Here is a 144,179-nt window from a genome sequence, read left to right as displayed (position 1 = left end):
TCTTTATAGTCTTTTCACAAGATATATATAGGAGGAAGCAATATACAGGGTGTAACAAAAATGTACAGCACAAATTGCAGGAGACATTCTTCACACATAGACGAAGAAATTATGTTATAAGAACATGGGTCTGGAACCACTTTGTTTCCATGTTAAATTCATCTTATTCAGTTCATTACTCACAGGAAACACATGTGAACATAATGCACCAGAATACCACATGTAACTTTTCCTCACAGTAGATGTTCAATATGCCCTCCTTGGGCATTGATACATGTATCAACCCGCCATTGTAGTTTAGATTAGATTAGATTAGATTAGTTTTTCGTTCCATAGATCCATGCTGAGCAGATCCTTGTGGATGTCGAACATGTCAACTTTTTTTTTCGCTGAAATACCAACACTAATAGTATGAATATATACAATACATCATTTGTTTCTATTAAAAAATTCGTCAATGGAGTAGAAGGAGTTGGCCACTAGTAAGTCTTTCAGGCTCCTTTTAAATTGATCTTTATTTGTAACTAAATTTTTTGTGTTTGCTGGCAAATTATTGAAGATGAGTGTTCCTGAGTAGTGGACCCCTTTTTGAACTAAAGTAAGTGCTTTTAAGTCTCTGTGCAGATCATTTTTGTTCCTGGTATTGTATGTCTGAACTGAGCTGTTTGTTGAAAAAAGAGATATATATTATAGTGAATCTCAGATGCGCTGACATACTCCTTGGAGTACTGCATATGGTTTTGCAGCCTTCTATAATAAGGGCATGGAACTCTGAATATATAGTACTGGGGTTACATACACGAGAGCTTTCAAATTCTGCGACAAATAAAAGTCCAATGGGATTAGATCAGGAAACAGTAGCCCTACAGGAATAACATCAAATGCTCTTCGAAACAAACCTTTTCAGTGAAGAAACCCTCACAAAAGGAAGAGTTATTACCTCCCAGATATCAGCAGTGAGAAGGGAGCAATGGACCAAACTGATGGAGGAAACCAATTTTGGCAGAGATAGTCAAAAGGCCTGGAAACTCATAAAACGCCTAGCCAATGACCCCACGAAACCAAATCTACACGCGAACGTCACAACAGACCAAATTACACACCAGCTTCTCACAAATGGGAAACCACCAAGATACGACAACCTAAAGACAAAAAAGAGGGGCATAGAACGAAACCCCCCTCAGGAGACCGAAGAATTATCGAAGCCATTTTCCTTGGCGGAACTGGAGAAGGCGATCAGTAAGTGTAAAATGCGGAGAGCAGCCGGCCTTGATGATATATGCGTCGAGCAAATAAAGTATTTTGGACCTGTAACAAGGAAATGGCTAGTCGATATGATGAACAACTGCATGACATCCTGCAAAATTCCAAAAATATAGAGAAAATCGCAAGTCATTGCCATCCTGAAACCAGGCAAAGAACGTGACAATCCCAAAAACTACTGGCCGATCTCTCTGTTATGCCATATGTACAAGGTTTTGGAAACGATGATACTCCACAGAATCTCGGACGCCATCGAGCCCCTCCTGATCCCACAGCAAGCAGGCTTCAGACAGGGCAAATGCTGCACGTCACAGGTGCTAAAATTAACGCAACACATAGAGGATGGGTTCGAGAACAGTAAGATCACCCGGGCTGTCTTCCTAGACCTATCAGCAGCCTACGACACAGTCAACCACCGACTGCTCCTGGGGAATATATACGCAATGAGTAGGGACTACAGACTAACCTTACTGATTGGAAACCTACTCCACAATCGAAGATTCTTCGTGGATTTTCAGGGACAGAGAAGCCGGTGGAGGATACAGAAAAATGGCCTCCTCCAACCAAGCACACTGGCCCCAACACTTTTTAATATATATACTAACGAACAGCCCCTCCCCCAAGGCACCGAAAGCTTCATATATGCAGATGACTGCGCCATTACTACTCAAGCAGACAGCTTTGAAACTGTTGAACAGCAGGGGAACCATCTCAAACCCAATCCAGGGAAAACCCTAACCTGCGCCTTCCACCTAAAGAACAGACAATCTGCAAAAAGACTACAACTTAACTGGGAAGGAGTGCCCCTGGAACATTGCGAAACACCAAAATACTTAGGCGTCACCTTGGATAGAGCACTCGCCTATAAAAAGCACTGCATGAACACTAAACACAAAAAAGCCGCCCAGTGTGGTACAATTCTAGCCACGCCAAAGCAAGTGGACATACCGCTTAATGAATCCTGCTGTATCATCACAGGCTGTCTGAGACCAACCCCGACTGATAAACAGTACTGCCTGGCAGGCGTGGCCCCACCAGATATTAGATGGAAAGTAGCGGCCAGGAAGGAAAAGACAAAGGCGTAGACCTCACCTGCCCACCCGCTGTACAAACACCAGCCAGCCCGCCATCGACTAAAATCTAGAAAAAGCTTCCTGCACACAGCAGAAAACATCGTCGGGACACCGCAGCAAGTGAGGCTGGCAATGTGGCGAGAAGAAAACGCACACCTTGGGGAATGGTTAGTCCCAAATTCAGAACTCCCTCCCGGCCATATGGAAGGATGGACGACATGGAAATCTCTTAATAGGCTGCGCTCTGGTGTCACACGATCCAAATGAACCGGCGCTGTGTGACTGTGGACACACTCAAACCACCATCCACCTCACACAGTGTGTTCTGTGGCCAAGCACCTGCACCATGAAGGATTTGATGAATGCCACCCCGGAAGCACTGGACGTGGCCAGGTTCTGGTCCAAGACTTCATTGATATGTATGTGTTAATCATTCTGACTTTGTGTACGATGCTTCTGACACAATTAAATAAATAAAGGAGAGCATGGAGGCTGGCAACTGGTCCATCTCTATCTACCCATCTATCACCAAATGTGTTATTTAGGAGTTGACAGGCATTAACACTAAAATGAGGCGGTGCTTCATCGTGCACGATGTACGTATTTTATTGCACAGCTTATGGTACACCTGCTAACGGATCAGATAGAACATTCTCTAAGAAATTATGATAACTTTGTCCATTGAGCCTGGGTGGAAGAAGATGAGACCCTACCAAACAATGCCGGCCCTAACATTGATAGAAAATCTTTCTTGATGACTTGCTTCAACAGTTGCGCGTGGATTGATGATTCAAACATTCTGTTCTTGTGTGTCTCCTCATGATCAATGAGTAGGAGAAAAAGAGTTATTACATGGAAGCAAAGCTTTTCCAGATCATTGTCATATAACATAATTTCTTCGTCTGCATGTGAGGAATGTGTCCTGCAATTTGTGCTGTACGCTCTTGTTATATCCTTTATTGGCTGACTTCTCTAGGAATATACACTCTCAGAACTTTAACAGTAGACCATAACTTGATGCAGAACGCCTCTTTTGTAGCATCTGCCACTGGGGTTGACCTTATCAGTCCTGTCTGGTATAGATCTCACGCTGATGAGCAATATTCACATATTGGTCAAAAGAGTGTTTTGTAAGCTACTACCTTTGCTGATGGACTACATATCCTGAGGATTCGGGAGGACGACGGTTCAATCCCGTCTCCGGCCATCCTGATTTAGGTTTTCCGTGATTTCCCTAAATCGCTTCAGGCAAATTCCGGGATGGTTCCTTTGAAAGGGCACGGCCGATTTCCTTCCCCATCCTTCCCTCACCCGAGCTTGCGCTCCGTCTCTAATGACCTCGTTGTCGACGGGACGTTAAACACTACTCTCCTCCTCCTCCTCCTGAGGATTCTTCCAATGAAGTTTAGTCTGTTATCTGCCTTACTCGCCATGAATTTTACGTGATCATTCCACTTCAAATCACCCCTTACGCATACTTCTTGATATTTTATAGAAGTAACTGTTTCCAGTGATTGTTCTGCAATTTTTGTAATCAAGCAATAGAAGGTCTTTCCGTCTATGTATTCGTAATACGTTATATTTGATTATGTTGAGGGTCACTTGTCACTCCCGGCACCAAACGTCGATCGTCTTCAGATCTTCCTGCGTTTCGCTACAATATTCTAGCGTCGCGACCTCTCTGCATACAGCAGCGTTATCCTCCAAAAGCCTCATGGAACCTCTGATGTTATCTACTAGGTCATTTATATATATATTGTGAAAAGTAATGATTCTTTTACACTCCCCTGGGACACGCCCAAAGTAACTTTTATGTCTGAAGACTTCTCTACGTTCATAATGAAGTGCTATGTTCAGTTTGCTAGAAACTCTTCAGTGCAGCGCACAGTTGGTCTGATATTTCATATGCTCGTATTTTCTTCATTAAGCAGTAGTGCGGAATTGTATCTAATGCCCGTCGGAAGTCAAGGAACACGTTATCTACCTGGGAGCCTGTATCTTCTGCTTTCTGTGTATCGTGGACGAACAGAGCAAGCTGTGTTTCATACGATCGTTGTTTTTGGAACCCATGTTGGTTCCTGCAGAGGATATGCACGACCATAAAACATGTTCCAAAATTCTGCAACAGATTGGCATCAGAGATATAAACCTATAGTTGTGTGGTCTGTTCGACGAACCTTCTTGAAAACGGGAATGACGCATCCTTTTTTTCTAATGATTAGGAATGATTCGCTCTTGAAGAGACCTACGGTACACTACTGCTAAAAGGTCAAGTTCTTTCGTGTACTCTGTGGAGAACCGAACAAGTATCCCAACACGTCCACAGGTCTTCCTTTGTTGAGCGATTTCAATTGCTTTTCTATCCCTTGGTCACTTATTTAGATTTCTGTCATTTTGTCGTTTGTACGACGCTTTAAACGAGGAGCTATAGTGTGATCTCTCTCTGTGAAACAGTTTTGAGAAAGATATTTAGTACTCCGGTCATTTCTGTGTCATTCTGTCTTTCACCGCCATTATGGTCACAGAGCATCTGGACAGATGGCTTCAGTCCGTTTACTGATTTAACTTAAGATTACAACTTATTATGATTTTCTGTCAGGTTGGTAACTAGAGTTTTGCTTTCGTGTTCATTGAACACTTCACACACAGTCCAACTTACACTAATTTTTGCTTCCTTTAGGTTTTGTTTATATGTAGCTACATTTAAATTTACAGTGAAGCTCTCTTTGCTTTTGTAGCAGCTACCTAATACGTTTGCCAGACACCGGTGGGTCTTTTGCATCCCTCACAATTTTGCTTATGACATATTTGCCTAAGGCATATTGTCCTGTCCTCTTGAACTTTGTCTGTTGATGCTCAGAATACTCTGTACTGGAGATGAACTTTCACTTCCGCCACCCTTCTGTCGTAATATTGGCTGTTTATAATTTCCTTTCTTTGTCAGAACATTTGGATTTCAGGTTTATTGTTTTCATATAGCTGTTCCACTTCTATCCACTGTGACATACACTGTAAATTATTAAGAAATTAATTGGATCTTGTACTTTCAATATGCCTTCTGAAAGACTGTAATCATATTGGTCTGTTTCCACTTCATCAACTTTTTCTACTTTCCTTCCAATTACCCACTACTGGCACTTGTTCTTCCACCCTCTTGGCGCGTCATCCACACGTTGCCAAAGTTCTTTCGACCACACTGCAGAATTTTCACTGGAAAGACCTTCACATCATAAACACAGTGTGAATCTCTCCCCATGCGATTTCAACTCTTTTGGAATTCTGAACAAAGACACATGTGGCTGTCAACTTGCTTTACATGAAGCGATGCATGTCTGAGTACAATCATAGTTCCGTAGGCAACTGCAAACGTTTTTCCCTGAAGGCATTGAGCATCTTGTCTCACAGAGTCATAAATGTTTTGATAGTTATGGTGATTACTTCTGAAGTAGTAAACGGTTTACTTACTTTTATCCATCTGTCTCGTTTTCATTTGGCTGCGCATTATACTGTGTGCTCATTGTTGGTGCTTTGGAAGATTACATAACATAAGTTGACTCCACTTTCAATACTATTATCCTAATCACATTCAACATTGGTAATGCGATCAGAACATGTGTCTGGTTTGTGGATCAAAGCACACAACACACAGTAACCTTGCTAGTCATTATTACAGTATTACATGAAATAATCAGCGCATTATTTATGAGTTCGCATGTGCAATGTAGTCAGAAAGTTCTCAATGTACTAGATACTGGCATGGAGAGCCAAGTATAATGTGTGTGCTATCTTATCAAGGCGATGGTGATGCGATGTATAATGTGAATTTTCATTATAAATGTATCCTGGTATGGTAATACAGGTACTACAATACGCAAACAACACTGACATTACCAAATTTTTACCTTGAAAAGATGTCTTCTTTGCCTCTAGAATTATACTGAAACACATGTCATTAGAATTGGTACTTTGTTACGCAATATGTGGCTAACCTGTGATGGAGTGGTTCGATACTTTCTTGAGGTAATTTGTAGGCAAATGATTTATTGAAATAAGAGAGACAAGCACTCAATCCTTTTGCATTATCATTTATTATTTTCACTGTCAGTTTATGATAATAAATGTTAGCATATATTATTATTACTTACTGCCCCACATGTTTCCTCTATGTTGCACTTTGTCAAGAATAAACTTGTTCAAGTATTTTTACATTCAATATTCAGCACTGTTTTCCACCCTCAGTACTTTCTCTCAAAACTGTTAATTATCAGCAATGCTCAATCTAATGTTCAGCACCAGTCTGTCCTCTACTCATATCTGGCCCCAACTCCTACTGCTTAGTGTCATTCTCTAGGGTTATATCTTCTTTGCTGATGCCACTGGTTACCTTGTTACATCATAAGACTTCACATGATTTAATTATGAGTACAATAATTACAATAATTCAATAATTTCGTATTCTGAGAATCAAACTGCTCCATGCTACAGAGTTTGAATTCAGGGTTCATTTACCTATCACTTTAAATATACAAAGTTTAATTGTTTGTCAATGAATGTAATAGAAGGTGACACTGGAGGCTTCTGCATATATTGTCACTTTAACTGAACCAGTTAATTAGCTTGCTCCATCATGTTCCTGTTGTTTACATCAGCTTTATATAATATGACATGCACACATATGCACGCAAGCATCAGCTTGCATTCAATATTCAAATGCAAAAACGGTTTGTGGGATTACTATAAACAAAGCACTTATACTTACATTGTGTTCCAGTGTTAAGTTCTGAAGTCTGCAGCAACAAGTATATTCCGAGTGCTTAATCAGCACTGCTGAAACCTAACAGCTAATTTTGTCAGTCATTCCTTGAATAGGATCTTATGCAAGCTCTTTTTAATTTTATGTAATTGCCTCATTTTTTCTTTAATTTCCTTCCACAGTTTAAAGTGGAAGTAATGGAAGTGGCATCAATACCGCCACGTCTCCCTGATCATGGTATCTGCATATGACATATTGCAAACCTCTTTTCCGCTTTTGAACTGGCACTGCTTGGCTAAACTGTGAAATTCTCCAAGCCACCTTTTGTATTACCGATGTGGTCATTTGACGACCTGAAAGAAAAAAATATATTAATCCAACATAAACGATTCTTGAAAAACGTACACTGCTTCTATTTAAGGGTACTTGCTGTATCCTAAACTAACAAAGTGAGGTACAGCACTTGAGATGCTATACAAGTTATTTAATTTTCGAACTCGTTTGGTGAGTACAAAATAGAAACACCACAGTTATCACTTCAGAGATTATATCTGAAGAGTGGTGCTGAGCCTAAAATATCGAGTGCAAGTTGCGTATAGAGTGTAACTTCCTCACAGATGCACATGGTAAGACTCATTGGTGTGTCAGCACATACTCGTTCCAGAAGGGAACAGCGATTGGATGTAACTGTTTTTGGCACTCATAAGTCTCGAAGCTTCATAAGCGGCCGGCCAGAGTGGCCGAGCGTTTCTAGGCGCTACAGTCTGGAACCGCGCGACTGCTACATCGCAGGTTCCAATCCTGCCTCGGGCATGGATGTGTGTGATATCCTTAGGTTAGTTAGGTTTAAGTAGTTCTAAGTTATAGGGGACTGATGACCTCAGAAGTTAAGTCCCATAGTGCTCAAAACGCTCAGCTAGGTTGTGGCTGTCGCTTGTTAAGCCTGAATCAATGAGATTACAAAGTGGTTAAGACTCTGGACTCTCATCCAGGAGGATCACAGATCAAATCCCTATTTCGTCAGCCTGATTTAGCGTTACCATAATTTCCCTAAATCGTTTATTGCATAATCTGGGATGTTTCCTTTAAAGAGGACATGCTAAATGTCCTTCCATCCCAGTCCCATGTTTATGCTCTATCATCAACGAAATTGTTGTAGATGTGTTGTTAATATCTAAAATTATATGGAAGGCTTGAACTTTTTATCGCCATCAGGACAGATACAAATGTAGATGTCGATACAACTTCTGGCATAGTGGAAACATTTTTGATTATATTCACAACAAGAAAAAGGGCGCTCTTATATACTCTCTGTGCCCAATTTGACCTTCAAAAATTTGAAGCAATTAAAATGCCCAATAGTACAGGACCCTCGCCAAAATACAGCTTTGGTAGAATAGCATCTCTGATGACATGGCTGATCACTATGAAAGTAGTAGCTATTAATATTGTTGCTGTTTCTTGCCACAGTATCTATTATCGTCTGTTGTGCTGTTGCTTCTGCTATTGTTGCAATGCTTTCACTGCAAAGAGATAGTTCAAGCCTGATTAAGCAGTATGACACTTGGATCTGTAACAAAACCCGTCACCTATTTTTCTGTTGGGTCCATACCAGCAATTACCAGTAGAAAACAAAATTGACTTCAGTGCTTATTTGTCTAACAATAGCTTAGCGGAAGAAACAACGAATTTATGATCGCTGACTGTCATATTGCGCAGAGTGAGCAGACAAGGAAACCAGCGTCTGACAGGTTCCAAAGCTGCAATGCCCAGTAGTCAGTATTTGGGAGTATGGCTTCGTGTCATGCGGTAAATAGGGTACCGTCGATAGTCTCGGCTGTCATGACTTGAATAGGCTACTGCGCAATGCAGAAATCGAACAAACATGTGATGTGATAATTGCTGGACGCTAGATGCTACAGCGCTGGCACATAATGGTGATGTATTGGTCATTGAGCTTTTCTGATTTTTGTGTCCCTTGTGAATCGTATATTTCCCTCCATTAAGCCATGCCATTAATTTCTTGAACATAGAATAAGATATAAAAGCCAGGCTATAGGGCCACTGTGTTAGGTAGGGGAATGGGGTTGGCAGAGCTCAGGAGACCAACAATCTACAACCCTTGGCAGTATAGTAGTGGAGCAACTAGTGGATGCCTGGTAGTCATCTGATGTAGCATTATGAAAACATCATTATACAACGTTCATTCATTGCTCAGCATACTGCAGTAGTCGAATGACGCTCAAATGAGACAATGAGACAATTTCCCTCTAGAAGTAAACTGTAGGTGGTCTGCAAAGAGGTGTGGCCATCAGCAGCATCACACAGCTGGTGGAGTGATGATGGCAGCGACATGGCAAGGATGCTTACTACAGCAGTCAGTGGTGGCACACAGTCCAGATTAGAGGCAACTTGGCGCACAGGACAGGGTACACTGAAACGTATTGAATCACACCACGGACCATTGTGGTTGAGATGTCTCACAGCAGCAGCAGTTTGGGCAGCGAGGAGTTTACCAGCACAAGTGATGACGACTTAGCAGCTGCATGGTCCTGGGTTTAAACCATGGACCACTAGGGCATGAAGTCAGCAGTGGCTGAGGTTGTCCGACGGCTGGCACACCTGTTAAATCGCGCGAAGTCCACCATATTGGACTCAACATGAACAGCAGGATTGCAGCTGGCAGCGGCAGAGTCTGGAGGTGGTGCCATGTTGGTCCATATAGACTCATAGACATACCGACCATCATAGGTCTCCCTTGGTGCTGGTTATTGGTAAATTGCAATGTCTGTGTCTAGAAATGAGGTATGGTCCATTCTTGTGTTTTACTAATGTATCAATTCCTAGCCTGCAAGCTAAGGCTCAGATATGGAGCGGTAAGGTAACCCATGCCATGGCAACTCTGCCTTTCTGCTCTGCCAATGTTGTTATCTCTGGTACCTCCGCTTGACCTTAGCATGTGGTAACCTCTCGACACCTCAGAGACAATAATTGCCATATTAAAGATAGCCACTGATGTTCAAAGAAATTTCGGGCTTTAATCTGGTCATCGTCAACTACATGTCATGCTATTTCGACTGGACACCTGCCTGTCGTCCTCAGCTGAGCCATCAATGACTGACAAAGACGTCCTCCATTCTGCAATATATAGCGCACTGTGAGTATTTCACGCAAGCGTCAAAATCATGTTGACAGATGGACCATACAACGCAGCAGAGAGCCCTCACTGGTGGTGATGAGGAACTCAACTGTCCACTGTGTTGCCGCTCTCCTCTTTATCCACTTTCTGATTCTTTGTTTTAACTGATAATGTCCTGTTTCCCTGAGCACTGTCTTTAGGCGGACGAGATCTTTATGCAAACTATCTGCATCTGAGACTGTGTGATCTCTCTGTATAGGTGATTTAAGCACACTCACAGTTCACGACAGGTGGCGACAACTTGATGATTATAAATACACTTTGATCTGTGTGGGCTTACAACTAAATGAATGCCCCATCATTCTTTTGTCTAACCAAAACATCCAGGAAAGGCAGACAACCATCTTTCTCTAATTTCTTAGTAAACTGAATGTTCTTACGAATAGAGATGAGCTGATGTAAAAGCTCCATTAATTTATCTCCTCCATGAGGACACACTATGGACATATCGTCCACGTACCTGCAAAATACTTTTGGTTTAAGGATTACTAGCTCAAGTGCTCCCTCCTCAAAGTCTTCCATTGAAAGGTTGGACACCAGGGGAGAGTGGTAGCTATCTATGGTGACACCATCAGTCTGCTCAAAATATTCATGATCGAACATAAAATAGGTTGAGGGAAGAGCATGCCATAATAAAGCGGTGATGTGCACCTGAAACATTACCTATTAAAAAAGAAATACTATATCAGAGCTGACTAAACTGTCCAAACCATTTAGATGGAGATCCCCCGGTCTGTTAATAAAATCGGTCGAGTTTCGCATATGGTGTGACCATTTGCACACCAGTGGGCTCAGCAAAGAAGCGAGGTGTTTGCAAAAATCGTGTTTGGGGGCACCACTCTTGGCCTTAAAGGTTCATGAACTTTAGGAAGGCCATGGTGTTGTTACCGCAGTCTTCGCCTCGGGGTATAGCTGCTCGACTTTTCACTGTCAACTTCATGGACAAAAATTAACACCACATTCAATATGTTTAATGAGTAGCGTTAAAGAATCTGTAAAGCACCTTCTTATGTGTGCTGCATGAGAAATAAGCAGGGAAACCTGCCGTGCTCCCTTAAAAGCTCATCCACAACGCAGTAACTTAACCTCCAGCACTACGAAATCTTCGGAAAGATCGTGACATAGTAATAGTGAAGGCTGATAAAGGTAATTCAACAGTATTATTACCTCCTATCATTACCTCCAAGTGTGTATGTTGAGAAAATGTGTGGTCTACTAAGCGATTCTACATATAGGAAGATTGATTATGATTCTACAGGATGTGTGCAACGGAAGTCTTCTGCACTCTCTAATTTTTCCTCAGTAACTCTAGGGACCATCAAGCCATTAAGAACACATGGTTACATACCACCAAGACTGCATGCCCTTCCTAATCTTCATAAACAGGATCTACCTTTATGACCAACAGTATGCAATATTGGTGCCCCCACATACGTTTTAGCCAGACATGTTGTATCTTTGCTCAGACTACTGGTGTGCAAATGCTCACATTGCTTACAAAATGTGGCTGATTTCATCAACAGACTGGGGCTTCTCCATTTAAATAGTTTGGATAGTTTAGTCAGCTTTGATGTAATATCTGTATCTAGAGAGGTCCTTCTTACAGTTTGTTTGTCACTAATTTGTAAAACGTTTCAGGTGGACATCGCTGCTTTGTTTCAGCACACTCTTCCCTCAACCTATTTTATGTTTAACCATAAATATTCTGAGCAGACTTTGGCTCCCTGGTACCAGCTTTTCTATGGAAGACTGAGGAAGGAGCACCTGAGTCAGCAGCCCTTAAGCCAAATGTATTTTAGAGGTATGTGGACGATATATTTGTAGTGTGGCCTTATGAGGAAGATAAATTAATGGAGCTTTAACATGTAACGTTACATTTATGTAGCTAGTTTTTTGACCTCTTAGAATTGGTATAAGGTGAGGTGAATTGGTTGGTGTAGCTGAATGCTAGCAAACAGCCCCAGAACTCAGAGCATGGTGTGGTCAGGTTCATCTTGAATAATAACTTCTTGGCTGCTCTTGTAAGTAATTTATTTTGCAAGCAGTTTCGTTACAACGAAGCCATATCATAATGCTAGATCTGTTAAATTATAAAAAGCGTTCACTGCCATTGTGGTGCATTACAGTTAGAATCAACAGTCAGCAATAGAGCAAATTACTTACATGTTAAATCATGCTATTAAGTTTGTGACCTACATGGGACCGCCTTGTATATGAATAAATGAAGCAATTAGTGATTCATCAGGAAAGCAGAAAGCACGAATCCATGATTCCTCAAAAGTACTTAAGAATTTTTTTAAAACTGTAAGAATCGTCAATAAATATCAATCCAACCTAATGTGACATAAAATCAATAATGGGCTGGAGCACCCTGTCAGAAATTGGAATCGCCTACCATGAATCTGGAAAGGATGACAATAAGCCACACATAGCCAGTTAACCATTAGATCAATGGTCACAATCCATCCAGAGGGTCCAGAAATTAATAAAAAATGTAAGAAGTATCAACACAAACCTGGTTGGTAATAAAAACAATATAAAACCGATAACTGAAAGGGAAATTTGTATGCTGATGAAAATGACATACTATAAACACAGCAGACTGCAATGCATGGAGATACAAGAGAGAGTACCCAGCTACGGATGGAGCGAGAAGTCATGTCAGTCGTGAAAACTGGAGCTGCAAATGTTCTGTGGGGCAATATGACACAGTAGTATTTAGGTGGATTGAGTATATTCATAGACAAAAAGTATTAGAGTCTGTCCTGAACGACAAATTAAACGTAATAGAACAACTGCAGTCGACAAAGAACATTGAGCAGAAATTAATACAATTTGTCATATGTTAATTAGGGGCCCAATGAAAATAATACTGGCAAAAATCACATATAAATTATTATTTGAGGCATGTAGAGAACGCTTTTTCTAATTTAACAGATCTAACATGATAATGTGGCTTCCAGTCTATGACACAGATCATTAAATAAATTAATTACAAGAGCAGACAAGTGGTTATTATTCAGGATTTCTACTTATGACTGTAGTTGTCCCTCATACGAGATAGTGTGTTCATCATGGTTGTTCCAGTAATGGTACGCATAAGATGGAATGTTGTACCTGCTCTGTCACAGGTCATGCCATTGACTATTATTTACTATTTTGTAATTTCAACCTCATCCTTCTCTTCATCAGAATTATCATATTCACTCTAGATGTTCTTGGTGGTAAAGCCACTTGGGGAAAAGGAATTCACAGCAGTCTCTCTCGCCCTCTCGAAAGACTGATCGTTCATGGTTAACTACAACATCAAACGCTATGTTGCTGTAGTATAGTTTCACTTATAAACCATCTACCATAAAACTTAATAACAGTGCAACATAATCTCACAACAGTAAGACTATGACAAAACTTTCATATATTTTACCCTGAAACTGTTTCTATAGTCCACATAATTCGATATCTGCTGATGTGATCTGAGTGTGTATGGCACTCCATATACATTCTGCTCGTCTGTTTTCATTTCTTACCCTCTCTTTTTAGTTTTGACTTTCCCTGCAAGTAACAAAACTGCACTTATGCTCAATTTCTAATGTACCCCAAAAGGACTTAATGTGTACTGCACGAAAATGGAAGTTCTCATCAGTAACTGTAACTTCACATTCACATTCACATTCATGGATGATATCATTTCTGTGACTTGATGTGGCCTTTGCTACTGTATAAGACTTTTTTTCGTTTTGCCTTATTGTGTGTAGGGGCTCGCCAACATAAGCCAATGACCAATTTTATACTTACGTAGCTTAACAACATATCATGTTATTTGTTCATGCCGCTCAAACACGTCTGTATTTACTTTCTTTATTTGATTCCACATGTTCCACAATATCTCCGCAAACTTATTCCTTGACTCCTCATTTTTCTCAACTTCAGGCTTAAGTACTTCAAAAGGTGGTGACATCTTCCTACCATATACTATCTCACAAGGTGAGAGCCAAATGCTGTTGTGCATTTCTACACAACTATAGCATATAGCAGATAAATGTCCCAGTCGTCGTGATGAAGATTCCCACAATAACTTAACATTTTGCCAATTGCATAATGAATGTGTTCTGTTCTTCCATTCAATAGAGAGTGTAAGGGACTAGTTCTTCATTCCTGGATTCGCAAAAGATGCTGCAGCTACTTAAGCAGCTTAGACATTAAGTAGGTGCCCATAATTATAGTGTTTGGAACACCATTCACTATTACCAGTACCACTGTACTTGCTTGTTGATTTGGGATTGCAACCACTACACTGTAACCTGAAAAATGGACCTGATGCTCAACATGTACTGGTTAGCTATTGGTGCTGTGTCGAATGGAGCGAGAATGTCCAGTCCCACAATTCAAATAGCTCGGATGCCTCTGACAGTCTTTGCAGCAGTATTCGTTGATGACTGAAAACGATTAGTTGTGTTCATGATATCCAGTTCTTTACATAATGGTCAATGTCTGTCCTCCTCACCCTCCATCACTATTGTTCAGCTATTCGATGATCAGTAGTCCTTCACCATCTATGACCTGCTAGTATGTGATCATGCACTTCCTTCAGCACTTTGTCGCTCATAGTTGCTAGTACCACTATGCAGGGCTTAAACTTTTACATCCTATACAGTAGCCATTCATGCATAGCAAACTGAAGCTGTATTCTAAATAACTAGCTGTTTGTGTTAGCAGTCTGTGTGTCTTGCCACTGTGTAGTGTTTCTACAAGTACTTGTATAACCCCAATCTTTCTGCTTAACCCATCAGAATTGCTAATATGTTTCCTGCCAGGTTTGTATAATAACTTGTAATCAATTTCACTTACTTTTAAAGTCCAACGACTTAATCTGCGCAAACGATTCTTCAGGCCTAATAACCATTTTAATGTCACATGCTCTATTATGACTTTCAATTTCCTACCATACAGGTAACAGAAAAAATAGGTAACACCATATAAGACACTCAACATCTCTTTCGTTGTGGATGAGTAATTCCATTCGGCTTTATTTAACTGTCTTCCATGCTCGTTGCCATTCAGATCCGAACTTAGACTACGTCCTATCGCCTGATTGCTTGCTTCACAGGATAGGATAAATTCTTTCTCATAATTTAGAAATATTGTTAGCATCTCATTCAGCTCTTCGAATACAGTTTGGAAGTTAGTTCTCCAATGGAATTTTCCAACTTTTTAAACAAATAAATTAATGGTCTAGCGGCATAGTCCTAAAATGACTGCAGTTGCTTCGCAGTTTGTGGCAGTAAGAAATCATCGATAACAAATACCAACTTCGGGTCAGTTTTTCCGCCACCTTTGCCAATGACACAACCTAGACAGTTTACCCCTTTGGACGCAAAGTGACACTTTTCAATACGTGATGTTAAGTGTACTAAATGCAACCTCTAAAATGTTTCCTCCAACTGTTGGGTGTGCTCCTTCAGATCTTTAAAAATCACTGTAATATTGTCTAAGTAGAGCATACACTGACGGATTATAACTTCTCCTAATAATTTCTGGAACATGGGTGGCACATTCCTAATCCCATATGGAATCTTTCAATATGGGTGGTGGCCCCATGACATGATTAATGTAGCTTTTGGCCGGTCTTATGGAACCACTTCCAACTGGTGATACCCATCATGGAGAAGTAATTGCATTGACTCAGGTTGTCCAGCATTTCATTATATTTGGTGTAGGACTTGCGACCATCACCATTCTTGCATTCAGATACTGGTAATCACAACGGAACATATACATTTTTATCCTGTCTAATGACTTTTTGAGTATGTTGACAATGGGTGCTCCCCATGGACTATCAGTCTCCCCAATATCGCCAATATTCAACTGTTGATTGATGAATTTCTCCATTACAGGTTGCAAGTGCTGAGGTATTCCGTATAGCTTCTTGTAGACAGGGGGTTATCTCCTGTTGGGATCTTATGTCATATTTCAGGTGTCCCTAGTAATGGTCTTCTAAGACTGACCAAATACGCAAATAGTATTAATATAACTTCCTTAGCTGACCTATCTTTCCCTTTTAAATTCTGTACTTTTTCTCATAACGCAGGTGCATTGATGGTCTGCTTGCAGCAAAGGTCTCCACTCGACCTACTTACTCCTTAACTGGTCAAGCTACAGTCGTTGTAGAACCTTGGCCTCCCTTGTCATATGACTCTCTTTCCATTGCTTTTCTCCTCGAATTCTTGACTCCCACTGCTTTGAGATCCTCCTCCATATCTTCAAACCACCTCTACATCATACTGATATACACAGAATCTCTCCATGGATCCAGTGTGGATGAGACATCTCACTGCTGCAGCAGCATCTGCCCTCTTGAGCAGCAGTGGGCAGCAAGGAGTTAACATGCACAAGTGATGGCAGCTAGGTAGCTCCCTGGTCCTGGGCTCAAACCATAGCAGGAGGCTGACACTGGTTGAGGCAGGCTCCAGCTATCTGAGCAGTTGGATGGTGCTAAGTGCACAGCATTGGACTCAGCACTAATAGCAGGGTCGCAGCTACCAGCAGCAGAGTCCAGCAATGATGACTTGTTGATTTAAACTGACAGACCATTATAGGTCCCCCTCAGAGCTGGTGGCTGGAGACTGTAATGTCACTCTCTAGAAATGAGAAGTATTTCTAGGGGCTGGGTTCATCCTTGGTCCGCCAAAGCATCGGCAGGGACACTTTAAGGCAGGCTGTTCCAACCGAGCTCCAGGGAGCCGGAGCGCTCCGGAGCGCTCACTGCGACAGCTCGGAGCCCGCGTGGAGGGGGAAAGCGAACTCACTGCCCCCTGGCCGCATACATCCGCAACTGACGCAATAATCTACATCTACATCTACATCTATACTCCGCGAGCCACCTTACGGTGTGTGGCGGAGGGTACTTATTGTACCACTATCTGATCCCCCCTTCCCTGTTCCATTCACGAATTGTGCGTGGGAAGAACGACTGCTTGTAAGTCTCCGTATTTGCTCTAATTTCTCGGATCTTTTCGTTGTGATCATTACGCGAGATATATGTGGGCGGTAGTAATATGTTGCCCATCTCTTCCCGGAATGTGCTCTCTCGTAATTTCGATAATAAACCTCTCCGTATTGCGTAACGCCTTTCTTGAAGTGTCCGCCACTGGAGCTTGTTCAGCATCTCCGTAACGCTCTCGCGCTGACTAAATGTCCCCATGACGAATCGCGCTGCTTTTCGCTGGATCATGTCTATCTCTTCTATTAATCCAACCTGGTAAGGGTCCCATACTGATGAGCAATACTCAAGAATCGGACGAACAAGCGTTTTGTAAGCTACTTCTTTCGTCGATGAGTCACATTTTCTTAGAATTCTTCCTATGAATCTCAACCTGGCGCCTGCTTTTCCCACTATTTGTTTTATGTGATCATTCCACTTCAGATCGCTCCGGATAGTAACTCCTAAGTATTTTACGGTCGTTACCGCTTCCAATGATTTACCACCTATGGCATAATCGTACTGGAATGGATTTCTGCCCCTATGTATGCGCATTATATTACATTTATCTACGTTTAGGGAAAGCTGCCAGCTGTTGCACCATGCATTAATCCTCTGCAGGTCTTCCTGGAGTACGTACGAGTCTTCTGATGTTGCTACTTTCTTGTAGACAACCGTGTCATCTGCAAATAGCCTCACGGAGCTACCGATGTTGTCAACTAAGTCATTTATGTATATTGTAAACAATAAAGGTCCTATCACGCTTCCTTGCGGTACTCCCGAAATTACCTCTACATCTGCAGATTTTGAACCGTTAAGAATGACATGTTGTGTTCTTTCTTCTAGGAAATCCTGAATCCAATCACAAACCTGGTCCGATATTCCATAAGCTCGTATTTTTTTCATTAAACGTAAGTGCGGAACCGTATCAAATGCCTTCCTGAAGTCCAGGAATACGGCATCAATCTGCTCGCCAGTGTCTACGGCACTGTGAATTTCTTGGGCAAATAGGGCGAGCTGAGTTTCACATGATCTCTGTTTGCGGAATCCATGTTGGTTATGATGAAGGAGATTTGTATTATCTAAGAACGTCATAATACGAGAACACAAAACATGTTCCATTATTCTACAACAGATTGACGTAAGCGAAATAGGCCTATAATTATTCGCATCTGATTTATGACCCTTCTTGAAAATGGGAACGACCTGCGCTTTCTTCCAGTCGCTAGGTACTTTACGTTCTTCCAGCGATCTACGATAAATTGCTGATAGAAAGGGGGCAAGTTCTTTAGCATAATCACTGTAGAATCTTAAGGGTATCTCGTCTGGTCCGGATGCTTTTCCGCTACTAAGTGATAGCAGTTGTTTTTCAATTCCGATATCGTTTATTTCAATATTTTCCATTTTGGCGTCCGTGCGACGGCTGAAGTCAGGGACCGTGTTACGATTTTCCGCAGTGAAACAGTTTCGGAACACTGAATTCAGTATTTCTGCCTTTCTTCGGTCGTCCTCTGTTTCGGTGCCATCGTGGTCAACGAGTGACTGAATAGGGGATTTAGATCCGCTTACCGATTTTACATATGACCAAAACTTTTTAGGGTTCTTGTTTAGATTGTTTGCCAATGTTTTATGTTCGAATTCGTTGAATGCTTCTCTCATTGCTCTCTTTACGCTCTTTTTCGTTTCGTTCAGCTTTTCCTTATCAGCTATGATTCGACTACTCTTAAACCTATGATGAAGCTTTCTTTGTTTCCGTAGTACCTTTCGTACATGATTGTTATACCACGGTGGATCTTTCCCCTCGCTTTGGACCTTAGTCGGTACGAACTTATCTAAGGCGTACTGGACGATGTTTCTGAATTTTTTCCATTTTTGTTCCACATCCTCTTCCTCAGAAATGAACGTTTGATGGTGGTCACTCAGATATTCTGCGATTTGTGCCCTATCACTCTTGTTAAGCAAATATATTTTCCTTCCTTTCTTGGCATTTCTTATTACACTTGTAGTCATTGATGCAACCACTGACTTATGATCACTGATACCCTCTTCTACATTCACGGAGTCGAAAAGTTCCGGTCTATTTGTTGCTATGAGGTCTAAAACGTTAGCTTCACGAGTTGGTTCTCTAACTATCTGCTCAAAGTAATTCTCGGACAAGGCAGTCAGGATAATGTCACAAGAGTCTCTGTCCCTGGCTCCAGTTCTGATTGTGTGACTATCCCATTCTATACCTGGTAGATTGAAGTCTCCCCCTATTACAATAGTATGATCACGAAACTTCTTCACGACGTTCTGCAGGTTCTCTCTGAGGCGCTCAACTACTACGGTTGCTGATGCAGGTGGTCTATAGAAGCATCCGACTATCATATCTGACCCACCTTTGATACTTAGCTTAACCCAGATTATTTCACATTCGCATTCGCTAATAACTTCACTGGATATTATTGAATTCTTTACTGCTATAAATACTCCTCCACCATTGGCGTTTATCCTATCCTTGCGGTATATATTCCATTCTGTGTCTAGGATTTCGTTACTGTTCACTTCCGGTTTTAACCAACTTTCCGTTCCTAATACTATATGCGCACTATTTCCTTCAATAAGGGATACTAATTCAGGAACCTTGCCCTGGATACTCCTGCAGTTTACCAATATTACGTTAACTTTTCCTGTTTTTGGTCTCTGAGGACGGACGTTCTTTATCAACGATGATAATATCCTCTCTGGTAAGCCGTCAGGTATTTTATCGTTTCGCCCAAGGGGGGGTCCCTCTAACCTAAAAAACCCCCGTGTGCACGCCACACGTACTCTGCTACCCTAGTAGCTGCTTCCGGTGTGTAGTGCACGCCTGACCTGTCTAGGGGGGCCCTACAGTTCTCCACCCAATAACGGAGGTCGATGAATTTGCAACCATTATAGTCGCAGAGTCGTCTGAGCCTCTGGTTTAGACCCTCCACACGGCTCCAAACCAGAGGACCGCGATCGACTCTGGGCACTATGCTGCAGATATTAAGCTCAGCTTGCACTCCGCATGCGATGCTGGTTGTCTTCACCAAATCAGCCAGCCGCCGGAAGGAACCAAGGATGGCCTCAGAACCCATGCGGCAGGCGTCGTTCGTTCCGACATGTGCTACTATCTGCAGCCGGTCACACCCAGTGCGTTCAATAGCTGCCGGAAGGGCCTCCTCCACATTACGGACGAGACCCCCCGGCAAGCACACCGAGTGCACACTGGCATTCTTCCCCGACCTACCCGCTATTTTCCTGAGGGGCTCCATAACCCGCCTAACGTTGGAGCTCCCTATAACTAATAGGCCCGCCCTCTGTGACTGTCGGGACCTTGCCGGAGAATCGGCCACTGGCCCAACAGGCGAGGCATCCTGTGGTGGCTCGGAAACGATGTCATCACCACTAGGAAGCACCCCGTACCTGTTGGAAAGGGGTAAGGCAGCTGCCACGCGGCCAGATCCCACCTTCGCCTTTCGGCCAGGCACGCGAGAGCCCACCACTGTCCGCCATTCACCCTGGAGTGATGGCTGACCGGTAAGATGCTCACTGCCGGAAGACGCAGCGACATCAGGGGTTCCATGTGATTCCAAGGCCACCGAAGTAGGCATAGGTCTCACCACAGTTGCCCCAACGCCACTACGAGCCGACGCCTGCGCCTCGAGCTCGATGAGCCTAACAGACAAAGCCTCCACCTGCCCCCGAAGAGTGGCCAATTCTCCTTGCGTCCGCTCACAACAACCACAGTCCCTACACATGACTATGTTTACCCTACCCTATACGGTGACAAATTCCCAAGATAATCTTCTGATGAGCTACTCTGATAATCAAGAAACACTCACTGAAATACGAGACGCGAAAACTACGCTAGGTTTTCCCAGAAAAACTATTTAAAAGCTAAGCGCAGCAAATAAGTACAAAAACGCTTTATACAAACAGTACTCGCTGCTGCTGGTGCTCTCGCTCTGGCTGTCACAAGACAACTGCTGATTCAAGTGACTAGTGGCTAACGGCCGCGAAACAAACAAAGACGGTTTTAGGGCGCTTTCTGTTCTAAACGATCGAGAAAACACTAAGAAATCTAACACGAAAACTACGTAAAGTTTTATCAAGAACTGTTAGTTACTATGCAGAGCAGATAAACACAAATAGAATCCCTTCCTTAGTGGAAGGTCGTAAACAAAATGCAAAATAAACGCTTTATACAAACAGTACTGTGCTCCTGCTGGTGCTCTCGCTCTCGCTGTCACAAGACAACTGCTGATTCAAGTGACTAGTGGCTAACGGCCGCGAAACAAACAAAGACGGTTTTAGGGCGCTTTCTGTTCTAAACGATCAAGAAAACACTAAGAAATCTAACACGAAAACTACGTAAAGTTTTATCAAGAACTGTTAGTTACTATGCAGAGCAGATAAACACAAATAGAATCCCTTCCTTAGTGGAAGGTCGTAAACAAAATGCAAAATAAACGCTTTATACAAACAGTACTGTGCTCCTGCTGGTGCTCTCGCTCTCGCTGTCACAAGACAACTGCTGATTCAAGTGACTAGTGGCTAACGGCCGCGAAACAAACAAATGACGGTTTTAGGGCGCTTTCTGTTCTAAACGATCAAGAAAACACTAAGAAATCTAACACGAAAACTACGTAAAGTTTTATCAAGAACTGTTAGTTACTATGCAGAGCAGGTAAACACAAATAGAATCCCTTCCTTAGTGGAAGGTCGTAAACAAAATGCAAAATAAACGCTTTATACAAACAGTACTGTGCTGCTGCTGGTGCTCTCGCTCTCGCTGTCACAAGACAACTGCTGATTCAAGTGACTAGTGGCTAACGGCCGCGAAACAAACAAATGACGGTTTTAGGGCGCTTTCTGTTCTAAACGATCAAGAAAACACTAAGAAATCTAACACGAAAACTACGTAAAGTTTTATTAAGAACTGTTAGTTACTATGCAGAGCAGATAAACACAAATAGAATCCCTTCCTTAGTGGAAGGTCGTAAACAAAATGCAAAATAAACGCTTTATACAAACAGTACTGTGCTGCTGCTGGTGCTCTCGCTCTCGCTGTCACAAGACAGTGACACCTATGACTAGCCGTGGGAGCCCTGTACTTCTATTGGAGGATACCTTTCTATCCATTGAGAAGGAAGGTCGTGTTGTATCTCATAAAGTATTTAATTCTGCGAAGAGGTACAATATACAACGACATTATACACGTCTTCAAGTAACTGAAGAACTCTTGGATGTGGTACCACTCGATTACACCGCAACAGGACGTGACATTTTTGAAGCTGTTTGTGAATCAGTGGTCAATATGAATTTGCTGTGGGATATGTTCCATTCTGTAGCGACAGACGGTGCACCACAAATTATCGGGCGTCACCAAGTTTTTCTTCTCGTTTGAAAAATAAACTCAGGGACGAATTCGGGAAAGACATTTTGACTCTTCAATGTTTTATTCATCAAGAGGCACTGTGTGCTGAAACAGTAGAGCTAGGAGGCGTAATGAAAGATGTCGTGAAGTGTGTGAATTTTGTGCGGCGTCACGGTATGAATCATCGCCAATTCAAAGGATTCCTGAAAGATATGGAAGCAGAGTATGGGGATATACCTTACCACAGTACAGTTCGTTGGCTGAGTCGGGGAAAAGTTCTTGATGTTTTCTTTGCCATTCGTGAGGAAATATCCCTTTTTCTCGAAATGAGAGGAAGAAATGCGTTGTCTGAAAGATATAAAATGGATATCAGACCTGGCGTTCCTAGCTGACCTAACTATGCATCTGAATAATTTAAATCTGTCATTGCAGGGCAAAAGGCAGCTAATCGTTGACATGCACGACCAAATCAAAGCGTTCATGGGAAAGTTACGTTTATTTGAGAGGCAGATGAGTAATGGACATTTAACGTTCTTCAATAGTCTTGCTTCTTTAAAACTACGTGAAGGTACTACTTTCGGCGATGACCAAGCAAAGTTAAAACAGCTCATCACGTCGTTTGAAACACGATTCCGACACCTCACTAGTTTGGAAATAGAACTTAAGGTGTTCAGAACTCATTTTTCAGTTTCCTCCGATGACATGTCATCGTCAGTACAATTGGAGATTATTGACTTGCAAAATTCAACTATGTTGAAATTGAGGTACTACAACACGTTGCATTTGTCACGATGGTATCGTTCATTACAGCAAAAAACATTTCCCAAGCTACACAATGCGGCTCAGATCATGTGCATGTTTGGATCTACTTACTATTGTGAGCAGCTTTTCTCAGCAATGAAAAGAGTAAAAAGTTAGGACCGATCGTTTCTTCAGGAAGCAACAATGAAGGCCATCCTCCGCGTTAACGCTGCGAACACTTTGACGACTGATATTTCCGATCTTGTAATGAAAAGAAAATTTGAAGCTGCAGAGGCCCAATAAATTTAGTATGCAATTTCTTGTAAAAGAGTTGTTTCTTATTTATTTGCTGGACATCGTATTTCCTGGTGTAGTATGTCACCACATCTTAGCACCTAAGAGTATGAGGTTGTCGATCTTGTAAGACGCAGCTGGCACGTCAAAACGCTTGCCCTGCCGCCTGCCTCAGCCAGCCGTGCCACGTGCCGGCCCATTTGAATGGTCGCAGCGAGCGACACGGCTCCCTGGAGCAGGGAGCGCTCCGCGGCTCATAACGGAGCCCACGAGCTGGAACAGCCTGCTTTAAGGCATAGGCGACCCAGGCCAAAGCTTTGAGCACGAAGCTGTCAGGACCGCCAGAGGTGCACGACTGTACAGTTTCTACATAGGATGCATCACAATTAGTTACAGCCGCTTGGGGCGCTAAAGTGAGAGGTGTTGAAGAGGCGCCCAAATGCAAGATTTGTACACAGTGCATACCACAATTAATAGCGAAAACTGATATGCGCGAATGTGTATGACGTAGATTATGGGGAGGTGGGAGGAGGAGGAAGGTGGGCACCAAATGATATGTCACTTGTGTGTGGAAATATGTCCTCAAACCAGCCATGAGAATCAGTTCCTACCCTGTAAGTCACAATAGAACCTTATCCTGGAAGTAAAACAATCGGGTCACCCATGCCACAGCAACTCAGTCTTTCTGCTGCCTTAATGCTATTACACCTCTGGTCCCTCCGCTTGGGCAAAGCATATGGTAACCTCCTTGATGCCTTCAGGATTGTACTTACAACATCAGCAATTAGCTCCTGTTGTACCTTCGCCTGACCAGCCCAGGCTGACCCACTTCCACAGCTTCTTGCATTAGCTGTGGGCAGTGTCTCATTAATTTTACCCAGCCATCCCTAGTAAATTAATTTTGGCGTAACAAAGATTTAGCTTATTGTAGTATAGGAAACTGATGACATCTGCTTCGACCAATTAAAAAAAATATTTCAGTTGTTTGCACTGAAACGAAGCTGTCCCTGTCAAAGCTTGTTTTACTAGCTAAGTCTGTCAGCATCTAGAACCTATTATGGTTGCTGGAAACGTTGTAAATCTTTCTCACATAATAACAACAGCCTCTAACAACATTTTGTAAATTTCTGCATTTCACATGTTATATCTACATAAGAATCGATCGACCTTAGAATTGTTCTGTAAGACATTTATTCTGTAGATGGTTTCAATTTTCTTAAATTTTCCAATGAACTGCAGCCTGGCACCTGCTTTTGTAAAATTATTTTGTCTGATTGTTTCACGTTTGGTATCTGGACGGTTACTTACAGGCTTTTTATGGCTGTTACTGTTTCCAGTGATTTTTTTTTTAAATTAAAGTTCAATGTTAATTTCCGGTCTCTACACCAGACATAGATCCTCTACAAGACTTCCTGCATTTCGTCATAGCCCTCCAACATTACAACTTCCCTATAGGCAACAGCATCTTCTGCAAAAAGCCTCATGAAGCTACCGAAATTATCTATTCTAGATCACTTACGTGCTTTGTAAATGGTAATGGCTCTATAACAATCCCTTGGAGTACTCTCAGAGTTATAACGCAGCCTTGAGATATTCCTGCAGTCACTTTTAGAACTGTCTATTTTCTTCTGTTAAGACGAATATGTTGAGTTCTGTCTTCTAGGAAGTTCTGAATCAAGTTACAAATCTATTTGAATACTCGATAAAGCCATATTTTGCTTACTAAGCTACAATGCAGCTGCATTGAGTGCCTTCCGGAAATCGAGGCCCAGGATATTGCCCTGACCGCCATTATTCATGTTGCTTTGGATTCCATGAACGAACAGCAAGATTTGTGTTTAAGGAAACCATGTTGATTTTTATAGAGGAGATTTTTATTCTCGAGAAACACTGTAACGCATGAGCACAAAAATTGTTCCGTAATTCTACAACAAACTGACAGCAGCCCTATAGGCATGCAGTAATGCTCAACTGTCCAGCAAGCTTACTTGAAAAGGGAAATGACTTGCGATATCTGCCGGCTGCTTTGTATCCTTCATTGTTCCAGAAACCTATGATACAGGGCGGCTAGATGGGGAGCCAGTTCTTTCACATTGCCTCACTAGACTCTCACAGGTATCTCATCTAGTCCAGATGGATTCCCACTATTGAGCGATTTCAGTTAATTTTCTGTTGCATTATTACTTGTCTAAATATCCACCATATTGGTATGCTTGCGATGTTTAGAGGAAAGAACCATATTTCGATCTTCTACAGTGAAAAAAGTTCAGAATACCACATTAAGTATTTCAGCCTGTTCTCTGACATCTTCAGTTTTGGTGAAACTATTATCATTCCTATCTTTACATGAAATCTTCTAAGGATTTTTAGTCACATCAGTCGGAAAAATTTTACTTTAGAATTTAGTGAATGCTTCTAACTTTGCTCTCCGTAAGCTCATTTTAACTTCCATTCAGCTTTTGTTTGTCTACTAGACTTGAACTTAAAAATAGATTATGAAGCTCTCATTACATACATAGTAGCTTTCTAATATAGCAATTGTACAGCAGTGCATGCTTACCATTTCCCAGAACCTGACTTGGCACATTGTGGTTTCAGCCACCTTTCTCTTTCTAATACTTTGTGGTTATTATTACTTTTAATAACTGATACTAATACTGTGACCTTTCCTTGAATGCTCCTGCAATCTAGTAACTTCACATTAATATTTAATGTTTATATCTGCAAGAGTAAAAGTTCTCCTCTGATGGTTTCTGGCTTATCTATCTTTGTTTTTGTCAGGCAGCTCTTCTTCGACAATAAGGAGAGGTTCATGTAAGCTAAAGAAACCCTACGTACTCTGATAACCAAGTAAAGGCTTCCTGTGTGCTGTGAACGCCTGATCTATTGAGGGCGCACTACAATTCCTCATCTGAGAGCAGAGGTCGAGAAATTCGCATCTGAGGTCGATATAGAATCATCTGAACCTCAAGTTCAGACTTTCCACTTGGCTGAAATCAAAGGACCATGATCGTTTCTGGGTACTGTAACCCATGTGTATTATGTGATACTACACTACTGGCCATTAAAATTGCTACACCATGAAGAAATGCAGATGATAAACGGGTAATCATTGGACAGATATATTATACCAGAACTGACATGTGATTACATTTTCAAGCAATTTGGGTGCATAGGTCCTGAAAAATCAGTATCCAGAACAACCACCTCTGGCCTTAATAACGGCCTTGATACGCCTGGGCATTGAGTCAAACAGAGCTTGGATGACGTGTACAGGTACAGCTGCCCATACAGCTTCAACACGACACCACAGTTCACCAAGAGTAGTGACTGGGGTATGGTGACGAGCCAGTTGCTCGGCCACCATTGACCAGTCGTTTTAAGTTGGTGAGAGATCTGGAGAATGTGCTGGCTAGGGCAGCAGTCGAACATTTTCCGTATCCAGAAAGGCACGTACAGGACCTGCAACATGTGGTCGTGCATTATCCTGCCGAAATGTAGGGATTCACAGGGATCGAATGAAGGGTAGAGCCACAGGTCATAATACATCTGAAATGTAACGTCCACTGTTCAAAGTGCCGTCAGTGTGAACAAGAGGTGACAGAGATGTGTAACCAGTGGCACCCCATACCATCATGCCAGGTGATATGCCAGTATGGAGATGACGAATACACTTTTCCAATGTGCATTCACCGCGATGTCACCAAACACGGATGCAACCATCATGATGCTGTAAACAGAACCTGGATTCATTCGAAAAAATGACGTTTTGCCATTCGTGCACGCAGGTTCGTCGTTGAGTACACCATCGCAGGCGCTCCAGTCTGTGATGCAGCGTCAAGGGTAACCGCAGCCATGGTCTCCAAGCCGATAGTCCATGCTGCTGAAAACGTCAAACTGTTCATGCAGATGGTTGTTGTCTTGCAAACGTCCCCATCTGTTGACTCAGGGATAGAGACGTGGCTGCATGATCCGTTACAGCCATGCGGATAATATGCCTGTCATCTCGACTGCTAGTGATGCGAGGCTGTAGGAATCCAGCACAGCGTTCCGTATTACCCTCCTGAACCCACCGATTCCATATTCTGCTAACAAGCATTGGATCTCGACCAACGCGAGCAGCAATGTCGCGATACGATAAACCGCAATCGCGATAGGCTACAATCCGACCTTTATCAAAGTTGGAAACATGATGGTATGCATGTCTCCTCCTTACACGAGGCATCACAACAGCGTTTCACCAGGAAACGCCGGTCAACTGCTGTTTGTGTATGAGAAATCGGTTTGAAACTTTCCTCATATCAGCACGTTGTAGGTGTCACCACCGGCGCCAATCTTATCTTGTGTGAATGCACTGAAACGCTATGCATATCACAGCATATTCTTCCTGTCAGTTAAATTTCGCGTCTGTAGCACGTCATCTTTGTTTTGTAGCAATTTTAGTGGTCAGTAGTGTAGTACTATCTAGAGACTTCAATATGCCATAGTTATTTGTGTGTGTGTGTGTGTGTGTGTGTGTGAATGTTGTTTTTCGAATATCTGTTAGTTATTTATTTTCTGAACACTTAAGTATGTGTCATCTCTCAGATTAATATGCAACATGTGCAGTAACGTATTTTTAAATGCAAGTTTTTGATATATATGTTGGTTATGTATTTCGTGACCCCCATGGGGGATTCACGCTACACATCAACGAAGTGGAATGGAACGTCAGGTTTCATCATTATTAAATGCTGGGAAATTCAGACTAGATGGAACATCAGAATGACGTCAGTTCGCTTAGCCCAGTACCTAACATTGAAAGTAAGCTATGAAATTCAATCAGTGATACTAAAAGTCTGAGACCTGTATCAAAATCAAGGAACTAGCTAAGGTGACATACATTAATAGCCAAATTAAAATTCATAATAATTGTTCTTGGTTACTTTTGTGTGGTAAGTTGTTAAGAAGTGAAACATTTCAAAACATCGACATTTACTTGCTACAAAAATATATGACTACAAACACATAAAACAATTTTTATAAGGCAATAGATAGACCCTGTTTACCTTATCCATTGTGTTTTCCACCTACATAGCAGATAACGCCAGAAACAACTGTAATTTTTACATTAGAGCCAAATTTTTCAAAAATAAAGTTTATTCTACGAAAACTACTTCATCAGTATGTGTTATTATTTATAAACAGGCTAGGCATTGGCTCTGTTCATTTATTAAGAAACCTAAGTCATTTTTCGGTTTCTAATATCTCACTTCTCTTGTGGAAGAATATTCAGATATACAACTCATGAAACGTTTGCAAAGTGTCGTGAAAACAATGCGAAATAATAAATAAAAACTAACAAGACGAAAAAGCATGAAATCCGCTATTTGCCTCCAATGTAAGCATCAGTACTTCCCTCGTGAGAAACACTGACCATGATGTCCGGTTCCCTTGTGTACATTGACACCCTGTGTGAATACTGCCTTTGGAAATGCGTTATGGAATGTTTTGACATTCCGCACCATCTCCTCCCATTCAATCAAGTGTGAATCGACCTTTATTTGCATTATGTGATGCTGTAACACTACCTCTTAAGTGTTATCATTACAGCAGTCCCTATCATTAACCATCATACCACCCACTCTGATTCGTCTAAGAACATGATGTACTTTCTGTCTCAAGGACCAATAAAAATACAATACAATATAGTAGCTTACACAGTACATTTAAAATAATATATTATTCACAATGCTTTGCAGTACATAGCGTTTTACAACACTTAATGTTATCTATTACATAATGATTTCCAATAGGAGGGTTTAAAAATTCAATTTGGTGACATAGAATTACCTTTGGTTGTTCAGGTGTGATATAAGTTCGCTTTCTCTTGACATGCTTTATAAAATTTATCATTAACAAGGGGAAAAAATCTTTAGCTCACTGTTTACTCATATATTGTGCCAGACTATAGAATTCTTTTTTCTATTAAAACCTTTTTAGGGTTAGAAGAGAAATCTTGTCATGTCCGTATTGTAAAACGACCTTTGCACAAAAAATTATTGATAATGACATTTTACGAAGTTCAGCTCTCAGCCAGCTACTTTCTTTGTATAGAGGATCAACATCAACATTTGAAAATGAGGAATAGTACATTTCATCATCCTGCTATGTTTCCATTTCTCTTTTTGATATTTGGTCTCCCAAGACAGTAATTGCTGATGACATCATTAGCTTTTTTGTCATAATTACGTAGGCCACGAATTCACGTTACCGTTTCCCATTTTTGTCCAATATTTTCTTTCTAGATTTCGTTCCGATACAGATTTATTTAATCAGTAATCCAAATTTCGTACATTCAGTTCCAGTCCTCAGGCAGGAACTGCAGATCGGCAGTTATTCTCACCTTTTGTAGCATGTGACTCAGCTCCGCTTTTGTTGCTGGTCACGTAACAGGGAGTGGGAGAAGTGTCGTCGCTGCCAGTGTACTGTCAAAGTATCTTTGCTGTCAATCATGGCGCCGATTGGTGAGAGTGTTGAAGTGAATGGGTTTATCGTCAAAAAGAAAGAAGAAACTGACAGTGAAGAGAACTTATGGTATATAGGTTTCATTAAGTATTTGTACATCCCTACGCTTCAGATTTTCGCATAAACTATTGTTGTGTGTATCGCGTGGTGTTCTTCTGCTGCAAGCTGACAATTAACCTTGTTGATTAGTATAACATACACAAATCAATTCCAAATTTCTTCCCAGCAGCACGTAGACGGTTTATACGTGTATTTATTTGATGATACTTGAAAAGGAATGTTTGTTCTAAGTGTATATTACTGTGCTTGTAGGTCTGCGATACTAGCCGAAGTTCAAACGAGAGGAAACACCAAACTCCCCTCCTGTAAATCAGTTTTGGTACTTGGTAAGTTTCATGGCAACGTTTGGCTTTGTTTATATACTGTGTTTGGCATATATCCTTAAACACGTTTGTTAGTTACATAGTGAAGCATTGTGAACCACTGTCAAGAACTACAGAGCCCAATAAGACACCTACATGTTTGATTGTTGGAATTACGAATATTCACGTAAGGGATGAGACTCATGTACTGTAACTTCCTACTGTAGATAATGTTTGAAAGAAGTAAATATGGTTGTCAGTGACGTGGTTGTGCAGCTCTGAATTGCGTTGATAAATTACGATGTGTTTATTGATGCAATCACATTTCGTTGTAGATGACAGTATTTGATGGGAGGTCTTGATTGATTCATGTGGCATGATCTTGGAGTTTGATGGCATTATGCCAGAACAGGGAAACTTGGATTTGAACAGTTATCCATAAAACTTTATATTTTGAAATATACATTGTGTAAAGTAGGGGGATTTGTATTGCCAGAAGTTAACTGGTAGTATCACTATAATATTTCCTGGAGTAGTGTTGTTGCAGGTATTAACTATCAGCTCAAGTTCAGGTAAATAATCTATTAGCTTAAGTTCTTATCTAACTATAGCTTTCAGCATGACTACTTCCAGCACTTTTATTTCTGTATTTAGTGTGTTTCTTTGTTTCTGTTATGAGATTCTATCACGTTTTTTTGGATGGATCAAACTTTTAGATTATCAGAGACAAAAACTGCAGAACTGCTTATGAAGTGTACATAAGTAATAGCACTAAATATATATGAAATTTGTAATTTGTCAAAGGGACTTGGGAGACACACACACACACACGCCATATTAAAATAACAAAGTTGTATGGTATCCTATTAAACTTTTAGGGTATTTTGTGTGTGACTACGCTGTTCAGCTATTGTTAATGATCATAACCTTACATAACATATTCATGAGTTAGTCAGTAGTCAGAAATAAGTTATACATCATAGGAAAGATTGTTTCTTTTGTTTATAATCAAAATGTTAAGAAAATTTAAGTGTGAAATGGGTAGCAAACAGTGTTATAATTTACAACAATGGAAATTAATGGATGGAATAATATGTAAAATAAAGGAAAGGCAAACACTTGCCTATAGCTGACCGATCTGTGATGCACAGAAACACTTGACAGAATACAATATTTACACTATCTTTTGAGCTGTTGCTCCTTCTTTAGCAAAAGTTCACACATACACCCAAATGCTCATACTGGTGGCCACAGTGAGAGTGACTGTTGATTATTGATAGCAGTTGCCTGATTAGGTGGAGGTGGAGATGGGGTAGAGGAGGATATGTGAGGGGGAGGTGGTAATGGGACGGTGTGAAGCAGGTCTTTCAGTAGACGAATCAGTGACTGCACAACAAGATGAGGAGAGTTCACAGTGCAGAGCATGTAGATTGTGGGGAAGGGGGGGGGGGGGAAGAGATGGGAGGATAGGAGAGAAAGATGGAGATAGGGAGGGAAAGAGAGGAAGCGATAGGAGGAGAAATAGGGATAGGAGGACACAGTACACAATCTGAATGTAGGAGGTGGTATGGGGACAGATTAGAGAAGGGAAAAGGTAAGGTGAAGAAATGGCAAACAGATCAGTTGAGGTTTAGGCTAGGAGGATTGCAAGAGTGCAAGTCATGCTGGAGCAACAATTCCAACCTACTTAGTTGAGAGAGATTTTGCTTAAATGGAGTATCCAAAAGCAGCTGTTGAAGCCATTAGTGTTTGGTGAGCAACATGTTCAGCGAATAGTCAGGTTTGCATTTTGCCACAGTTAGGTGGTGACCATTCATGTGAATAGATAGTTACGTGTCATGCCCACATAGTGCTGCACAGTAATTGCAGCATAGCTTATATGTCACATGGCTGCTTTCGTATGTGACCCTGCATTTTATAGGGTACAAAATGCATGTGACTATACTGCAGTTGGTGTTGGTCAGGGGGTGTATGAGACACGTCTTACACCTGGATAAATCATAACAGAATGATCCATGGAGTGCAGAATTGGGAGCAGGATTGGAATAGGGATGAACAAGGATATTCTATATGTTGGGTAAATGGCAGAACAGTACTTTGGGTTATGTGGGGGACTTTGGGTAGGATATCTCTTACCTCACAGCATAAGACATAATCAAAGCCTAAGTGAAGGATATGGTTGAGCTTTTCAAGGCTAGGGTGCTAGTGTGTGATTAAAGTAGTGCTGTTTGATGGCTGCTTTACTGTTGTGAGAGGAGGAGATTGTATCGGAGACCTGTTTGGATGAGCTGGATAGGATAGTGTTTCCCAGTAAAGACTCTGGTCAGGTTATCAGTGTATTTCTACAGCTCTTGCTGTGAAGTGATTTTGAGATTAGATATTGAGGTTATGGAGGAAAAAGCAAAGGTTGGTCCTGCCATGAGGTGAAAATGTCATCAATGAATCTGAACCAGACAAGGGTTGTTTAGGTGTTGACTGGATAGGTAGGATTCCTCCTGATGGCCCATAACTAAATTGGCATAGGATGATGCCACACAAGTATTTGTTTATTGATTTGGCATTTGAAAGTGAAATAATTGAGTCAGGATTGGTTGGCTAGGAGGAGTAGGAAAGAGGTGGTGGACTTGGCAGTAGGACACTTGGAAAGGTATTATCTTATAGCCATGTTTGCATATAAGGACATCAGATCCACAGTGGACAACAAGGAATGTGGAAGTAATGGGACAGGAACTGTGGAAAGGCATTGAAGGAAGTTAGTGTTGTCTTGAATGCAGGTTGGGAGATTACGAGCAATAGTTAGGAGATATTGGTCAACAAAGGCAGAGTTTCATTCTGTGAGAGCATTGTGTCCAGCTGCAATAGGGTGACTGTCAGGTAGACCTATGGGGTTGGGCCTGGGGAGTAGGTAAAAGGTAGGATTGCATGGGGGGAATTGTTAGTGGGATAAAAGAAATGGATTCAGATCTCTGTTTTGGAATGGACCTGAGGCCTTGAGCTGCTGGAGGTCCTGTTGGCTTCTGAGATGGCATGACTGGCTGTAAGGTTTTTATGCAGATGTGTTCGAAAGTTCATGGAGACTCTCAGCCACATTGTCAGTACAGCTTGTAGCCATTGTGATTGAGCTTTTATCTGTGGGAACAGTAAAGTTGGGGTTGGTTTTTGGGTTGCGGATAGATCTGAGTTCCATAGGACTGATGTGGGACCCAGCAGAGAGGGATTTAGGGAAAGTAAGTGAGGCCAGGTTAGAAGGTAGAATTCCAGAAAGGTTTACATGCCAAAAATTCTCTTCCTTACAGCCTCACCACCCATGGATGCCTTATCAGCAGTGGAAAGCAGGCACTGTCAAAATATACTGTTGTTGTTGTTGTTGTGGTCTTCAGTCCTGAGACTGGTTTGATGTAGCTCTCCATGCTACTCTATCCTGTGCAAGCTTCTTCATCTCCCAGTATCTACTGCAACCTACATCCTTCTGAATCTGCTTAGTGTATTCATCTCTTGGTCTCCCTCTACGAGTTTTACCCTCCACACTGCCCTCCAATGCTAAATTTGTGATCCCTTGATGCCTCAAAACATGTCCTACCAACCGATCCCTTCTTCTAGTCAAGTTGTGCCACAAACTTCTCTTCTCCCCAATCCTATTCAATACCTCCTCATTAGTTACGTGATCTACCCACCTTATCTTCAGCATTCTTCTGTAGCACCACATTTCGAAAGCTTCTATTCTCTTCTTGTCCAAACTAGTTATCGTCCATGTTTCACTTCCATACATGGCTACACTCCATACAAATACTTTCAGAAATGACTTCCTGACACTTAAATCTATACTCGATGTTAACAAACATCCTCTTCTTGAGAAACGCTTTCCTTGTCATTGCCAATCTACATTTTATATCCTCTCTACTTCGACCATCATCGGTTATTTTACTCCCTAAATAGCAAAACTCCTTTACTACTTTAAGTGTCTCATTTCCTAATCTAATTCCCTCAGCATCACCCGACTTAATTTGACTACATTCCATTATCCTCGTTTTGCTTTTGTTGATGTTCATCTTATATCCTCCTTTCAAGACACTGTCCATTGCGTTCAACTGCTCTTCCAAGTCCTTTGCTGTCTCTGACAGAATTCCAATGTCATCAGCGAACCTCAAAGTTTTTATTTCTTCATGGATTTTAATTCCTACTCCAAATTTTTCTTTTGTTTCCTTTACTGCTTGCTCAATATACAGATTGAATAACATCGGGGAGAGGCTACAACCCTGTCTTACTCCTTTCCCAACCACTGCTTCCCTTTCATGCCCCTCTACTCTTATAACTGCCATCTGGTTTCTGTACAAACTGTAAATAGCCTTTCGCTCCCTGTATTTTACCCCTGCCACCTTCAGAATTTGAAAAAGAGTATTCCAGTTAACATTGTCAAAAGCTTTCTCTAAGTCTACAAATGCTAGAAACGTAGGTTTGCCTTTTCTTAATCTTTCTTCTAAGATAAGTCGTAAGGTCAGTATTGCCTCACGTGTTCCAACATTTCTACGGAATCCAAACTGATCTTCCCCGAGGTCGGCTTCTACCAGTTTTTCCATTCGTCTGTAAAGAATTCGCGTTAGTATTTTGCAGCTGTGACTTATTAAACTGATAGTTCGGTAATTTTCACATCTGTCAACACCTGCTTTCTTTGGGATTGGAATTATTATATTCTTCTTGAAGTCTGAGGGTATTTCGCCTGTCTCATACATCGTGCTCACCAGATGGTAGAGTTTTGTCATGACTGGCTCTCCCGAGGCCATCAGTAGTTCAAATGGAATGTTGTGTACTCCCGGGGCCTTGTTTCGACTCAGGTCTTTCAGTGCTCTGTCAAACTCTTCACGCAGTATCTTATCTCCCATTTCGTCTTCATCTACATCCTCTTCCATTTCCATAATATTGTCCTCAAGTACATCGCCCTTGTATAAACCCTCTATATAGTCCTTCCACCTTTTTGCCTTCCCTTCTTTGCTTAGAACTGGGTTGCCATCTGAGCTCTTGATATTCATACAAGTGGTTCTCTTCTCTCCAAAGGTCTATTCAATTTTCCTGTAGGCAGTATCTATCTTACCCCTAGTGAGACAAGCCTCCACATCCTTACATTTGTCCTCTAGCCATCCCTGCTTAGCCATTTTGCACTTCCTGTCGATATCATTTTTGAGACGTTTGTATTCCTTTTTGCCTGCTTCATTTACTGCATTTTATATTTTCTCCTTTCATCAATTAAATTCAATATTTCTTCTGTTACCCAAGGATTTCTATTAGCCCTCGTCTTTTTACCTACTTGATCCTCTGCTGCCTTCACTACTTCATCCCTCAGAGCTACCCATTCTTCTTCTACTGTACTTCTTTCCCCCATTCCTGTCAATTGTTCCCTTATGCTCTCCCTGAAACTCTCTACACCCTCTGGTTTTTTTAGTTTATCCAGGTCCCATCTCCTTAAATTCCCACCTTTTTGCAGTTTCTTCAGTTTCAATCTGCAGTTCATAACACAATAGATTGTGGTCAGAATCTACATCTGCCCCAGGAAATGTCTTACAATTTAAAACCTGGTTCCTAAATCTCTGTCTTACCATTATATAATCTGATACCTTTTAGTATCTCCAGGATTCTTCCGGGTATGCAACCTTCTTTTATGATTCTTGAACCAAGTGTTGGCTATGATTAAGTTATGCTCTGTGCAAAATTCTACAAGGCGGCTTCCTCTTTCATTCCTTGCCCCCAATCCATATTCATCTACTATGTTTCCTTCTCTCCCTTTTCCTACTGACGAATTCCAGTCACCCATGACTATTAAATTTTCGTCTCCCTTCACTACCTGAATAATTTATTTCTTTTATCTCGTCATACATTTCATCTATTTCTTCATCATCTGCAGAGGTAGTTGGCATATAAACTTGTACTACTGTAGTAGGCGTGGGCTTCGTGTCTATCTTGGCCACAATAATGCGTTCACTATGCTGTTTGTAGTAGCTAACCCGCACTCCTATTTTTTTTATTCATTATTAAACCTACTCCTGCATTACCCCTATTTGAGATTTGTATTTATAACCCTGTAATCACATGACCAAAAGTCTTGTTCCTCCTGCCACCAAACTTCACTAATTCCCACTATATCTAACTTTAACCTATCCATTTCCCTTTTTAAATTTTCTAACCTACCTGCCCGATTAAGGGATCTGACATTCCACGCTCCGATCCGTAGAACGCCAGTTTCCTTTCTCCTGATAATGACCACCCCAGGGGGTTCACAACTCTTTTGTGGACACGTGCGTAGCGAGCACGGGACCCCGAGCTAATGTGGCCCTTCTTCCTTTCCGGGCTGCATACCTTCCCTTTCCTCATCCTTCCCCCTCCCCCATCTTCGCCCCCCCTCACCTCTTGCTCTTTCCTTCCCTTTCTCCCCCTCTGGGAGTATGGTTTGTGCCTACGTCCGGAGACGGATGCTCTAAACTGTTACAAATTCCTTGCTTTGTATACTTGCAAGTCTTCATCCTTCCTCTGTCCTTCTCTTTTCCTTCCCGCTTCTCTCTGCACTTTTCTCCGCTGCGGCGTTTGAGACCCCTCTTCTTTCCTTTCCCTTTCTCTTTTTTCCTCCCTGTGCGTGTCTGAAGGCCGACCCACGCACTTCCATGTGTAGCCGGTGACGGGGTAACGCGTAATTCCCCGCCCTGGGTAGACAGGTAGGACACGTACGTACCCCTGGTAACGGCCAGGCCCAGGGAGGGGTGATTACCTGAGCTGATACCTTCCGAAAGAGCCGATTGGTCCCTCCGTCCGTTTGTCGGGAGGTGTGACCTGAGGTGTGAACAATCACCTAAGGCGGGAGTGCCCTCAGTGAGGGCCCCCACAAGGGAGGAGCGCGCCATCGGAGACACTGGTAATCATGGGGGATTCTTCCGCAATGGTTTCCTCACCTTCCACTACGTCTTCCACAAATGTAAGTTCACTGAGTCTCAGCCACAGACAGTTCTTCCATCGTTGCCACAGTTCTTTGTTGTTTCTCAGTCACGACTTCTCCACGGTCAACCCTTTCATTATTCAGAAAGGTGTCGATGCAATTGCAGGTCCTGTAAAGTCTTGTTCCAGATTACGGAATGGCACCCTGTTGTTAGAAACAGTCAGTGCCCTCCAGGCACAAAAATTGCTGCGTACTTCTCTGCTCCACACCTTCCCTGTCCGGGTGGAACCGCACCGTACCTTAAATTCCTCGCGTGGAGTCGTTTATACACGCTCCCTCGATGGATTGTCTGACGAAGTAATTCAGCACAACCTGTCTGACCAGGGCATAACGGCTGTTCATAGAGTTATGAAAAGTGTTGACACGAACATCATTCCAACCCGCACTGTCTTCTTGACATTAGACAAAGTTCAACTCCCATCGAAAATCAAAGCAGGCTATGAGATAATTTCCGTTCGCCCTTATGTCCCAAACCCTACGCGTTGCTATCGGTGTCAGCGGTTCAATCACACCAGCCAGTCCTGTTCCAATCCGGCCAAATGTGTTACATGTGGCAAGGATGCCCATGAGGGTGCTTGTCCACCTCCATCCCCTCGCTGCATCAACTGTATGGGTGACCACGCTGCTTCCTCTCGCGATTGCCCCGTTTTTAAGGATGAAAAGCTCGTCCGGGAAATCAGAGTGAAGGAAAAGGTGTCGACCTTTGCTGCTCGAAAATTATTCGCCAGTCGCCAGCCCACCGTGCCTCAGACAGGAAAATACAGCACTGTCCTTGCTTCTCCTCGGCCAACAAAGGAGGCGGCCACGCAGTCTTGCGACCTCACCTTCAGTGCCACGGTCGTCAGATCGGCCAGCGCAAAGATCGCCCGTTCAACCTCACCACTTTCGCCTGCCCACTCTATGGCTAACCCTTCATCGGGTTCTGCTAAATCTCGAGCCCAAAAGTCAGACACCAAGCCTTCCAAAAAAGAGCATACTCGTGACAAGTTTTTACGTACCGCAACTTCACAACCATCGGTTCTCCCTTCATCTAAACATCATACTTCTAAGAAGGCTACAAAGAAACCCAGTTCCTCTCCTTCTCCGCCAAGGCGTGTCCCATCTACAGCACCACCTGGCGGAAATCGCCCTCGGCCGTCTTCTGTGTCGCCGAGGCGCACTGCTGGTGGCCGGTCAACTGGCCGATCGCTGGTGGCAGGAGCTGCTCCTGACCAACCTATGGATCAGGATCTTCTGCCTTCGGCTGAATGCCATTCCATGCTGTCGGTCGCTAGCTCCGAGCAGTCTTTGAGTTGACAGCAACTTTGGTCACATTCCTCCATTTTCTGTTCACCCCATGTCCATTATCTACTGGAATATCCGCGGCATTCGAGCCAATAGGGATGAATTGTCGATCCTCTTACGATCCTACTCGCCGGTCATCTTCTGTCTTCAGGAAACAAAGCTGCGTCCCCATGACCGCTTTGTTCTCCCCCATTTTCAGTCCCTCTGATTTGATCTCCCCTCTGTTGAAGGCACTCAAGCCCATGGAAGGCTCATGATTCTTCTCCATGAAACTCTCCATTATCACCCAATCCACTTAAACACTTCCTTCCAAGCTGTCGCCGTCCGTCTTTCCCTTTCCGGATACACGTTCTCTCTTTGTACTGTATACATTCCATCGTCCACACCAATGGCACAAGCTGATCTCCTTGATCTTCTTGGTCAGCTTCCACCCCCCTATTTGCTGGTTGGGGACTTCAATGCCCACCACCCGCTTTGGGGATCTCCACATCCTTGTCCACGTGGCTCACTATTGCTAGACGTCTTCCACCAAGCGGGTCTAGTTTGCCTCAACGCTGGGATCCCTACATTTTTATCTGCCTCCACGACAAATTTATCTCATTTGGACCTTGCGGTCGGTACTGTTCCGCTAGCTCGGCGCTTTGAATGGTTCCCCCTTGATGATACACACTCAAGTGACCACTTTCCATGTGTCCTTAGACTGCAGCCTCAACTGCCATACATGCGCCCGTGACAATGGAAGTTTGCCCAAGCTGATTGGACACTTTTTTCGTCTCTAGCGACATTCGATGACCGTCACTTTCCCAGCGTCGACGATGAGGTCACACATATTACCGATGTTATTCTTACGGCTGCGGAACATTCAATACCACGCACCTCCGAATTGCCCCGGCGCCCCCCAGTTCCTTGGTGGAACGAGGCATGCCGTGATGCAATACGTGAGCGGCGACGTGCTCTCCGCGTTTTCCGCCACCATCCTACTTTGGCCAACTGTATCCGCTATAAGCAGTTCCGTGCGCGATGCCGTCGCGTCATCCGCGATAACAAGAAGGCAAGCTGGAAATTCTTTATTAGCTCATTTAACACCTTCACTCCCTCCTCGGAAGTTTGGAGTCGGCGTCGACGGTTCTCAGGCGCGCCTAGTTTCTCCCCGGTCTCTGGGCTCATTGTCGCGCATGATACATTCGTGAACCCCGTTGCAATTTCTAACTCGTTGGGTCAGCAATTTTCTGAGATTTCGAGCTCTTCCAATTACCCGCCAGCGTTTCTCCCGAAGAAACGTGCAGCGGAAGTGCGACCTCTTGCTTTCTCCTCTCAAAATCGCGAAAGCTATAATACTGTTTTCTCCATGCGGGAACTCCAACATGCACTCTCTTCTTCTCGCTCCTCCGCTCCAGGACCGGATGGTATCCACGTCCAAATGTTGCTGCATTTATCAACCCATAGTCTGCATTACCTCCTTCGCCTTTATAATCGAATTTGGACCGACAGTACTTTTCCCAGACGATGGCGGGAAGCTATTCTCGTTCCCGTTCCGAAACCTGGAAAGGACAAACATCTCCCCTCTTGCTATCGCCCCATTTCTCTCACGAGTAGTGTCTGTAAGGTTATGGAGCATATGGTGAATTACCGTCTAGCGTGGTGGCTGGAGTCCCGCAGTCTTTTAACACCTGCCCAATGCGGATTCCGAAAGCATCGTTCTGCCGTTGACCATCTTGTTGCTCTCTCCACTTATATCATGAACAATTTTCTCCGGAAACGCCAAACAGTAGCAATATTTTTTGATCTGGAGAGAGCATACGATACCTGTTGGAGGACGGGCATCCTCCGCACACTGTTCTCTTGGGGCTTTCGAGGTCGGCTGCCCCTTTTTCTTCGCGAATTTATGGCAGAGTGCACATTTAGGGTGCCGGTGAACACTACTCTCTCCCGTACTTTCTCCCAAGAAAACGGGGTACCCCAGGGCTCCGTGCTGAGTGTTGTACTGTTTGCCATTGCCATCAATCCAATTATGGATTGTCTCCTTCCTGATGTCTCGGGCTCCCTCTTTGTGGATGATTTTGCGATCTACTACAGCTCTCAACGGACCAGCCTTCTTGAACGACGTCTTCAAGGATGTCTCGATCGCCTCCACTCTTGGAGCATCGAAACCGGCTTCCGTTTCTCTCCCAGTAAGACCGTTTGTGTTAATTTTTGGCGACGTAAGGAGTTTCTTCCGCCCTCCATACATCTACGTCCTGTCAACCTTCCGTTTTCAGACGACGCCTTAATTCTTGGGTCTTATGTTTGACAGAAAACTGTGCTGGTCCTCCCACGTTTCCTATCTTTCGGCTCGCTGTCTGCGATCCCTTAATACCCTCCGAGTCCTGAATGGTACCTCCTGGGCATCGGACCGAGTGGTCCTTCTCCGCCTCTATCGCGCCTTAGTGCACTCAAAATTGGATTATGGAAGCCTAGTCTACTCCTCTGCTCGGCCGTCTATTCTTCGGCGTCTCGACTCTATCCACCACCGTGGATTACGTTTAGTGTCTGGAGCTTTTTACACTAGCCCTGTGGAAAGCCTTTATGCTGAGACTGCTGAACCTATGCTGTCCAATCGGCGAGCAGTCCTTGTGAGTCGTTATGCTAGCCATCTGTCTTCCATGCCTGCAAATCCAGCCCATGACCTTTTTTTCGACGCCTCCTTTGATGTAGGGTATGCAGGCCGCTCGTCTTCCCTACTACCCCCGGGAGTCCGCTTCCGTCAACTGCTCCATTCTCTTTCCTTCCACTTTCCTAAAACCTTCTTGACAACTTGGGGTACAGCACTGCCTTGGCTCTGTCCCCGGATCTGCCTGCTCCGTGAAATTTGTCAATTTCCCAAGGATGGTACCCCTACACTTGTTTACAGTTGGGCATTTGCTGCTCTATGTGCACAAATGACGGACGCCACATTTATTTACACAGACGGCTCGAAAACATCGTTAGGTGTAGGGAGTGCCTATATTGTTGGCGACACCCCAAATCACTTTCGGCTTCCCGACCAGTGTTCGGTTTATACTGCGGAGCTTTACGCTGTTCTCCAGGCTGTCCACTACATCCGCCGCCATCAGCGGATACAGTACGTAATCTGCTCAGATTCTCTCAGCTCTCTCCTCAGTCTCCAAGCTCTTTACCCTGTGCACCCTCTGGTCCACCGGATTCAGGACTGTCTGCGCTTGCTCCACCTGGGGGGCGTCTCGGTGGCGTTCCTCTGGCTCCCGGGACACGTTGGTATCTGTGGAAATGAGGCGGCCGATATTGCAGCCAAGGCTGCAGTCTCTCTTCTTCGGCGAGCTATTCCATCGATTCCTTTCGCCGATCTCCGGAGCATTTTATGTCGTCGTGTTGTTCATTTATGGCATGCGCATTGGTCATCACTTCCCCATAATAAATTGCGGGAAGTGAAAGCTCTCCCTTGTGCTTGGACCTCTTCCTCCCGAACGCGTCGTCGGGAGGAGGTAATTTTAACTAGACTCCGGATAGGGCACTGTATTTGTAGCCATCGACATCTTTTAAGCGGCGATCCTCCCCCACTCTGTCCCCACTGCTCTCAGCTGTAGACGGTAAGACACCTTTTAATTGAATGCCCCTATTTTAATCCGTTACGCTCCCATCTACAGCTATCGCCTGCTCTATTGTCGATTTTAGCAGATGACACGCGCTTAGCCGACCGCGTTCTCCAGTTATTAGTGCCAGTGAAATGACGTCAGTCATTTGAAGCTATTTTTGGGGACAACCAACCCCTTTCTATAGTGGATTTTTACGCCCTCCTCCTGCTTTTAGTTTCTCCAATTTTATGACTTTGTTCCCATTGCTGCAGGTTTTCAATTTCGTTTTTTTTTTTACTGTTTCCTAAGTCACGGGGTGGGCGCTAATGACCATAGCAGTTTTGCGCCCTAAAACCAAAACATATATATATATATATATATATCTCCTGATAACGACGTCCTCCTGAGTAGTCCACGCCCGGAGATCCGAATGGGGGACTATTTTACCTTTGGAATATTTTACCCAAGAGGACGCCATCATCATTTAATCATACAGTAGAGCTGCATGTCCTCGGGAAAAATTACGGCTGTAGTTTCCCCTTGCTTTCAGCCGTTCGCAGTACCAGCACAGCAAGGCCGTTTTGGTTAATGTTACAAGGCCAGATCAGTCAATCATCCAGACTGTTCCCCTGCAACTACTGAAAAGGCTGCTGCCCCTCTTCAGGAACCACATGTTTGTCTGGCCTCTCAACAGATACCCCTCCGTTGTGGTTGCACCTACGGTACGGCCATCTGTATCGCTGAGGCACGCAAGCCTCCCCACCAACGGCAAGGTCCATGGTTCATGGGGGGAAACATACTGTAACCTTACCAAAACCTTTATTGGGAGACAGTAGCATATCCAGCTCATCCACAGACAGACTTCTTGTGCCATCTCCTCCTCCTGATACCAGTAAACCAGTTAATCAGCCACTACCATTGTTTCTCTGATCACACACTATCACCCTAGCCTTGAAGAGCCCAACCACTTCTTTCACCAGGGCTTTGGATACTCCCTTCCAGCACTAGTTTCTCTGAAAAGCACAGTCAGGAATTCTGCCTCTAGCATAACCTGTGCTCTCACAAGAAGTCTCCTGGCCAAACCGTTTGATAGGAGGTTTTCCACTTCCTGTTAATTTTTCCTGTTGTATTCTGTCCCCACCCTCCTTCATCCAGATTGTGTCTGCTTCCCCTCCCAGTCTTCCTCCCTAACCTACCTATGTGGGCATCTCTCTCTCTCTCTCTCTCTCTCTCTCTCTCTCTCTTTTCTTTCTACTCTTCTTACCCCAGTTTTCACCCCACTCCCTTTGTCTTCCCATCCTTTCTTCTTCCCCGTCTCTCCTTTCCTCCCATCCCTTCCTTTCCATCCCCTGTAGTTTGTCTGTCTACCTCTTATATGCTCTACTCTCTGAACTTTTACCGAGCGAGGTGGCGCAGTGGTTAGCACACTGGACTCGCATTCGGGAGGACGACGGTTCAATCCCGTCTCCGGCCATCCTGATTTAGGTTTTCCGTGATTTCCCTAAATCGCTTCAGGCAAATGCCGGGATGGTTCCTTTGAAAGGGCGCGGCAGATTTCCTTCCCTCACCCGAGCTTGCGCTCCGTATCTATTGACCTCGTTGTCGACGGGACGTTAAACACTAATATCCTCCTCCTCCTCTCTGAACTTTTGTCTTGTTGTGCAGCCACTGATTCATCTGTCAAAAGACCTTGCTCTCCCCTTCCTGTTCCTCCCTCCTTGCCTCTTGCATCCTTCCCTACCCCTCCACCCCCTTCCTCTATCTGCCCAGGCAACTGCTACTGATGATTGATGGTCAGCCTTGCCTCGGCCAGCATTTGGGTGTTTTATTGTGTGTGAATGTGTGTACTTTTGGAATAGAAAGAGAGCGAGCTGGAAAGCTAGTGAAAATACTGTATTCTGTTTAGTGTTTGTATGTGCTCCAAATTTTTTAGTTTACTATTTCTGGTGCATTTGTTCACACTTTAACATTATTGCATCAATTTAAAGGGTGCCACATTCTATCCTAGAGATAGGTATACCCATGTTCGCCAGCTGTCTGTCTTAGGTTGCATCAAAATATATCCAGCTAATCTCAACTCTTCTGCCCACTACCTTGCCCCCACACCCTAAAGCAAGGGCTCAGAAAAATTATCCTTTTAAGAAGGGCGGGACGATCTGAAGAGGGGTCTGTTTATCCAACAATAATATCACTAAATAGTACCCATAGTGATCATTGTGGAGGTGCCACAGCCAAACTATCTTTACAGTTAGTGTCAGCTAGAGGTTGCTTTTTAGCTAGACCTACTTACTGCTAAGTCCATTTCCCCAGCTTCTTACCTTATGTGGCGTTGAATGTAGTAGTAGACTCTTGTTCATGGGTACCTGACTAAACAGTGCCTTATTACTGGGTGACTAAACCTAAGTGTACGAGATGGCCGGATCCATCTCTCTGAAACTTGAGTCTCTGTGTCTGGTTTTCAAGATTTCAACCCTGCTAGACCAAAGGATGTATATTAAGAGCTCGGGTGGCAAGCCAGTACTAAGCAAAACACAGAAGATTGATTCGTGGAAGGAATGTATAAAATGTCTATAGAAGGGAAATAAACAAAAAGTCAAGGGAAGAGGAAATAGATGAAGATAAAATGGTTGATATGAAACTGTGAGAAGAATTTCAAAGATCCAAAGTAAAGATCCTTGTAATAAACGAAATTCACTTAGATTTATTGAGATTTTTGGGAGAGCCAGCCATGAGTAAATTATTCCACCTAATGTGTAAGGTACTAGACTGGTGAAATACTCTTAGAATTTAAGAACAATGTAATAATCACAATTACATGGTGGGCATGTAAATATTACTGAATCAGAAGTGTAAGTAATTGTTGCAATATTCTCATTTGAATTATATACAGAACAGTGGCAAAAGTGGTAGATTACCTGGAGTAAAGTCAGTTTGGGTTCCAGAGAAATGTAGGTAAACTTAAGATCAATATTGACCCTATAACTTATCGTAGAAGGTAGGTGGAAGAAAGATAAAATTGTGTATATAAAGCATTTCCAGACTTCGAGAAAGCTTTTGGTGATGTTAACTAGAATATACCCTTTAAAATTCTGAATGTAGCAGGGATAAAATAAAAGTAATGAAAGGTTATCTAAAATTTCTCAGAAACCGAGGCAAAGGACATGAAAGGGAGCAGTAGGTTAGAAGGGAGTGAGACAAGATTTGTAGTATCCCCTCATGATATTCAAACTATACACTGAGCAACCAGTAAAGGAAAATTTGGAGAAGGAATTAAAATTCAGAGAGAAGCAAAAATATAAAACTTTGTTTGCCGATGGCACTGTAATTCTGAGAGATGGCAAAGGTGTTGAAAGATCAGTTGACTGGAATAGATAGTCTTCCCTTTGCAATAGTATCATCCTCCAATCCTTAAGTCAGGCCAAATGCAATCTATGCTGGCAGCCATCAACCGATCAGCATGAACTGCTTGAAGGGATAGTTGCCTGCAGATTATGCTGGGCTCTCAAATATTGGTGTCTTGTGTCACTCTGTCTGTGGTTTTTGGGAGCAACAAACCATAATTGACTGTGTGGTTAGGTTGGAAACTGCAATCCAACAGGTTTTTTTCTAAATACCAACACCCATTGCAGTCTTTTTTTGACCTTCATAAGAAGTATAACACTGCTAGGCACTATCACATTTTACTGATCCTCCAGTACTGATGGTTTCAATGCTCTTTACTGACTTTTATTCAGCAGTTTTCATCCTTCTAGTTTTCCAGGTTAGAGTTGGTACTTCATTCAGCTCCCCATGGGCCCAAGAGAACAGTGTACTACAGAGCTCTCCTTGCTGAGTGTCACTCACTCCCTCATCGCCATAAATTGACTAATGACCTTCGTGGGGTGGCTGGTCACTGCTGTATATCGATGTTTTTTACATGTGATACAGTTCTCACTCGGAAGCATTGACCAAATGCCAGTTACAAGTGGCAGTCCGAAGAGACATTGTTTGGACCATCTCCCGTGGTTTCCAGTTATCTCCTGCCACAATGCGGTCGTGAATTTCTGTCGTCTTGCCACACTCCATCCTGACTCGGAACTCTACTTGGCCACCTAGCACTTGGATGTTGTCACATTCCAATGTTTTTGACCTCCTCTTTCATAAAGAGCTTACTTTGCTGCCCCATATTCATAAGTAAAGGCTTCTTCGGTGTGTGGATCGTGCTACTCTTCTGTTTTTATGGCATCCTTCTTTTGTCCTGACTGGACAGTGGTTGCCAAGTTTATGGCTCTGTGACCCAATCAATCATCATAGTGCTTGACCTATTTGTGGCACCTTCTGGACTAGTCCCATAGACAAGTCACCTTGCTGAAGTGGAAATCTTCCCTCTTCAGCTCCAACGGTACCAGCTGTTGCTCATTTATGCAGTCACCATCCAACAATTCCATCATCATGCAGCTTATTACGTTCTTTTTGCTTTCAAGGGACATTGTTCCCTGACTCCTGCTCTCGGGTGGAATTACCATTTGGAAAGCAACTGTCAGCTCTCTGCCAGGACGTCCACCTAACCTTAGCATGTACTTCTCTTGTTTTCCTGCACCCCTTGCAGAGAATGAAATGGCTGATCATTTGGCTAAAGTATTGATTATTTGCACCAAATCCGCTTTGACAATCGCCGGTGCCGATTTGCGGGTGCAAATAAGGACTTTGTTCACTTGGAGATGGAGCAACATGTGACAGTCTAAGACTTGCTGCATGATGCTCCTCCTTCCTTTCCTCCTGGAAAGAATGTACCCTCCTAGCTGCTTTCACATTGCCCATTCTAGATTAACCCATAGTTTTATTTTATGTTACAAGACACCCCTGCATTGTGGTTGTCAAGCTGTGCATGCATTAGCTCATATCTTAGTGGAATGCTGCCTCCTCCTGGATTTCCATGCTAAGCATGGCCTTCTGAAGTCCTTGCGTAATATTGGCTGACAATTTATGTGCAATTGAACTGACTGTTTTTTTGTGTGAAAAGGGTGTTTATTCTCAGCTATAATGTTTTACTCTAGCTTTGGGGTTGTTTAGGTTGGGCATCTCCCACTAAATGGTGGGAAGTGAGTCAGTTTCTTTCCTCAGTGCATATTTGTCCTGGTTTTGAAAAGATACTCACAGGGGACTGTCATAGCTGGGGTACATATTTCCAGAACCAGTTGGTATAGTTTTGGCTACAGCAATTTTCTGGTTTACCAGCAGGTAAAGGAATTGCTGTTTCTAGACAAATATGCCCCAGATAAATATTTGTCTATTTCAATAATCATTACATATGACTTCCTTGGAAAAGAGAACACTCTCCAGACAACTGTTAATATTTTATGCACAGCCGCAAAGGAATATAACCTGTTTAAATCTTCAAGGAAAACAGAAGTTATGTCTTTCAGTGGCCAGAAGCCAATTCCCAGCAAAATAATACTAAATTATCAGAAAATTGAAAACAAACTCATTCAACTCTGGGAAAGTATCGCGTCTTTCATGACAGAAATGGACATACAAAAAGAAGTAGAAAGATTTAATTACATTGACAGGAAAACGCATAGAACCTTCAGAACTAAAGTAAGAAGAAATGTACCCAAACTCTACAAAATGAAGTCAGAATCATCTATGACATTTGGAAATAAGTGTGGACTGTAAAAAAGAAAAAAAAAAGACAGAAATGAATAAAGAACACAAGCATCTGCTCATTTTTCACTCCCTGTTCTTCCCTGATGACAACATTCATCTTCCTGTTAGAGAGTATGGCAAAATGCAGACTTCATCATCCAGTTGCTGAATATGCTGCATGCCACAACCAGATACCTTCAGCAACTGTTACACTATGCGAGCCATTTGGATACTCCCTTTCAACCCTAGCTTCTCTGAACTGCACAGCTGGGAATTCTCTCTAGCATAACCTGTGCTCTCGCAATTCTCCAGGCCAAACCCTCTGCTAACCTGTTTCTCACCTCCTGTTAATTTTTCTTCTGTCCTCGCCACTCCTACACCCAGATTGTGTACCGCTTCTCCTGCCAGTCTTTCTCCCTCATCTCATGTGGGAGGATGTAACATGCAAATGTGTAATATACACAGATAAAAGATGATGTATATACTGGTCCACTCCATTTACTTCTATGTAAATTATTTCACATCTCTGACATCAATATTAGGGTGGGGGTGCATTTGAAAGTAACTGTTGTATGTTTTTCTTGAATAATGTGAAAAATGTGGTCTTCTGTGAAAGTGTCCCAGTACAAAATTAAACTACATTAAATTTCCTATAAAAAAGTTTCTACTCATTTTTTCTCTAGGACTAATAGTTTGCACAGACAGGGCAAGAGAATATTGAAAATCTTGCATGACCTACACTTGGTGTAGGTTAGGTAATTTTTGTATGCCATTTGAGATTGTTTTCCGACTTGACAGATCCCAAGTGTCCTACATCAAATTGCTGCTTTTTGACTTCCTCTACTCCATTATCATTTACATCAGTAGAGGGTGCCAAGTGTTTTCTGCGTTAATGCAATGTTCTGAAGAATTTATCTTTTTTTTTCATGACTAAGAAAAACTGCACACTTTAGTAAGATATGTGAATCCGTATATGCATGATCTACAGAACATTTTTTGCAGTTTTGGAGATGTTTCCTTGAGCGTGATACTTAGGGCATAGAACCTGCCATATAATCTTTACTCTAATGCTCCATTATTTCGAGTTATTGATTACTCTCTGAAGTAGATTAGGAGCAGATCACCTCTCTCTACTCTCAACCCCGCCTTCTTTGCCAGTTGCCTGTTTTACTGTTCCCTCTCTTACTGTGTGTTAATTGCTTTTCAGTCTCCCTCACCTATTCTGGCCACAATTAATTTTCCATTGTAGCAGTAATACTGCATTAAGTAGTGGGTACCCTTTTATGCTACAACTACAACGGATTGGGAGTGGGGTAGCTGTGGGTGGGACAGCTTCCTTAACATTCAGAGGGTGGGGGTGACCTATGTGCTGCTTTATTTATCTCTGTCTCATACTGTTTTTATTATTTATAGTCCAATTGGTGTCCAATACATTTTTGGCATTCTCACTTTTACAGATCTAGCAAGGTGACACAGTGGTTAGCACACTGGACTTGTATTCAGGAGGACAACAGTTCAAACGTGGGTCTGGCCATCCGGGTTTAGGTTACCCATGATATCCCTAAATCACTCCATGCGAATGCCAGGATGGTTCCTTTGAAATGGCATGGATAATTTCCTTCTCGTCAGCTCTGACCTACATAATGGTCTGCTCCATATACTTCTCCGTAAATTATTTCTCATCTCTGACATCAATATTGCTCCCAATTGCTCTGAATTGCCTCAACTTTACTGCTCCTACACACTCATCATCATAACAGGTTCCTGGCAGACATCACGAACTCCACATGATCTACCCCTGGGCTGAGGGACTGATAAAGCTCTTTAGTCTCCTGATTCTCAACCAACTGGCAAGGGTATTGGCTCTTTGTGCATACGAGGGAAGATCGGAAAGTAGAACACAATAATTTTTTGCTGCTCTTGTGTTGCAGCTGGAATGTTGAAATTTCATGATGATATAGTTTGTAGTATGTGCTACAGAGGTTATTTTGTTTTCGTATGCATATCTAGTGAGAGAAGCGTGAACTATGAAACAAAAATGTTGCATATGCTACTGTCGTCAACTTGTGAAGAGCAGCAAAGTCTAGTTAGATATTTGTGGGCCACATGGCATAAAAAGAGTGAAATTCACAAGGATATACATGGCATGTACGAGGGTGGCTGTATGGGCGATAGCAATGTTTCCAGATGGTGTGCATTCGTGAAGGAGGACCATGTGAACCTTAGTGATTTGCCACCCTCCAGGTGGCTGTAGCAGCTGCAAGCCCACAGAACATTGGAGCCATTGCGGCAACAATTTTGAACAACCAGCATGTGCAACTGTGAATCTTGTCTCAGCAGTTCAGTGTTTCCAATGGTGCAGTGTAAGATATTGTTCATGACATTATGAAATTTTGTAAAGTTAATGCTTGTTGGGTGCCTAAGAACCTGACAGAGAACCACAAGGGCCAGCAAATGATGACAAGCTTGGCTCACTTAATGCACTACACATTAGAAGGGTGTGACTTTCTGAAAGGAATTGTCATCAGTGATGAGTCGTGGGTGTACCAATACACGCCTGTAATGAGCAGACCTCTATGAATTGGAAAGATGCTGGTTCCCCAGTACGAAAAAAAAAAGCAAAGTGACTCAGTCTGCTTTTGACAGTAGTCTGGACATGCATGGTGTGTCGTTAGTGACAAACACAACAACAGTAATGCTTATGGTGTCAAACTTTATTGTGACAACGCTCACCCTCATGTTGCTGCTCCTGTTAGTGAGAAAATGTGCAAATTTGAATGGGAGATGCCCAAGCATCCACCATGCATCCGGGCTTTGCACTTCAGAGTTTCATTAGTTTGGTCCCAAGAAGAAATTTGTGGCCTACCAAAGCTTTGCAACAGATGTTGAAGTAAAATCAGCAGTCTGCATATGGATGTACTCCAACCAAACGGGCCTCTACAAACAGGGCATATCGAAACTGGTACCATGGTGGGAGAAATGTGTTGAGAATATTGATGACTATGTAGAAAAGTAGGTGAAAGATGTAAGTTCATTTGTAATTTTTTTTGTATTGACACCTAATAAACTTTATTGGCGTTACTTACCAATATTCCCTTTTTCACTCCCTGTTGTCTTATGGAATTGTCTCCTGGGGCAGTGCATCAAAAGTAAATAGCATTTGTTAAGCAGAAGAAAGCAGGAAAAATCTTTGATAAAATAGATAAGGGTACCTCTTTCACAGGCCTTTTTAAAGGCCTTGGAATTCTCACTCACTTCCCAGTATATACACTATGGGATCAACAGTATTCAAATGACTCCCCTACGTAGTGAGGAACTGACCGCTGGATATTGTGAGTGCCGGACCTGCCAGTTTAAAAGGAGGGGGAGTATTGTGTTGTCAGTGGAGAAGCACTAACAGCTGGCTAACTTGGTGAGGAGAACTGAGCGACTTCGAATATGGTCTACTCATTGGATGTCACCAGAGTAACGAGTCCACGAGTCCATCGGGGACTCTTCAATCATTCAAGAACTGCCCACTCGACTGTCTGTGATCCAGTTGTGAAGTGGAAACATTATGGTTTAACCACAGCTAAATTAAGACCAGGCAGACCTCATGAACTGATGGACAGGCTCTGTCACTCTTGAGTTCAAAAGTACTACCAGCAGTCCACCTAGCACAGTGGGTGAGCGTAAGGAGTTAAAAGGAATTGGATAATTGGATACAGTTGTCTAACAGCTCCTTAGAAGTCATACATTTCTGTAGCGAGTGTTAGTGGTGTACAGAGTAATGCCCTGTACGGGTGGAGGCCCACTGCACCTTGAATTCATCACATGGCGTGGTGTATAACAGGTCACTCGACGGACTAACTGATGAGGAGATTCTGTCTTTCCTCTGTGATCAGGGAGTGACGACCGTCCATCGGGTTGTGAAAAGGGTCGACAAGGACCTCATACCCACCCGAACCATATTCCTGACATTCGCAATGTGCAATTGCCTTCATGAATTAAAGCAGGCTATGAGATCATTTCTGTTCGGCCATATGTACCCAGCCCTACAAGGTGTTACCAATGTCAGCGGTTTAACCATACACGGCAGTCTTGTTAAAGCGCAGCTAAATGCGTTACCTGTGGCAGGGACGTCCTTGAGGGTGACTGTCCACCTCTGTCCCCTCATTGCAACTGTATGGGCGACCATGCTGCCTCCTCTCGTGACTGCCTCATCCACAAAGAAGAGAAAAGTATACAGGAAATTCGAGTGAAAGAGAAGGTGTGGACCTTGGCTGCTTGCAAGTTATTCAATAGCAGAAAGCCCACTGTGCTCCCGGCAGGTAACATTCTCGCCTTTCCTCGGCCTACCAGGGAGGTAGCTACACAAACATGCATACCCCTGCGGGTCGGGGTAAGAATAGGCTCGAGGTACTCCTGCCTGTCGTAAGAAGCGACTAAAAGGAGTCCCTCACCCTCAAGGGGGTAGTTTGCGCCTGCGTCCGGAGACGGACGGTTCAATGACTTACATTTGTGGTCATATTGGTTTTTCGCTTATTCTGGTTTCTTCCTTCCTTTGTTTCCTTTCTTTGTCCTTCTCCCTCTCTCACTGTCTTCCTTACTTCTTATGTTGTCTTCATCTCCTTGCCTTCTTGTCCACCCTATGGTCTCCGCCTCGGCGTTTGAGACAGTCTTTCCCTTTCTTTCCCTTTCTTTCCCTTTCTTTCCCTTTCTTTCCCTTTCTTTCCCTTTCTTTCCCTTTCTTTCCCTTTCTTTCCCTTTCTTTCCCTTTCTTTCCCTTTCTTTCCCTTTCTTTCCCTTTCTTTCCCTATTCTTCTTGCCTCCCTGTGCATGCCTGAAGGCCGACACACGCGTTCGCACGCGTAGCTGGTGACGGGGTAAAGCGTAATTCCCTGCCCTGGGTAGACAAGCAGGGCCCGTGCGTACTCCCTGGTAAAGGCCAGGCCCGGGGAGGGGTGATGGCCTGAACTTACACCTTCCGACCGTGCTGATTGGTCCCTCCGTCCATTTCTCGGGAGGTGTGACCTGAGGTGTAAACAATCACCTAAGGCGGGAGCACCCTCTGAGAGGGTCCCCACAAGGAAGGAGTGCGCCATCGGAGACACTGGCAATCATGGGGGATTCATCCACAGTGGATTTCTCTTCTTCTTCTCTCTTGACTTCTGCCCAAAAACGGAGACTTGACCAGCCATCGGTGACAAAAGTACTACCACCTGCCCCAAATTTCCTCGTAGTTTCTAGATCTGAGGACGGAAAGAATTTTATGTCAACCCTTTCGTTACTCAGAAGGGCGCAGATCCCATAGCCGGACCTGTCAAGTCTTGTACCAGGATGCGTAACGGTACCTTGTTGTTGGAAACTGAGAGCGCCTTTCAGGCACAAAAACTCCTTTGGGCCACACTCCTGTACACATTCCCTGTCCGGGTAGAGGCTCACCGCACTTTGAATTCGTCGCATGGTGTGGTATCTACTAGATCACTTGACAAATTGACTGACGAGGAGATTCAGTCTTTCCTCGCTGAGCAGGGCATGATGGCTGTCTAAAGGGTTATGAAAAAGGTCGACAATGATCTTGTGCCAACCTGTACACTTTTCTTGACCTTTGATAATGTTCAGCTGCCGTTGCGCATCAAAGTGGGCTATGAGGTTATTTCTGTTCGCCCCTATGTCCCGACACCTACGCGCTGCTACCATTGTCAGCATTTTAATCACACTCGCCAGTCTTGTTCCAATGCAGCTAAATGTGTCACTTGCGGCAGGGATGCCCATGAGGGTGACTGTCCACCTCCGTCTCCTCGTTGTGTGAACTGTCAGGGTGACCATGCAGCGTCCTCTCGTGACTGTCGCATCTGTAAGGATGAACGCTGTATACAGGAAATTCGGGTCAAAGAGAAAGTGTCCACCTTGGCAGCTCGCAAGCTTTTTGCTAGTAGGAAGCCCACGCTGCTCCCAGCGGGGAAATATGGTACCATCCTCGCCTCTCCTCGGCCTACCAGGGAGGTATCGACACAGACATGCGATCTGACCTTGAACACTACGGTCGTCCGTTCGGCCAGTGCTAAGATCGCCCGGTCAACGTCTCCTCTTCCTCCGGTCACCCCTAAGACACAAGCACCTTCATCAGCTTCTGCCAAGACTAAGACCCAGAAGTCAGATGCACGAGCCTTCAAGAAGGAACCGTCCCGTGAAGACATCTTACGTACCTCGAACTCCCAGCCATTGACCAGTACTTCAACTAAAAGACCTTCCAAGAAGGCTCATAGGAAGAAAAGTTCTCCGCCACGGCACGTTTCTTCTCCTGCGCCACCCAGCAGTTGCCGTCCCAGGCCGTCATCCGTTTCGCCTGGCCGCAGCGCTGGTAGCCGAACATCTGGCCGTTCACTGGTGGAGGAAGCTCCCCCTCCCGACCATCTTAACATGGTGGCCGACGAACCTATTGAAAAAATGGACGATGACTCTCCGCCTATTGATAGCGGCATCAGTGCCTACTCGAAGCCAGGCCCTCAGCGGCCTTCAAGGTGACCCCTTCTTGCTTCTCCTTTTCTTTTTCTTCTCTTGATGGCACTTCTTCATTGGAATATTCGCGGCATTCGCTTCAACCGAGAGGACTTAAAGTTGCTGCTACGCTTGCCCTGTCCGCTTGTAGTAGCTCTCCAGGCAATGAAGCTACGCCCATGAGATCATATTTACTTGGCACACTATACCTCTGTGAGTTTTTACCTACCCCTTGTGGCAGGTATTCCGGCTCATGGAGGGGTTATGTTGCTGGTCCGGGATGATATCTACTACAATCCCATCACATTGTCCACTGATATGCAGGCAGTTGCCGTCCGAACTACTCTCCCCACTTTCACATTTTCCATTTGTACTGTTTACACTCCGTCGTTGTCTGCCATTACTAGGGCAGACATGATGCAAATTATTGCTCAGCTGCCTGCACCATTTTTGTTGACTAGATACTTCAATGCCTACCATCCCCTTTGGGGCTCTCCAGCATCCTGCCTGAGAGGCTCCCTGTTAGCAGACCTTTTCAACAACCCGAATCTTGTCTGCCTCAATACTGGCACCCCTACTTTTCTTTCGGACACAACTCTCACCTATTCCCATTTAGACCTGTCTATATGTACTACCCAACTTACACGTTGGTTTGAGTGGTACGCTCTTTCTAATACGTATTCGAGCGACCACTTTCCTTGTGTTATCCAACTCCTGCATCATACCCCATCTCCATGCTCAACTAGTTGGAACATCTCCAAAGCAGACTGGGTGCTCTTCTCTTCCAGGGTGACGTTTCAGGATCAAAACTTTGCAAGCTGCGATAGTCAGGCCGCACACCACATGGAAGTCATTCTCACTGATGCTGAATATTCCATCCCTCATACTACTACTTCTTCTCCACATCCTGTACCGGTCCCCTGGTGGACCGCAGCATGTAGAGACGCTTTGCATGCTCGTCAATGTGCTTTACGCACCTTTAAACGCCACCCTACGATGGTGAATTGTATTAATTATAAACGATTAAGTGCGCAGTGTTGTCGTGTTATTAAAGAAAGCAAGAAAGCCAGCTGGGCTGCTTTCACAGGCTCCTTCAACAGTTTTACTCCTTCTTCTAGTGCCTGGGGCAGCCTGCGCTGGCTATCTGGCACTAAGGTCCACTCACCAGTTTCTGGCTTGACGGTCGCGAATGACGTCCTTGTGGCCCCCGAGGATGTCTCCAATGCCTTCGGCCACTTTTTTGCAGAGGTTTCGAGCTCCGCTCATTACCACCCTGCCTTTCTCCCCCGAAAACAGTCAGAGGTGGCGAGGCCACCTAACTTCTGCTCCTCGAATCATGAAAGTTATAATGCCCCATTCACCATGCGGGAACTCGAAAATGCACTTGCCCGGTCACGGTCCTCGGCTCCGGGGCCTGATTCTATTCATATTCAGATGCTGAAGAACCTTTCTCCTGCGGGTAAAGGTTTCCTTCTTAGTACTTATAATCGCATCTGGATTGAGGGACATGTTCTCGCATGCTGGCACGAATCTATTGTTGTCCCGATTCCTGAGCCGGGGATGGACAAGCACTTGCCTTCCAGTTATCGACCCATTTCCCTTATCAGCTGTGTCTGTATGGTGATGGAACAAATGGTTAACTCTCGTTTGGTTTGGCTGCTCGAATCTCGATGCCTACTTACCAATGTACAATGTGGCTTTCGTAGGTGCAGCTCTGATGTTGACCATCTGGTTACCTTGTCGACCTTCATTATGAATAACTTCTTGCGGAAGTCCCAGACAGTGGCTGTGTTCTTTGATTTGGAGAGGGCTTACGACACCTGTTGGAGATGTGTGGAGACCAGCAAAGTTTCCTGTCAAATGTAAGACCCTAAAAATTTTGTTGTCTCCACGAATGGGAGAGCAACGGGACCGAGATGTAAGGATGGTGGAAGAAACTGTTTGTAATGCCAGAAGTTCATACAGACTGTTTTCTCACCAGTTAAATGGAAATCGTTAGCGACACTCCAGGTAGAGGTAATAAGGACTGAGATTAAGAGTCTAGGTAAATGAGATCCTCCATGGATGTCTGATAACCTGAAGATGTCGATCAGGGAAAAGAAAAAACTCTACAAAACATGGTTATCTACTAAATCACTACAGGACAGGCAAAACTACCAGACAACGAATTATGAATTAAGAAACAGAATTAAATTAGGAAAGAACAAGATGTGGAAACAACAATGTATTAAAATTTCGAGTCTAATAGGTGGATCAGAAACAACAGAAATGTGGAGGACAATTACCAATATGAAGAAAAGACAAGTAAACAAAGCAGTAGACAACCTAATTCCCTTAAAGGGATGGAAAAAGCACTATGCAGACCTTTTAAATGAATATAGGCCATATTGTACGCAAGGGAATGAAGAGAAGATGGAAGTAACTGATCGAAATATATACTTTACGATAGAGGAAGTGAATTGTGCATTAATTAAAATGAAGAATGGCTGATCACCTGGTCTAGGAAACATTCCTGTTGAATTATTGAAGGCTGGAGGAAGATATCTGAAGAAACGAATAACCTGCCTGATGAAAAACAGTTGTAAAAGGATTGAAGTTCCCTCAGAATGGAAGAAGTCATATATGGTTTCTAGTTTCAAGAAGTGGAGTCGAGAAGATACAAACTGCTATAGAGGCATTAGTGTCAACTGTACAATAAGCCACTTATTTGGCAAGATAATGTTTGAAAAAATTAGACAAAATATCGGCCACCGTATTGTGGAAGACCAGAGCGGGTTTAGGCATAACAGATCATGTTGTTGTTGTGGTCTTCAGTCCTGAGACTGGTTTGATGCAGCTCTCCATGCTACTCTATCCTGTGCAAGCTTCTTCATCTCCCAGTACCCACTGCAGCCTACATCCTTCTGAATCTGCTTAGTGTATTCATCTCTTGGTCTCCCTCTACGATTTTTACCCTCCACGCTGCACTCCAATACTAAATTGGCGAGCCCTCGATGTCTCAGAATATGTCCTACCAACCGATCCCTTCTTCTAGTCAAGTTGTGCTACAAACTTCTCTTCTCCCCAGTCCTATTCAGTACCTCCTCATTAGTTATGTGATCTACCGATCTAATCTTAAACATTCTTCTGTAGCACCACATTTCGAAAGCTTCTATTCTCTTCTTATCTAAACTATTTATCGTCGACGTTTCACTTCCATACATGACTACACTCCATACAAATACTTTCAGAAACGACTTCCTGGCATTTAAATCTATACTCGATGTTAACAAATTTCTCTTCTTCAGAAACGCTTTCCTTGCCATTGCCAGTCTACATTTTATATCCTCTCTACTTCGACCATCATCAGTCATTTTGCTCCAGAAAAAAAGGAAAACTCCTTTACTACTTTAAGTGTGTCATTTCCTGATATAATTCCCTCAGCATCACCCGACTTAGACTACATTCCATTATCCTCGTTTTGCTTTTGTTGATGTTCATCCTTTCATGATACTGTCCATTGCGTTCAACTGCTCTTCCAAGTCCTGTGCTGTCTCTGACAGAATTACAATGTCATCAGCGAACCTCAAAGTTTTTATTTCTTCCCCATGGATTTTAATACCTACTTAGAATTTTTCTTTTGTTTCCTTCACTGCTTGCTCAATATACAGATTGAATAACATCGAGGAGAGGCTACAACCCTGTCTCACTCCCTTCCCAACCACTGCTTCCCTTTCATGTCCCTCGACTCTTATAACTGCCAACTGGTTTCTGTACAAATTGTAAATAGACTTTCACTCCCTGAATTTTACCCCTGCCACCTTCAGAATTTGAAAGAGAGTATTCCAGTCAACATTGTCAAAAGCTTTCTCTAAGTTTACAAATGCTAGAAATGTAGGTTTGCCTTTCCTTAATCTAGCTTCTAAGATAAGTTGTAGGGTCAGTATTGCCTCACGTGTTCCAATATTTCTATGGAATCCAAACTGATCATCCCCTAGGTCGGCTTCTACCAGTTTTTCCATTCGTCTGTAAAGAATTCGCGTTAGTATTTTGCATCTGTGACTTATTAAATTGGTTGTTCGGTAATTTTCACATCTGTGAGCACCTGCTTTCTTTGGGATTGGAATTATTATATTCTTCTTGAAGTCTGAGGGTACTTCACCTGTCTCATACATCTTGCTCACCAGATGGCAGTTTTGTTAGTGCTAGCTCTGTCAAGGCTAACAGCAGTTCCAATGGAATGTTGTCTACTCTCGGGGCCTTATTTTGACTTAGGTCTTTCTGTTCTCTGCCAAACTCTTCACTCAGTATTGTATCTCCCATTTCATCTTCATCTACCTTGTCTTCCATTTACATAACATTGTCCTCAAGTACATCACCCTTGTATAGACCCTCTATACACTCCTTCCACCTTTCTGCTTTCCCTTCTTTGCTTAGAACTGGGTTTCCATCTGAGCTCTTGATATTCATACAAGTGGTTCTCTTTTCTGCAAAGGTCTCTTTAATTTTCCTGTAGGCAGTATCTATCTTACCCCTAGTGAGATAAGCCACTACATCCTTACATTTTACGTCTCAAAAATGATATCGACAGGAAGTGCAAAATGGCTAGCCATCGCTGCTTAGCCATTTTGCACTTCCTGTCGATATCATTTTTGAGACATTTGTATTCCTTTTTGATTGCTTATTTACTGCATTTTTATATTTTCTCCTTTCATCAATTAAATTCAATATTTCTTCTGTTACCCAAGGATTTCTACTAGCCCTAGTCTTTTTACCTACTAGATCCTCTGCTGCCTTCACTACTTCATCTCTCAAAGCTACCCATTCTTCTGCTACTGTATTTCTTTCCCACATTCCTGTCAATTGTTCCCTTATGCTCTCCCTGAAACTCTATACAACCTCTGGTTCTTTCAGTTTATCCAGGTCCCATCTCCTTAAATTCCCACCTTTTTGCAGTTTCTTCAGTTTTAATCTACAGTTCATAACCAATAGGTTGTGGTCAGAGTCCACAAATGCCCCTAGAAATGTCTTACAATTTAAAACCTGGTTCCTAAATCTGTCTTACCATTATATAATATATGTGAAACCTGTCAGTATCTCCAGGCTTCTTCCATGTATACAACCTTCTTTTATGATTCTTGAACCAAGTGTTAGCTATGATTAAGTTATGCTCTGTGCAAAATTCCACCAGGCGGCTTCCACTTTCATTTCTTACCCCCAATCCATATTCACCTACTATGTTTCCTTCTCTCCCTTTTCCTACTACCGAATTCCAGTCACCCATGACTATTAAATTTTCGTCTCCCTTCACTATCTGAATAATTTCTTTTATTTCATCATACATTTCTTCAATTTCTTCGTCACCTGCAGAGCTAGTTGGCATATAAACTTGTACTACTGTAGTAGGCGTGGGCTTCGTGTCTATCTTGGCCACAATAATGCGTTCACTATGCTGTTTGTAGTAGCTTACCCGCACTCCTATTTTTTTTATTCATTATTAAACCAACTCCTGCATTACCCCTATTTGATTTTGTATTTATAACCCTGTATTCACCTGACCAAAAGTCTTGTTCTGCCTCCCAGTGAACTTCACTAATTCCTACTAAATCTAACTTTAGCCTATACATTTCCCTTTTTAAATTTTCTAACCTGCCTGCTCGATTAAGGGATCTGACATTCCATGCTCTGATCCGTAAAACGCTAGTTTTCTTTCTCCTGATAACGACATCCGCTTGAGTAGTCCCTGCCCGGAGATCCGAATGGGGGACTATTTTACCTTTGGAATATTTTACCCAAGAGGACGCCATCATCATTTAACCATACAGTAAAGCTGCATGCCCTCGGGAAAAATTACGGCTGTAGTTTCCCCATGCTTTCAGCCGTTCGCAGTACCAGCACAGCAAGGCTGTTTTGGTTAGTGTTACAAGGCCAGATCAGTCAATCATCCAGACTGTTGCCCCTGCAACTACTGAAAAGGCTGCTGCCCCTCTTTAGGAACCACACATTTGTCTGGCCTCTCAACAGATACCTCTCCGTTGTGGTTGCACCTATGGTACGGCTATCTGTATCGCTGAGGCACGCAAGCCTCTCCACCAATGGAAAGGTCCATGGTTCTTGGGGGGGGGAAGATAACCTATTTATTTTACACCAACTAATGGAGAAATTTGTAGCATTAGAGGAGGAGCTACACGTTGCCTTTGTAGATTTAACAAAAGCTTACAATACAGTCCCTAGATCTAAGCTGTGGGAAGCTATGAAAGATATAGGTATGGAGGATCGCATTTTTTCAAATTATTATTGAAATGTACAGAGATGATGTGGTACAGATTAAACGAGGTTCAAAGTTATCAGAACCTATTAATGTCACTAAATGTTTGCAACAAGGTTGCATTATGTCAGTCACCATGTTCAGTTTATATGTACTAGGGTCACTCCAAAAGAAATGCAAACTATTTTTGTAAAAATACAGTTTTCATTCTGCATGTGTGAAAGTTTTACAGTGTAGATACATCATTCCCACTTGTTTTCAAACATAGTTCAACCTGTTCCTGTGAGTGGCACTGTCACAGCATGTCTTCAAGATGGCTGCTACACTTGAAGTTCGTCAGAAGTAACGTGCTGTCATAGAATTCCTGTGCTGTGAAAACGAGACATTGGGAACATCCACAAGAGGTTGTAAAAGGTGTATGGAGATGCTGCTGTCGATCGCAGTACAGTTAGTCGGTGGGCAAGCAGGTTACGTGATGAAAGTGGGCAGGGCAGTATTGAGGATTGTCCACACAGTGGCAGGCCTCGTACTGCGCACACTCCAGACAACGTACAGAGAGTTAACGAATTGGTGACTGCTGACAGACGCATCACAGTAAACGAATTGTCACGCTACGTTGGGATAGGGGAAGGAAGCGTCTGCAGGATACTGAAAGTGTTGGCATTAAAAAGCTTTGTGCCAGGTGGGTTCCCAGGATGTTGACAGTAGCTCACAAAGCAACAAGGAAAACGGTATGCAGCAAACTTTTGGAACAGTATGAGAATTGTGGAGATGAATTTCTTGGAAGAATTGTGACAGGTGATGAAACGTGGCTTCATCATTTTCCACCAGAGACGAAGAGACAATCAGTGGAGTGACAACATGCAAATTCACTCAAGGAAAAAAAATTCAAAACCACACCTGCTGGAAAAGTTATGGCTACGGTGTTTTTCGATTCCGAAGGACTCTTGCTTGTGGACATCATGCCAATTCTGAGGCAAATGTGACGACACTGAAGAAACTTCAAGCTTGAATGAGTCGTGTGTGATCACATCGGCAAAAGCAGGATGTTTAGCTATTGCACAACAATGCATGGCCACCTGTCAGTCAAAAAACCATGGAAGCGATCACAAAACTCAGATGGACAAAACTGAAACACGTGCCCTACAGTCCTGACCTGGCTCCATGTGACTCATCTTGTTGGGAAACTGAAAGACTCTCTTCATGGAACAAAGTTTGAGGATGATGACTCCCTTGTGCATGCTGCCAAACAGTGGCTCCAACAGGTTGGTCCAGAATTTTACCATGCGGGTATACAGGTGCTGGTTCCAAGATGGTGTAAGGCAGTTGAGGGGGATGGAAATTATGTGGAGAAATGAAAATATTGTTCCTAAAGGGTGTATCTACACACTGTAAAACATTCATACATGTAGAATAAAAGATGGATTTAAAAAAAAAAATAGTGTGCATTTCTTTTGGAGTGGCTCTCCGAAATTGGAAGAACAGCTGCAGAGGAATGGGAATCACTGTCAACGATGTACAGATATTTTCATTAAGTTTTGCTGATGATCAAGCTATTATAGCACAAGGTGGTTATGACCTTGAGTTCAGGATGCAACAATACCAGGAACTGCAAATGAGTCTAAACAAAAACAGAGAATTTGGTGGTGAATAGTGATGCTAAATTTGAAGTACACATCAATGACAAAGCAGTTATGAGACAGGTAGATAAATTTAAATATTTTGGGGCATGTATTGATAAAAATGGATTCGGCCATACAGAATTCAACAAAGCAGAAAAGTGTTAGGGTGTGTGAATTCTTTTTGGTGGGATAAGAATATTTCCAACAGCAATAAGAAAAGAGTAGGTAAGATAATGCAGAATATCAAGAATTGAAAGAAAAACTGATGATGAAGTAAGAGCTAGAATGACGAAAATAATACAGTGATAGAATTGAAAGAAAATCATTAAAATGGTACTGACATATGATGAGAATGCCAGATCATCAGTGGGCAAAGATGATTTATGAATGGAAACCACCCGGCAGACATAATCGTGGAAGACCACGACGTTCTTGGACAAACCACATAAATGGAGTAATGGAACATAGCAGCATCGACAAGGAAGATGCACTGGATAAAGAGGTTTGGTGGTGGATAACGGAATGCAACAAGATGTTATTAATTAATCTTTGTATTGATTAATCCTGTAGGGATGATGATGATGATAGTTTGTATCAACATGATATTGTACCTTGCCATAAAGCAGCATCTATGAGGTGGTGGCTTGATGACATTAACATTCCTGAAATGGACTTGTCTAGTCGGAGTCCTGACTTGACTCTAATGAACACCTGTGGGATGAGTTAGAATGTCTACTTCGCTTCAAACCCAAATTTCGAATATTACTACCTTCTTTGGCTTCGGATCTTGAGGAAGAATGGACTGCATTCCTCCAGATATTCAGACAACTGAAACTTTCTGGCAGATTAAAACTCTGTGACAGATTGGGACTTGATCTTGAGACTTGTGCCTTTCTTGTGGAAGTGCTCTACTAACTGAGCTACCTGAGTGCGCCTTACAAGCAGTTATCACAGGTGTATTTCCACCATTACCTAATCTCCTACCTTACAAACTTCACAGAAGTCATTCCTGCGAAACTTGCAGGTCTAGAATTCCTCTCTTTCAGGAGTGCTAGTCCCACAAGTTTCTCCATGAGAACTTCTGTGGAGTTAAGAAGGTAGGAGACGAGTTACTGGTAGAAATAGAGCTCTGAGGAAATGTCATAAGTCATGCTCAGGTAGCTTAGTTGGTAGAGCTGTTGCCCACAAAACGCAAAGCACCTGAGTTCAAGTTCCAGTCCGGTACACAGTTTTAATCTGTAATTTAGTATTATATCAGCGTGTACTCCACTGCAGAGTGAACATTCATTTTGGATTCAGACATCTCTTTTAAAGTGTCTGCGGCAGAATTAAAGCCGTCTTACGGGAGATGGATGCAACACCCCCTATTAATGTGTACCAGTAGGTACCTGGATACTTCCGATCAGATAGTGTATAATCATTAATGGTTTTTATTGATGATAACAATGTTTCAGCTGAACTGTGATGTACATAATGACAATACTAGAAACAAAATTAATATCCCTGCATACTTTGCCTTCTCCTCCAGGGTTCAGAAAGGAGTTACATACTCTGGATGGTGAGATGTTCATTTAACAAGTTCCCATCAAACCTATGCAAGAAATGGGAATTACAATAAATTCAGATGAAAATAAATTGAAAGCATACCTCATTAGCAACTATTTCTACTAATAATGTGAAAGGGACTGGAACATTGTTACCTTCCTGGCAAGTAGAACCGTTTGTAATAAAGTTGTATGACAAATAATAATGTGTTATAAATAGGACACAGTATTTATAGATGTCAAAATGTTTTCTTTGACAAATACCTTTATAATCAAGTGAATATTAAGCTAGCAAGAACAGATAAATAGTAGCTACATAATATATTAGTCAACCACAATATTATAGTACGTGGGAGATAGGACTTATTGTGAGTTTTTATCATGATATTTCATGAGGAAATGTGAAACACTTGATAATATATGCACAACTGTCTTGATATCATTCACAGTGTGATGTGTTTTCCTTAGTCACTGCTGAACTTGTTTACTGTAGTGTCATTGCGTGTTTCCTGTAACAGCTCTGTGAGGCCAAGTGCAATGACATGATCAAATAATACTAGCAAAACCACTAGTGCTTTGCAATTGCTAAATATGTTTGGGAGTCGGATATACTTGCTGATCTCCTCCTTCACCTCTCTTCCATCTCCTCTCCCCTCTCTTTGTGTATCATCTCCTCCTCCTCCTCCTCCTCCTCCTCCTCCTCCTCCTCCTCCTCCTCTTCCTCTCTATTGTCTTTTCTCCCTATCTCTCTCTCTCTCTCTCTCTCTCTCTCTCTCTCTCTCTCTCTCTCTCTCTCTCCACATAATCCTCACGCCTCTATTGTCAGTTTCCTCCTCCCCTCTCTCTATGTTCAGTTCTCCCTCCTCCTTCCATTTCCTTTTCACCCCTGTGACTGACTTGGAGCCTTGTTCATTATTATAGACAACAAAGCCTTGATTGGGAATTGACATCAATTGAAGTAAATGGGTAAATCGGTTGAGGTCATTGGTATGTGGGGTATGAGAGACCCCTCCTGCTGTCGGATCTGTGAGGATATTAGCTTCAGTGATACTGTTTCCCGTAGTTTAAATCTACAAGAGGATAAATTACAAATTCAGACAATTCAGATTCCATTGTAGTATTGCTTTTACAAGCACATCAGACATAAATACAGCTTTCCTGCTTTCTGTTAAATCAGACTGTGAGGAAAAAAACAAAAAGTAAGAGATGTCTTAATTTTTTGTTTTTGTAAAGGGGAACAATTTGTCTAATGGTTTAAATCCTCTACTACCTGTATCATAATTACAACTGACTGAGGAAAGTATGCGAAACCCCACATTTTCACATTACGTTTTGAAATATGGATCATTATATTCCACGATAATTTTTATCTATAAAATGACTTTGTAAAAGTAGTCCTTTTCTCACTGAAACTACAAAAGTGAATAAAAAACACCATAAAACAACGTAATATATAATTGAACAGACACACGTTACAATTTAGGTGTTTGATTTTTTAAGTTGCTACTCTGGGACCTGTTTTTTCAACTGACAGGAGAAATTTTAGAAACCACTTAAACGGTGTGGAAATCTTTTTTGTTTTTCATGAAGTGAAAAAATATGTTCATTCTTGACTGACACACTTATTTCTGTCTAGGTAGTGTTCTCAGTGTAAGATTATCCCCATCCATGTAAGTGGCTGCCTATCATAGAACTTGTCTTAGGCAACCTAAAAGATTTGACAGAGATGCAAAGGCACCCTTAGTTGCACTTCCTTATTGTGACCCCCACCTCTCTCTCTCTCTCTCTCTCTCACACACACACACACACGCACACACACACACACACACACACACACACACACACACACAGAGGCTTAGCACCCCACTGCTTCGCTCATATGGCCTGCATAAATTGTTCTTTTTACTTGATTGAATTTTTATGTTGTTCACAAATTGCAACACCTGCAAAGCTTTTCACGCTAATTGCTGCCATATAAGCATGGTCTTTCCCAAATGTACTTCAGACCAAAATGCGATTTTGGAAGCAGAAGTCCAAAGTTTTGTTAACCATGCCTTTTGTATTCTTGTGGAGATACTTCCATAGCAACTTTCATCCCTTAACAAATATTTCTTTACATCTAACGGAGAAGTGAAATACCAATTTTCGTAAATTTAGCTTTAACATTTTTTTTAGGTAACAAAATATTTTCTTAAACATTTTCATCCCCTATTGCACTCCCTTAGGGGTTGAATTTCTAGAAACACGGAAATACACATTTTTTAAAAAAATTTCTAACTGAGAAGTCAAATACCATTTGTCATAGATGTAGCCTTAAAAATCCCTTAGTAGTTTTTCAGTAATTATTTATTTTCAGAAATACTTTCACCCCCTTTTTGTTACCCACCTTACTGGTTGAGTTCCTAAAAAATGCTTACACACATTTATTTTCCGATTGAGAAACGAAATTCCAGTATTTGTAGTTCTAGCTTCAAAATTTCCTTAATAGAGACATTGTATCTATTGTATTATATGTTAACCGGGGACCTAGAAACAACGGAGAGGCTCTGTCCCCGCCGCAGCTGCAGTGGTCCACAACTCCACGGCGAGTACCGCAGTCCACTTCACCCATCCGCCGCCCCACACCGAACCCAGGGTTATTGTGTGGTTCGGCCCCCGGTGGACTCCCCAGGGAACGTCTCACATCAGACGAGTGTAACCCCCATGTTTGCCTGGTAGAGTAATGGTGGTGTACATGTACGTGGAGAACTTGTTTGCGCAGGAATCACTGACATAGCGTAACTGAGGCAGAATAAAAACCATCCACAGACTGGCCGGTTCACCAGACCTCCACACAAATCCACCGGGCGGATTCGTGCCAGGGACCAGGCGTTCCTTCCTGTCCGGAAAGTCTTGCGTTAGACTGCACGGCCAACCGGGCGGGCTAATAGAGACATGCTGTCAAAATGCCTTTCATCCCCTATTTCAGCCCCTTAGGAGTGGAATTTCAAACAATGCCTTCTTAAACAGTGCCTACAGTATAAGATCCACACCCTCTCCAGACTTACAGTTTCTGTCCTTGGGAATTTGGGTTGGGCAGTCATGAGTCAGTGAATTAGTCTGACCCTGTTTCAGTCCCACAGGTGTTGAATTTCCAAAAACAGTGAAACATGTATTTTTTTTCATCTCGAACAGATGCCAAACACGAATTTACAAAGATTTATCTCCCTAGTTCACCTCGTTAGGGATTCAATTTCCCAAAACACTGAAACGCATATTTTTTAATTTGGAACTACAAAGTCAAATGCTAGTGTTCATAGACGTAGAATTAAAAATATTTTAGTAGTTTTTTAATAATGATACATTTTCAAAAAAAGGTTTCACCTCCTTAGGGTTAAATTTCAAAAAGTGCTGAAACATGTATTGCTTTATTTCTGACCGAGAAACCAAATACTAATTTTTGTATGTCTGGCTTTAAAATTGCCTTAATAGTGACATATTTCAAAAAAACTCATCCCGTATTTCACCCCCTTAGGGCTGGAATTTTGAAAAATCTCTTCTTTAATGATGCCTACAGTATAAGATCTATACCTCACCAAATTTTAAGTTTCTATCCGTAGTGGTTTGGGCTTCGTGATTGGTCAGTCAGGACATTACCCTTTTATACATAGATGCATATGTGCATAAGATGTTAATATTGTTGATTCTCTTCAACAAATTAATTTTCGTCACACAAATACTTCAACAATTCAGAGATTTTTCCCATTGTCACTTATGTGACCATCTCTTGTAAGTATGACGTAATGCTTATGTAATTAACTGACAGTAATTATGTGTCAGGCCAAGACTTGTACCCAGAATCTTCCCTTTTGCTGGAATTATTTTACTGACTGAGCTATCAAGCATGACTTGAAACCATCCTCATGGCCTCAGTCCTGCCAGTACCTCCCTCCTACTTCCCATACTTTCCAGAAGTTCTCCTGCATATCTTATGGCACTAGCACTTCTGAAAGAGAGAATGTCTTAGGTTGTGGCAAAGCCACTGCCTATGGGATTGTTTCCGGAATGAATCTTGTGTTCTTTTATGGAGGGTGCGCTGTTTTGAAATTTGCAGGAAGACTAAAACTGTGCGCTGATCTTAGATTCGATCCTAGAACCTTACCTTTTGCTGGCAGTTCTCATAGTGACTGAGCTTGCCATCTTTTTCAGCTAGCCTTTTTAACGTTAACTCGTTTATCTACATTAGCAGGCACCAGTTACTTTATATGGTGATGTAAATACTGATGTGTATTTAGTCTGTTGTCTAACAATATACATTTATAATCAAATTGCTTAAACCCCTCTGTGTTAATGTTGGAATTGATTTTATGTCACCCCACATTCTTTTCAGTTTTTCTTCCACATTGGATTTGCACAAAAATCTAGTCTCCAGTAATCTTGTTAGTGTTTAGGTACTGATATTGAGTGCAGAATTCAGCTGCAAGCCAGCAAAAATATATGCTGAGTTTTGTGTTTTCCTAGTGACACACTGTTAAGTAATTAATTATTTTTTCCAGGTGACAATGAATCTGGTAAGACAACACTGATAGCAAAACTTCAAGGAGTTGAGGATCCAAAGAAGGGCTCTGGTTTAGAATATGCTTATATTGATGTGAGAGATGAATACAGAGATGGTAATTATAAAAGTTTATATATATGCACGAGTTTACCTTTATATCTATATCATGCTAAATTTGGTCAAGAATCAGAATGCAAATGTCCCATCCTTAAGAGGCTCGCACTTCTCCAGTAATTTGCACAAAGCTTCTTATGGGTAGCATGTGTAATGGAGACATGTTGGAGAACTCAAGTAAACAAACATGTTCACTGACTGGCTGACATACATTGTTTCACTTATATTAATAAGACTGCACTGTTTTGATAATGATTCTTAGGGACGATGTTTTTGTAACATTATGGTTATTTTGCACAGCAGAACAAAATGAATTGTTTCAAGCTTTAAATGATCACAATATTAGTTTTATTTGTGTTACAGTTAATATAAGCAAATTTTTATTGATAGCATATTATGTGGAATTCAGGTGGTTGGATTGAAGTAATTCCCCCATTAAAAATACCATCAGTAAGCTTCACAAGCCAATAGTCTTAAGCCGTCGGTACGCAGACCATGCTGTCGAACATCAGTATTAAGCATGTAGAGTTTAGCGTGCTGCTGAACGCTATGAAACTATGCAACTCGTGCTCCTGCTGAACGCTCAGAAACAATGCGACTCGTGCACACGTACATGGGCCCCATTGTGGTACATGCGATCACAGCACACGCCATTTGCAGTTGTCAGCTGTACCTGGCTCACAACTCAAACTATTTACGAAATGGGCAAACTTAAAATCCCTGTATGAGCTCTCTTAAAATGTACTTTCCTGGCTTGTCCATACTCTCGTCAGCTTGCTCTGTCTGTAAATAAAAACAATGTCCATAAAAATGTTATAAGGCAAAAAGGAAAGTACCATGTCTGCTCAATGAGGACATTTGCTTATTCCATTACAAATAGTGCAATGAAAGGTTCAATAATTATTCACGCAGGGTAAACATTATTTCATCATTCTCATTTTTTAATGAAATCCTAAGGTCATTCTTACTTGATCTCTGTTCCTACTCAGTAGAAGAATCTCTACGTGTGAATTACAAAACTTTAAAAAAAGGGCAAACTATCTTACTGCAAGTAGTGCAAGGTGTCCTGTCGATCAAGCCAATCAAACAGACTCGCCCCTCAAAAATAGCATCCTAATATTTATTCTAACATCGAATATTATAATATATACTTATATAACTAATAAGAAAGTATCAAAACCTAGAAAAAAGTGAAGCTTTGAAGAAAACATTTTTTGTGTGCAGTGGGATTTGACCCCTTAACTTTCCTCCATCTTGCTTCAAAACTGTGATGCTATTCATTGTGCTACCGTGACATTGGTCAATGTTCAGTTGCATGTTGAGAATATCTGACATGCTGGATATTGCTCTGCATGTGCGGCAAGACTTCCCAACGTGCTATTCCACGCTACGATGTCAGGAACTCTGCACACTCAATGCTCAGCGTTCGATAGCGTGGTCCATGTGCTGACGGCTTAAGAGATGAGCTGTGACAGTGTACTGATCTGTAATGGCGATATGGGTCACACTATAAACACATGCATTGTGGACTGTGAGCTGTCCTTGATCAGCATACTAAATTTATGTTGACAAAATATGATCAGTTTGACAGATGCATATAATTTAAAAAAAGCCTATGTTTTAGTGAGGCAACCACTTTACCACTAAGAGAAAAATCAGAGGAGATATCAAGACAACAAAGTAGTTGACCAAAATGAAGTGGAGTTAGGCTGCTGGCTCTCACTGTCTTGGTTGTGAGTTATGACAGGTTGGCAGTCTGCTTGTGGAACAACTGCACCTTGCACTGTAAGCATGAAGCTGGAGGCAACTGAAACCCTGGCTGATAAAGCATCACAGTAACGATGGCATCTTCCACCAGATTCATCAATGACAACAGTGAAAATTAACATATTCCTAGCAATAAGCATTTGACATCCCTCCCCTTTTGATCCTGTCATTCAGTAAAAAACAGTATGTCAAGAGGCCCAGTCCTTTCCAACAGGAGGGATAGGGTCCCAGTGGCATATTATATGAAGCAGCAACCATAAATTACAAGTAGTTTAGCTGAAGAAGGCTGCCTGCAGTAATAGCTGTTTGGCCATCCAGATTTAGGTTTATTATGCTTTTGCTGTGGGATGGTTCCTTTCAAAGGGGCACAGCCAAATTGCATCTCCCTTCTTTATTTCTCAGTGTGTGCAGTGTCTGCTTACTGTTCACACCACCACCTCTACCACAACACTCTTAACTATATTAAATTTGCCTTATTTTAAAGCATGGCTGTAAACAGCAGCTGTAAAACGATAATCTTGGAAAGGGTGAAAAAATCAGCCAGCCATTTGTGCAACACAGTTATATTGGAACCCTTGATGTAGGTTTCAATAAATAATTTTACAGTTTTCGTGAGGAGGTGCAACATATTGGTTACAAAAGTTTAAAGTAAAAAAAAAATAATGAATGTAGATAAAATAATAGAAGCAAAGGGTACACACTTATTTGTTACATCCTGTGTTGAAGTCATTAAAATAAAGCTGTTTGGCTCTTGTCAAGTAAAAATTCCCCTAAAAAACAATGCAACAACAAATCATGGCCATCAGATGACATCAGTGTGAACTTCATGGATACAACTTCTCAACCACCGAATGTACAAGGCTCTGAAGTTAAGATAACTTCTGTATGGAGGGCACTGAAAATTTTATCAATCTCAGAATTGGTCTAGACAGTATGAAAATGGAAGAATCTCTTAAAAAGTTAGGATAGCACATGAATGCAGTAACACCACACAAAAAGAAGTCACTAATAGGGATAGTATAGGTACTAAAGAGCAGAAGGTAATTAATAACGTTAATTGCAAAATGAAAAACAGTAAAGTATTAATAAGTCAGATAAAAGGAATTAAGATCCAACCTTTAATCAAAAGAGAATTGTTTAAGTAATACTAAAAAAATAAAATTATTGGGAAATTTCAAAAGAAATGGGTAGTGAATATGAATCTCAAGCCTTCTCTTTGGAGAAGCCAGTTTAAGATCCACAAGAACAGACATCCAATCTACCAGACTGTGAATAGTAAATGTCGCACTTGTAACAAGTTAGCTAGGATGATGGATGATGTGTCCAAAGCAACTAAACTACTGCGTCATCAGTCCGTTAGCTAGGCATTTACACAAAAAAGTTAAAGAATCCTTTACTTTTTTCCTTTTTCTTTGCAAGTAGGTTAGTTTTGATACACAAATTGGAAATTGTAAAATGCACCTGTCACACACTCTGAAAGTAGTTTTCATCCACTAAGCAATTAACCTCGCTTTGTTTATGCTACTATCCCCTGAAAATCTACAGAAATAAATTAACCAAAACAATTGTAATAATGGCTATGAGCCACTTTTAGACAACCAGGGCCCAGTTAATGAAAGGGCTAAAAAATTGTCAGTGCTTAGTAGTAATAAAAGGAAGGAAAAAGGGGAAAACAAAAAGTTTGGCTATTTTGGGTAATATTTCATACAGGTTCAGCCTCCTCTTTAACTAAAAAAATATGCCTGTAAGATTACATTTTCTACCAATAATAGTCCGAAGAAAAAAATCTAGTGCACACTCTTGGCGTAAAAGATCCTTTTACCTACTCAAGTGTTTACAAAATGTTGTGCAACAATTGTCAGATGTTGGATAAACTGGAAAGGCGGGCGATCAAAGTGAGACATCAGGAGCACTTGCTGGGCAGGGGCGGTGCTAACATATATAATTCCACCTACACAGAGCATTTGTTAAATTCTGAACATTCTCCAAGAAAACTAGAAGAAACGGTAATCTTGCATAAACAAGGGAAAGGTTATAAATTAGATTTGTTGGAGGAAATTAAGATTTTTCAACATTTAGCTAAGTTTTATCGTAAATAAGCAGCTGAAACTGAATAAGAATTTCCTCAGCAGTTTGACGTTACTCATGGCAGCTTAGCAATTGTTTACTGGCTGCGTGTACATGTCAAGGATGTCGTTTTTCTTACACACATTCCCTTAAGTTACTTGTCGAGCACTAGATAGTTTACAGTCCAGTTGCTATACCAAAACAGAGAGATTGTACATTCACAACTATTTTAAGACATCATGTAAAATAAGATGTCTCCAGAGTTTTAATTAGAATCTAAACACTACTAGCTGTACATTTGTATATGAGGTACAACAGTTTATCTTGCTAGAGAAGGAAGTTATTTCCATTGTGCCTGTAATTGTTTTAATGACATTATATTTTCACATAAAACTTTCTGTTACAGTGAGTTTTAAGACGTGTTGTAAATAATTTTTTTTTATCAGTGTCACTTAATTTGTAAAATATTTCATGCACTGAATTGCACTTGTTAAGGAAGGCCTATAATGTATGATAATTATGCACTGTCGTATTTGTCAATTATTGGCGATAAGCTACTCAGCATGATTATGCGAGCCTAATTGTGCGCTACTTTATTTGTCAATTGATGTTATGTAAGCCACTTGGCACACTTATTTGCACATTTCTTGTGCACTCTATACGGAAGTTACCTTAGCTTCAGACCTTAGTACATTAGTCAGTTGACAAGTTGCATCTGTGAATTACACACTGATGTCATCTGACAGTCATGACTTATTTTATTATATCTGAGGTGAATTTTTACTTGTCAAATGCCAAATGACTTAATTTTAAAATACATTTTGAACACAAGATATGACAAGCAAATGTGTACTCATGGCTTCTAGTATTTTTTCTGCATTTGTTATTTGGTGTACTTGAACCTTTTATAATCTGTGTAATTTCTAGGAGTTTCATCTCCTTAAAAGAAGATAATTTTATAATGGAAGAGATCAGAATGATTCAGTCCTAAGCCACAACACAAGAAGTAAATTTTACAGGAGACCAAAATAAAGATTTGGACAAATTTAAAAATCAAGTAAATAAATTTTAATGATTCAAAGTATGCTTACATTGAAACTTCCTGGCAGATTAAAACTGTGCCGGACTGAGACTCGAACTCGGAACCTTTGCCTTTTGCGGGCAAGTGCTCTACCATCTGAGCTACCCAAGCACGACTCTCACCCCATCCTCACAGCTTTACTTCTGCCAGGACCTCGTCTCCTACCTTCTATGCTTACATTACTGCACCATCTTCTGAAACATAAAGAGACCACATCTGCAGTAGATGCACCTAGCTATACTCAGTTGATACATAGTGAAATCTCATTTCTCGAGACAGGCAGGCTTGTATCATTCTGACCTCTTAAATGGGCAAAACCTAGGTCAATAGTTCTAACAAACCTGTCGTGCAACTGGTTGACTGATTTCACTCCCCCGCCCAGAGTGCCTTATTTTGGTGTTCAAAGAGAGCACTAAATTACAGGATTAATATGTAATATTAATCAAAATACTGCAGCTCATTTTTTAAAATATGTTTGTGATGTGTATTATTGTAATCATCCTTATTGTAAAAATTTGTTTCAGACCACACACGTTTGAGTGTATGGGTCCTGGACGGTGACCCAGCCCACTCTCACCTCCTCCGATTTGCGCTGTCGGAAGAGAGCTTCCCACATACATTAGTCATGTTTGTTGCTGCCATGACTACCCCTTGGGGTATTCTGGAACAGCTGCAGACATGGGCATCTGTACTGCAGGACCACATTGACAAACTGAAGCTCAAAAGGGATGAACTACAAGAGTACAGGCTTAAATGTATGCTACTGAAACACTTATATTTTAAATATATATTAGAATCTTTGAACAGTTTTTTATTAGAGAATTATGCTTTAATTTTGATAGTTGGTTTGAGTTGGCAATGCTGCTAGCATAAAAGGCGAAGTAAACAATAGTAATAGACTTGTTGATATCTTCATCACATTAATAGTATATTTGGTATCATCATACGGGTTTTCATTGTCTTCCAGTATTTTCTGTAGCTTTTATAGTGAGGCAGCAAGAAGAATTAGCTCTACAGTATAACTGCAGATGTGTCAGAGAGAAATGACGATTGTTTATGTAAGTTCTCAAATTCAAATGAAAATGTTGCGAGCTGTATAATTTGAATGTGACAGTTTCTGTTTGTGCCATTGATTACTTTCCTCTATTCAGTTACAGGTAGCTAGGAGCTACAGAAAATGTATTGGGGGGGACAGAAATATGTAAACACAAAAAACAAAACACATTACTGTGCCTAATAAGGTGTGAGAGAACTGTTGGCATTCAATAGAGCTTCCAGTCATCTCAGAATGGATAAATACAGATCCTGTATGGTTTTCAAGGGAATCTTATAACATTCTTCCTGCAAAATAATGGCAAGCGCAGGTAACAATAATGGATGTGGACAGCAGTCATGTATCCTTCTGTCAAAAGTAGACCACAGAGGCTCAGTAATGTAATGTGATGTGGTGACTGGCTGGTGAAATGCCACAATTCATCCTCGAGCGCTTAAAACAAGTCCTCTATGATGCAAGCTGTGTGAACAGGGGCCCTGTCCTCTGTGAACACAGCATCACCATTCAGGAACAAACATTGTTCCATCACAGGGACATGATTAGCCAAAATTGTCATGTAATCCTTGACAGTAATGCAGCCTGAGTGACCATGGAGCCTCTGAAATACCATGATACAGTTGCCCAATTCATCACTAAACCCCCACCATGTTTCACTTATGTGATGTAAAATTAGCCAGGAGTTGGAAACAGTGTGAAACGAGACTCATCCAACCAAATGACATCTTCCATTGCTCCTTAGTCTGGTTGTATGGCACGTTTTCCTGTTAAGGGCATTTGCGTCACTGATGTGTGGTTTCGGAATTCCATCTTGCTCTACAATTCTCAGCTTCTGGAGCTCCCTAGATGTTTTCTTGCTGCTGATAGGGTTTGCAAGTGCAACATTCAGTTCTGCAGTGACTTTTATACACATCATCATCTTATTTTTCGTCGCAATCCTCTTCAGTGACCGCCTGTCACCATCACTCAACAGGCACTTTCGTCCACATTGAGGCTTAGTGGGTGATGTTTTTCTGTTTTCCTAGTATGTGGTATAAATCTTCAATATGGTGTCTCTTGAACAGCAAAACACTTTGGCTGCCTTGGTTATGGAAGCACCCTCAATATGAGCATAAACAATTTGCTCATGTTCAAATTCACTTAACTCCAACATAATGGACTTGCAACCACACAGAATATTGTTCTGACCATGACGTGACACTTGCAATGTATTGAGGACATTGTACGGGTACCATTTGTTATCAAATACAACAGCAAGAGTTGCAGGCTTAGATAGCATCTGTGTGTATGTACAACCATGCATTTCTCGCAGTGTTTCCGTATTTTTCACCAACCCTTGTATGTTGTGCTCTAAAGTTGTAATTAATTTAATAATAATTCCTGCTAGGATAACTGCAGAAAAGTGTTAATAAACAGTTCTTTTGCTTTGGACTAGATGCTTTTAAGAAAGAAATATGTCCAAAGAAGTTGCTTCAGTCGTGTAAGAATTGGCACTCAAGCCTTCAGAGTGACACCATATTGAATGGCAAGCACCAGGATGGAAGCCACATGACATTAATTTATTTACTGCATAACTTCCCGGTTAACTCAACTGAATGCTTGAAATGCTTATGAATATTGATGAAAATGAATGATTAATCATATTTAGTTCTCTGCTGAACATCATTACTTTTGCAATCTACACGTGAAATTTCAAAAGGTTAAAGAATCGGTAATGTTATGAGAAGGAAATTTGCTACTCACCATATAGGGGAGATGCTGAGTCACAGATAGTCACAACGAAAAGACTCTCACAATCATAGCTTTCAGCCGTTAAAGCTTTCCTCAACAATAGACAGACATATGCATGTGCGTGCGCGCGCGCACACACACACACACACACACACACACACACACACACACACACACACGACTGCAGTCTCAGGCAACTGAAACCACATTCCAGCCTGGATTTTCCATTGTTTAATCAGTAATGTTAATCACTTGTTGGAATTGTAACTTGAATGGCCTCTAGTGTATTGCCATTGAAAATTCTCTTTAATAAACATCAGGACTACTGATGAATATTTTGGAAGTTGTGTTTGGGTGGTAAGTGTTTTCATTTCCTTAGTGATGAATCTAATTTATTACTCAGTCTGGTGGATATTTATTAAAAATAACATTGCCGCCTGATACATGTTAAGTCTACGTTATATGTACCATCACATAATCACAAAGAAAGCTGTATTTCAGAAAGTTTGAAACAAGTGTTTTCCACTTAGCATTAGAAACAGCTTGAAAACTTAGACGCAGAAAATGGGAGTAGTTTTCTGTGTGAGAATTGCTAACAATAATTGTAGGAATTGTTAGAAGAAACTTGTTTCCTTTGGAACAAAAATCTTACTAAAGACTAGAATTCTTTCCAGCTTTGCTACAAACATTTCGTCTATATCTACATCTACATCAATACTCCGCAATCCACCTTATGATGGGTGGCGGATGGTTCCCTGTACCGATATTAGTCATTTTCTTTCCTATTCCACTCGCAAATAGAACGAGAGAAAAAGGACTGTGTAGATGCCTCCATATGAGCCCTGATTCCTTGTATTTTGTATTCGTGGTCCATACGCGCAATGTATTTCGATGACTGTAGAATCATTCTGCAGTCAGCTTCAGATGCTGGTTGGCTAAATTTTTTTCAATTGTGTTTCTTGAAAATAATATCACCTTCAATCCAGGGATTCCCATTTGAATTCCTGAAACATGTCCATAACATTTGTGTGTTGTTCGAACCTACCAGTAACAAATCTAGCAGCCCACCTATGTGAATTGCTTCAATGTCTTCCTTTAATTCTACCTGGTATGGATCCCAAACGCTTGAGCAATACTCAAGAAAAGGTCGCACTACCATCCTACATGCAGTCTCCTTTCCCAGAATTCTGGTTGGTGTTTGAAGCCGCTGGATTGAGTTCCGTTTGTCAGGGTTTTTTTTTCCCAACACAGTCATTTTCTTTACTATTTATATTACAATTGATATAATGGGGATACGTGTAATCGGATGAACTTATATTAAATTTACAATGTTATTTGGCAGTCTACTAATTTTTATTATCACAAATAATATAATATTCTTAACTATCGACTAGTAAACGACCAAACGCATAAAGTGATACTGAAAATGTATGCTTGTCTGTGTCTTCGAAACTGTTTGTACTTAATCGAAAGAGAAAGAGAAATTGCTTCTTGGAAGATGCTCTTAAAACACACTCGATACTGCATAAGTTTCTCAGTCTTAAAAAGTTTATTATATTTGAACTGAGAATATGTTCAAGAATTCTGCAGCAGTCTGATATTAGGGGCATTGGTCTGTAATTTTGTGGGTCAGCTGTTTCTGCCTCTGACAGTTCTATGACAAGTGTCTGTAAATGTATGGACTGCTCATGTATTAAAATCGAATGTTGGTGTACATAGTTTTGATGTCTTAACATCGTATTACATGACCTGTGCTGGAAAGATTTAGTAGGTATTGGTAAGGTTTATTAAACATGTTATTAAACATCTTATAGCATTGCATTCTCTCATCTATTCAGCTGATTATGTATGTTGGAGTCTAAATAATTGGTAAATTATTACAGTAGAAAAAATTGTCCTTTGATTATGGTGATTGTATGTAGCCAATCAGTTCAGTTCCACCAGTTATTATTGTCTGATTAATACGCTACCGGCCATTAACATTGATACACCAAGAAGAAATGCAGATGATAAACGGGTATTCATTGCACAAATATATTATACTAGAACTGACATGTGATTACATTTTCACGCAATTTGGGTGCATAGATCCTGAGAAATGAGTACCTAAAACAACCACCTCTGGCCGTAATAACGGCCTTGATAACGCCTGGTCATTGAGTCAAACAGAGCTTGGATGACATGTACAGGTACAGCTGCCCATGCAGCTTCAACACGATACCACAGTTCCTCAAGAGTAGTGACTGGCATATTGTGACGAGCCAGTTGCTCGGCCACCATTGACCAGACGTTTTCAATTGGTGAGAGATCTGAAGAATGTGCAGGCCAGGGCAGCAGTCGAACATTTTCTGTATCCACAAAGGCCCGTACAGGACCTGCAACATGCGGTCGTGCATTATCCTGCTGAAATGTAGGGTTTCACAGGAATCGAATGAAGGGTAGAACCACGGGTCGTAACACACTTGAAATGTAACATTCACAATTCCAAGTGCCGTCAGTGCGAACAAGAGGTGACAGAGACATGTAACTAATGGCACCACATACCATCACACTGAGTGATACGTCAGTATGGCGATGACGACTACACTCTTCCAATGTGCGTTCACCGTGATGTCACCAAACACGGATGCGACCATCACGATGCTGTAAACAGAACCTGGATTCATCCGAAAAAATGACGTTTTGCCATTCGTGCAGCCACGTTTGTCGTTGAGTACACCATCGCAGGCGCTCCTGTCTGTGATGCAGCGTCAAGGGTAACCGTAGCCATGGTCTCCGAGCTGATAGTCCATGCTGCTGCAAATGTCGTCGAACTGTTCGTGCAGATGGTTGTTGTCTTGCAAACATTCCCATCTGTTGACTCAGGGATCGAGACGTGGCTGCACAATCTGTTACAGCCATGTGGATAAGATGCCTGTCATCTCGACTGGTAGTGATAAGAGGCCATTGGGATCCAGCGCGGTGTTCCATATTACCCTCCTGAACACACCGATTCCATATTCTGCTAACAGTGATTGGATCTCGACCAACGCGAGCAGCAATGTCGCGATACGATAAACCAGTCGCAATAGGCTACAGTCCGACCTTTATCAAAGTCGGAAATGTGATGGTACGCATTTCTTCTCCTTACACGAGGCATCACAACAACATTTCACCAGGCAACGCCGGTCAACTGCTGTTTGTGTATGAGAAATCGGTTGGAAACTTTCCTGATGTCAGCACGTTGTAGGTGTCGCCACCGGCGCCAACCTTGTGTGAATGCTCTGAAAAGCTAATCCTTTACATATCACAGCATCTTCTTCCTGTCTGTTAAATTTTGTGTCTGTAGCACGTCATCTTCGTGGTGTAGCAATTTTAATGACCAGTAGTGTATTACGTATTTTATGCTTCACGCTTTGGACCAAATTTCCTCTGATTAGATCTCTCAACATTACTCCCTGACTGTCCACTGCTTCCATTGTGACAGAACAGAGCATCATTTCACTAGCAGTATTAAATAGGATTATGTATAATACATGTGTGCTCCGTTACTGACATTGTGTGCGATAGCCATTTTGTGTATTTTTGTTGCTCGTATTGGTGCAGTTATGTTGTATTGAAAAATGAAATTAGAAGGGCAGACCCAAAGCTCAGGGTCCAAACACAACAAAAAACCTGAACAAGGAATTTTGCTTGAGGGTCAGTCACATTTGTGTGTAACCTGCAGGAATACTTTGACAGGTAAATGGAAAGTGGAAGGAAACCTTCTTACCATTTTCCAAAGTAATCATACCATCAACAGTGGAATGGCCATGGGTTTTATTAGCAAGGAAAATTGTGAAGGAAGGCAATGAAGCAGGGCACTTGTCGTGATACATCAGATAAGAAATGTTTGAAAGTGCATAACAAAACTGGGACCTATCATACTAGGCATGAGTCGTAGAAAGCATCGTGCTTTAATAATTTACTTAACACATTGAATGAGTGTAAACTTTTTAAAGAGTAATGCATCATTGCAGCTTGTTCTCAAGTCTGTTTTAAATACAAAATTATTGCAGGCGATTGATGAAGCAAGCAGGTGATGCTGATGCAGATTTTACAAGTGATGGTGGACATTAACTCAAAACATAGTTTGAATTGGTGAAATATGTTTATTGGCAGTCATACCATTACAGAAGGTTGGATAGATGACAAAGAAGATGTGACCTACCCCCCCCCCCCCCCTCCCCTTCCTTTTGCAAAGTGGTAGAGTATTCTCTGTCTGACACATCAAAAGGACATTGGAGTTGTTGTTGTGGTCTTCAGTCCTGAGACTGGTTTGATGCAGCTCTCCATGCTACTCTATCCTGTGCAAGCTTCTTCATCTCCCAGTACCTACTGCAACCTACATCCTTCTGAATCTGCTTAGTGTATTCATCTCTTGGTCTCCCCCTACGATTTTTACCCTCCACGCTGCCCTCCAATACTAAATTGGTGATCCCTTGATGCCTCAGAACATGTCCTACCAACCGATCCCTTCTTCTAGTCAAGTTGTGCCACAAACTTCTCTTCTCCCCAATCCTATTCAATACTTCCTCATTAGTTATGTGATCTACCCATCTAATCTTCAGCATTCTTCTGTAGCACCACATTTCGAAAGCTTCTATTCTCTTCTTGTCCAAACTATTTACCGTCCATGTTTCACTTCCATACATGGCTACACTCCATACAAATACTTTCAGAAATGACTTCCTGACACTTAAATCTATACTCGATGTTAACAAATTTCTCTTCTTCAGAAACGCTTTCCTTGCCATTGCCAGTCTACATTTTATATCCTCTCTACTTCGACCATCATCAGTTATTTTGCTCCCCAAATAGCAAAACTCCTTTACTACTTTAAGTGTCTCATTTCCTAATCTAATACCCTCAACATCACCCGACTTAATTCGACCACATTCCATTATCCTCGTTTTGCTTTTGTTGATGTTCATCTTATATCCTCCCTTCAAGACACTATCCATTCCGTTCAACTGCTCTTCCAAGTCCTTTGCTGTCTCTGACAGAATTACAATGTCATCGGCGAACCTCAACGTTTTTATTTCTTCTCCATGGATTTTAATACCTACTCCGAATTTTTCTTTTGTTTCCTTTACTGCTTGCTCAATATACAGATTGAATAGCATCGGGGAGAGGCTACAACCCTGTCTTACTCCCTTCCCAACCACTGCTTTTCTTTCATGCCCCTCTACTCTTATAACTGCCATCTGGTTTCTGTACAAACTGTAAGTAGCCTTTCGCTCCCTGTATTTTACCCCTGCCACCTGTAGAATTTGAAAGACAGTATTCCAGTCAACATTGTCAAAAGCTTTCTCTAAGTCTACAAATGCTAGGAACGTAGGTTTGCCTTTTCTTAATCTTTCTTCTAAGATAAGTCGTAAGGCCAGTATTGCCTCACGTGTTCCAACATTTCTACGGAATCCAAAGTGATCTTCCCCGAGTTCGGCTTCTACTAGTTTTTCCATTCATCTGTAAAGAATTCGTGTTAGTATTTTGCAGCTGTGGCTTATTAAACTGATTGTTCGGTAATTTTCACATCTGTCCACTCCTGCTTTCTTTGGGATTGGAATTATTATATTCTTCTTGAAGTCTGAGGGTATTTCGCCTGTTTCATACATCTTGCTCACCAGATGGTAGAGTTTTGTCAGGACTGGCTCTCCCAAGGCCGTCAGTAGTTCCAATGGAATGTTGTCTACTCCGGGGGCCTTGTTTCGACTCAGGTCTTTCAGTGCTGACATTGGAGTAACGTGAGGAAATATATCATGGCACATTCTTAACCCTCCTACTACAGAGATTTTTTTCATCTCTCTGAACACCACTGGGGTATATAGACCCTAGTTAACACTGGATATGAAACCAAACAAAACATCATTGGATACAATTGACTCAGAGAAAATAAACCACATTTGGGGAAAAAAAAGCTTTTTAAAAAAAGGGAGCTATGATTTTATAATGTTATGTTGACCCCTGTGGTACTAGGAAGGGTGGAACAACAGCTGATCTGAGAAACACTAACAGTGGTACATAAATAAACAGAAAATAATGTTTTCATTGTTGCAGGTGTTACATAGAACAGCTGTTCAACACATCATTTACCATTCTATTTTCATAAATGTTACATTCAAGAAACATGAAATTTAAGGTGGGATCATATTGAACCCAGCAGTGCTTAGTGCAAAAACCATGAATAAATTTTAAATTGAGGTTGTAAATATAAAAATGAACAAAACATAACTGGATACAATTGATTCAGAGTGAGAAAGTCATGTATTTTGAAAACAAGGAAGGTATATACACTGTGTGATCAGAAGTATCTGGACATCCCCAAAAATATACGTTTTTCGTATTAGGTGCATTGTGCTGCAACCTACTGCCAGGTACTCCCTATCAGCGATCTCAGTCATTAAGCTACGTGACAGAGCAAATGGGGCACTCAGCAGAACTCCGAACGTGGTCAGGTGATTGGGTGTCACTTGTGTCATACGTTGGTATGCGAGATTTCCGCACTCCTAAACATCCATAGGTCCACTGTTTACGATGTGATAGTGAAGTGGAAATGTGAAGGGACATGTACAGCTCAAAAGTGTACAGCCCCCCATTTGTCGAATGACAGAGACCACCGACATTGGAAGAGCTTTGTAATGTGTAATATGCAGACATCTATCCAGACCATCACCCAGGAATTCCATACTGCATCAGGATCCACTGCAAGTACTATGACAGTTAGGTGGGAGGTAAGAAAACTTGGATTTTATGGTCGAGCGGCTGCTCATAAGCCACACATCACACCAGTAAATGCCAAACGATGTCTCGCTTGGTGTCAGGAGTGTAAACACTGGACGATTGAACGGTGGAAAACATTGTGTGGAATGACTAATCACAGTACACAGTGTGGCGATCCGATTGCAGGGTGTGGGTATGGCGAATGCCCAGTGAAAGTCCTCTGCCAGCATGTGTAGTGCCAACAGTAAAATTTGGAGGTGGTGGTGTTAATGATGGAGAGGCTTGCACCTTTTGTTGCTTTGCATGGCACTATCACAGCACAGGCTTGCATTGATGTTTTAAGCACCTTCTTGCTTCCCACTGTTGAAGAGCAATTCGGGGATGGCGATTGCATCTTTTAACACGATCGAGCACCTGTTCATAATGCACGGCCTGTGGCGGAGTGGTTGCACAACAGTAACATCCATGTAATGGCCTGGCCTGCACGAAGTCTGGACCTGAACCCTATAGAACACCTTTGGGATGTTTTGGAATGCCGACTTTGTGCCAGACCTCACTGACCTACATCAGTATCTCTCCTCAGTGCAACACTCTGTGAAGAGTGGGCTGCCATTTCCCAAGAAACTTTCCAGCACCTGATTGAACATATGCCTGCGAGAGTGAAGCTGTCATCAGGGCTAAGGGTAGACCAACACCATATTGAATTCCAGCATTACTGATGGAGGGCGCCATGAACTTGTAAGTCATTTTCAGCCAGGTGTCCAGATACTTTTGATCACATAGTGTCTATCCAGTGTGCTTATGGGGCCGTATTGACCCCAGTGGCACTTGGAGGGTTAAATTGGTTTGAAAATTCTTTGCCTCCAGGTTTAGAAAATCTGTTAGTAATTGTTCTTAATAATGCTTCATATCACCCTGTTACAAAGAATAAGGTTATAGTAGTGTAACAGTGGCTGGACATTGCTGACACCAGTTTTCTCTAATGTGCAGCACGGTTCTGGTTATGTTAGGGCAAGTGTTCAAATTAATTGCTACAAAATACATTGTGTGCCTGTTATTCTTTCATTGGCAATGTAAAATCAACTGCCAACCCACTGAACCTGTGTTGCCCATAGCTGCACAGCTGCTGACAGCTGATGTGACATTCACATAGTGCCATGTGACAAATGTCAAATAACAAGTAGATTTAATTAGAGTGTAGATAGTGATGATCAGTTCTATGGTGAAAGGAACTTTGACTGACCCTAATAACTGTCTGGGTTACTAGTGATTCGCAAACCACATTTGACTGCAACAAACTCTTCCTCTCATGGGATTGTGCATTCAGAATGATTTATCACCTGACTGCTTGTTACCAGCTTTTTTTCCCATGAAAAGGTATTAATACAAATGCTGTATAATTATATTCTGGTTTTCATTAACTTCTTGTCTAACAGAAGGCACACAGCATGCAATTCCTGAATATGAGCATGAAAATGTCTGAATAATTAAAAATGTATTAAGATCTGAATTTTGCTGTATTGTTTCAGACAGATCTGTGGTTCGTTGTAACTCTGTCCTTCAATATGTAATTTCAGATGTGAAGAAATGGCAGGATTATGTGGAACCTGGTGATGAGCTCGAACAAGGGTCCCCAATGAAAAGAACTTCTCGAAATCTGGAGGAAGACGCAAATGATATATTACCCTTGGGTGAAGGAGTCCTCACCCGGAATCTTGGTTTAGATGTTGTAGTTGTTATTACAAAGGTAAAAGAATGCATTTCTTCCTGCTTAATATTTTTAATTGAAGCCTGTATTTTTATAGCAATTGGAACTTTCCATTTTCCTGCAGACGGATTATATGACTACACTAGAAAAAGATTTTGATTACCGGGATGAGCACTTTGATTTTATGCAGCAGTGGATCCGACGGTTTTGTCTACAGCATGGTGCAGCTCTATTTTACACATCAGCTAAAGAAGATAAAAATTGTGATTTGCTTTATAAATATCTCACACACAGAATTTATGGATTTCCATTTCGCACTCCAGCTCTTGTTGTGGAGAAAGATGCAGTATTAATGTAAGTACCAATGAAACCATTTATATGAGGGTGTGTTGAAAAGTAAAGCCTCCAAATTTTTTGTGTGAAAACTCATAAGGCTTTTCCAATAAAACAATGTTGTTAACGTTCTACATCTTTGTTCTTCATATCTACATATTTATTTCTCAACGTAGCTACCCTGGTGACAGGTGCATTTCTCCCATTGAGACCAGTTTGCTGATACTGTCACTGTAGAATGTTTGACTTTGTTGATCAAGCCACTACTTCACATCTGCTTTCAGCACATCATCACTATCAAAGTGAAGTCCTTGAAGGTGGTCTTATAAGTTTTGGAAACCGATATAAATCAGATGGGGCCAAGTTGGGGCTTTGAGGATGATCAGTGACAATGAACTCAGGGCGCCACATTGTTGACAATGGCACAGTACTTGTATGCGGTTTTGCATTCTCACGCTGAAGGTGGTGATGTTCCATGTGTGTTTGGACAAACTCTTTGAATCTGTGTGATCATTTTTCTCACACACTGACATACACCATCATGTTACGTATTACAACTTGGAGCCCTCCAGTAGCAGAGGGTTGCGCTTTACGTCAACGAAGCAGGAAATTAACCAAGTAATATGCATGACATGTAATACCTCTACCATTATTGAAAACCAAATAAAATATGTGGAAGCGTTACTTTTCATCATGCCCTCCTATGTTTTTGTCAGTCATTATTGAAGCTGAATGCCATGTTTTCATTCTGAATTATATATAGGCACAAAACAAATACTGCTGTTGATATTGTTACTTTGAAAACATTTATGTGCAGCATTTGTGGAATATTATTAGATTTTAATGCATGCATGTATGGAATAATTGTGGACACCTACTCAAAGATAGAATACACCTCAAATATGTTTTGATTAGTAATATTAGGCAGGGATTGAAAAGAACGTAAAAGTTTTGAGCAAACAGTAATAGCAGTGTGGCACAGAATGGGGAACTAAGTAAAACTATTCATAAATATCTTTGAAAGTGTGTGAGAAGTTACAATGAAAATTATTTAAGAGAAACAATGGAAAAAAAGAAAAAGCAGCAATTAGTGTAGGGTAGACATAACATTTCATTGTACAAGGATAATTACAGTCATTGAAAGCTTCAGTGAGATCCTCAGTATATTTCTAGAGGGATTGCTTGTCACTGCAGATGCAACGACCACAGTTGGCTAGGCTGTACGGAAGGGTCTTCTTGGTGTGGAATGAGTGGCAGCTGTCAAAGTGGAGGTATTGCTGGCGGTTAGTAGGTTTGATATGGACAGAGGTACTGATGTAACCATTTCGAGTTGGACTTTATTGACATAAAGTACCTGCCTAAAAAATTAACATTGTATTTATTCTAAATTTGTCATTTATTATCTAATTTTGGATAACACAAGGATAAATGATTTAAATGAAAAGAAATGGATTACATTAATTTGTGGTCCACGTTTGTTTTCTACATTTGTCACTTACTTACCCTGTCATCTGTGGCATCACTATTTTAATCCTCATCCTAATAGCACAGCTGTGAAATATATATCTTTGTTGTCATAAATATTTGTTTCTTCTGAATATGTCATTAGTTCTGAGGTTGTTTTCTTGTGGGACCTGAGAACACAGCTGTTTTTATCTAAATACATATTGGATTTCGCTTCTATACTGCTTGAAAATGTTAAGTCTCTAGCTTCCAACCACATCATCTGCCTGCCGCTCTCTCATTGGCTGCGTAGAATCAGCAGCCGATGCACCCCATCGTACATCACGGTGAATGTTGACAACATTGCAGACACAGAAGTACGCCACTGGCCCCTATCAAGACTTTTATTGCCTCCTGCAGAAATGAATGCTGTTGTTCAGTATTTATCCAATTTTAAAGTCAGTTCAATTCAAACTACAAATGGATTCAGGTGAACTTCAGTTTATACATGGTAGATGTTCCTAAAATGCCAAAGTACGTGGTATAGATTCCCACGGTTGGCAACGTGACTTAGTTTGCTACCCACGAACTCCTACTCTCCCTGCAGTCAACTTGTTCTCAGCCAAGCTGTCATCACTGTACCGCCTTCAACCTTTCTGTAGTATTGTGAAAAATCTTCTAGTGTGCAAGTCGTATGTAACAACAGCAACTAATACATAAATAAAAGATAAGTCACTATTCACTCCATTTCTCAACCTCACTCATTGTACCATTTACTGATCCCTATTCGTACTATTTCCATGACCGGTTGTGCCGCTGTAATTTATTCTTGTAGCAGCTATTATATTTTAATGGTTTATTTCATTTGTCAGTATTTCATTCTGGATTAATTTTCCTTCTTGTTCCATCTGAATGTCACCACCATGTTCTAAAGTTTATTAAAAGCTGGTAATGTTTTTACCGGTATTCTAATATGCGAGCAGTGACTGAATTTCTCATTTGCAACCCTTTTAGTCAAATCATTGCACTCTCTCATAATCATATAAAATATTTGAGTTCAGAATCGAGTAATGTTTTTTGAGGGACAACATTCTGCTTTTGAATATTACCTTCACTTAAAAAGCAGCATTATTGTGTAAATGGTTTCCACACATGTATGAGAACTTTTATTGCAAACCTGTTCAAATACAACAATAGTTTGTAAGATGACAGAATTTAGTGATTTCCTCCTGTATGAGGGTGTGGGTTGGTATTCCATATGCGGATGATATGGTGTTATTGGCAGAGAGTGAAAAAACTATAAATTGAATACTAAAAAAATTAAATAAGACCTGTGAGGAATTCAGAATGAGAATTCATAAGAAAAAGACGAAATGTATAGTGATAAGTGCAATAAAGGTAAGAATGGCTATAAAGTTAGAACAGGAAGTGCCTTCAAATATCTGGGAAGCATAATTACTTAAGGCATGAAGTGTTATAAAGAGGTGGAAACATGGACAGCCATTGGCAAGAAAGCATTTAATAAGAGGAGGCAATTCTATGTGGGTGAGTGGACAAGGACCTGAGGAAGAGATTGGTGAAGTTTTATACACTGGTCAGCCAGAATATTACCACCAACTACCTAACAGCCACTTTGTTCACCTTTGGCATGAATGACAGTGGCGATGTGTCGTGGCATAGAAGCAATGGAGCTTTGGTAGGTCGCTGGATGGAGCTCGCACCACATCTGCATACACAAGTCACCTAATTCTTGTAAATTCTGGGGAGGGGGGGGGGGGGGCGGCGATGAACTCTGACGCCATGTTCAGTCACATCCCAGGTGTGTTAGATTGGGTTCAAATCTGGCAAGTTGGGGGGCCAGCATGTTGGAACTTGCCACTGTGTCCCTTGAACCACTTCCATATTACACTCCTGGCCTTGTGACATGGCACATGAATACTCCCCAGAGCATGTTGCAGTCATCAGCTTGTTCCCGTCCCTGGTGTCAAGGAGCTATTCCCCTAGAAGATGACAGATTTGCACCCTCCCTTCAGTATGATGGAGTTATTGGGTGGTTCATCAGACCATGCAATACTCTGTCACTGTGCCAGTGTCCAGTGGCAATGGCTATGTGCCCATTTCAGTCGTAGTCGCCAATGTTGTTGGGTTAACATTGGCACATACGTGGGTCGTCTGCTGCAGAGGCCCATCATTAGGAGTGTTCAGTACACTGTGTATTCAGACACACATGTACTCTGCCCACCACTAAAGTATGATGTTAATTCTGCCACAGTTTGCCACATGTCCGATTTTACCAGTCTGCCCAGCCTGTGATGTCAGACGTGTGTAACGAGGAGTGGCCGCCCTACCCCACGATGTCTGGACATAGTTTCAACTTGGTTTCACCATGTGTTGAAGACACTAACTAAAACACTCCTCAAACACATGACAAATCGTGCAGTTTTCGAAATGCTGTGCTGAGCCTCAGGGCCATCACAATCTGCCCTCGGTCAAACTCAAATAGACAGCACGGCTCCCCACTCCATACACACAGCATGCTGACTGATACTATATGCCTCATGCCTGTGTCTGACTGTTAGTCATTCTTCACCAGGTGATGCTGCTATCGTGTGGACGGGTTTGTGTAGGTAGTTGGTCTGTGGTCATAATGTTCTGCCTGGTCCGTGTATGGAGTGTGGAATTATATGGAGCTGAGACATGGACACCGAGGAAAGAGGAAGAAAGAATAGAAGCATTTGAGATGTGGATTTGGATATCAGAAGGGATAAGATGGGTAGAGAGGAGGAAGAGAGAGCAATTTGGAAGATAATCAGAAAGAGGAAACACAATTGTCTTGGGCATTAGATGAGAAGAGAGTTTTTACTGATTGGTCCTGTGGATGGACCAGTGAATGACAGAAGATGATGCAGAAGATACCAGATGCTGTGGGAATATAAGATTAGGTAGCAAATGTCAGGAGTACATGGAGAGCTACATATTAATTAATAAAATCAGAAAATCAGAAACCCCTTATGTCCAGTACCACAAATGTTTCAAAAGAAGCAAAAGTGTAATTATCAGAAGAACCAACAATTGAAAGTTGCTGAGAAATATCCCACATTTTCTACTGGTATGTTATTCTAGCCCCAAAAGGTATATATATTTGGGGAAAATGTCCTTCCCCTTTTGGTTTGTTTATTTTCTGTTTTTTTAGTCTTGTTTCCTTCATAATATTACAGTTATGTTTGCTGTGAATGCCTTTCCTTATCTTTCTAGGTGGTTCTACATAAGTGATATTAGAAATGCCTTAGCAATGCAGAAGTAATAGTTAAACAATGTAATAATGTGATGAAAACTGAGTATAATATTAGTTGCACTACAGTCATATAATATTTATGTATATTATTGGCTGTCAGTCCATTAAGTAGACACAAAATATTTGTGTTTCAATCAATGTCACTACCATCAAAGATACATAATCTGCCATTCTCATTTTGCTAAAAATGTGGACATCAGAGATTTCTGATTTTCTCAGTTCATATGAAGACCTGCCCTAGGGCATTACACTACTGATGACGATTTGTGAACTCCAGAAAGGCCCTCAGATTGGTGATTAAAGGGAATTGCAGAATGAATAGAAAACTAACTTTAAAGCTTTCCAGTGGCTACCAACTATAGATAGCAAACAACACAGTTTTTCATGTACCTAACATGTCAGAAATAAGGCTATTTCCAAACTCACTCTTTATAGTTCACCAATGGACAACTCCTTGTGTCACTTCTGGTTTCACAGTTTCAATCATTTGAAAGAATGTTGTCTGTTTTAATGCTGGGGACAAACTTAAAACAATCAATAACAAGCAGAAAGTCTTCTTGGAGTGTGCAAACATAAGTTAATGAAAATTACATTCTGGAAGTAATGCCAGGCAAGATTTTATCGAGGCATTTGTAGTATGGAGAAAGGGTTGGCAAATAATTGTCCTTCACAAGAAAGAGGAGAAAGACATTAACTAGATACATTCAAAGGTCTCAAAGTATGAAGAACAGATAGAAATATAACAAGTAGACAGGTTCCTGTGAAGACACTGTGCTTGGTCAGTGAGAAGATAGGAATCTGTCAGACATGAGTTCTCTGCTGCACCAAGGGGCGACTTTGATGTTTCTGGGCACTACATTTCTCATACTCACGATAAGTGTTTATACTTTTTAGCTCTGATACATTTTGAAGCTACTATTGCTCTTATTAATCGAGCAACTATATAGTAACAAGGTTAAAGATAGAATTATACTGCTCAGATCAGCAGGAAATTGGACGATTGGCTGTAGAACCACTTGCTGTTTCATTTGTTTACGTTTAAAATGGATATCTGATTAACGGCCATTGCAGTGTACCACTTGTGATACATTACGCAAATTAATACATAATGTTGATACTACATTAAATGCTATGAGCACAGGATATTTAATCTGTGGATGCTAAGATGCAGTGTGGAGCAGGTATCTTCTCACTGCATTTGTCTTAAAATCCTGCAGTTTAGCTTTCCTGTGTACACATCTGATCCTCTTGTATAAGAGAGAGAGTTTTTTGTTAATTTGTTATGAGGTAATGAGCATAATTGTATAAAAACTTGTAGGAGGTATTTGGTATTACCTCCAATAAAATGAATATATTGACACACATTTAGGTTACTTCTGTTGGTATGTTGTTTTGTGTGTTAGGGCCCGTAGCTTATTTGCAACATTGAAGCAGTAACTAGGGAACTATTCAAAAGAACAGTAACAGAACTGTCGGGAGTTGGACTATTCATTGTAGCTGTGGATTGTGACATGAGAGCCAGAAATTTGAGAGCGTGGGAACAACTAGGGTTGCACACAGATAAAATGCATGTCCCAAACTCTGCAGAACATGACAGGATAGTTCGGAAATTCTGTAATGTACTGATTTTGAGAATTGCATAAGAAACCATTTACTACACGCAGGACTTATTTTGTCAAATGTCATAACTGTGACAAAGAAGTTAAAGATCTGCTGGAGCATGATAAGAGTGGTCTTCCAGCTATGTTTCTTATTGCAAAGGAACAGTTGAATATTACTGGATGCACACCGCAAAGGGTGAGAGTGACATCGCAGTTATATTCGGATTGCAGTACGCAAGCTGTGTAACATATGCTGAAGAAAATGTGAAGTAATTTTGTGTAACTAGTAAGCAATATGCTTAACTGGAGATAGTATGAAGATGAGAAGACTTTCCTGAGAAACCACATTTGATCTGAACCTGAAAAACAGAGAATGGTGTAAAGTTTGTTTGGCTGTGATTGTATGAAAAAGAGCAGATCTAGCATTTTGGAAAGTATTCTTGAAGTCCGTGAAATGTCATTGTCATATTAGCAGTATAAGAAATACAGGAGAGTCCCATAAATTGACTGCTAGATTGAACCAAGACTGTCTACAGAATAACTTACTAATATTTCTGAATTCATTATAGATTCAGTACTGATTACAGGGTCAGATTCACTTTTTTTGGAGATAATGAAAATAGTTATTATGCCATTTTTTGACACAGATCTGATGTTGAAGCAATGCCCTCTTACTGTGATGATCGTAAGCACATGCTTATGGAACCACAGTAATATACTATTAATAATTACAAAACAGGTCACTTGTAATGCTAACAAAGCATAGATTCATAACAAAATGAGATTTCCAGAATGAGATTTTCACTCTGCAGTGGAGTGTGCGCTGATATGAAACTTGCCCGCAAAAGGCAAAGGTCCCGAGTTCAAGTCTCTGTCGGGCACACAGTTTTAATCTGCCAGGAAGTTTCAAAATGAGATTTACTTAAAATCTTTGCTTATGTTTCTTTAAGACAATTAACAAATTGATTCATCCCATTATCTCCTACATTGCTAGAATTTACAACAGCATTGGGAATTTGTGTCTCAGTTAAATATTTTTTGTGAAGGTGCAGTGTTTGGTTTCTGTATCTAGAGGCAGACCAAACAGATCCTTTTTCAAAGATCCCACTTGTAATTCTTAGTGAGGAAATATGATGTACACGTCCTTTGCATTACAAGCATTAATTTTATCCATTCATTTGCACTGAGATTCTGACATGTGCTTAGCCATTACTTTTTCGTGAACCATGAAACGTAACATCCCAAGTGTATTGAGCAATGGCACAACTACACTTGTTCTTATTTATTTCATAAGCAAATCATTTTGACTAGAAAAATAGCAATGACAACGCACACTACAGCACTACCCACACACAAAACTAATACTGCTCAGAGACTAGAGCTAATGACAATGTCCAATCACCCACTCTCTCTGCCGAGAGTTCACAGCAGACAGCCCTGGCTAATGCAGTTTCATGGGGTGCTGGTGTATATCACCCTGTGAGGTTCCTACCTTCAGTGTACAGCAAGATACTCACTAAATTTATCAACACCACCATCAGAAAACTATATTTTAATAAGTTAAAGGAATGGGTTGGATCTGGATATGGATACAGCACAATGGGCCATTTGTAAATCATGAATGAAATTGTGGAATAGAGCAAGCAGTATCAATAGTCTTATGTCTGAGATTCACAGAAAGCTTTTGACTCAGATTCACAAAATGCGTACAGACAGTTTTTGAAATTGGAGGTACTGATTTAACCTATTTTAATATAGTGAAGATGTCTATACCAATTCAAAAGTTTCAGTTTACTTCATTCAAGATAAAGGAGGAACCAGGTAAAGAAATGACATATTACCAAAACTATTATTTGCTTAAAAGGAAATTCTCAGAACTTTAAATTGGGAAAACAAAGAAGAAAACATATAATGGAGCAAGTCTGAACCACATTTGTTTCATTGTTGACATTGTAACGTCCACATAAACTTAAGCAAGTGGGAGAATTTAATAGGCAACATTTGGAGCAGATCTGGAAATCAAGTATAATAAGACTAAAATAATGTACAGTGACCATATTGAACAGAAAATTGTACGAATTAATCGTGAAGTGATTGAACCAGTTTAGGTTTGTATCGACAGTGGTTTAAGACAATGGCAGATTGATAACAAAATAAGTAGTTGGTAAACTAGATAGGATTTTCAGACACATGTATTCAGGTAGAAATTGCAGCAAAATGCTTTACAATCTTTCAGTATGATTTATGTAGCTAGCTTCTAATCATTACAATCCCAGCGATTAGCTGCTTGTAGTCCAGAAAATTTATTCCTGTGATTGCTCACCACTTGGTGATACCCCAGCAGGGGCAGGATAATGGGCTGTGTGAAAAGATTATAAAGAGATAAGTTGTAGATTCCACCAAAGTAAATTGCTACTATGCAACAGGCGGTATTCAGTATCTAAAACGTATAAGGTTATTTTGATAAATAGAAAAAAAATACCATTGCAAGTAAAATGGACAGTATAAGTTATTATTTAACACTTTGGAATCATGTTTCTGCAATAATAAGTAAGTTTCCTTCACACACTCAAACTGTTATAAACTAAAAGATTGCGCTAGACATAGTTAGTTTCTTCCTTGCTTACAAACAGAACTATTATTTGTAGTTTGATGGCAGTTGCTGTATAATTATTAATTTCAAATTTTTGTTTTCCACATAGACCTTCAGGTTGGGACAACATGAAAAAAATAAGTATTCTTTACGAAAACATGCAGAGCATGAAACCTGATGATTATTACCGAGATGTTATTGTGCAACCAGTTATTAGAAAGGTATGTTTTATTTGAAGAAAAATAACTCCTCTTGATATCTCTTAGCCAGAAAATCATAAGCTTGCTTTGTGTAAGTATCTCACTGAGAATTAGGCATTCAAAGCTTAAGAATACTTCTTGTCCACATTCATTTTTTATTTTATTATACAGATGGAATAATACTTAAAAATTCTCGTGCTCTTTACTGTTTTGGTATTTTGACTTAAGATGTTAGCTTACTGTTCCTTAAATTTTTGAAGCCTGTCCAAAGAGAATGCGAAATGCAAGCAGAAGATGAACAGTATTTCTTATCCAAGCAACTCCAGCTTCTGCAGCAAGGTGGACCTGCAAATGCAAGGCAAGAGTCTCCGCTTAGGACTGCAGTGCAGAAAACTGGAGACAGAAGAGTTACAGGATCACCTGGTATTCAGGGGCAGTTAGGTTCACCAAAGAAGGTAAATATCTATTTATAAAATAGTTCATATAAAAAGTGTACTCTCAAAGCGGCAGCAAGGGAACACACACACACACACACACACACACACACACACACACACACACACACACAAAATGATTAAAGTTTTACAAGCTTTTGGGGCCAATGGCGCCTTCGTCTGGTGGAAGAGTTGAAGGGGAAGGGGGGGGGGGTGAAGGAAAAGGATTGTAGAGTTTTAGGGTAAGTGGTACAGTTTGATGCCATCTCTGTCTGTACCAATACCACCCCCCCCCCCCCCCCCCCCCCCCAAAAATACATGGCCTGTGCTGCTGAACATTTCCTTAGTCAATGTCGATCTGTCTCCTAGCCTATGATGTCCTTCTTGCTCACCTTAATCAATTTTATACTTACCAACAATTACTTCACCTTTGAAGGGCAGACATACTAACAGATCAGGGGTATGGTCATGGGAACCAGGATGGCACCTTCCTATGTCAGCCTTTTCACGGGTCACTTGGAGGAGGTGGGTATCCATAATTCTTCAGCCTCTGGTTTGGTTTAGATACATTGATGACATCTTTGCCGTATGGACTCATGGTGAGGCTGGCCTGCTAAAATTCCTGGAATCTCTAAATACCTTCTCCCAATTAAATTTCACATGGTCCTATTCAGAATCCCATGCCACTTTCCTTGCTGTTGAGCTCGTCCTCACTGAAGGCCAGCTACACATTTGTCCCCATCAAATCCACTAACAAACAACAGTACTTAAATTTTGACAGTTGCCATCATTTCCATGTCAAACAGCCTCCCATACAGCCTTGGCATTTGAGGCAAACATCTCTGTTCAGATGCAGACTCTTAACAAAATTATACTACCACTCTCACATCAGCCTTCACTGGATATTGTCCCAACAGCCTAATTCAAAAGCAGAACTCCTGAGCCATCACATCCAATCCTGGTACTATTGATCCCTAAAAAAAAAAAAAAAAACAACTTCGTAGCACACCACTTGTCACCCCGTATTATCCTGGTCTTGAATGTGTCAATCAGCTACTTTGACAAGGCCATGACTTCCTAAAATCATGCCCTGAAATGAGATCCATTCTGTTTAAGATTTTGCCCATCACACCTAGAATAGCTTTTCGTTGCTGCCCAATCTCTGCAATATCAGACCTTATGTTCCTTCTGCACCCATCTCCCTACCCTGTAGCTCCTACCCCTGTGACCATCCCCAGAGTAAGATTTGCACTATACACCCTCCTACCACCCTCCTACCGCCACCTATTACAGCCCTGTAAGTGGCACAACATATACTATCAAAGGGAGAGGAACCTGTGAAACGACAAGTCATATACCAGCTGTTACGCAAAAGCTGGTCAGCCTTTTATATCGGTGTGACTAACAGCCAGTTATCAGTCAGGATGAGTGGGCATAGGCAAAGGGTGTATACAGGCAACAAACAATATCCTGTTGCAGAAAATGCTGTACAGCATGACAGTCATGACCTCGGTGCCTGTTTCACCACACACGTCATCTCCCTATGTAGGTCGGTGTCAACAAAATATTTTCGCATTCAGAGGAGAAAGTTGGTGATTGGAATTCACTCCATTTTAGGTTCCTGCATCTTTCATTTTCTAACTTGCCTATGTTTCACCGTCCCCGGTCCCACTTCTATTACATACAATGCATTTAGCTTTTTACTCTTGTTAACTTGTGCTCAATGTTTTAGTAGTAATCTCTGTCTTACATATTACACTGTCTTCCACCTTTAAGCTCTGGGTTTTCAGATCTCATCCGGCTAACAATCAGTCTTTCCTTCTCATCCCATCCGGCAAGTCTCCCCTGGCCCGAGATACTGGGTGACTTTTCTAAACTTTACCCCTTTCCCTAAACCTATCCAGTCCTTTCCTTTCAGCCCTCTTCCTTCCCCTTCAACTCTTCCAATGGCTCTGAAAGCTTGTAAAAGTTAAATCCTTTTGTGTGTGTGTTCCCCTGCTGCTGCTGCTTGGTGAGTAGATTTTTTAAATCTATCCATTTACATTATGTTACCAATAATTGGTTATTTTCATTGTTACATAAAATTGTTCAGATTTATTAGTGTGAAGTATGAGAACTATTTGATAAGAGTTGATGTTCTTATACTTAGGGAAATTTAATGTAGGCCTACAAATATAGGCCTACAATACATGCACTTCAAGCTGAAAATTGTATTCACATCTGGAACCACACTGTCTGTTTCTTATACTAGTAGTGTTGAACTTTGTTTTAAAAAACATTCCTTTCTCTTACATACGAGGGGGGACCCAAAAGTAACCGGAATCGTAATGCTGCACATCGTGTACTTGTACTAGCAGGTTGCGCGACCAGAGGGTTGTAGTAGGAGCTCTGCTGAGTCATTCTGCCACACGGCATCACCCAGCAGTGAGAAGTGTGGTTTATTTGGCAGTTCTTTGGGTGTGCATACAGTGCAGATGTGACACAAGGAAATGGCTAGTTCTTACAAACAATGTGCAGCAGTGAAGTTTTGTTTCTTGCTCGGCAAGAACGCAGCGGAAATTGTTGCGATGATTCAGACAGCCTACAAACACCATGCTCTTAGTAAAACGCAAGTGTACGAATGGTTTTCTCAGTTTAAAAAGGGAGAAATGGTGGTTGAATATGAGCCCCGTTCCGGTCGACCTTCAACTGCTCGAAGCGAAGACATCGACAAAATCAGTGATCTCATCAGTGAAGATCAACGCAGGTCAATCGACCAACTCGAGAACTTGTCTGGGTTGTCCTGGAGCTCAATTCGGCGCATCTTGACCATTGATATGGGTATGCGAAGAGTGGCAGCAAAATTCGTGCCGAAGCTTCTTACCGGAGATCAAAGGGATCGTTGTGTTAAAGCCTGTCTCGAAATGGAAGGACGTGTTCAAAGATGATCCACATTTTTTCAAAAAAATCATTACAGGTGATGAGTCATGGTGCTATGGGTACGATCCAGAAAGTAAACCAACAGTCATCACAATGGAAGTCACCTGGCTCACCTCGACCAAAAAAAGCTCACCAAGTTAAATCGAATGTGAAAACGATGTTGATCCTGTTTTTTTGACATCAAAGGGATTGTACACTCTGATTTGTCCCTGAAAATCAGTCAGTAAACCAACAATTCTATTTGGAGGTTATGAAACAGCTTTGCAGAAGTTTGTCACGGAAATGTCCGGCTTTGTGGGATTTTGGCGTGTGGTTCCTGCATCACGACAACGCTCTCGCACACACGGCTCTCAGCGTTCGCCAGTTTTTGGCCTCAACGAACACGACTACCTTGACCCACACGCCCTATTCACTGGATTTAGCACCCTCGGACTTCTTCCTATCCCCGAGGATGAAGAGAGACCTGAGAGGGAAGCGTTTTGTGGATGTGGAAGACATAAAACTCAATGTCATGAAAGTGCTGGCAGGTATCAAAGAGGATGAATTTAAAACAGGACTTCACAACATACGTGCTCGCGGAGCAAGCTGTGAGCAGCAAGGTGCGAGCACGGAGCAGCGCGAGCACGCTACCCCTACTACCGGACCAGAGCAGAGAGTGGGGAGAGTCACGTGGGACGCACGACAGCTGCCGCCAGTCAATGTAAATCTGCGGCCACCTGCAGGGACATCACTCACGAATTATTACTGCCACAAATGAAACAAATAAAGGAGAATATACACGTGCCACATAATTTTATTAGCTTAGTGTATGTCTCTACATTCATATTAATTTGTGAACTGTTACACAATGAAAGGTGTCACTGAAGTGTGGGATTCTCGGTTATCTTGTACTTTTTGCCCTTTATAATTGCGTCTATGTTCGGAGTAATTGTTCTTGTTCATTGTAAGCGCAGTGTGCAGTTTAAATTTCGATCAGACAATGCGTTCCTCAGGCGCGTCTTGTTATATTTCATTGCAGAGAACAGTTGTTCACAAACATACGTGGAACCGAACATTGATATTATTGTAGCCGCCAGTTTGTGCAAACGAGGAAATCTATCCTGAGGGAAGTGTCTGTAGAATTCCAAAATGTTTTTCTTGTTGTGAAATTTGTCTCTGTATTCTCTGTCACACTGCAGGTCAATAATTTCTAGTTGCAGCTCAGGACGAATCTCTTCAATATTCGCTGAATACAGACTGGAGAACAGATCAAAATCACTGTCTAGTGCTGTCAGATCTTGAAAGCGTTGATCAAATTCTTCCTTAAGGGCAACTAAACTATGTGAATAACGTTCAGTCTTTGTGGTCATCTTGCATGGATGATAATTTAGGAAAATGAGCTAGATTTCCTGTTGCCAGTTGACGCACCCAAAGTGTCAATTTCATTTTAAAAGCTCGTATTCGATCTATGAAATGAGTAATTAGCAGATCTTTACCTTGTAGTGAAATGTTCAAACATTCAGATGGCTAGTTAAATCTGCTAAGAACGCGAGATCACATTTCCATGAAGGCTCTTTCAATTCAAGAACACATTGTGGGATTTTGGCGTGTGGTTCCTGCATCACGACAACGCTCTCGCACACACGGCTCTCAGCGTTCGCCAGTTTTTGGCCTCAACGAACACGACTACCTTGACCCACACGCCCTATTCACTGGATTTAGCACCCTCGGACTTCTTCCTATCCCCGAGGATGAAGAGAGACCTGAGAGGGAAGCGTTTTGTGGATGTGGAAGACATAAAACTCAATGTCATGAAAGTGCTGGCAGGTATCAAAGAGGATGAATTTAAAACAGGACTTCACAACATACGTGCTCGCGGAGCAAGCTGTGAGCAGCAAGGTGCGAGCACGGAGCAGCGCGAGCACGCTACCCCTACTACCGGACCAGAGCAGAGAGTGGGGAGTCACGTGGGACGCACAACAGCTGCCGCCAGTCAATGTAAATCTGCGGCCACCTGCAGGGATATCACTCACGAATTATTACTGCCACAAATGAAACAAATAAAGGAGAATGTACACGTGCCACATAATTTTATTAGCTCAGTGTATGTCTCTACATTCGTATTAATTTGTGAACTGTTACACAATTCCATGAACATATTTATCTCATCTAATAGGCAAAAAAATCGATTTAATAATTCGCCACGACTAAGCCAGCAGACCTCGCTGTAATAAGGCAGGCTACCATACTGGCTTTCTACATCCTCAAGAAAGCTTTTAAATAGTCTGTGTTGTAGCCCATGCTTCCTTATATAATTGGTTGTACAAACAGCACCACTCATCACATTTTTTAGAGTGATAGTCTTTGCACATAAGTTTTCCTGGTGGACCACACAGTAAACGCCCCTTATTTCATTCGGCACGGTCAGTTTTTACATTTTCTCCTTCAACAGCGCAACGAAACCTGATTTTTTTTTTCCCCCCTGTCATCGCTGGTGTACCGTCTGTAGACACTGAAACTAAAGAATTCCACGACAATCCTATATTTTCAACACTTTCTTCAACACTACTTAAAATATCATCTCCGGTTGTAGTGTTCTTCATGGCTACTACATCGACGAGCTCCTCCCTCACCTGAAGATCTCTATTAACACCTCTAATAAATATGGCAAGCTGCGCTGTTCCAGTGATATCAACACTTTCATCCAGAGCTAGAGAATACGCCATAAAATCTTTACGGATATTTGCAAGCTGGCTCTGGACGTCGTCTGCCATGTCCTGTATGCGACGCATAATGGTCATGTTAGATAATGGCACAATCCGAAACTGTTCAACTTGAGATGGACACAAATGTTCCGCTGCAACTACCAAACATTCTTTTATTAAATCGCCATCAGTGAAGGGGCGCAGGGAGTTTGCTAAAAGCAAAACAATTTTGTAACTCACTCTGAGAGCTGCCTCAGTTGATTTTTCTTCGTCGTCCAGATCTCCTTCGGATAGCTTCCTTTTAAGTTTAATAGTTTCCTGTGCACGACCTGGTCCATCACATTTTCCACTTCCGTAGTCTTTCGCGTGGCACGACAAATAATGTCGCTGCAAATTAAATTTCCTAAAAGAATTCAGTGTTTTGTGACATACTAAACATTTTGCAACACCTTTTTTTTCTGTAAACAGATAAAATTCCTCCCAATGGGGGTTGAAGTGCGAAAGCATGGCTGGGGTTACACAACGGCGACTTGACATGATTCTTAACCAGCGAAGTGACTGTTAGAGCTGATCGTAGTAAATGTTACACAGTCAGCGCGAATTCAATAGGCACGCTGTGGCCCTGTTCAAACGTGCGCGCGCATTTCCCCTCCCTCCCCTCTCCCCCCTCCATCCCTATTCCGCGACCTTGCACCTGCTCGCGAGCACGTGCCTGAGCAGACGCGAGTACTCGCGCTCAAAACTGGCCAGTTGTTAAGCCCTGATTTAAAAGGTTCTTTGAACACTGGAATGAACATTTGGACAAGTGTATTAATGTTAATGGAGAGTACTTCGAAGGAGATTAAGGTTGTATTTGAAGACAATTAAGTATATGCTTTCTAGAAAGAAATTCCAGTTATTTTTGGGTCCCCCCTAGTATCTGAGCAATTCATGTAGTCACAATAATCAAAATCTATTTTTTTTCCTACAAATTTGGATTTCAGTGTATAAAAGGCCAATTTCGTGATAACTATACTGTTACCCAAACCTTCAAATATCACTTGGCAAATTAGAGAGCTGTTGTATATTTAGCTGCTTCTTTCTGAAAGTCTGATGCACAGTGTAATATGCCACTGAAAAAGTAATCATTGGATCAGTACTTACAGTACACATGAACATCAGAGTGAAAACCGTTGTAACCTGGTTTTGCATGTGATTGAAAAGAGAAAATCAAGGAATATGTAAAGAACGAAGATGGGTAGAGTAAAGAAGAGTTTGCACACACAGATTGTGTAGGTAACGAGTCCAAAGTAAATGGTTCTCAACAATAGTTTCTTTAGTGACCTTATCATTGATGGGAATGAAACCATGATGGTCCTTCCATCCTTCCTACATGACAGGTGCTACTGCATAGTATTTACAGGAGGTACAGGTGATTGTCATATCAAAGATGTGAATTAAAAGCGGGAAGAAAGTGCAGACCAAATTACAGTGGACTAAACAACCCCACCCCCCAACCATAGGTCTCGTGCACCTTTTGGAAGTACATGTGCGATGAGCATACGGTCCCAAGGCATTGCAGTACTCCCTCCTTTCCTCTGCTGTTATCCCACTCATTCTTATCTGACTTGGTCTGTAGGACAGCTTCACTGCTGACAGTCTTCGCTTATTACTGAACACTGATTATGATTGCTTATTCTGCTTAGTCGTACTTTCTGCCCCTTGTTCATTTCAGTTAATTGAGATTTGGTCTCCACTTATGGGTCTGTCTTCCATTCTCTCAAAATTTTACAGTAGTTTGGGCTGTGCAGGGAAAGGCACCCAATGTGGCACATTTTGCACACACTGGTCAGTGTTCTCTGAAGTACCTCTTGTGTGAGTGGACCAGATTAGGTGCCCAAAGCATAACACAGTAGCCAGTCCATTGTGGGGATGGGAGACGTCACACCCGTACATCCGTAGCCTCTGGCGACATACAGGTGACACTCTTGGCGTCAGAGCTGAAAACTGAAAGCCTTTTACCACATACTTCACCTCGGTGATAGATGACAGTCCTTATGACAACCTTTCCTACCTCACAGCTTAATGTGTGGGAAGCACCACTTGCTCCTAAAACAGAACAAGATATTTCGGCCTCACTTTTGGTAAAGTTGATGATGTTGCTGGTAACATGCAATCTAAAATTCTGAACATTATTTACAGTTTATATCCTGCAGTATTTTGAGCTACATTGTTAAGTCTGTTATTTGTGTGTGTGTGTGTGTGTGTGTGTGTGTGTGTGTGTGTGTGTGTGTGTGTTGCTGTTGTTGCTGCTAATCCATATTCCAATTTCTTATCTTCAGATTGACAGCACAAAACCAAGTGTGACAGGCAGTGGGGAAGGAGTTTTAGCTAACTTCTTCAATTCACTGCTGTACAAGAAGACAGGTGGTGGGCCACAGACACCAAAAACACCAGGTATTTATTCCATTCTCCTCCCCCCCCCCCCCCCCCTCTCTCTCTCTCTCTCTCTCTCTCTCTCTCTCTCTCTCTCTCTCTCTCTTTCTGAAAGCCCTGCTCTGCCTCCCTTATTGCTTTCGGATCCGGAAGGTCAAATTTTTTTAAGTAAACTTATCTTAATGCATGTATTGCATCATATGGCTCATGAGTGGTGTAGTTGCTTTGTGTCTTTGTATAATTGTTAACGTTCAATTAAACCTTTCAATTTTTTGTTACATTACAGTATATGACCAACTATTTTTATAGGGACCAATTTTTAATGTCTTTGTGTTAGTTTTATCACAAATCCTCATTGTTAAGTTGTCTGTGTAGTTCTGTTGTTTAATTAGTTATAAGAATTTTATTTGGCAGTTAAAAAATGTAAATTTCAAATTTAGCAACACATTGTTTACAGAGTAGTTGTATAATGAAAAGAAGGCTGGGTTTTGGCTAGAACACACAGAAAATGTTGTGGGGAAGGTGAACCAAAGAATGTGTTTTATTGGTGGAACACACAGAAGATGCAACCAGTCTACTAAAACTGCCGACACTACGCTTGTCCATTCATCCTCTTTTGGAGTACTGCTGTGCAGTGTGTGAGCCTTACCAAATAAGATTAATGAAGTACATTGAGGAATTCAAAGAGCAGCAGCACATTTTGTATTATCGAGAAATAGGGGAGAGAGTGACACTGACATGATCCAGAAATTGGGGTGCACATCATTAAAACAAAGGCATTTTTCGGTGCGGCGGAATCTTCTCATGAAATTTCAATCACCAAGTTTCTCCTCTGAATGCAAAAATATTTCGTTGGCACTGACACATAGGAATAAATGATCATAATAAAATATGGTAAACCGGAGACTGCATGGAAAGATCTAGGAGTTAGTTTTTTCCGCACATTGTTTGAGATCAGAATAATAGAGAATTATTGTGATGGTGTTTGATGAACCCTCTGCCAGGCATTTAAATGTGATTTTCAGTGTGTCCGTGTAGATGTGGATGTAGATGTAGGGTGAGCACCTCTACAAGGACAGTGGCTAGTAAATTACTGTGATCTTTAAGTGAAGTATAGACAAGATGGTAAGCTTGCTTTACTATATGTAGATTCTTATGGAAAATATTGCCTTTTTTACTGTAAAGTTCTTATTGTGCCAGTTACTGTAATAGAGGCTGTTCCAGTTCATGTTCCCACTTAGGGCAGCTGGGTGCCCACAGGTACAGGTGGGGCAGTGGTGGGGAAAAGGCCAGTGGGCACGTTTGGTGATGCGTTTAGAGCTTGTGGAGAATGTACGCCTGGTGGGTAGCCTACACTAGCTTCACCTGCCTGCAAATGAGCTGAGGTGTGCACAGCAGTGCCCACACCCTGTGGGGCAGCACTGGAACAGCCTACTCTAATACATATTACTAGAGAACTGATCATTGAATACATAATGGTTCTTTAGTGGTTGTTGAAGTACTGGTTACCATTCTAGCTGTTTGTAAGTTTATTGGATTCTCTCTTCTTTTTTCCCTCTTCTGAATGTGGCAACTAAGATCTGTATTTTTCCTTTGTGGTAAAAGTGGGAGACATGTAGCCAAAGATTTCTTTAAGGTTTCACAAACCAATTTCTAATGGATCAAATGAAGTCTGTAAGACTGTTAGATTTCTGCAGAGGGGCAGCAGTCTTTTCAGTAGTTCCAGGGGCAACGGTCTGGATGCTTGACTGACCTGACCCTGTAACATAAACCTAAACGGCCTTGCTGTGCTGGTACTGCAAAAGTCTGAAAGCCGTGGGGTACTGTGAAAAGCTGAAAGCTGTGGAAAACTACAGCCATAATTTTTCTTGAGGGCATGCAGCTTTGCAGTATGGTTAATGATGATGGTGTCCTCTTATGTAAAATATTCTGGAGGTAAAATAGCCCACCCATTCGGATCTCCGGGCAGAGAATAGTCAGGACATTGATATCAGGAGAAATAAAACTGGCATTCTACAGTTCGGAGAGTGGAATGTGAGATTCCTTAACTGGGCAGGTAGGTTAAAAAATTCAAAAAGGGAAATGGATGGGTTAAAGTTTGACATAGTGGGAATTAGTGAAGTCCGGTGGTAGGAGTAACAAGACTTCTGGTGAGGTGAGTACAGGGTTATAAATACAAAATCAAATACGGGTAATGCAGGATTAGGTTTAATAATGAATGAAAAATTAGGAGCGTGGGTAAGCTACTACGAACAGCCTGGTGAATACATTGTTTTGCCAAGATAGATACGAAACCCATACCTACGACAGTAGTAAAAGTTTATATGCCAACTAGCTCCGCAGATGAAGAAATTGATGATGAGATAGAAGAAATTATTCAGATAGTAAAGGGAGAAGAAAATTTAATAGTCATGGGGGACTGGAATTCGATAGTAGGAAAAGGAAGAGAAGGAAAAGTAGTAGGTAATATGGAATGAGGGTAAGGAATGAAAGAGGAAGCCACTTGGTAAAATTTTTCACAGGGCATAACTTAATTGTAGCTAACACTTCGTTTAAGAATCATGAAAGAAGGTTGTATACGTGGAAGAGGCCCGGAGACACTGGAATGTTTCAGATAGATTATATAATGATAAACAGAGATTTAGGAACTAGGTTTTAAATTGTAAGACATTTCCAGGGGCAGATATGGACTCTGACCAAAGCTATTGGCTGTGAATTGTAGATTAAAACTGAAGAAACGGCAAAAATGTACGAATTTAAGGAGATGGGACCTGGATAAACAGGAAGAACCTGAGGTTGTAGAAAGTTTTAGAGAGAGCATTACGGAATGATTGACAAGAACGGGGGAAAGAAATACAGTAGGAGAAGAATGGGAAAAAAAGGTAATCAGGAAGTGCAAAATCGCTAAGCAGGGATGGCTAGAGGACAAATGTCAGGATGTGGATGCATATATCACTAAGACTAAGATACATACTGCTTACAGGAAAATTAGAGACCTTTGGAGAAAAGAGAACCACTTACATGAATATCAAGAGCTCAAATGCAAAACCAATTCTAAGCAAAGAAGGGAAAGCAGAAAGGTGGAAGGAGTATATAGAGGGTCTGTACAAGGGTGATGTATTTGAGGACAATATTATGCAAATAGAAGGGGATGTAGATGAAGATGAAATGGGAGATACGATACTGCAGGAAGAATTTTACAGAGTACTGAAAGACCTAAGTCGAAACAAGGCCCTGGGAGTAGACAACATTCCATTAGAACTGCTGTTAGCCTTGACAGAGCTAGCCCTAACAAAACTCTACCATCCGGTGAGCAAGATGTATGAGACAAGTGAAATACCCTCAGACTTCAAGAAGAAGATAATGATTAGAATTCCAAAGAAAGCAGGTGTTGACAGGTGTGAAAATTACCAAACTATCAGTTTAATAAGTCACGGCTGTAAAATATTAACATTAATTCCTTACAGACGAATGGAAAAACTGGTAGAAGCCGACCATGGGGAAGATCAGTTTGGATTCCGTAGAAATGTTGGAACTTGTTCGGCAATACTGACCCTACAACTTAGAAGATAGATTAAGGAAAGGCAAACCTGTGTTTCTAGCATTTGTAAACTTGGAGAAAGTTTTTAACAGTGTTGACTGGAATACTCTTTCAAATTCTGAAGGTGGCTGGGGTCAAATACAGGGAGCGAAAGGCTATTTACAATTTGTACAGAAATCAGTAGCAGCTATAAGAGTCTAGGGGAATGAAAGGGAAGCAGTGGTTGGGAAGGGAGTGAGACAGGGTTGTAGCCTATCCCCAATGTTATTGAATCTATATATTGAGCAAGCAGTAAAGGAAACTAAAGAAAAATTTGGAGTAGGAATTAAAATCCATGAAGAAATAAAAACTTTGAGGTTTGCCAGTGCCATTGTAATTCTGTCAGTCACACCAAGGATCTGGAAGAGCAGTTGTAGGGAATGGACAGTGTCTTGAAAGGAGGCTATAAGATGAACATCAACAAAAGCAAAACAAGGATAATGGAATGTAGGTGAATTAAATCAGGTGATGCTGAGGGAATTAGATTAGGAAATGATACACATAAAGTAGTAGATGAGTTTTGCTTTTTGGGGAACAAAATAACTGATGATGGCCGAAGTAGAGAGAATATAAAATGTAGACTGGCGATGGCAAGGAAAGCGTTTCTGAGGACGAGAAATTTGTTGACATCGAGTATAGATTTAAATGTCAGGAACTCTTTTCTGAAAGTATTTGTATGGAGTGTAGCCATGTATGGAAGCCTTCGAAATGTGGTGCTGCAGAAGAATGCTGAATATCAGATGGATGGGTAGATCACATAACTAATGAGGAGGCACTGAATCATACTGGGGAGAAGAGGCATTTGTGGCACAACTTGACTAGAAGAAGGGATTGGTTGGTAGGACATGTTCTGAGGCATCAAGGGACCACCAATTGAGTGTTGGAGGGCAGCGTGGTGGGGAAAAATGTAGAGGGAGACCGAAAGATGAATACACTAAACAGATTCAGAAGGTTGTAGGTTGCAGTAGTTACTTGGAGATGAAGAAGCTTGCACAGGCCGGCCACTGTGGCCGTTCTGTTCTAGGCGCTTCAGTCCAGAACCGTGTTGCTGGTACAGTCGCAGGTTCGAATCCTGCCATGGGCATGGATGTGTGTGATGTCCTTAGGTTAGTTAGGTTTAAGCAGTCTCGGGGACTGGTGACCTCAGATAAGTGCTCAGAGCCAAGCTTGCACATGATAGAGTAGCATGGAGAGCTGCATCAAACCAGTCTCAGAACTGAAAATCACAACTACTACTTCAAGACTGTTTACTAACTTGTCTCACTTCACGCTATCTTTTCAGGTAAATAAAGAACACTGGTAGAATGCAGTCTCACTTATTATACAGTAATTTACTAATGACCTCAGGTGGTATATTGGTTAAGACATTGGAATGATATTTAGAAACTGGTCTAAAATGTGTGAACTATTGCAATTGAACCCCTCCTCCCTTTGTGTCACCTCATGCAAATTCCAGAATGGTTCCCTTAGTAAGACCACAGTACACATACTTAGATATCTGTGTCCAAATGAGAGAATGGCCTTCATTTAATGACCTTTAGGTTGGCCCAATGTTTAACTTCCAGCAATCCTCCTCCTCCTCTAAAAATGTGCAGCAATCTATGCTTCTCTCCTTTTCCCTTCTGCCCTACCAGCTCAGCCTCCCGTTGCTGCACTTACCATCCCACTATACACTGGAGTGACAAGTCGTGGGGTATCTCCTAATGTTATCGGACATCCTTTTGCCCTGTATAGTGCAGTAATTCAACATGGCATGGACTCAACAAGTTGTTGGAAGTTCTCTGCAGAAATATTGAGCCATACTGCCTCTATAGCCATCCATAATTGCAAAAGTGATGTCGGTGACAGATTTTGTGCATGAACTGACCTCTTGATTATGTCCCATAAATGTTCGATGGGATTCATGTTGGGTGACTGTTAGCCAAATTATTCTCTCAAATCGTCCAGAATGTTCTTCAAACCAGTCGCAAACAATTGTAGTCCGCTGACTCCCGCATTGTCATTTATAAAAATTCCATTGTTGTTTGGGAACAAGAAGTCCACAAACAGCTGAAAATGGTCTCAAAAGTAGTTTATTTGCACCAGAGGTCCCAGTCCATCCCATGTAAACATAGCCCACACCATTATGGGGCTGCCACCCATTTGCACAGTGCCTTCTTGATAACTTGGATCCATGGCTTCCTGGGGTCTGTGCCATACTTGAATCCTACCACCATCTCTGACTGAATGGGTACTCATGTGACCAGGTCACAGTTTCCCAGTGGCCTAGGATCCAACATGGTCAGGAGAGCCACTCATGTTGGTCACCTGCTGCCATAGTCTGTTAATGCCAGATTTTGCCACACTATCTTAAAGGATACATTCGTCAAACGCCCCACATTGATTTCTGTGGTTATTTCACGCATTGTTGCTTGTCTGTTAGCTCTGACAACTCTGTGTAAAGGCTGCTGCTCTTGGTCTTTAAGTGAAGGCTGTGATGAGAGGTAATACCAGAAATTTGGAATCTCTGCCAGCTCTTGACACTGTGGATCTCGGAATATTGAATTCCTTAACGATTTCTGAAATGGAATGTCCCATGTGTCTAGCTCCAACTGCTCTTCTGTGTTCAAAGTCTGTCAAGTCCCATCGTGCAGCCATAATCTTGTCGGAAACCTTTTCACATGAACTACCTGAGCACAAATGATAGCTACGCCAGTGAACTGCCCTTTTACGTCTTGTGGGGGCAATACTACCACCATCTATGTATGTGCATATTGCTATATTACAACTTTTTGTCACCTGAGTGTATTGTCCCTGCCACATCCCTTCACACCCCCACAGGCAGCACTACGATGTCTTCCCCCACACCTGTCCTAATATCCCTCCCCTCTCCTACACCTCTGATGTGATCACCTTGCCATTGGAACTGCTATTCTCCTTACTATGGGCCCTTTCTGCTGCCGGCCAATGCAGTAGTGGGCCAGAGACATTGCAGCAGGTATTCAGAATTGTCAAAGGGCCCTTAAATGTCTCAAGTGACATCCTTCAGAAGATGCTCGTCACTTTTAAGCAGCTGTATAATTAAATGCAGTAAGGAGGAATGCTGGAAGCACTGTATCTCCTCTTCGAGAATGCCTCTTCATCCCAAGTAAGATTCAGCCTTCTCAGTCTGCCAGTCCGCTAAATATCAACTGTACCAAGTCTCCTCCTCCATGGTGGTATATCTGCTGATGTGTTGGTTCTTGCAGAAGGCCTCATGATCTACTTTGCGACAGAATCAGCATCCTCTTCTTACCTGGCTACTTACTGAATGCTTAAAAGACAAATTCAGGGCAGGCCCCTATCGTCAAATTATGTAACAAACCTTTCACTGACTGGTAACTGCTTCAGGCTCTTGTTGTATCATGATACAGCCTCAGGCTGTGATTAAATTCATAACCACAAGACTCAACACCTGAATGTTATTGAGACACTCGATGTCAGGGCCTTCAGCTGTATTTGACCTGAAAATATTTTCCTTTTTGTGATGGTGAGGTAATATGAACATCCCACTCCTTGCTTTCTTGTTTTAATCTCTTCTACCTGTTTCTTGTGTGTCTCTATGATTTTCTTGTCCTCTTTCGTTCCTTGTAGTGTTTGTTGCCTTTCTGTCGTTTTGTGGTTTTCCTTCCTCCCCATTTTATGTTATAAGGCTCATTAGTTTTATTCTCACCCTTGTGGCATTATTTTAATCGGAACAAGGTACCGATGACCTAGCAGTTTGGTCCCTTCTCTTCCTCTTTTAAACCAACCACCTAACCACTCCTTAAACTAGGTAAAAACCGATCATCTATCTGCAGATACTGACCAGTTAGCCTTACCAACATGCTCTGCTAACTGCTTGAAAGGATTGCTGAGATTGTTAGGCTGTCACATGCAGCTAGTATTTAGCTGACAAATATGGGGTAGCCATGTTAGCTTTTTATCAAAGAATAATCCTGAAAAGCTGGCAATTGGGCTGGCTTCTCAGATAACAGGGTCTATAGTTCCACTATCAGTGTGACTTCCAGGAGAAATGATAGACAACCAATTATCTGGTTGTGTTGGAAACAGCAGTCCAACATGGCTTTTTCTAAATGCCAGCATCTCATCCCAGACTTTTTGATCTGCATAACATGTACCACACTGTTTGGTGTCATCAAATTTTACTTATCCTGTGTGGCTGTGGCTTTTAAGGATTCCTTTATATTCTTCACTTTGTATCCAAGTGGTTGTTTTCGGTTAGAGGTGGTATGTCTCTCAGCTAACAACAAGTCTAAGAGAATGGCATCCTACAGGGCTCAGTGATGACTGTATAACAGTCTTCCTCATCTCTGTCTGCCCAGCAACATCCCCCTACCCCAAAAAATAACAACTTTTGTGTGTGTGGGTTTTTTTTTTTTTTTTTTTTTTTTTTTTTTTTTTTTTTTTTTTTTTTTTTTTTCTATTCTTGGTTGAGTGCCAGCTCCAAGGAGCCATTCAAGGGAATACTGCTTGAACCCTTTCCCATGGCTTCCAGTTTTTTCCCACCAAAATGCAAGTCAGAATTGGGTACCCAGTGCTTGGACATAGTTGCACAGCCCTGATTTTTAGGATTCTTCTTTGATATAAAAGCTAACATGGCTACCCCATATTTGTCAGCTAAATACTAGCTGCATGTGCTAGCCTAACACTCTCAGCTTTCTTGCCTACACCTATTAGTGTGTGCGTCACACTATTCTACTCCAAATTTACCAGGCCCAGGTCTTGTACCAGCTGGACTATGCTTGCAAGGTTTATGGCTCAGCAGCACCTTCAGCTTTGAAATTATTGGACCCAGTCCATATTCCTGGAGTAAGAGTGGCCACTGGTCTATTCTGGACTAGTCTTGTAGACAGTCTGTTGGTATCTTCCCCCTTCATTTCCAACACTGCCAACTCTTGCTCACTTATGCAATCACTATTCAACAGTTTCCTAATCATCCAATTTCTTTTTGCATACAAGAAGAACCAGCCCTCTGACATCTGCCCTCAGATGGGGGTTACCAGTTGGAGTGCACCTCGCGACTCTGCCACGACCTCTGCCTTTCTGTTGTGACTCGCCGATCTTTCAAAGTGCCGTTGCGCAATTACGCGCATCCTCTACATGCGGCGTTGTCTGCCAGCCATGCAGCAGCAGCAGCGCCACATAAGCGGCCAGCCAGCGGTCGCTAGACTCTGACTCAGTTATGATTTGACTGTCTTACTCTGTTTACTTGATCTGTCACTTCATGTATTGCGTCGTCCTTGAAATATATTTGTTCAACTTGAAGTTATAACAATTGGCGATGAGGTAGTGACTTTTTCTTTTTCATTGTTGACCCACGTGTTTCCATGGCTACTTTAGAGCAACTATTGCAAGGTCTCATAGAACAGCAAACGCTTCTCACAAATGTGATTTGTGATTTCGTCGCGGCATCCAATGCGGGGCGTCTCTCGTCGTTGTCTCTACCTCCTTACGACGAGACGGCGGAAGACTGGTCTGATTACAAAAAACGTCTTCGACAGCACTTCTTGGCATTTCATGTCGCGGCCGACCAAACTTGTAAGTCTCTGTTCCTTTCATGGGTTTCACCTCAAATGTATCGTTTGTTGTCGCAATTGGTTCCTTTGAAAGATCCTGCGTGTTTGTCCTTTGCTGAAATGTGCTCACTTGTGTCCGTTTATTTTCAAAAGCAGACGCATGTGGTAGCCTCTCGTGTTGCATTTTATCATTGTCAAAAACAATGAATCAATCCTATTGCGCTTGGGCTGCTGCACTTAAAGGCCTCAGTAGAAAGTGTCAATTTGTTACTGAAGTTCACAAAGAATCCTACGCCGATTCCATGGTACGTAGAAAGTGTCAATTTGTTACTGAAGTTCACAAAGAATCCTACGCCGATTCCATGGTACGGGATGCTACTATCCGGTCGTCACCCGACAAGGAACTTAGGCAATGTGCCCTTCAGTTGGCAAATCTGACTCTCGATAAAGTCCTATCCATCGCTCAGTCTTTTGAAATTTCTTGTGCCGCTGGAGTGCAAATAGAGGCATGGGGTGACGTCGGGGAAATACAACCTCTGTGCACTGTTGACTATGCGTGTGGCGTGTCCCCACCGGCCAACGTGGCTGCAGTACGCTCCCAAGCGCAGCTTCGGCCTAACCGTAAACAAACCTCTTAAGAAACTGCAGCAAAACCCACAGCAACTTCCTTCATGTCCACGGTGTTTTACGAAACATTCACGAGAGGATTGTTGACAACGTTGGGCCATGTGTCACAAATGAAAAAAAGGGTCCTATGTCATCGGTTTGCAAATTCGACCACATACATGTTGTTCATGAACATGGCGCTGATTCTGATTCTGTGTTGTCTGTCAATTGTACTTCTTCCATTTCAGGGAAGTTATTCCTCACTGTCCAAATACTTGGTCGAGATGTCCCCTCTCTGTGAACTCGTATGTCAGTGGCACACCCAGGTGGAATTCATTCAGAATCTTTGGTTGGTATACCACATATATATATATATCAAGTGACTCTTGCAAGGTAATTTTCTCATTCCTGGAAGTAACAAAACTATCACAGTGCCACTAGGTATGTTCCACTAAGTTTTCATGACCCTATCATAGTCGTGGCAGTATGATTATATTTCGAGAGGCAGTGTCTTTCTTGAGCTAACAATTTAGGAGTGCATTTGGACATAAGTGATGCTGTGGTTTAATTGTTTTTCCTACGGTGTCATGAGGAGTATTCTATTATTTACAGTGAGGGAGAAGAATGGAATGTTCCACATACCACTGCAGTAGTATGAAAGAAATTAACGTAATTCACTGAGCTACAGATCTGTTTAATTGACAGCAGCATGTAGCAGGATATGTGAACAAACAATTTGTTCCAACATTATGAAATACACCAAAATATATTGTCTGTTGACATCAAACCAGCATGGGTTTGTAGAGCATCACTCTTTTGTGACACAGCTGGAACTTTATTTGCATGATGTACTGTGTACAGGGGCTCTCAAACTGGCTCCGTATTTGTAGATTTCCAAAAAGGATTTTGATATAATTCCTCATAAGCAGCTTTGCTATGGACGTCCCATCAGTTTCTGCACACTGTGATCTTTCATACATGAAATCGAATCCAGTCGCTCAACTGAGGCAATATTCTGTAGGATAGCAACGTGGTTGGAAGCCACTTTTGAGGAATGATATTATTAGCCTCTTTGCGACCCTGTAAATATGGAATCAATTTGAGAGCCCCTGTACACAGTACATTATGCAAATAAAGTAATTGCCAGCTGTGTCTTACAAGAATGATGCTTTCCAAATCCATGCTGGTTTGCTGTCAATAGGTTTGGGGTATTTCATAATGTTGGAACAAATTACTTGTACACACGTCCTGCTACATATCGGTCAATTAAATGGATCTGTAACTCAGTGAAAGCCAGTGCATCATTAATGCACAAGGTGCACTCCTAAATTGTTAGCTCACTCAATAAAGACACTGCCTCTAGAAATGTAATCATCCTGCTACAACTGTGATAGGGTCATGAAAACATGGTGGAACATGCCTAGTGTCACTGTGGTAAGTTTTGTTACTTTCTGGAATGACAGAATTACCTTGCAAGATTCGCTTGACATATCCGTGGTACACCAGTCAAAGATTCTGAATAAATTCTACTTGGGTGTGTCATCGACTTATCAAATATGTGTTTACAGACAGGGCAGATTACTTTCATGCAGCAACTACAACTAATCGCATTGTCTACATTGTGAATTAACTGTAACAGGCATCACAAGGACAATGAGGAGGCAATGAATGATGCAGTTCGTCATTTGCTCCATGAAACTGTAAAGAGTAAGAGGCAGTAGCTCTCAGTTCCAAACTGGCACGACAAAAACATTTTACCTCCTTTGTGTCAAAGCTACAAACAGCTATATTGAACTCAGAATGACATCTTTAGAAATTTTGTGGACTTAAGTCGTCTCACTATGTTCAATAACCAGTAGATCTAGAGGCCAGAAACATAAAATACTGTGGAAGTGCTACTAAAAATACACAAATCTGTTAATGAAATCGTATCACTGAATATTCTGTTAACTATTTCATTTAGCAACTACCCTCACAGTTACTGTCATATTTACATTGTAGCCTTGTAAAGCATACTTGTGTATGAAGGAAGACTTTGTTTAATTAAGATAGCAATTTGCAGTATGGTATTATGATGAGACACCATTGCATTAGTATAGTACATATTAATAAGAGTTTCCCATTAGGTTGTGGAACAAAATAGACACAGATACCAGAGAAATTGTCAACAATATATTCCACCTTATTATCAAAAACCATCTGATGGTAAGCATGTAGTTTTTCTATCCCATTCATGTAGTGACTTGCTGTTTCCGAGTTAAGCCATCTTTAAAGTACAGTTGCCAAAACAAAAGAAACAAAAACAAGAAAAAGGAAACAAAACAAAGTTTCTTGTGGGTTGATCAATTAGAGATCAGAAAGGTAAACACATGCTGGTGCCATATTTGAAGACGTGCGGTAGGCGTGTTTGCCAATCAAGCTCCTAAGTACTGTCTTCCAGCTGGCATTTGTTGCTCTGCGACTGCAAGGCGTCTCTTCTGTTGGCAACAAATATCAGCTGCGAAGGACACATCCTTGTGAAGCAATTCATAATGCAAAACACTTTTGTGCCACAAGATATATCTCAATAACAATACATTTTGTGGGCGTATACAGGCTCTTGTTTGAGATAGTGTTTGTTATAGCTTATACAATATTTTCTCCTTATGCAGTTAGCATGCGGTACTTAAAATTGCCATCAGGCTGCACTGATTTATGTTTACAGTGACCTCCTTAAATCATATTATAGTAAACGCCAGTATATCTATCCTTCGAAAAACGCAGATGACTTCCTGCCCCCCTTCTTTCTCAGTTCGAGATTCTGCTTTGCGTCTAATCTCATTTTCAATGAGACATAGCACTGTAATCCTCCTCAGTTTCTTTCAACCTCAGTATGACTACTGAAGGCAAGTATCACGCTGCATTTACAGGAGCAGTGGTTTCAAATGGAACCACCACAACATTCACGGAAATAAATGCATTAATTTGGTTATTATTGCAGTACATATAGTATTAATGTAAACAGAACAGTATTCTGCATTTAATACATGCATAAAAGTTAGCTAATACAGAAGAATACAGTCACTATTTGAGAACAAAGATGGCTATCCAACTTGCCTCACTACTTGCTAATATTTACAGATTTTGAAGCAGTTCCAGTGACAGCTGCTAGAAGGCAGCACCAACTAGGCTGCTGAATGGTGTCCCCAAATGTAGCCACTGCCCTTTTGCCACAAAATGAGAAAATTGTAGGTGGTTTCAAATGGAACCACTTCCCATGAAAGGGTTAAACATATCCATTCACTACTGACTGGAACAGAGTTGGGTTAGTTCTAACTGTCAGAGGTGGAAGTCACTGCTTTGCGGAAACACTCTCTACTAAGCTTGCTTACCCTAGTAATGTTCTTTTAGTTCATGAACTAATTGTCATATAAGGCTATAGGACCTTCATGTGTTGCCTTCATATGTTGTTTTAAGTTACCTTGAGATTTTGAAAATATTGGCACTGGACTGAAATTAGAGCTCAGATTCCAATTTTTCTCTGGATTTGAACCCTTTGAGATGATAATTTCCCATCACTTCATTGTTTCCTCATGGTGCTAACTCCTCAAAGTGAGAATGAACAGTGTGATCCTAACTACTAGTGAAAGAGAATTTGATAGTTGACACCTCTTTGTATAGGGTCAACGATTGCAATATGTGCACGGTTGGAGTCCCAGGCAGTGCATAGCTACTCATAGCATTGCCTCTCGCTGAGCATGTACACATCTCGATACTGGTGAAGAAACAATAAATATTTCATGTGTATTTGTAGCTAATAGGCAATAGTGAATGATGCTGAACATGAATCCTTGCAAAGCAGAAATGATTTGTATCATTGTTTAAGGTTCCAGTAACACCCTATCGGTGAATGTACTTAATATCTGACACACATACCTTTTGTGGTTACTTCTCAGGGATAATAAAGTTTCATGGTGTTCCCTGTGCAGTGATAAATGTACCGTTATTTATTTACATGTTTGGACATTTGGCCTTGTAAATTGGTACTGATGAAAACTTACGTATTTTACATCTCTTTATGCCTAGTCGAGTGTCGATCAGACGTGAAAGATTCGTTTGGTTAACAGTGGGTTCAAATTTGGATCAGAAGAGAAGCTCATGTCATTTAATGGGTGTGATGGGACTTGTGCAGCGTCACTTATTGTAATGAAGATTAATTTACAAGTGTTGCGGTCTGTCTAGTCTCTAATATCGTGTTTTCTGATATTTGTTGTATGACGGTATTGGTTTACATCAAGACTGTGACTGCCATAATGAGTAGTGTTCCCTGGTAGTCTCGTCTGGTGCCCATTGTGTGTGTCGTCAAATGACTGTACTGGGGAGGGTTTAGAGGACCTGCAACAAAGCTATGCTATGTTTATTGTGTACGGTCAGGTGCAGCCTACACATGGAATTCAGGGGTGGCCTGCTTTTTGTTCTGTTAAGTGTAAACACTCAAGGACTAAGTTTTCTATGAAAATGAATATGTCTTTATATATCTAAAAAGAAAGATGATGAGACTTACCAAACAAAAGCGCTGGCAGGTCGATAGACACACAAACATACACACAAAATTCTAGCTTTCGCAACCAACTGTTGCCTCGTCAGGAAAGAGGGAAGGAGAGGGAAAGACAAAAGGATTTGGGTTTTAAGGGAGAGGGTAAGGAGTCATTCCAATCCCGGGAGCGGAAAGACTTACCTTAGGGGGAAAAATGGACAGGTATACACTCGCGCGCACACACACACACACACACATATCCATCCGCATATACACAGACACAAGCAGACATTTGTAAAGGCAAAGAGTTTGGGCAGAGATGTCAGTTGGGGTGGAAGTACAGAGGCAAAGATGATGTTGAAAGACAGGTGAGGTATGAGCGGCGGCAAATTGAAATTAGAAATTAGCAGAGATTGAGGCCTGGCGGATAGCGAGAAGAGAGGATATGCTGAAGGGCAAGTTCCCATCTCCGGAGTTCTGACAGGTTGGTGTTAGTAGGAAGTATCCAGATAACCCGGACGGTGTAACACTGCGCCAAGATGTGCTGGTCGTGCACCAAGGGTTATCTGGATACTTCCCACTAACACCAACCTGTCAGAACTCCGGAGATGGGAACTTGCCCTTCAGCATATCCTCTCTTCTCACTATCCGCCAGGCCTCAATCTCCGCTAATTTCTAATTTCAATTTGCCGCCGCTCATACCTCACCTGTCTTTCAACATCATCTTTGCCTTTACAAATGTCTGCTTGTGTCTGTGTATATGCGGATGGATATGTGTGTGTGTGTGCGCGATAGAGGGAAACATTCCACGTGGGAAAATATATCTAAAAAGAAAGATGAGACTTACCAAACAAAAGCGCTGGCAGGTCGATACACACACAAACATACACACAAAATTCTAGCTTTCGCAACAGTGTAACACACCGTCCGGGTTATCTGGATACTTCCCACTAACACCAACCTGTCAGAACTCCGGAGATGGGAACTTGCCCTTCAGCATATCCTCTCTTCTCGCTATCCGCCAGGCCTCAATCTCCGCTAATTTCTAATTTCAATTTGCCGCCGCTCATACCTCACCTGTCTTTCAACATCATCTTTGCCTCTGTACTTCCGCTTCAACTGACATCTCTGCCCAAACTCTTTGCCTTTACAAATGTCTGCTTGTGTCTGTGTATATGCGGATGGATATGTGTGTGTGTGATAGAGGGAAACATTCCACGTGGGAAAAATATATCTAAAAAGAAAGATGAGACTTACCAAACAAAAGCGCTGGCAGGTCGATACACACACAAACATACACACAAAATTCTAGCTTTCGCAACAGTGTAACACACCGTCCGGGTTATCTGGATACTTCCCACTAACACCAACCTGTCAGAACTCCGGAGATGGGAACTTGCCCTTCAGCATATCCTCTCTTCTCGCTATCCGCCAGGCCTCAATCTCCGCTAATTTCTAATTTCAATTTGCCGCCGCTCATACCTCACCTGTCTTTCAACATCATCTTTGCCTCTGTACTTCCGCCCCAACTGACATCTCTGCCCAAACTCTTTGCCTTTACAAATGTCTGCTTGTGTCTGTGTATATGCGGATGGATATGTGTGTGTGTGATAGAGGGAAACATTCCACGTGGGAAAAATATATCTAAAAAGAAAGATGAGACTTACCAAACAAAAGCGCTGGCAGGTCGATACACACACAAACATACACACAAAATTCTAGCTTTCGCAACAGTGTAACACACCGTCCGGGTTATCTGGAGTGTATACTTGTCCTTTTTTCCCCCTAAGGTAAGTCTTTCCGCTCCCGGGATTGGAATGACTCCTTACCCTCTCCCTTAAAACCCAAATCCTTTTGTCTTTCCCTCTCCTTCCCTCTTTCCTGACGAGGCAACCATTGGTTGCGAAAGCTAGAATTTTGTGTGTATGTTTGTGTGTGTATCGACCTGCCAGTGCTTTTGTTCGGTAAGTCTCATCATCTTTCTTTTTAGATATATTTTTCCCACGTGGAATGTTTCCCTCTATTATATTCATATCATTAATTTGAATATGTCTTTATGTTTACAAAGTATAATAATCCATAAGTGCTTGCACTAAACTTAAGACACTCAATAATCTGGCACTTCCACTAATCCGGCACCCATATGTTCAAGGTATGGCCGGATTAGCAAGATTCTAGTGTAGGCTCAATAAACAAAAAGACAGTGAAGATAAAAATTAATGTAAACCGTTTCTTTTTGTTTATTTTATTTGTCCTTGTATTATAAAAATATAGACAGTCAATAAATGGCTTAAGTGTAGAGTAAGTGTAATGTTAACTTTTTAAGCAAATACCCTACGTCAATAAAAGTTTGTAATTTTGATAGTCAGAATTCATGAAAAAATTAATTTTTCTCAAGGAGCCTCTTAAGGACAAGGGGGGGATAGGGGGTTGCCTTATATTCAGGATTGACTTACACTTGGGTAAATGCGATACTCAATCCAGGGTGAATGGTGGATAGTGGTGGATTTGTGTACCTCTTGGTGGAAAAAATCCTTCGCAACCGTATGAGATTTGATAGCTTCTCTAACCTAATGTAGTAGTCTCATCTGTTGAGCCTACGGCCGGTTTTCCTGCCAAGTCTGGAAAATCGCGGAGAATTGGTATTTTCATCATTGGAAGTTCCTGCCTTAGGCAGATAACGAAGCACCTCGGCGAAATAGCAGGCATGTTTAGCAGGAAGACAGTAGGCAGTCCATATTTCTCTCAAGTCAATTTCGCTGTACAGGAGAAACAAACTTTGCTGATTGCTCTTGAACTTACTGAGTGTGAAGAGCTACAAATCGTGGCTCATATTGGCACTTCTGATCTATACTTGAATTCCAAAGTAATTATGTTGTTTTACTGTTTAAAACAACAGATAATGACTTTGGAATCCAAGTATAGAAAATAGACGCCTCTGGTGGTGGCATATTTAGTGCTGTAAAGCACTTGATAATATCTACTGGGATCATTACAAATTCCCAATGTAACCTATAACCCAGATGAAGGTAAGCACCAAAAGTGAGTGAAACGTCGTAATCAGAAGCCCCTATAGGTCACCTGCCTCAGAATGTGTAGTGACAGAACACTTCACATAAAACTTGTGAATATTGCAGACATGTTTCCTTATTGTGCTACTGTAATAGGAGATTTCGGTTTGCCGTCTGTAGAATGAGTGAGTCACATGAGTAAAAATGGTGCCAGGGATGGATTCTTGAGGGATTCTGAATGTCTCTTTTTAAAATTACTTTGAGCAGTTAGATAACCAACTCATGAGGGTGACTATGTAGATCTCATTGTAATTAACAGACCCAGACTTTTCAGAATGGTTGGCATAGGCGAGGGAGTCAGTTACTGTGTGTTTTAGTGTGACTGACAACACATTAAAAGGAATGTCAAGAAAGGTAGAGAGATCTTTTTGGTTAGCAAGTGTGACAATAAAGAAATTGTAAGAATATTTGAGCAGTCAACATGATCACATTTGACTTTGGGAATACATTTGTCTTTGGAGATGGATGGAAAACATGAAAAAGTGTTGTACAATGTTCCTTTGTATGTGCCAAGCAGGGTTGTGAGGGATGAGAGATAAACACTATCGTTCAATAACTTACTCCCTTTGTGTTGTTGGTTGCTGGTGCAGATAAAGGTACCAAGCTACTTGATAAGTGCAAGGCATTCCTGTCTCCAAGAGTGCTCACTGGCCAATGTTACACGATTATAGGCCTTTATCACAGACATCAGTTGGTTGTAGAAGTATGAAACATGCTTTATCCTTAAATATTATGTTCAGTTTGGAGAACAAAAATCTAATCTGTAGCAATCAAGATGGATTCTGCAGAGGCATGATGAAACTCAGCTTGCGGTTTTCATCCATGCAAACAGGTATACCATAGACAGTGGCATCAAGAATTTTTCTATGTTCCTTTTCTTCCGCTAGCAGGTGCAGTTTAAGGCCCAAGCGATGCAAGCTGCCACTTAGGTTGCCAAACTGAGAGGGGAACCCCAAATGTGAGGTTTCTATACAGGACATAACACAATTAGTGGTGTCTGTCTGGGGCACCAAGCTGAGAGGGGCACCAGTGGTGACAAAGTGCAAGATTTGTACATAGTGTGTATCACAGTTAGTAACAAAAACTAACACGAATGAAAGTGTATGTGAGGAGATGGGGCAGGTGCAAAAGTGGAAAATGTTCTCAAACTGGCCCTGTCCACAAGGCATCTGATAGTTTCCCATGGTTCCTAGTAATGTAGTAATGTGTGATAAGTATCAGACCAGAATTATGATTTGGTTGAGAACTTTTCCAATAGGTCGAACTTACTGGGGTAAATTAGATATAAAAGTAACTTTGTGAGTACTTTTAGTGGGTGTTACAGGGTCTGTTAATGTTCACATTGCATATAAATGACCTGTTGGAAAATGCCAGAGGCAATGTGTGGCTGTTTGTGAATATGGTTTTGCGTATAGGAAAGTTACCGTGGAATGTGAAAATTCTGGAAGACCTACAGAGAACAACATTGGGTGCAGCAACTAGCAGTTTACCCTTAAAATCTATTAATGTAACATGATTTTTAAGAAACAGCACCTCATAACTACTATATAAATGCAATAGTGCACTCAGCCACATCACATATTTGTTGCTTGTTAAATATTTATGTATTGGAAGGTAGTCAGTGACGGCTTCTGTTGTTGGAAATGGACAGCATATGGTCCCCACTCATCTTTACAGGACTGCTTTAATGTGATAGTTCAATACAACTCCAGTGGACATTACTGCCGTGTACCAGAACTGCAGCAGTTAATGTCCTCTTGTTCTGTGGTCTGTGTTGCTCTCTGAGATAGTTACTGAATGAAGCCATTCAACATATGGTTGCCAAATGTAGAATGACTTCAGTCAGTCATTACATTAATGCTGCAGGCAAAGTCCTCATCAGCATTCTTTGTGATAACAATTATATGCTGGTGATGATGTCACTTCGTTGGTTCCATCCAACAGATCACTTGCCACATTCGGCTTTCTGATGGGTGAGCCAGAATTTGTTCATCTCTGCCACCACCTTTGTCCCCCTCTCCGTCAGATTGTAATGATGAGGTTGTCAGAGATGTCTGATGGCCTACTCCTTGAGAACATACGCCAGGTGTGAGCAAGCTCCATAGTCTACTAGGGTGCCAAGGATCAAAAACTATTACAGTTCTCCTTACTGGTGATGTATCTAATGATACCTCAACTCTTGCTGAGCATCTCATGACATATGTTGTGACAGTGTTTTATACTCTTCTCACTCGGCTATGTTTCTGGGGATAAAAGAAGAGTTGAAAACATCCTCCTTTCCTGTACCCCCTGTAACATGAAATTATATAATAAACCTTTTATTGGCAGGGAACTGCTTCAGGTTCATAATTCATCACATAGTAAGTTCCCAGGCTCTTTTTTTTTTTTTTATTCATTATCAGAAGAGCCATCATCTGAATCCGACTCACTCATGCACTCATATTTGGCTAGAAAGTGCTTTCCCTTTTGCAATGGAGGGAGTATTATGTACCACTCCTTAAACCAGGCGGATGTCTAGCAGCTACTCAGTGACTGTCATCAATGTGCTTTGCATTCCTCATGAAATGTTGGTAGCCCGAAAATTGTGCTTTGTTCTTGAATTAGGAGATACCTCTGTGTGGTTTCCAGCAGGATTTTCGTAAACACCACATTTCATTCCAATATTTTCTTTGTTTTCGTTTTCTTTTTTTTTACATACATAATGCATACTACATCATTTGACACCCTCATGTTTCACATACTCTTTGTGACTGATGCTTTTGAGGATCCCTACCAATTTCTACTTGTCAAGGGACTGAGTTGCACCCACTCACCTACTGACCTGGACCTGGCTATTTATGTCACCTTATTTTATTGTTACAGATTTCATATACTCCTGACTAGAAGGAATTACTTATGCTGTTATGGCAAAGTGAGCCCCCCAGCTGCTCTGTGGCCTGTGGGCCGAACTGACCGTTATACTTTTATCTCCCATGCAGTTTTTTTTCTCATTGCCGTCGTCACTATTGCATTCCGTCTCATGGTTTTACGTCTCACGTGTACTATATCAATTTGATAAAATTTCTGGCTGATGTCATTAACTTCAGGCGAGCTATCCTCTCTGCTAAGCAATAACAGAAGAGAGAGTAAAAAAAAAGAAGGGTGGCATATTTCATCACAGGTTCATTTGGTATGCTTGAATGTATTAGAGATCCTCTTCAGATTCCAGTGGCAGATGTTATTGTATGCACCAAGGAGCGGCTTACCTTTTGAATTCAGTATACATTCAAGGAAGTGTCAGGCAACCTATTGCTTCCTTCCTCATGAATCTTGCGAAATGACTGATAGGAAAAAGAATATCTAGATCCCATGCACCACTGTCGAATGGATCACGAAAAGGGAGAAATTATGATTGTTGAGTAAAACCTCCACTACATCTGTAAGGTTCCTTGTAGAAGTAGATGCAGATTTAGATAGATAATGTGAACAGTCTCTTTAAACTGACCTCATTTGGCAGTGCCCTGGCCAAGAGAGTGATATGAAATTTCCCCAAAGCATTATTTGACAAACTTACTTCAGGCAATGGTCAGTATCACAGTAAGCACTACAAAGAATAATAAAAATGAATAAAACATAAGTATTCAGCAACTACAAGAATTTAAAACCAGTGTAGTTACAGCATACAGTAAATCTTCCGACAGCAGTATATGCAATCCAGAATTGCAATGGTGGTGGTGGTTAAGGTTTGACAACAGAGGGTGACTGCTATGGCCTGGAGGCCCATGAGATTTGCTGAAAGCATAGTGTGCTTACTGTACCATCTTATCCCACTACTTTTTTCAGAGTTATTAGTCCTAAAGTAATTTGGTACAAGATAGAGTTTGCATGATCAGTCTTGATTGTATCAGATGAAACTTCCATGTTTCAAATTAATGATAAAGAATTTCACTATAAATGAGCTGTATTATTAAAATTCTTTAATGTAAATTTGTAGTTATGCAGAGTTATTCCTCAAATGTACTATATTGAAATGAAGTGGCAAAATTAATTAGAATTTTATCAAATTTTGACATCATTTCATTCATATTTCGAACAGTTTTTGTGAATTTCTTTGAATAATTTCAGTCAAAAATAACAAAGTTAAGTTATGATGTCTGCTGAAGGTTGTGAGTATAGTTCTCCAGTTGTGTGCAGTGTAGCCATTCCAATTTTCCAGGATGAGATTTTCACTCTGCAGTACCTCGTCTCCTACCTTCCAGACGTCACAGAAGCCCTCCTGTGAACCTTGCAGAACTAGCATTCCTGGAAGAAAGGATATTACGGAGACATGGCTTAGCCACAGCTGGGGAATATTTCCAGAATGAGATTTTCACTCTGCAGCGGAGTGTGCGCTGATAATGAAACTTCCTGGCAGTTTAAAAGTTCGCAGGAGAGCTTGTGTGAAGTTTGGAAGGTAGGAGATGAGGTACTGACGGAATTAAAGCTGTGAGGATGGGGCGTGAGTCATGCTTGGGTAACTCAGTTGGTAAAGCACTTGCCCGTGAAAGGCAAAGGTCCCAAGTTAGAGTCCTGGTCCGGCACACAGTTTTAATCTGCCAGGAAGTTTCATATTTAGGAGTTAATCGCCAAATAGTGGAATTAAAACTTTCATCCGCAATTTGTGTATGGCCACCTAAACATCTCTCCAGTAATTCGTCCCATGATAAATCTTCATATATTGGAAGAATTTCAATCTTCATATATTGGAAGACTTTCCTTCTGTACTCAATGTGTACTTGGTTCTGTGCTCATAAGCTATAAAAGGTTTTTTAAAAAAGTAGCCTAGCAGAGCAATGTGATGCACTGCCTCTTACCGGCGAGGGTAGGATTCACAAGCCCAACCACTGCACATGTGGCGAGGTACGTCATCTGGTGATGTCACATGTTCAACACTTGTCATCCAGTTTTGGGGTATTTCCCAACATTTGCAGCCTGATGTATCTGATACTAAATTACTTGTCTCTGCATCATCTATGTCGCTTTGGGGTTTTAGACATTAATAAGAATCATCCTGTATTAAACAAGTTATTCATTTTTTTTTTCAGCGTAATAAATTGAGAATGGCATAAAACAACTTGAAATAAACCCTCCTGCCACCCTCTCTCTTCTTTGCTGCTAGAAGTTAGCTGTTTTAAAACATTGATAACATGACTGTGTCATAAATAGATAGAAAGACATTTCTGTTTTCCCACAGATACTGACAATCAGCAAGTTTCACAGCTTCAGCAAGCAAACATGTAAGTGAAAGTAAAGTTTCATCTCCCATTTGGCTTGCTTACATTAGTATTTTGGTATTGTATGAGAGACTGACATGAACCTTGTGATTTTGGTAAACACATTCGTGCCAGATTTTTTCTTCTTTTTTTTTCTTTTTAACTGTTGTAAGGCTATCATGTAGAAGAGAGGTGAAAATATTCTTTGGAGCTAGCTTCCAAAGTTGTACCGGAATTGGCAACTGTTATAAGTATTGAAGGACTTGATCATTTTGTTCATGGTTTCATTGGGTCCCAGTATTCTTTTCACATATGAAAATATTGTTGCAGTATAATTCCTGACACGTTTTCTGTTCAGTCAGTGTAGGTTTGGCTTTGAAAGATATGATGAATTAAAACTGTTATTTTGTTGAGTCAGAAACTGCAAAATATGATGGTAGAACATTATAGTAAATTTTACCTTGTTGATAAACTGTGTACTGAATTGGGATTTGTTCCTGGATCGTGGTCTTTTGAGTGTAGTTCTCTTACTCCACTTGGGCCATTCATGTATTCCTGCTGATCCATCTCAAAGCTTTATTCTATCAGCAACTTTTCCTGCTTCACCAGATGTTCTCCTGCATGTCTTTATAGATTTGCACCCCCTAAGGAAAGGATATGACAGTGATTGACATACCCACGTCTGAAGGGTTTGTGCCATAAAATGTAGAGTACACTGCAACATTATGAAAGTGAACCTTCTTCATGTAGCTATAAGAGAAATTTAGGATTATTTTGAGGGGTGTTCAGTAAGTAATGCAGCACATCTTTTTCTGAAAGCAGGTTGCTTTTATCAGGATTCCAGTACACCCTATTATTCCCCAGTCTTGTGGATACGAAAACCTCTTTTTCAACATAATCTCCATTTGGTGCGATGGCCTTACACACCGTTATTGGCAGCACTTATATGCCCACATATATTGGTCGACATCGGAGCCAACGTCTTGCTGTATCAATAACCTTCCGATCATCCGTGTATCGCTTCCTGCGGAGTGCATTCTCCATTGGGTCAAACAGATGGATGTCGGAAGGTGAGAGTTCTAGGCTGTAGGGTGGATGAAGATGAACTGTCAAATGAACTTTTGTGAGCTTCTCTCGGGTGTGCAGACTTGCTTGAGGCATTGAATTGTCATGGAAAAGGAGAAGTTCGTTTGCGCTTTTGTGGTGACGAACACGCTGAAGTCATTTCATCTATGTCCTAAGGGAAGCACAATATAATTAAGAATTGACCATTGCCTGTGAGGGAGGACATCAAACAGAATAACCCCTTCAGAGTTCCTGAAGGCCATTGCCATGACTATACTGGCTAAGGATGAGTCTTTGAACATTCTCTCCAAAGGAGGGGTGGTATGGTGCTAGTCCATGGATTGCCATTTTGTTTCCAGTTCAAACTGATGAACCCGTGTTTCATCATCTGTGACAATGTTCAACAAAAAATTGTCACGAGCCTCGTAACACACAAGCAATTCTTCACAGATAATCTGATCTTGCTCTTAATTGTCTTTGGTTAGGCAGCAAGGAACCCAGTGGGCTGCACCTTTGAGTACCCCAACTGGTGGAGTAGTGTGTCAATGCTACCAACAGAGATGTTCAGTTGAGCAGTGAAGTGTTTCATTGTGAACTGTTGATCACCTCAAATGAGTGTGTCTGCATGTTCCTACATTGCAAGAGTCACAGCCGTGTGTGGCCGGCTGGCACGCAGAAGATTGGACAGGTTTGCATGACCTTGTGATGACAACAGATGTCTCACCCAATAACTCACTATGTCTTTGTTCATTGCCAGGTTACAGTATATATTCTGCTAGTGCCTATGAATATCTGTGATGTTCTAGTTTTCTGCCAAAAGAAATTCAATGATAGCACTCTGCTTGGATTGCACCTCCATTACAGGTGCTATTTTGTAGGCTGCATGTCATGCTGCCACCTATCTAAACTTCATGAAACTGTTATGGCTGAAGCAGGAACATTCCACAATGTCCGTATAACGAATTGACTGAGGAAAAAAATGTTGCATTATTTATTGAATGCCTCTTGTAGCATATGTAATAAAGTTGTCATGCCAGTATTTATTTTTGTGTTCTGGTTCTGCATTATAACTGATTGCACTGACCATTTTCTCCCATAGATCTTCCGAGTGAAAGACCTCATACATCTGTAGATAAAGCAGTGATGCGATCAGATGCAGCAGCTGAATTGGATCGGTTAACACGCAGCAAGAAGTTAGCATCACCAGATCAAAATTCTACAGACTGTTGAGACAAGTGCTAGCATCAGATGATGGATCTTTATCTACACAGTGAAACAGGGCTTATGCACAGAGTCATGATGAAGAATGTGATCATTTAACTGCTATATTGAAATATTTCTTCGTAATTGAAGAGATAACTCATTTGCTGTAAGTAGTTTGTTACTGATTATGTTCTTCGGTTCACTGTGATGCTCGATCGTAGCCTGTGATAAGACATGAAGGAGTGTAAAGTGGTTTTTATGATGGACTTGCCTAAGTTGCAACCATCATATTGAGCTATATGACAGGAAGCGCAGTTTATTTTGTTTTGATTATTGCACTTGAGCAGCTTTAAAAGGTTCGTAACATTCTCTTTGTGAACATTAATTTATTTTTTGTATAATGTCGCTGTGCTTGTCATGAAACACTACCAGTTTACTAATTCAACTATGTAAATAGCAATCCATTTGAAAATTACGAAAATGATACGTACATATATATATATTTATTAATGGAAGTGAATCTTCCCAAACAAGACAGCAAATATTTAAAACTAAGTGACTCTGTGTGTGTGTGTGTGTGTGTGTGTGTGTGTGTGTGTGTGTGTGTGTGTGTGTGTTTTTAGAGAGAGAGAGGGAGAGAGAGAGAGAGAGAGGGAGAGGGAGGGAGAGCAGAAAGAGTGAGGCAGGGAGGTTGTGCAAACATGCCATTACAGTGATGTATAGTTTGGTAATTTGTATATTTATTCAATAACATCCCTTTAAGCCATTCCCTAAACCAAATTGTACATTGCTCTACTGTTAGAACATCAAAAAGTGCAATCCTGTTCAGTATAAAATTACTATTGAGAAACTGACTCTACAGAATGTTTGGTGGTCTCTTTCATATGTTCAAAAGGACCTTCAAAATGTAAAAGTGAAGGATCCGATAACATCAGGTGCCATCCAAAGTATGATGATAAATTGCATGACAGGGTACAAATTTTCTCATATGTGGAGAATAGCAGCAGCCCAACATCTGTTTAATCTTGCATTCAGTTATGAAACTTAGAATATTTGTTGCAACAATTTTGCGTTGTTTACGCTCCTTGAAATTTATGCAAGTTAATGCATTCCAAAAGATTGTTTGTCCTGTGCTGCCTATGTAACTGGTGCCTGATGTCTCTCTGATATATCAGTTTGTAATGGATGTGCAATACTGTCTTCGTTTGTAATTAAATTCTTAAAAATGCATATAAAAATTGAGGGCACTGTGAGGCAGCTTTGTTAAGTAAATGTAATTCAATAATCTGTACAACGTGTAAAATTTTGCTTCATTAATTTTGTGTATGAACTGCAGTGGATTTCATTGGACTGCATTAAGATGTGGTTTCTGCAATAAATACTCTCTTTGAGATTATTAGACACAGTTTCATCAGTATTTTTTAATCTTTTTTATCTTCTGAGCGTACGCACAAGTGTTGTTTCTTCTTTTTGATTAATATGTGTTTGTTAGAATAGATTCACGTGGTTTCCACAGTGTTGATTTGTTTGTGACAGCGGACAGGTTTTCTTATTACCTTTTTGTACAACTATCAACTTTATATCGGTAAAAAGGAAATGTATAATTTCTACCATTACACTGATATTATGAATGCCACCATTCCACATGAGATGATGATAATAATAATAGTAATATGCCTGTGTTTCTAAGCAAAATCTTTAAAATCCCTTTATTGGTTGATTTTTATAATATGCACCAATCTTTGTGAAGTACTGACCCACTGCAGTTTGTACAATTTTTGAAAAAAGTCTTAACACAATCATATTTTCCTAGATGTTTGTACAGTGTAGCAACAGTTTAACTGCAGAGCATTGTCTTTAATATGTTCTTATGGGAATGGAATATTTTAATTGCACATTTAATTTTAAACAATAAATATATCAGTAGTACTTACATCTGATAAAGGATCTTGTAACATCCAGTTTTTTGAACAGAAATCAGCCCTTGTTGGCCTAAGAGTGTGAAACTCTACAGTCAGTTTAACTGTGAATATGCTTCCTGTATTTGGATATCTGTACAAGTCAGCACACATGCAAAGACTGTTTTGCACATAGCATTAGTAATTTTTATATTTATGTAATATCTGTCAAGGATTTGGCTTTCAATGTCATTTCATAAAAACATACCAGAAAGTAAAAAGAAAAAATAGCAAAGGAGAGGAGACAACAGGCCGAATATTTGCAAGTGCGTAAAAAGATGCACAGATGTATACATTTGGAAGTTCAGGATTTACAGTCTAAAAATTGGAAAGTGATGTAGCACTGACAAAATAAAAGCTTTGTAATACAAAATGTGTATTTAACATTGATAATAGTTGTCCAATTTGGAATAAGTACTGTGTGTTACATGCACAGCCGCATGTTTGCTTTGGTAAGAATAAGATTAGCAGTAATTTGCAACTAGTTTCGTGTTAAAGCTCATGAAATTGCCATCATGTTTATGCCAGTTAGTATTTTAGGAAATTTTGAAGTTGTAGGTCTATCAAGTTCTTAATGTTATAAGGTAATTGCAGGAACACAACTCATGAAAGAGGTGTATTTGGAGAGGATGGAAAATATGAACATGTGGATTGTCACTCCTACTAAAATAGTGCCACATAAACAAAGTATAGTATCTATGGTAATGAAAATTTTGGGCAGAATGTATATAATTTAGTAGTAAAAATAACCATGCACAGATTAGTAATGTGATGAGTCCTCAATGAACACATAAGCAAGGCTGAAAACTGCCGGATTTTAGCCAGACGAATTCTTTTTAGTGTGTGTGTGTGTGTGTGTGTGTGTGTAGGTGGGGGCGGGGGGGGGGGGGGGGGGAGTACTCTAGGTTGGAAAAGGATACATCCAAAAGCTGACAGATTTCTTCAGTCTTGTTTATATGCTTGTCGACGACGCTTAGCCTCTAATATTAGGAGGGCGGTTACCTTTACTCCTAAATTATTTATAGAGTATAATATTTCTGACTCATAGGGTCTGAAAAGTCTCGTAGAATCAATTCTGTAGAAAAATTGTGGGAGGAGTGGAGCTAGTGTAAATCCATAATGCCAGACTCCATTCAGAGGTGTAAGATATGTACTACCATTTCTGAAATTCAAGCTGGGTAGGAAAAATGAAGTTGTGAGGAATATTTTGCGTGTTCATGTGTCTGCAAGCTGAAGAAACCCTTACAGGTAAGTACATAATCTTTTTATGGGCTGCATCTTGGAAGAAGCATTCTTAAACCCCCAGAAGATGCACATCCCCACCCCCATTTTGTAAACATTCATTGACAAAACATTTGGAGTCTGGACTTAAGGTGAAGAAAGATTCAATGTCTTTGCCCAACTGAAATCCTCTTGGTGCATTTTAAGATCCCAAGCCATGTTCCTTGTTGTTAATTTTGAAGTACACCTCTGATATTAAATTAAACTAGCCTACCACAAGGGAGGTGAGTAACATTATTGTGCTGTATGAATGAGCTGACCAGTACTTCTCCAATCTCATAGTATTAAATACACTGAATTGTGAAACTGTTACCAAAACATTAAGTCACCATACTTATTTTTAGTTAAAATTCTAATACTGAGGTCACAACATGTAATACTTAATTGTCACAGTTTAATGGGGAAAAATAGTGGAAATTGACACAGAATTGGTGAACAGTACTGACTTCCAGGTTTCAGAAGGTCACCTCTTGAAGGTTAAGTCCTGGCCAGCATGTGTCTCATAAATTATTAGTTTCACAGATGTATTTTCTTCTGATAAGGCTGTTGTGCAATACAGCTACAAATACAATGGAATTCAATGATAGTATGATTGAAATGATAGTATGGTATACAACAACTTATTCACATAAATTATGACAGTAAAATGAACAGTCAGCTATCCACTGAAGTGAAGTGATAAGAGAGAAAAAAAAGCAATGTCCCACTTCACTGAAGTTCTTCTAATACAATTTTGAAACCTACTGTAAAACCATTAATGAATAAGTCATCATTATTATTAAAAACATTAATACTTTCTTAATGCAGTTTCCGACAGTACTCTGAATATACACTGAAGTGCCAAAGAAGCTGGTATTGGCATGCATATTCTTATACAGAGATATCTAAACAGGCAGAATATGATGGTGCAGTCAGCTAGCAATGCCTGTGTAAGACAACAAGAGTCTGGCACAGTTGTTATACTGGTTACTGCTGCTACAATGGCAGTTTATCAAGATTTAAGTGCATTTGAACTTAGTGTTATAGTCGGCGCATGAGCGATGGGACCAGCATCTCTGAGGTAACGATGAAGTGGGGATATTCCCCTACAACAATTTCACAAGTGTACTGTGAATATCAGGAGTCCGGTAAAACATAGTCACTGACATTGCTGCAGCCGGAAAAAGATCCTGCGAGAGTGGGACCAATGACAACTGAAGAGAATCGTTCAATGACGAAGTGCATCCTTCCATAAATTGCTGCAGATTTCAGTGCTGAGCCATCAACCAGTGTCCATGTGTGAACCATTCAATGAAACATCAGTATGGGCTTTCAGAGCAAGGCTCACTAGTGTACCCGTGATGACTGCAAGCTTTATGCCTCACTTGGGCCTGTCAACACCAACATTTGACTGTTGACGACTGGAAACATGTTGTCTGGTCGCACGAGTCTCGTTTCAAATTGCATCGAACGGACAGATGTGTACAGGTAAGGAGACAATCTCAGGAATTCATGGACCCTGCATGTCAGCAGGGTACTGTTCAAGCTGGTGGGGGTGTGTGTCCAGTTGGAGTGGTATGGGAGTCTCGATATGTCTAAATACAACTCTGACAGGTGACATACGTAAGCAAACTATTCCACAGTTTTATTCTCCTTTTAAGATACTTGCTGTTGCCAATTGCTTCCTGGTGACTGCTAGTATCTTATTTTTATGTACGGATATTTCAAAATTTAATGCAGCTGTTAACTACAAATTATAGACTGACTTTTGGAAATCCTGTTTCAGTTACTTGATAGACTGCAAAGACTAAGTTCAGCTTCTGTTGTAGTTCAGAGAAGACCTTGCTTTCTAGTTATGAATAACATTATCTATAAATAATGTATGTTGAAAAGGAGACCTTTGACACCTTGATATCAAGTTAATTGCAATCTTTTTTGCACTTTTACCTCCACTTTTATGTTAGTTTCTAGATAAAGGTTTTTAACTGTGGGTGGACAGGGTCCCCTTTCTCTTTTGTAATGCCAGGATGATTCCTCTGAAAGAGCACGGCCTATTTCCTTCCGTATCTGTTCTTAAGCTGAGCTTGTGCACCATCGATAATGACGATGAGACATTAAAAAGTAATCTTCCTCACGTCTATAATCTTGTCAAAGGCTTTAACAAAATCAATGAAGGCTGTAAAAGTAAGTTTGTTGAATTATCTGTTTTTCAATTGTCATTCTAAATCATATAAACCCATGTTGGCCATTGAATAGTTTGTGTGATATAATATTTAGTCTTCTTGTTAATACGAGGGTGAGTCAAATGAAAACCTTAAATATTTTTTTTTTAATATTGTGCAGAAGTGCTACAAAGCCATATCACTTTCCAACATAATCTCCCCCATGCTCAATGCAAGTCCTCCAGTGCTTACAAAGTGCATTAATTCTGTTAGAAAAAATTCTTTTGGTAGTCCGTGCAATGCACTGCATGGTGAACCTCATCATTACAACGGAACTTCTTTCCTCCCATCATGTCTTGAGTGGTCCAAACAAATGGAAATCACTTTGGGGCACGGTCTGGTGAGTATGGTGGGTGAGGAAGACATTGAAAATGCAGGTCTGTGATTGTTGCAGCTGTTGTACGGGCAGTGTGGGGCCTTGCATTGTCATGTTGCAAAAGGACACATGCTGACAGCAATCCACGTCGCTTTGATTTGATTGCAGGTCGCAGATTATTTTTCAGGAGATCTATGTATGATGCACTGGTGACAGTGGTCCCTCTAGGCTCCAAAATTACGCCTTTTTTGTCCCAAAAGTGAGTCAGCGTAACCTTCCCTGCTGATGGTTCTGTTCGAAACTTCTTTGGTTTTGGTGATGAGGAATGGCGCCGTTCCTTGCTCCCTCTCTTCGTTTCTGGTTGGTTGAAGTTAACCCAGGTTTCATCTCCAGTAACGATTCTTGCAGGGAAGCCATCACCTTCTCGTTCAAAGTGCCGAAGAAATTCTTCACAAGCATCAACATGTCGTTCTCTCATTTCAGGAGTCAGCTGCCATGGCACCCATCTTGCAGACACTTTGTAAAACTGGAGCACATCATGCACAACGTGGTGTGCTGACCCATGACTAACCTGTAAACATGCTGCAATGCCATTCAGTGTCACTCAGCAGTTTTCCCTTCACTATGGCTTCAACTGCTGCAATGTTCTGTGGCGTCATAACTCGTTGTGCCTGATCTGGACGAGGAGCATCTTCCACTGAAGTCACACCATTTGCGAACTTCCTACTCCATTCGTAAACTTCCTGCTCTGACAAACATGCATCACTGTACTGAACCTTTATTCATTGATGACTTTCAATAGGCTTCACACCTTCACTACACAAAAACCGAATAACAGAACCCTGGTGCAAGTCGCAAGTGGGGCGGCTATTTTTATATTGATACTGCGACGGTATGTGTGCGTCTGCACTATGCTGCCACCTACAGGCCATTCTGCACGCTTACCAACTTACAGGATAACAGCACAAAATTTGTTATTACAAATTTAAGGTTTTCATTTCACTCACCCTCATATATTGGCAAAGATTTTGTAAGCCAGCTCAGGAAGGTTGATACTTTGGTTATTTAAAAAAAAAAAAAAAAACCATTTCTTTTGTAAATATTGATACGATAAGAGCTACATTCCAGCCATCTGCTATACACTATGTGATCAAAAGTATCTGGACACCTGGCTGAAAATGACTTAAAAGTTCGTGGTGCACTCCATCGGTAATGCTGGAATTCAATATGATGTTGGCCTACCCTTAGCCTTGATGACAGCTTCCACTCTTGCAGTCATAGGTTTCTTCTGGAATGGCAGCCCATTCTTCATGGAGTGTTGCACGGAGGAGAAGTATCAATGTCGGTCAGTGAGACCTCACATGAAGTCGGTGTTCCAAAACATCCCAAAGGTGTTCTGTAAGATTCAGATCAGGACTCTGTGCAGGCCAGTCCATTACAAAAGATGTTGTTATCGTGCAACCACTCTGCCACAGGCTGTGCATTATGAACAGGTGCTTGATCATGTTGAAAGATGCAATTGCCATCCCCAAATTGGGAAGCAAGAAGGTGCTTAAAACATCAATGTAGGCCTGTGCCATGATAGTGCCATGCAAAACGAGTGCAAGCCCCCTCCACGAAAAACGTGACCACACCATGACACCACCACCACCTCTGAATTTTACTGTTCGCACTGCACACACTGGCAGAAGACATTCACTGGCCATTCGCCATACACACACCCTGCCATTGGATCGCCACATTGTGTAGCATGATTCGTCACTCCACACAATATTTTTCCACTGTTCAATCGTCCAATGTTTACACTCCTGACACGAAGCTAGGTGTCATCTGGCATTTACCGGCGTGATGCGTGGCTTATGAGCAACCGCACGACCATGGAATCAAAGTTTTCTCACCTCCCACCTAATTGTCATAGTACTTGCAGTGGATCCTGATGCAGTTTGAAATTCCTGTGTGATGGTCTGGATAGGTGTCGGCCTATTACACATTACAATCCTCTTGAACTATAGGCGGTCTCTAACAGTCAACAGACGAGGTTAGCCTGTACGCTTTTGTGTTGTACATGTCCCTTCACATTTCCACTTCACTATCACATGAGAAAAAGTGGAGCCAGAGATGTTTAGGATTGTGGAAATCTCACATACAGACGTACGACACAAAATCACCTGACCACTTCGAAGTCCGTGAGTTCCTTGGAGTGCCCCATTCTGCTCTCTCATAATATCTAATGACTAGCTAGGTCACTGATATGGAACACCTGGCAGTAGGTGGCAGCACAATGCACCTAATATGAAAAACGTATGTTTTTGGGGGTGTCCAGATACTTTTCATCACATAGAGTATATAACTCATTGTCTAATGAGTATTCACAATGTCTAGTAGTCATTTCAGCAAGAGATCATACGAATATTTTATCAGTTCCATGTTAATAATCTGTGCCAGGTGACATCGTAATTTGTAAACTCCTTCAAAGCTTGTCAGACTTCGTCCATATTCATCAAATCTACGGGAGTTATGCTCTCTGACAGTGTGTTGTAGTGTTAGAAACCTCATCTTGTAGAGAATTTTCTCCAAACTTTGACCCACATTAAGCCAACTGACAAGTACAATTCAGCTTCTTCAACAATGGCTATAGCTTCCACACCAAATGCCCTATTCTCTACTACAACTTAGTTGGCTGTGGTAATTGTTTCTGCTCCAACCTTTACAAAAATTTCTTGTCAGGTTTTTCCTTTCCTATGGACTCTGCGTAAACTTGGCCTTAACTTGAATGCTCAATAGACTACTGTACTAGAGCTATCACTTTATCTGATAGCCATTCTACATCCCCTCCCCCTCTTACCTTCCACAACATCATTATCAATCAGGCCATTCACAGGCCATCATTCCTGCCCCAAGTGTTCCCACCACCACCACCACGGAGCTGTTTCCGTTGTGAAATTTACTACATGAACTTGCCCACTACCACCCCGTCATCATGGGCAGACCATGCTACATTAAAGGCAGAGCAGTGTACAGAATTACTAGAGTTGATTTTCTTCTTAAGTGTGATATCTTTCCTCTCTCTGTTCCCATTCATTTCTATTACCTAAAAGGATTGTTTCCCCATTTGTGGTATATGTACTACATTCTCCTGCTGAAGTTTTCTTCTCACATTCCTGACTGAATGTTCTCAACAACACTAGCTGTTATGCTTCACTTAGATTTATATACAAAGTAAATGAAACTTAAGTCAAATGTAGCTTCAGAGGGAAGGAAACTATTAATTTACGTGAGTGAAACATGTACACAATAATTTCATTTACAGTCAAACCATAAAAATATAGACAGAGTGCATTTTATATCTGTGTTCAAAGCATATGTATGACACATTACGCATTTCTCTTAAATGGCGACTTTTTCATTTATCTTGTTATAAGCTAAATGCAGAGGAAATGTACGAATTAATTGTACAAGATCTGGATTTAGTTTGTTTCAGGCACCAAAGGCATCAGCAACAAAACGTTAAGGTGAAAAATGTCCTACATTGCTTTGTATGATTGTATAACTGAATTTTACACGATCAGAATCAAAACATTCATGTGCATTTAGTTAGCAAATTATTGCAGTATTTGACAATTTCATAAAAAGGTTTATATCAGGAGCACACATTTATACAAAAGTAATTATTCTTTAAATAGTCATTTGCATTTGCTTGGTAATATCACTCCTTCAGTTTATGAGGGTGAGACATATAGTTTTATCTACTGCCTCAAAATTAAAGTTATGTAGCACACTGCTAGAGGAGCCGAAAAAAAAATTGTGAAGCCCATCGATAAAGTGACATATCGTGTGGTAATTCATTTTTTGCAGCAACAAAAGTGTTTTAACTGTGTAAAGCCAATCCAAGTGACTTTTTTTCAGTTATATCCATCTGGATTGCTCTGACAGATTAACATGTTAGTTGCGACTGATGCTTATAAGCGTTTCCGCAACAAACACGCCAGTGCGGGTGACACTTTTGCAGGGCGTTCGCTAGCTGAATACTCAGTTTAGTTTGTTCGGCTGTGCACTCGTGTTAGTACAAGCAACCAGCGAAAAATTACGTAACGTTTTCCTGTCTGCAGTTGTGTGTTTTTGTCTTTAGTCGTCTGTGTTGTGGATTGTTTGCAAGGGCGGCGATTCAACCAACACCAGGGCTTTCTAACCCGAAAAAGAGCAGGAAGAGTGAACAATATACTGACCATGAGTTATTGAGTGTGTTAGAAGACTGATGTTGAGGTAAGAGGGGACGAACCAAAGGAGGGTAGTTGGAATTTGGAGACTGCAGAAACATATGTTTCGTGACAGTTCGGAATCTGATTCGGACGACGACGATGAGGAAATTGCCGACGATAAAGAACCCGCGCTCGCAGCAGTAAGCAAACCTGGTGCAACTTGGCATGAAGAACCACATGAACTGCAGTATCATCTACTTACAAAAGCAGAATGTTTGCAGATAAATCCTGCTGACAATACGTCCTTGGGTGTTTTTAGGCTACTGCTTACAGATGACATACTGCAGCTCGTAGTTGATGAAACGAACAGTAACGCACGCAATATATTTGCGAGTGAAAATACGAAAGAGGGCTCTAAGATTAGTAATTGGAAACCTGCAAACATAGGAGAAATACTAATCTTTCTGGGTATTTTATTACATACAGATGTCAAATATGCCTGATTACAAGACTACTGGAAGATAGACCCAATGTTCAAAAATAGAGAATAGCGATGAATATGGGCAGAGACAGATATTTGCTCACCGTATGCTCCCTGCATTTTGTTACAAAATCCAATGTCGATGATCGACTATATAATATTAAATTATTTCAACACCAGACTGTGTCGCGTATTATCCAGGTAGGGATCTATCTGTATATGAATGATTCTTTGATGGCGACGATTGTCATTTGGACAATATATAAAGAAGAAATGGAATAAATGTGGCATCAAATTGTACATGCTAAATAATCCAGACGGTTTCGTAAATAAATGCACTGTGTACATGGGGGTGCGTGGTGATACGGGAGAAAAGGGCATGCTGAAAAGATAGTACGGTGTTACATTTGTTGGAAGGGAAGCTGCATGTTGGCCATCACGTTTATTTGGCCGATTTTTACACCAGCTTTGCTTTAGCTACACCCCTACAGACGTGGTAGGCGCAAAACTGAAAGGAGACACTATTGCACGATATTCGGACGCCATAATGATTGGCAAATGGAAGAATAGACGAGAGGTCTCCTGTATTTCCACAATATAATAGTTGTATGTCTGGGATCGATAGGCATGACCTGATGTATTATTTATGTGAACGAAAGACTATCCGCTGGCCAAATTAACTATTCTTCCATGTAGTTGATATGCTAATGTTAAATTCACATTATGTATTGAATAAATACTCAGGGCATAAAGTAACGTATGATTATAAAATAAAATAATGAAGGGAATACCTCCACCAATGGACGTAACAAAAGGTGTGCGTAATAAATATCGTAAAGACACACGTTTTGCAAAAGTGGGACACAACTGAAGGCAAGTTACAAGGAAGCGATGTACAACGTGTGCATATCAGGGCAAGTGTAGAGATGCACCATACGTGTGCATAACGTGTCCAATCAAACTTGGATTATGCTTGAACTGCTGCATGATTACACATCCGTAATGTTATGGGATGTCGTATCATTAGAGGACGATCTATTTATGTTTGTATTTGTTACATTGATTGCTCAGAACATGAGGTTTCTGTACAGTATGTGGACTTATTTGTGGTTTACAATAAAAACATCTCTACAACTTGTAAACTTATGTTATATGGGATTGGGTTTCCATAGCACCACATTGCAGATGAGTCCTGTTTCTTTTTCTCTGTTTGATAAGAATAAAATATTTATTGAAAATACAACAAAGAAGATTGTTTACTCCATAAGCCCCTTGCAAGCAGCATCAAGCAGTCAGCCAATTGAAATGGTCTCCGTACAGTGACATAAAATGTCTATCTTGACTGTAGTCTGATCTTTGCCTCCCTTCATAACGGGTCCAGCCCTCACAACCTAGGGTTTGAGTGACTTGTTCCCATTTCCAGCTTTTTCCCAACCAACTTGTCTCTAGTAAGTACTTATTCTGCCTCTTAGTATTTATATCAAATTTTTCAATAATCTGAACGGAAATTGTCATTCTGTACATTTTTATTCAGTATGTACTGCATGTTTGGATCCCATTATTGCACTGTGTAAATTATTGTAGTAGTCAGTAGTGCGGTCAGTGGCACACTGTTATTCTAGAGGAATATCTTCATTGTTACGGGAAAAATTCTGGAGTAGACTGTTGAATTCAGGGATGCCTCCTCATTCAACATGGAAAAATCTGCTCAGATGTTCAGTGCATGATTGTACATCTTAACTGTTATTGGCATAATTGATTGTTGTCACTGTTCACATGATTGTGATGTGAAGAAATATTTTAAGTGATTCAAGAATTAAAGCTGGGAAAAAATATTATCTGCTTTTGCTTGGAACTTTCCAGTCATGTGAGAAAGAGGATATTCACAAGCAAGGTAGCCCTGTGGTTTAGACACTGGACTCTTATCTTAGAGGATGGCCATTCAAATATACTGGGTAATTACAAATGATTGAAGCGATTTCACAGCTCTACAATAACTTTATTATTTGAGATATTTTCACAATGCTTTACACACACATACAAAAACTCAAAAAGTTTTTTTAGACATTCACAAATGTTCGATATGTGCCCCTTTAGTGATTCGGCAGACATCAAGCCGATAATCAAGTTCCTCCCACACTTGGCGCAGCATGTCCCCATCAATGAGTTCGAAAGCATCGTTGATGCGAGCTCGCAGTTCTGGCACGTTTCTTGGTAGAGGAGGTTTAAACACTGAGTCATTCACATAACCCCACAGAAAGAAATCACATGTGGTTTAAGTCGGGAGAGTGTGGAGGCCATGACATGAATTGCTGATCATGATCTCCACCACGACCAATCCAACGGTTTTCCAATCTCCTGTTGAAAGATGTAGTCGGCGCTGTCGGTCTCCAGTTGTGGCATGAGCCAATTTTCCAGCATGTCCAGATATGTGTCCTGTAACGTTTTTTTCGCAGAAGAAAAAGGGGCCGTAAACTTTAAACTGCGAGATTGCACAAAACATGTTAACTTTTGGTGAATTGCAAATTTGCTGCACGAATGCGTGAGGATTCTCTACCACCCAGATTCGCACATTGTGTCTGTTCACTTCACCATTAAGAAAAAATGTTGCTTCATCACTGAAAACAAGTTTCACACTGAACGCATCCTCTTCCATGAGCTGTTGCAACTGCGCCGAAAATTCAAAGCGTTTGACTTTGTCATCGGGTGTCAGGGCTTGTAGCAAGTGTAAACGGTAAGGCTTCTGCTTTAGCCTTTTCCGTAAGATTTTCCAAACCGTCGGCTGTGGTAAGTTTAGCTCCCTGCTTGCTTTATTCGTCGACTTCCGCGGGCTACGCATGAAACTTGCCCGCACGCGTTCAACCGTTTCTTCGCTCACTGCAGGCCGACCTGTTGATTTCCCCTTACAGAGGCATCCAGAAGCTTTAAACTGCGCATACCATTGCCGAATGGAGTTAGCAGTTGGTGGATCTTCGTTGAACTTTGTCCTGAAGTGTCGTTGCACTGTTATGACTGACTGATGTGAGTGCATTTCAAGCACAACATATGGTGAGTGCATTTCAAGCACAACATATGCTTTCTCAGCCCCTGTCGCCATTTTGTCTCGCTGCGCTCGAGCGCTCTGGCGGCAGAAACCTGAAGTGCGGCTTCAGCCTAACAAAACTTTATGAGTTTTTCTATGTATCTGTAGTGTTGTGACCATATGTCAATGAATGGAGCTACAGTGAATTTATGAAATCGCTTCAATCATTTGTAATAGCCCTGTACATCTGGTCATACAGATGTTTTACATGATCTCCCTAAGTCAGCTTAAGCTGTATACTAGTATGGTGGTTTTGAAAGGTATGATTTATTTCCTTCACCAATCCAAGCTTGTGCTTCACTTTAATGACCTTCCCAATGATGAGAGGTTAAACTGACATCATCCTTTACTTTTTCTGAAAATTCTTTGAGAACTGCAATTTTCAACAAATAAGAATTAGTGAAGACAGAATAGTACTATGAAATTTTCTCTTGCATGTAAATTGCAGAAAACAATTCGATGGCAGCACTTCTGTTTGCAGCAAAGATGTCTGGAGAAAAGTTCAATGGAGGTAAGGTGTTACACTGAATCACACAGGTTGAAAGTGTACTTTTCAGCAACAGAATCAACATACTAATTGTGAAAGGATATTTATACACTCTGCATAGATATGCAGTGCAAAACACCTGGAGTCATAGTGGCTGAAAGAGAAATTGGGTAGGAGGTGGATTGCTTTGTGTTGAAAGATAAGTCCTTTCATTTTCACAACTCTTATTTCATTGCTTAGCACATAAAAACATTACATTGGATTGGAGTGGTCCCTCAGGTAAAGTGGAATTTCTCATAATTGTGAAATACAAGACCAGCATTTTTACCTCAAGACTTAAGAATGAGATTTTATGTATCAAAAACTGGAATATCAAAATACCATACCTGGGTAACACTGTGATTGAATTAGATAAATTAGAAGACAACTTCTGCCAAGTATCTATTTTCCACTTAGTAACCCTTTGACTGTCAGCAATGACCTTGTTACATGCTGTCTTTAGCACTAGTCAGTCATCTGATCCATTAGCATCTACCTACCAAGGAGTGCCTTTCATTCAGCCCTCTACCCAGTGGTAAGTTACTAAGGGGCCTGCCTAACCCTATACAGAATAGTTCTGAAGAGCAGAATAGTACTCTTATCACTATAGTTCCATCATATCTAGGATTAATGAAATGAAGTGACTATAAAGAAACATCAATTCTGATTTTGAAGCTTCTCTCTGAATTGGTTGCTAATAGTTGCAAAACCACTGCTGTTGGAAAATTGCGTTTTCATTAATTGGCAGTTCTCTCTATTTTAGTATGTCATGTAAGTGTACTGACTCAAGAAATAAATGTTAATAGTTACACAGAAAGTTTTAAATAGGGTACTCTTTGACAGAGTGCAAATTATACTGGTTACTAACTAGTGTGTGTGTGTGTGTGCGTGTGTGCGCGCGCGCGACTTCTTCTGCACTGTAGACAGATGCCTGTCAGCAATTCAGTTTCCTTGCCAAATGTTGGCTATGATGCTAATTCTTTTTTGAACTATCTTATGAAATGAACACTCGATAAAATGAAATGACTAATATTGCCAATGCTTGCACAATGTTTCATCCATACACAATTGTCAAATATAAGATAGAAGTGTCAGGGATCAGTTATGGGAAACAGACATCCTGCTAAAGTCCGAAAGGTGTATGAATACTTATTTGTACACAAATAATACAACATTTGAAACAGGTAATTACATGTATGAGGGCGGTCAAATGAAAAGAGATAGAAAAAAAGGTAAACACACAATAATTTCAAAAGTAATCATTATGACTTAATACATTTACCCCACTGTGACAAAGCAGTCAGCAACTTAATGAGAAAAAAGTCAGCACCTTAATGGAAAAAATACTTGCGGTTGCCCATGGAACCATAATTGCACCCAGGCAGGCAGGCACCTCTTCATCCGAAGCAAATGGACAGCCATGAACATCTTTCATTGGTGTTCCAAAAATATGGAAATCCTTGGGGAGAGACTGACTGTAAGGAGGATGTGTAAGGGCTTCCCGGAGAAACTTCTGCAGTGTACTTGAAACAACTTTGGCAACATGTGGGCAGGCATTTTGTTGGCAGGTTGTTTCAACTACATGGCAGAAGTTTTGTTGGGAAGCTCTTACACATCCTCCATATAATCTCAACCTCTCCCCGTATGATATCCATATTTTTGGAGCTTTGAAGAAAGATATTTGTGGCTGTTGATTTGCTTCAGATGAAGAGGTGCATGTGGGGTACTGCCATTGTTCTGTAGTCAACCCCAGACATTTTTCTAGGGAGGCACTGACTGCCCTGTCTCACAATGGGATAAATGTACTAAGTTATGGTGATTTATTTTGAAATAATAAAAGTTTACTTACTTTTCTTCTATCTGTCTAGTTTTCATTTTTTGTCACTTATAAATTGTTTAACATAGCTTACCTTGTGTGTTCTTGTTTCTTAGGTTTCCTTCCTCATGTGAAACATACTCAGTGTGAGTTCATAAGTTTAGTAATTCAGCTGGATAGGAAGTTCAAAATAAGAAACTCTAAATGTTCAAATACTGTTTACCTGTACGTTTTCCATCTTTCTTCTTCTTACAGGCTGCATTTTTAAAGTTTAGCATGCTAGTTGTATTTTTCTGTCTGGTAAACTGGGTCTAGGACATTGTCTAGGTTACATGTTTTGCATTCATATCTGGTTTTCTTTTGTGCAAATTGTGCTCCAATGAGGTTTTTTTTCCCAGATACAGCTAAAAAATCTCCAGTAAGAAGTCATTAGAGCTTCTTTCTTGCTCAGATTTTCTCCCTGCTGCTGCGTAAGCTCTTAAAAGTTCTCTTACTAGAAGGGCAGTAGATGAAACCACTGCATTTTCCCCCGTTACCACCTAACATATAGTAAGAAATTAAAACATAAAAGTCCAGAATATCAAAATTAACTTCATGTGCCATTTCAGTGTCTTACTCTAATGTTAATCAATAGATTTCATTTCTTTTCCATGTCAAGCAGGTTTGGTGCGCTGCAGACAGTCAACATCTACATTTCATGTCAACTGCCAAACTGTATTTCTTTTGCTGTGCAGTTTTGATATGTTGCATCTGATCGCACAAAAAATATCTCATATGGTGCTTTTCATGATTGTGAAGCCAGAGAAATGCATCTAGGTTTGGATACCACATGACAGAATAAATTGCGTGAAAGTTAAATAATATCCAACACAAATATGCTTAGGTGTAA

At 41.2% G+C, this 144,179-nt stretch overlaps 1 protein-coding gene across 1 annotated transcript; it reads left to right on the top strand.

Annotated features, from left to right (window-relative positions):
- Nucleotides 1-30,119: 30,119 nt before the first annotated feature.
- LOC126191432 (cytoplasmic dynein 1 light intermediate chain 2) lies at nt 30,120-129,770 on the top strand. Its single transcript, XM_049932308.1, has 10 exons — nt 30,120-30,261; nt 30,505-30,578; nt 68,443-68,559; nt 73,998-74,228; nt 84,574-84,743; nt 84,829-85,058; nt 94,079-94,190; nt 94,430-94,624; nt 102,528-102,642; nt 127,327-129,770. The coding sequence occupies exons 1-10, from the start codon at nt 30,179-30,181 to the stop codon at nt 127,455-127,457; spliced, it is 1,458 nt and encodes a 485-aa protein (XP_049788265.1). The 5' UTR covers nt 30,120-30,178; the 3' UTR covers nt 127,458-129,770.
- Nucleotides 129,771-144,179: the final 14,409 nt, after the last annotated feature.

Source organism: Schistocerca cancellata, chromosome 6 (genome assembly GCF_023864275.1).
Source record: "Schistocerca cancellata isolate TAMUIC-IGC-003103 chromosome 6, iqSchCanc2.1, whole genome shotgun sequence".
Taxonomy (NCBI): Eukaryota; Metazoa; Arthropoda; class Insecta; order Orthoptera; family Acrididae; genus Schistocerca; species Schistocerca cancellata.
This window is presented reverse-complemented; position numbering and strand designations above follow the sequence as displayed.

What these genes read in the sequence shown, in the direction of transcription:
- LOC126191432 (XM_049932308.1), top strand. Translation starts at nt 30,179, where the DNA reads ATGGCGCCGATTGGTGAGAGTGTTGAAGTGAATGGGTTTATCGTCAAA. An exon ending in TAAATCAGTTTTGGTACTTG is followed by an intron (nt 30,579 to 68,442) that starts GTAAGTTTCATG and finishes TATTTTTTCCAG; the next exon opens with GTGACAATGAATCTGGTAAG. An exon ending in TGCAACCAGTTATTAGAAAG is followed by an intron (nt 94,191 to 94,429) that starts GTATGTTTTATT and finishes AAATTTTTGAAG; the next exon opens with CCTGTCCAAAGAGAATGCGA.